The following is a 144,179-nucleotide window of genomic DNA, read 5'->3' on the forward strand; positions in this document are numbered from 1 at the left end:
CAAACCACAATGGTAAAAAAACAGTTTTGGTCAGTCTTAAAAGAAGCAAATATAATTTAGAAAAAGTGCAAGCTGTTGATAAAAACTACAAATAACTGCCAGTCCTAAATGTGGGTGGAGATTACCATTTAGCACAAATGAGTTTCTGGACTAAAGAAAGTAATTTCGGCACAAACCGATTATACCCTTTCAAAAACTATGTGTAGTCCCTTTTATAAAAGTGGCAGATTATCTTTCTATCTAGAGTATCTATGACAACTAACTGCTGCTCCTAGTGACGTTAGTCTGGTTTATGAAAAGATTGGATATATTGTCACAATTCTTTTCTAAGGTACCGGTCTGATAAACAGGAAGTAGCCAGATTAGCTACTAAATATATGCACACTGAAATATAGTCCCTTAAAATTCCCATGGCTGTGTACATGTTCAGATACGAACTATGAAAATTTTGTTTATATCTTTAGAGAAGTAAAATCAAGTATGTATGTCTTTAGTTTTGTCAAATTGCTGTCTTGTTTTGTCCTGTTATTAGGTAACAGTACTGATACAATACTGTAAAAATACGGAGATGTGGTATGATTGCCAATGAGACGCCTACATGTATCCACTCAAGTTCAAATAAAGTGGACGTAAGCAGTTATATGCAACCATACAGCCTTCAACAATGAGAAAAATCATATCAAATAGACCCTTGTAAATAGGTGTTGACCAAATGATATTGTAAATAAGAGGGTTGTATATTTCATGACGGTATAATACTAAACCCCTAACAGGAGGGATTGTGCCTGATATTCATATGATGAAGACATAATCTTTCAATCAGTTTAATTAAGGTCTGGTTCTGGCATGTCAATAACTGCTAGTAGTCTGTTGTTATTTATGTATTATTGTCATTTTGTTTATTTTCTTTTGTTTCATATTCTGACATCGGACTCGGACTTCTCTTAAACTGAGTTTTACTGTGCGTATTGTTTCGCGTTTGTTTTTTCTACATTGGCTACAGGTATAGGGGAGGGTTGAGATCTCAAAAACATGTTTAATCCCGCCGCAATTTTGCGCCTGTCCCAAGTTAGGAGCCTCTGACCTTTGTTAGTCTTGTATGATTTATAATTTTAGTTTCTTGTGTATAATTCGGAGCTTAGTATGACGTCCATTATCACTGAACTAGTATACATATTTGTTTAGGGGCCAGCTGACGGACACCTCCGTGTGCGGGAGTTTCTCGCTACATTGAAGATCTATCGGTGGCCTTCGGCTGTTGTCTGCTCTATGGTCGGGTTGTTGTCTCCTTGACACATTCCCCATTTACATACTCAATTTTATAGTATGATTTACATCTGCAATAATCACGAAACAATCAGAGACAAGTTTGGGTCTAAATCTGTATGTCCCACATAATCAAATTGACCGAAGAGAGAGGCGAAAGATACTAAAGGCTTATTCAAACACATAAGTCAATAATAAACTGACAAAACCACGGCAAAAAAAAGAGAAAGATTAAAAAACAAACAACAGAATGCAAAACACAACAAAGAACATCACAGACTGAACAAAACGAACCTCGCCAAAAAACTGGTGTGACCAAATGACTAATTTATCTCAGCCTTACATTATTTAGCAGACCCTTTATTATACCAAACCAAACAAAGTTCTTTATGGTACAATGTTTTTGATCCATCGGTCTGTCAGTCCTGTTCTCGTTATTGCAACTCCTCTGAAACCACATAACAGAGTTTTATAAATCTTTGTAGATAATGAGGAAATTATGAAATTATCAATTCATTGATTTTCTATATACTCCTACAACAGTTTGTCATAAAATCTGTCTAAAGACCACAACAGAGTTTCATGAATTTTTTAGATAGTTAGGACATGCTATGTAAATGTGCATATTGGCAGAAAATCATGATTAATTTTTTTATGCCCCACCTACGATAGTAAATGGGCATTAGTTTTCCGGTCTATGCGTCTGCTCCTTCGTCCGTTTTCTCGCTTCAGGTTAAATATTTTGGTCAAGGTAGTTTTTGTTGAAGGTCAGGTCCAATAAACTTGAAACTTAGTACATATGTTTCCAATAATATGTTTTTTTCTAAGCTTAATGCCAAAGAAGGTTTTTTTCCCCTATTTCACGGTCCACTGAACAAAGAAAATGATAGGGCAAGTGGGGAACGGTGTACGATGGACACATTCTTGTTTTTGTCGAGCCTGCGACTTTTGTCGCAGAAAGCTCGACATAGAAATGGTGATCCGGCGGCGACAGCGACAGCGTTAGTTCACTTCTTAAAAGCTTGATATTTTAGACGGCGAACGACCTGGATGCTCCATACTTTAAATACAGATGCCTTAAGTTTGGAAGTTTCCGTCTGTCACATGTCCATTGTCCTTGAACTCATTTTCATGGTTCAGTGACTACTTGAAAAAAAGTTAAGAGTTTTTGTAATTTCTCTCATATTATGGGTAACTATGTTTAGTATTTGCGTACCTTGGTCAGCATGCCCATCAGACAGTTTTCACTTGACCTCGCCATCATTTCATGGATCAGTGAAAAGGGTTAAGTTTTTGGTGGTCAAGTCTATATCTCAGAAACTATATGAAATATGTCTTGTATATTTGGTGTATGGAAGGATTGTAAGGTGTACATGTCCAACTGGCAGGTGTCATCTGATCTTGACCTCATTTCCTTGGTTCAATGGTCAAAGTTAAGCTTTTGAGTTTTGTTCGTTTTTTCTAATACTATATGCAATAGGTCAACTTTATTTGGTGTCTGGAAATATCTTATGATGTCAGTCTCATTTGACCTTGACCTCATTTTCGAGGTTCATTGTTCAGTGTTTAGTTTTTGTGCCAAGTGTCATCTGACCTTGACCTGATTTGTATTGAATGATTGTAAGGTGTAAATGTATTCCTCATTTTGGTCATATGACCTTGATCTCATTTTCTTTGGTCATGTTATTAATAAGTTTATGTGATAATTGTAGTAAAACTTTATGTTTAGGTCCATCAACATAAATAAGGCGAGAAATTTCAACGTGTGTACTCTTGTTAGGAATTAGGAACTATGCCGTTTCGGCCTAAATGTACTTCTGCATATCTTCTGAAATTACACAACAGAATTTCATGCGTGTTTGAACTAAATAATCTGTTGAAATTTTGTTTGCTTAGTGACAATGTCGGGCTGTGAAGTATGTGAGCGTGCTCACAAAGGTTCTTTGATTACACACAGTCAATGCATTGTCTGTGCTTCCCAGATACAGTCTGTATGCATTTTCTTTGTTTTAAATTAAGTTTATGTATTGTACGTCGTTCTTAGTCTTTATACATTGTTTATATGCTTTGACTATGAGTCTAAGATACTTCTATTGTCGGTATATCTTAGATTTAGTCGGTTAACACTGTCTATGGATCAGAGACACAGTATGTATGCATTGTAAGTTGTTCCAAGTTGAAATAAAAGTCTGTATGTTTTGCCTGTTACTGCAAGATAACGTGTGTGCACTGCCTGTGGCTCTTATATACAGTCTGTATGCATTTTCTGTATGCTTTATGGGTCTAATTTTTAGATACAGTCTGTATACAAACTGTATCTCTGACCCATATACAGTGTCCAAAAAAACTCTGTTTTAAGATCTCTAACCCATATACAGTGTGAAAATGATCTTTGGTTCTAAGATGCATTTTGTTTGATTGGCTGAATGCTTAGTATATATTGGTTTCGATATAGGGTCTGTATGTATTGTATGGATCTTATAAATTTGTATTTTTTTCCATCTGATGAGTAAGCCTTTTTCAACTGATTTTTATAGTTCGTTCTTATGTTGTACTGTTACACCAAAGTCCCAGGTTATTGGAGGTTTGGGATCCCGCTAACATGTTTAACCCCGCCACATTCTCTATGTATGTGCCTGTCCCAAGTTAGGAGACTGTAATTCAGTGGTTGTCGTTTGTTTATATGTTATATATTTGTTTTTCGTTCATTTTTTGTATATAAATTAGGTCGTTAGATTTTTCGTTTAAATTGTTTCACATTGTAATTTCGGGACTTGTTATAGGTGACTATGCGGTATGGGCTGTGCTCATTGTTGAAGGCCGTACGGTGACCTATAGTTGTTAATTTCTGTGCCATTTTGGTCTCTTGTGGAGAGTTATCAGTAGTGTTTGTGGGACAGAATGAACCCATAAAGGTGGACGTCGGACGCTGACGCTATATTTGGACCTGGGTGTGAATGCCGACGCCATATTTGGGCCTTAACGCGGACGCCATGGTCGACCATGAAATCGGGACGCGAATTTGAGGTTGGACCGTATGATTCGGACATCGAGACACCGACGCCATATTTGGGTTTTAAACTTGAACGCTATACCTTAATGTTGCATCAGACTACCCTTTAAAGTGACGTCATACCCTTAAAAGTGGACGGTATATTCTCGAAAATGGACGAGAATTTGTCTTTGATAAACGCTTACCCAACCCCTAGGTAATAAGTCTGTGATAATTCTGAAAAGAATCTTCTACCTCTTAAATAATTAACTACTTATACATGTTTATAACAACTGCAAGAATTCTCCAAGAAATACTATTTATATTAATCAGAAAAACTGTCAATCAATGCAGTAGGCGGAACTATTCCCGTGTAAAGAGAATTGGATTAAAATATTTGATATCAATACATAAAATATTTGTCTTTATCTTTTTAATTTTTGGATTTCTTATCTTATTAACATGACAATCGTGAAACATTCAGTATTATTGCTTTTTACGGAAGCCCATTTAGGACCTCCCAAAAGTATAAAATTATTTGAATTCGAAATCACGAATTTAAATTGTTATCTCGAATTTTATAATTCGTTTTAACAGATTAAATTTGTGATAATGAATTGGTGAAAATCGTTATAACAGATCTTGTAATTCGTTATTAAGAATTAAATTCCTTATCACATTTTTTTGTAATTTGTGATAACGATAAATTCGTTATAACGATTTTATCGTTATAACGAATTGTAGAATTTGTTTAAACTGATTAAATTTGTGATAACGAATTTGTGGAATTCGTTATCACAGTTTTTATTGTAATTGGTAATTTCAGATTAAAATGCATTATCACAGATTTTCAGCTCACATGGCACACAGAATTAAGAGAGCTTTCTTCCTCACTCTGCACCCATCGCTGTTTATTACTTTTACAAAAATCTTCTTCATTAAAACCTTTTTGACAAAGTGAAACAAACTTGACCGCAATCAATTTAGTTTTGACGCATTTTACACTATACCTAGAAATTTTTGTCGTGTAAACGGGTGGGTTTATTAGCCAGCGACCCAGTTTACACACCGAAACTCTCCGGGGGGAAATATGTCTAATTCTCATATTTCTTGACCGAAATATTTTTATTTTTTAGTTTCTACCAAAGTTTTTTTAAGCGGTGAATATCATTAGTGTGTGTACCTGGATACATTTTACACAGATGCAACGGAAATAGTTTCGCCAACCTGGTTTATCGAAATGTAAACCTAGGGATGAAAATCTTAGGTTTTACACTTCGATTAACCATGTTGCCGAAACTAATTCTTTTGCTTCTGTGTAAAATATATTAATTGGCGATACACACGAAGGAAATCGGCTGTCTAAGAAGACTTTAAATTAAGAAAAAGGAATATAAATGTTACTGTCACGAATTATGGGTATCAAACACATTTTTTATGCCCCCGCCGCTAGGCGTGGGAGAAGTTTAGTCTAGCCCTTGTCCGTCAGTCCAGTCCGTTTGTCGGGTACGTTCCAAGAAATGGTTTCCGTTTGCCTCAACCAAATGTTATAAATTCAACTTATACACTATGCCAATTACTAAAACACACAGATAAAATTTGAAATTGAAGGGCGTCTCTTTTATAGTTCGTGAGTTATGCCCCTTTACAAATGGTCAAAGACGTAGTGCTTATTCTGTAATTTCCGCTCTCTACATTTAGTTTGCCTCAACCAAATGTTATTGAATTAATACACAATGTTTATTAACACAAAACACTGAGTCTGATGATCAAGTTTGAAATTGGGTGACGCCACTTTGACCGTTCTGAACTTGTGCCCATTCAGCGCTAATTTACAAAAACAAAACAAAACCAACAAACATCCAAATGAAGTGTCCAATCAATTTTGCTAATTGTTAAAATAGAAATCGTTAAAACTAAATTGCTCGTGGTCTTCACGAACCATTAGAAAGCTGGAATACGATTGGCAAGTATTGGCTTCGACAATTTGACAACAAGTATAATGATCAGTATTTTTTATGTAAATGTTCAAATATTAAAGGACTAAATCTTAAAAATATTCCTGTATTTTATCAGAAAATGATTTATACATGATCTAATTTTCAAAAAATGGGAGATAATCCCAAAACTAAGAACTAGGTTCTTAATATGAGACTATTTGGTAATTCAAAAATTTCTTTTCAAAATAAACCATTGTTTTTTTCTTCCTTTCTAAAAAGTAACATAAAATATATCAAAGACATATGGAACGAAGAAACCAAAACATTTTACAGTTGTTGTTCTATATTTGAAAAACTTGTAGATAAAAGAAACTGTATATCGGAATTTTCAAGAGTTAAAAGTTCAATACCAGAACAGAAACACAAAAAATTGTATTGACTATAATAATTATTTCAACCGTATAGAAGATAAATTAGTCTACTGTACTTATATAGTTATACACAACACATTTTAGCCTATTGCAAGGCAAAATTTATGTTCCTATCCAATATACCCTTTATCCCGCGGGGTGGCCTCTTATACAAGACCTATACCTATTGTATTTATGGTAACGTGTTCTAAACATTCATGAATTATTTGCCACTGGACGTTAAGCAATCAATTACTATTTCCGTTTATTTCCTTAAATACGGCTTTGAGTATAACAAAGCTGTAAGAGAGATACTAAAGGTTTCACTGGATTAACACTATGGACGAGTTTTGTTTATTTATTAATAGCGAAAACTCGCTTTCATCCATCGTTTGCAAATGACGTACGTGGCAATTTCAAAGTGCGCCTTGCAAAACGCTATACGTTGGATGGATCGTGGGAATGTTCATTGAAGGTGTCGTTCATACAGGAATTAGAAGCCTAAACGAGACGTATGTACTTCTGTTCCGATTTCGTGCACCAGTCGTACGTTAGGGAAAATCTCTCCATATTCTCCAGTCGATACGATTAAATGAAGATATCCCGGACGTGACGTTTGGGAAACCAGTCTATTTCACGGTAACCAGGAATGAATTGTATCACATCGAATTTGTTTTGAGATACGATCATCTTCAAATATGTCGTCTAAAAGATGACGATGTATTTCTCTTGCTATATTTTCGAAGGAAGTGAAGTAAATCTATAAGAGGAAACTACTCACTGTCATTTAGGAAATTACGAGTATGTTTAATTGCAATATTTGCTGTTAAGTGTATGTGTGGCCGCACGATCTTCACAGACATATAAGAAGTAAGCATTCTTCCGATGAGCCACTATACCACCCAGGTGTTACCCAGCAGCAGCAAAAGCAGCAACAGCAGCAGCAGAAAAAGAAGCAGCAGCAGCAAAAGCAGCAGCAGAAGGCTTTCGTGTTTAGACACCCTTTCACCATGATTGTGTCCGGTCCAACCTCCTGCGATAAAACTTATTTTATTTTATTTGTTTCAACACATAAAAAAACTGTGAAGTCCTAGTCCAGACAGGATCGTTTGGTTGTATAAAAGGTGGCAACCTCTTTACGAGGAAATACAACGAACATGCAGTGCTTCCACGCGTTAAATTCATTCGTGTAATTCCTTTTGATCTCGAAAGGGACGATTTTTTCGATCCCAACATTCGAAACATGATCCTATTAGATGACCTCATGTCGACATCGGACAAAGACTCCAGAATAAATGATTTGTTTACGGTAGGGTGTCACCATAGGAATTTATCGGTCGTCGTTTTTCATCAGAATTTATACTTTGGCAAAGACCCCACCCAGAGACGAAACTGTCATTATCTCATTCTCTTTAATAACCCCATTGATCGACAGCCCATCGTGACTCTTGGCCGACAGATGTATCCTTCTCGAGGGGACTTCTTTCTCCGGAAATTTGAAGAGGCAAAGAGGACACCTTTCGGGTACTTTCTTGTTGACCTAAAAGCTAGAACCCCAGAAGCCTCCAGATTGCACACAGAGGTCTTGCAGGTCGGTCAAGGAGAGACACCAGACGGACAGAGGGATGACGACCGTCTCTCGAATACTTTTGAAGACGATAGTTCGGTCTCATCAGACGAAGATATTGCCGACGAGACAACACATAGTTCGTCAGAGGATGCTGAAACACGGAAAATCTCATCGCCTGTCAGGATTGTGGAGTACTTAGTGTTTGCTCACCTACGTGGATTAGAAGCCCAACGTCAGCAAGGTTGTGGGAATAAAAACGGCATTGCCCTTAACGATGACCGGGACAGATGTAGAGGATGCTTTGAGTGGATTGCCCGTGACCGTTTGCTGTGCAGAAGACTTGCCTAGATATGTGAGCGACAGGCGTAGAAGGTTTGTGGTCAATAGGGACAACTGTGATCAAAAGGGGAGTCATTGGGTTGCATTTCATTTCCCCACATCGGGTCCATCAGAATTTTTCGACTCCTTAGGACGATAACCGGAAAAGTACCAACGCTATTTCAGAAATGTACTCATCGTCAATGGACCGAAATACTGTGTGGTTTGCAATCAAATCCAACCCAATGATTCAGATACATGTGGCCTGTATTGCATTTATTACGTCAAATTGAGATGTCGGGACTCGAGATGAAGGACATTATCAACAACTTTTCATCCACTGACACGATTCAGAATGACAGTAAACTCGTAGTTTTATTTGGTTAAATGAAAAATAATGATACAAAAAAAAAAAAAAAAAATAATGAAAAAAGAAAGAAAAAAAAAACAGAAGAAAAGAAAAAAAAATCTTAAAACACCTACATGGATGTATAGCAGGTCTCAAGTCTTGAAAAACTCTTTCTAGGGTCACTAAAAGTATCCACCCTGGAGGGTAGCCTGGTCAAACATTAAGATATAGCGTCCAGGATTTAAGCCCAAATATGGCGTCGGCGTCTCGATGTCCGAGTAACATGGTCCAACCCGATGTTTGCGTCTTGATTTCAGGGTCGACTATGGCGTCCGCTTTAAGGCCTAAATATGGCGTCGTCGTCTGCGCCAACTTTCGAATATGGCGTCAGCGTCCGACGTCCACCTTAATGGGGGTCATTCTGTCCCACAAACACTACTGTTGTCTCATTGGCAATCATACAACATCTACTTTTTTATATTATATATATATTATCTATACGTATATATTTTCTATATACGAATTTTACATGTTTAGATGATGCAATGAAAATTCAGAAGATATGTGGTAATATTGCCAATGGGAAACTTATCCACCAAAGACAAACGAATGTGAATCAGCCATGAGTTACACATATGTATTCATGTAAAATGCTATTAAAACCCATTCCTGACTAGATGTGACGAAAAACGAAAACTAACAGCCCGATTAATGCTGAAACGATAAACGTAAAATCAATATCAAAGACAGCAACCAATAACAATACAGTGCTCCTATATATCGTCTACCAACAGTATTTATCTATACCTACCGTCGGTGGTTAACATGCAATACAGTACTCCTATTTACCGTATATCAACAGTATTTGTCTATACCTACCGTCGGTGGTTAACATACAATATAGTGCTCCTATATACCGTCTATCAACAGTGTTTGTCTATACCTACTGTCGGTAGTTAACATACAATATAGTGCTCCTATATACCGTCTATCAACAGTATTTGTCTAATACCTACTGTCGGTAGTTAACATACAATCTAGTGCTCCTATATACCGTCTATCAACAGTATGTGTCTATACCTACCGTCGGTAGTTAACATACAATATAGAGCTCCTATATACCGTCTATCAACAGTATTTGTCTATACCTACTGTCGGTAGTTAACATACAGTATAGTGCTCCTATACACCGTATATCAACAGTATATGTCTGTACCTACCGTCGGTGGTTAACATACAATACAGTGCTCCATTACACAGTCTATTGACAGTTGTCTATACCTACCGTCGGTGATTAACATGCAATATAGTGTTCCTATATACCGTCTATCAACATAATTTATCTATACCTACCGTCAGTGATTAACATGCAATAAAATGCTCCTATATACCGTTTATTATTATTATTTTTTTTCTAAACCGTGAACATGCGATATAGTGCTCCTATATACCGTCTATTAACAGTATTTGTCTATACCTACCGTCGATGATTAACATACGATATAGTACTATTACATATACCGTCTATCAAGAGTTTTAGTCTATACCTACTGTTGGTAGTTAACATACAATATAGTGCTCCTATATACCGTCTATCAACAGTATGTGTCTATACCTACTGTCGGTAGTTAACGTACAATATAGTGCTCCTATATACCGTCTATCAACAGTATTTGTTTATACCTACCGTCGGTGGTTAACATACAATATAGTGCTCCTATATACCGTCTATCAAGAGTTTTAGTCTATACCTACTGTTGGTAGTTAACATACAATGTAGTGCTCCGATATACCGTCTATCAACAGTATTAGTCTATACCTACTGTCTGTAGTTAACATACAATATAGTGCTCCTATATACCGTCTATCAACAGTATTTGTCTATACCTACCGTCGGTGGTTAACATACAATATAGTGCTCCTATAAACCGTCTATCAACAGTATTTGTCTATACCTACTGTCGGTAGTTAACATACAATATAGTGCTCCTATATACAGTCTATCAACAGTATTTGTCTATACCTACTGTCGGTAGTTAACATACAATATAGTGCTCCTATATACCGTCTATCAACAGTATTTGTCTATACCTACTGTCGGAAGGTAACATACAATATAGTGCTCCTATATACCGTCTATCAACAGTATTTGTCTATACCTACCGTCGGTGGTTAACATACAATATAGTGCTCCTATATACCGTCTATCAGCAGTATTTGTTTATACCTACCGTCGGTGGTTAACATACAATATAGTGCTCCTATATACCGTCTATCACCAGTATTTGTCTATACCTACTGTCGGTAGTTAACATACAATATAGTGCTCCTATATACCGTCTATCACCAGTATTTGTCTATACCTACCGTCGGTGATTAACCTACGATATAGTGCTATTACATATACCGTCTATCAAGAGTTTTAGTCTTTACCTACTGTTGGTAGTTAACATACAATATAGTGCTCCTATATACCGTCTATCAACAGTATTTGGCTATACCTACCGTCGGTGGTTAACATACAATATAGTGCTCCTATTTACCGTCTATCAACAGTATTAGTCTAATACCTACTGTTGGTAGTTAACATACAATATAGTGCTCCTATATACCGTCTATCAACAGTATGTGTCTATACCTACCGTCGGTAGTTAACATACAATATAGAGCTCCTATATACCGTCTATCAACAGTATTTGTCTATACCTACTGTCGGTAGTTAACATACAGTATAGTGCCCCTATACACCGTATATCAACAGTATTTGTCTGTGCCTACCGTCGGTGGTTAACATACAATACAGTGCTCCATTACACAGTCTATTGACAGTTGTCTATACCTACCGTCGGTGATTAACATGCAATGTAGTGCTCCTATATACCGTCTATCAACATAATCTATCTATACCTACCGTCGGTGATTAACATGCAATATAATGCTCCTATATACCGTCTATTATTATGTTTTTTTTTCTAAACCTACCGTCGGTAGTTACCATGCGATATAGTGCTCCTATATACCGTCTATCAACAGTATTTGTCTATACCTACCGTCGGTGGTTAACATACAATATAGTGCTCCTATATACCGTCTATCACCAGTATTTGTCTATACCTACCGTCGGTGATTATCATACGATATAGTGCTATTACATATACCGTCTATCAAGAGTTTTAGTCTTTACCTACTGTTGGTAGTTATCACACAATTTAGTGCTCCTATATACCGTCTATCAGCAGTATATGTCTATACCTACCGTCGGTGGTTAACATACAATATAGTGCTCCTATATACCGTCTATCACCAGTATTTGTCTATACCTACTGTCGGTAGTTAACATACAATATAGTGCTCCTATATACCGTCTATCACCAGTATTTGTCTATACCTACCGTCGGTGATTATCATACGATATAGTGCTATTACATATACCGTCTATCAAGAGTTTTAGTCTTTACCTACTGTTGGTAGTTATCACACAATTTAGTGCTCCTATATACCGTCTATCAGCAGTATATGTCTATACCTACCGTCGGTGGTTAACATACAATATAGTGCTCCTATATACCGTCTATCACCAGTATTTGTCTATACCTACTGTCGGTAGTTAACATACAATATAGTGCTCCTATATACCGTCTATCACCAGTATTTGTCTATACCTACTGTCGGTAGTTAACATACAATATATTGCTCCTATATACCGTCTATCAGCAGTATATGTCTATACCTACCGTCGGTGGTTAACATACAATATAGTGCTCCTATATACCGTCTATCACCAGTATTTGTCTATACCTACTGTCGGTAGTTAACATACAATATAGTGCTCCTATATACCGTCTATCACCAGTATTTGTCTATACCTACCGTCGGTGATTATCATACGATATAGTGCTATTACATATACCGTCTATCAAGAGTTTTAGTCTTTACCTACTGTTGGTAGTTATCACACAATTTAGTGCTCCTATATACCTTCTATCAACAGTATTTGTCTATACCTACTGTCGGTAGTTAACATACAATATAGTGCTCCTACATGTGTATATACCGTCTATCAACAGTATTTGTCTATACCTACCGTCGGTGGTTAACATACAATATAGTGCTCCTATATACCGTCTATCAAGAGTTTTAGTCTATACCTACTGTTGGTAGTTAACATACAATATAGTGCTCCTATATACCGTCTATCAAGAGTTTTAGTCTATACCTACTGTTGGTAGTTAACATACAATATAGTGCTCCTATATACCGTCTATCAAGAGTTTTAGTCTATACCTACTGTTGGTAGTTAACATACAATATAGAGCTCCTATAAACCGTCTATCAACAGTATTTGTCTATACCTACTGTCGGTAGTTAACATACAATATAGTGCTCCTATATACAGTCTATCAACAGTATTAGTCTATACCTACTGTTGGTAGTTAACATACAATATAGTGCTCCTATATACCGTCTATCAGCAGTATTTGTCTATACCTACTGTCGGTGGTTAACATACAATATAGTGCTCCTATATACCGTCTATCAAGAGTTTTAGTCTATACCTACTGTTGGTAGTTAACATACAATATAGTGCTCCTATATACCGTCTATCAAGAGTTTTAGTCTATACCTACTTTTGGTAGTTAACATACAATATAGTGCTCCTATATACCGTCTATCAAGAGTTTTAGTCTATACCTACTGTTGGTAGTTAACATACAATATAGTGCTCCTATATACCGTCTATCAAGAGTTTTAGTCTATACCTACTGTTGGTAGTTAACATACAATATAGAGCTCCTATATACCGTCTTTTAACAGTATTTGTCTATACCTACCGTCGGTGGTTAACATGCAACATAGTCCTCCTATATACTGTCTATCAACAGTATTTGTTTATACCTACCGTTGGTGGTTAACATGCCATACAGTACTCCTATATATCGTCTATCAACCGTATTTGTCTGTACCTACCGTCAGTGGTTAACATAGAATTTAGTGCTCCTATATACCGTCTATCAACCGTATTTGTCTATACCTACCGGCGGTTGTTATCAAAACAAACTATTTTCAATCGACAGTCCAAAGTTTCGTATCTATACTTCACTCTGAATGACCGATGACATTTATTTGAACAGTAACATTCCCTATTGTATTCATTATTTAGTTTTCTCTCTGAACTTGTCTGAAATATTTGCGGCTGTACTGATGGCAAACAACAATCAATCAATTTCTTAAAGTACTTCTTAATCTAAATAATATATTATTTTTTAATCTAACCAGTAATATGTGATCGGTGAATGTACGTATGACAATTACGCCAATTTTGAAAAAGCATATTTTTTTCATTTGCGCACATTGACATTTTTTAATTTGCGCCAAATTGATTCGAAAGGTTAGGTCTGATAAATTTAGATGATAAAATTAAACTTGTTTAACCAAACGCAGCAATTCAATGAACACAAGCTACAATATAGATAAATGTGTGTATAGACACATGTTGAGCTCATGGGTATCATCATTTAATCACATTTCTGGTACCCGAACATTTACTTTCATATATGGAACCGATGCCATAAAGAAAAAAACAGGCTTTAACTTATAAAAAATTTGATAAAAAAGGGGATGCTTTATTGTAGGGAAGATATCACAAGGTTGCAGTTCAACAGAAGTGTTGCATGACAATACTCAGTTAAAAAAGATTTGTGCATATGCAAATGTGCTTTTTATGTCAAACTGTTACAATCTTATTTTATAAAGTGCTACTTCAAGTGTGATGTACACTTGCAATAAACTTATCCTGCTTTCAATCCCCCTCCTCCTCCCCGTCACGTGTGAGCAAGTGGCAGGTGGCAAAAGGCCAGAAGGAATATTTTTGTTATTATATAAATAAATTCTATACATCTTATATGCCTCATGACTTGTGTTTACCTGTTAATTTGTGCAAATGAAGAAAATAAATTTGGCGCAAAGAAATAAAAAAAAATAGGCGCTAATTAAGTGCAGATTGGCGCAAATGGAAAAAGCCGAAGCAAATATAATCTGTTCTCGTATCAAGATTTCAAGATTTTATTCATAACCTCAGACACATACTTGTGTACAAGAGGACAATAATATATACAACCATATTAAGATAATACATAGCGAGACAGGACAAACGAAACACAAATACATAGTATATTTTAAAAAACAATTGGTATAATTAGATTAAGTATTTTATGATTTTCTTCACGAAAATTGATAATTTCCTTTGAACTTGTACGTTACATATAGACAAGCCAGTGAATTTCTTCTTGCTTGGATTCATTACATAGTAATTTGGTACAAACTTTGATCTAAGAGCAGAAACATCAGCATTTTTACAGGTAAACAATATATGAAACTCATCTCCTATTCCCTCATCCCTCATTACATAATGTACATATTCTATTTTCCCTCGCGATTCCCGCCCATCTACCCGTCTCAATAGGTAACTTCAAATTCGAGCATCGAAGTTTAGATATGTAATATCTGTCCTTGGGTAATAATCGCAATAGATACGGTTCCAAACCAAACTCGAGTTTGAATAAAGAATAGAATTCACCCCTATCAGATCAAATTGGTGTTTTCTTTCTTTTTTTCGTTCAGTTTCATCTAGTCCATTTGTTCATTTGACTCTGTTTCCATCACGACTAGGATGCATTTTAATTTATAATGTAAAGTCGTTCAGGTTTTTGTTTTATTATATAAAAAAAGAAGATATGGCATGATTGCCAATGAGACAACTCTCTAAAAGAGACAAAGTGACACCGGAATTAACTATTAAAAAAAAACCTTTAACAGATCACGGTACGCTGACGGTACAAATGTCTGTAAATTCAGAAATTAATGCGAGGTTTTTATTGTTGCGACAATAATTAAGACTCGCATTTTGAAGTATTGCGTTTGAATTAGTCAGGATTTTTTCTTAATCGTTGTAAGCAAAATCTCATTTCAGGCTATAATGACACTCATCGCATTTAATATTTAACAATTGCACGCAACAAATTTACATTCGAAGACTATGAGTTTGATATATATTTGACAAGATTTGTTCGTTTACGTTGCCAAAGATTCTATAATTAGTGTATTATTCTCCCAAGTTTATTTGAAAAGGTATAATTCCTCTATACAAATGGCAAAATCTTTCATAAAATATCCAGTAAGTTGGATAAACGTTTACCAAATCATCCCAATACAGTTTGATTTATATATTCACTTTGCTATTCCGTTCTTGCACAGTGATATAGTTCATTTTGCGTCATCCCATATTCTAGCAAAGGGAGATTATCTCAGCATCACCGTTACATTAGTAATAGCTCTCGTACATAAAATAGTTAGCTCGAACTGTATCATGTATGATCCTGTGTGAATCTGATCTTTATATTAAAAGTGCATAAATGGTTCACATATGGGTCTTATTTAAACATTAAACAGTATCAAAACAATTAGTGCATTATAATATAACCAAATAGGCATGCAAAAAAGAATCAATAGGCAAAATATGCTTGTCTACCGTCTAATTCTAATTGCTAATATTTACTGTATTGTACATAGCTCAATTCCATTCCATTCCATTCAATTTTATTTATTTTTTAATTTTCAGCAGAAAACAGTATTTCTAACAATTAAATTGAATTAATTTGATATGACGTTGACACACGGTAATCACTCTCATGTTTTTATTTACATCGCTGTCAATCATCCGGTAAAGATGAATATTCATTACTACCCTCGGTAGTTAACGTCCCTCGATGGTTAACTTTAAGTGCCTACCGGAAAAAACCCAAATGCACAACAAAACACACAGTAAAACTCAAATCAAAAGAAGTCGGATTTTCATCTGAGAACAGAATAGAAGATGTTAAGCAAAATGACAATGAGAAACATAAATTAACAAAGATTCTTTACCACTAACAGTTATTGAAATGCAAGCCCAAGACCTGAAATAAACTGACCGAAATCTCATGTCTTCATCATATGAAAATAAAACATATTTCCGAAACATAGACCCTACCAAAAAAAAACATCTTTAATGACTTTACAACAGTATCGTCACTTTATCCCTTAAGAATAAGTTTTCATATGGACTCCTATACATGCTTAATTTTTTTTTTTCGCTATTGGAATTTCCTAAAATGTTTTTTTTTTAATATCGTGAAACAATTTGTAGTGAGCACTATTCGTAATTTCTTATGTTCAAGCATGGAAGTATTATATTGACAATATAATACTTCCATGGTTTGCGGGACGTAGAAGCAGGGGTTTCCAGAAACCCCGCTTGTCACAGCCTGTGGTCAAAATCCATTGTTATTCGTAACAATAGATCTATTCAATTTACCCGTGTTTCAAAAATAGAAACTATGAATTATAACAATAGAACTTCGGTGTAACACACATGAACATATCATGGTGAAGATAAAGAAAGAAGTTTCGGCAAATCGAAATGTAAACAAAGGGAAAACATTCTACCTGATCAATTCGATTCAAGATAAGATACCTCCAAGAATTGTTTGTTTATCAATATGTTCTCAGCCATGATTTCTGAGAGGCATTTCAAAATTGGCCTTCGACACTAAATGCTTAATAGTACGTTTGCCCGTTTAATAGTACTTTTGCCCGCGACGATGCAGTTTGTTTATAAATCACAATGGAAAACACACTACAGTACATAAACGTATTGTCCTTTAAATAGCTTTAATTTTGCTATGTGAAAAAAAAGACAAATGTCGTATTAATAATGAATAAGTATAAATGTACAGCTAAATTTTCAAATTTCTTTAAAAATGTTAAGACAAAAAGTTTAACGATGTGAAAAGCAGCGTCTTCTATATAAAATAAATTTGCAGATTTGGTACTTCTATCACACTCACTGGCTACTTATAGAACAATTATAGACATTTTTTCAAATTGGATTGTTTTTTTTTTTTTAAGTTTGGATGTTCCGAAGTGACAAAGTTTTTTCTATATTTTTTTTATAGGAAAGTTTTAACCACGGATTTGACTGAACTTGAAAGTGTTATCTGAAATACACAACAGGTGATCAAATAAAATGATGAAATTCGTGAACTTCACGCGGATATCTTTAGAAAACATGCTAATCGAAACAACAGGGGTCTCATGCATCTGTTTGCCTGTATAATACTAGATTTTAACGATTCCAACTATCTGATTCATTCGATAAATAAAAGAATACAAAATTCTGCAAATACATGTACAATATAAATGCAAGAAGATTTGGTATGAGTTGGTTTGAGCATATGGTTTGAGTTCCAATGAGACAGCTCTCCGTAAACTTTACATTAACAGTACAATAATTAAAATAAGTTTCCTTTTTAATACAAATTTTACATAAATGTTCAAGTATAAAAATATAATATATTTCACGATAGAAACTTCTGAAAGGACGGAGACAAATTAAAATTAATTTTACTTTGTTCTATGCGATTTATTTTTCTAACAGTTAAAATGATAAAAGGAGAATGTACATCACACAAGCAATAGACTAGTAAATCAGATGAGCATGTTTAAGTATCAAAATTGTTTAGTTACGGCCGCCTAATTATTTATAAACAAACTTTTAAAAAAATATGTAAGAAAATTGCAAAAAAAAAAAAATCATTTTAGATGGGATTTCAATTTTTTTTAATACGCTTCAAGAAAAACATCCAAAAGTCTGAGTCAATGTAGTAGTGAAAGATTTTATATTATTAAAAATAATGAAAACTGACGGCTGACGGCAGGACAAAAATATTCTTATGAATTAAAAGTTAGGTTTCTTTTACTAATTTACTGAATTTTTAAATTCATGATGCAAAACATTGTATAACGGGGCTTTCTTGTGTGTGTTTTAGGACTATTGTCATTTTTTCGGATCTACGTATCCGGGATCGTAATCCATGTTGCCCGTTAATATAGGCCGCAAATAAAGGGAACTAGCTATTGTAAAGTTTCTCCGTAAGCTCACTTAGTACTGTCTATATAACGAAGTCCATTTAATGTTCACATGTTTAATCATATATAAGTGCATGTATATATAATATATATTTGAAGGTTAACAATTATAACTTCCAATACACAACGTTACTAAATTCCAGCTCTATTAAACAACATGTTACTTCAAGCTACTACTCCAATATAACTGACCAATACATAAAGTTTCGCACAAGATCGAGCTATAAACATGTTCTTAATTTATGTAAGGCATTGATTAATGGTCTTAGATTATTTGGATAAACTATTGCAGTTCAACTGTGCAACTAATGTATCGTATAAAGTGTCACATTAAACAAGATGAAAGATCATTAAACTGATTAAGAACTGACCATCAAATCTTTAATGTAAATGACCACGCCACATCACTCCCCGCTAAACAAAATTCGTTTTCACTCGAATTAAAAAAAAATCATACCAAAAATATTATATAAGTAAAAAATAAGGGGAGGCAATGTGAACATTAAAAAATAAACTTTTTCTTTGACTAAAACTACTTAAAAAAATCTAAACTAATAATAATGAAAAAAAAAAATAATGATAATTGCTATACCATGTAATTTATCAATTTACGTTGTGAATAGTTGTGGAAAACTTGCAAAAAGATTAATCTTAAAATCTAAATTAACAATTATCCTTTCAACTTCAAACTCTTGATATTTATAACTACAAAAGAGGCACTAAACAAAAATCATAAAAATATATAACACAAGTTTGACAATTATTAATCTATTCAAATACATTATGGTAAGGTCTTTCCGGAATTTTGACCGTTAATCCAAGCGTAAACAAAATGATAAAATAATTAAAAGCATTAATTAAAATCAACTAATCATTATCTCTGGGCAATCCAATACAGAAAATCAGCATCTCATTAGCTGCAATTTTCACTTCTATGTGACCGTATCACCATAGAACTACCAACACTGTAAATCATCTTCACATGGACACTCCCATGAACCTCCAACTAGTATAAGCAACCCTTCTCGGTTAACTTAACTACACCCAATACGCCCACTCTCGTAATAACAAGGGATTAAAAACTAGCTTAATCAAACATGTGTAAACAAAATAAAATGAAAATAAAAATATATAATAAAATACTAAACCTAGGCATACTACATTCTGAATGGATAAAACATTTATGAAAACTTAAAGTTATTTACAAACATGAAAATATTGTCCACATGCCTTCTTCGGTTTGAACGTGCGGAGCCACTTCTTCGAATCTTTCATCAGGAACTTGTCATTTATAACGGTTCTTTGCCGGTTTCGGATCGACGGATACGCCAGTCCACTCTGTTATTTACATTGTACATATATACATTGTTACCAACACAAAAGTTTCGATATACAAGTTACTGCTAGTTTTTGTCACATCTCAGAGTCATCTCGGGTTTCTATTCATCAAAAATTCTCACAGGCGTTCTTCTAATGTTCTTCAAAGTTCGAGGATAATGCGTTTCCATAAAACCAAGGAAACAAAATGACTGACACAAAAGTTTACAAATATTTACAGCAAGTCACTTACATTAATATGTATACAAAGTCATCCTAACTCAATTCTCCGTGGCATACATTTCTCACTTCAGTTATCCTATAGTTTCTCTTGAACGGAAGCCCAAATTGCTTCTGTTTTCGGCACACGCCAAAACACATGTTAACTTTGTAATTCGTCCAGATTTCAGACACATCATAACTCCGGTTACTGACATATTGACCACGGGTACCTCCACCAGATATAACGGGGCTTTCTTGTGTGTGTTTTAGGAACTATTTCATTTTTTCGGATCTACGTATCCGGGATCGTAATCCATGTTGCCCGTTAATATAGGCCGCAAATAAAGGGAACTAGCTATTGTAAAGTTTCTCCGTAAGCTCACTTAGTACTGTCTATATAACGAAGTCCATTTAATGTTCACATGTTTAATCATATATAAGTGCATGTATATATAATATATATTTGAAGGTTAACAATTATAACTTCCAATACACAACGTTACTAAATTCCAGCTCTATTAAACAACATGTTACTTCAAGCTACTACTCCAATATAACTGACCAATACATAAAGTTTCGCACAAGATCGAGCTATAAACATGTTCTTAATTTATGTAAGGCATTGATTAATGGTCTTAGATTATTTGGATAAACTATTGCAGTTCAACTGTGCAACTAATGTATCGTATAAAGTGTCACATTAAACAAGATGAAAGATCATTAAACTGATTAAGAACTGACCATCAAATCTTTAATGTAAATGACCACGCCACAATTGTATTAAATGTATAAATATTTTATGTACAAATAGATTAAACTTTGTTTTGTAACTTGTGAGCGATTTACTTGGTAGGACCTGGGAACAGTATATCTAATATCATACGTTCATGGACTTAGAATTTTTTTCGCAATCTTCAAACAATGACAATAACTCCAGTTTTGGATAAAAAAAAGGCCCCGTTTTATTAAATTTTCTAAAATACCAAATATATACCATTGGAAAGATTATAAAGCAAAGAATATATATTTATGCCAATGAATTTATTTGTAAAAATAGTGAAAGATGTAATCATATATGATAATAGTTGCGTATTATGATCAACTACTTTATGAATTACAAATGACATTTTTGTATAAAATTTATTGATTAAGATAAATAAATAACTGGAACAATTTTCGACAAAAAAAACCCCCATCGAAATGCAAATTAATGTTATTGTATCTTTCAATGGAATTATTTCCAACGGAATAATGCATCTTTAAGACCAAGAATGAATCACACCAACCGAAAACGGCAGGCGCCGGCTGCATACTCTTTTTTGATTATTATTTTTCTTTAATTTAAACAATGTGTTATCTTATCTCATACTATAGATAGTGAATAAATAAACATATTATAAATTACAATTAATCTGAAATTATACACCTGCATTGAACTTTTAAAGACCATATAGGCATAGAAAAATGAGAAACTTGCAGATGTAAACATTCTGGAGTCGGCTTTTTTATTTTTATATTCCTCCTGTAAATAAGAGTTCCGTTTCTGTTGGTTTAAATGTCCCGTCAGCGTCACATATTCTGATTCATTGTCTATAATTATGTAATTAAGTGTTTTATAATCAAGTTGTAACATTTCTATCGAATTAAATTTTATTTCATGTCATTTGATTTCCGAAGGTTACACAAATCTCCACACATATCAGAAATGTCCTCGAACATGACGTAGTTATCTTTTCCAGACCTTTGGGTTCTTTTTGATGCAATATCAAATACCCGATCACATATTTCCGGTCCTTTTCTCCAACCGGAACTAGCAGGATAGCAAGTCATAGAACAACCAAGAAAACACGAAACTTTTCCTTAAATTAAAAAAAGAATGATTAATTACTCAAAATAATGTATCACAACTTTACTTGTATAATAAATGTAAATATTTTATTTTCAATTATAATATGATTGCTTAAATAAAGTAAATCTTTTCTTTTTATTGGAATGAATGCATCTTTTATTCTCATAAACTAAATACAAAGTTACAGAGAATGTTACATATATATAATATACATAAATTTAATACACGTGAAATACTACATATAAGTTGCATAGTTTAACTGGGAGGACATACTTTCACATAAAATAATTTTAATAAATTTAGTTTTTCTAATTGTACAGTATTTGTAGAATTTAATAAAACATAAAATTTTATGGATTTTAAATTCCAAAAAAAACAAAACAAAACAGATAAAAATCAAAATTACTAAAACTTTCAGGGTAGAATGTCAAGGAAAAAAACCACCTGGATTGAAAGAGAGGCGAATGATACCATAGGAACATTAAAACTCATTTATATTTTTGCGGATTACGCTGTCATTCTAACTCCTATTGTTTTCGAAATAAAGGCAAAGCACATTCGAAATATTGGAAACGGGTAATATTTCAGGGGAAATAGCTCAAAAACAGGAGTGGTGTTTTCGAAGCTATCTTAGGAATAGGACGTGTTCTAAGACCATATACCGGCACATCTTTGTCCTTAGTCATGTTCTCGAAACTCTCTTAAAGTAGAATGTAACGCATTTCCGTCCAACTTTAGGACAACACATAAGTTGTCTTAAGATAATTCCATCTTCATTCCGCCTATGTAAAGTTGGATTTCGACGTTTGCTGATAAATTTTACGTGAAGATGAACATGAAACATGATGAAACTAACCATTGGTTATTTGCTCGTATATAAAGAAATTGTGCATGATTGTAAACTTTGAACTTCGTGTTTCACGAATTACTACAAATCAATTATCATGTCAAAACAAACTGTTTTCCAGTTAAAACATTACAATGCATTTTGTTATTTTTTTATAAATACATTTGAAATCATGCTCGTTGGTTTTTTTTTATATAAAATTCGTAAACAATTTTATTAATTGGTTTCTTGCACTTCTTGGCACTTAGGATATGTTTAGGACGCCCTAACATAAGATTCGTCTGAAATAGCTTCGATACACAACTTAAAGAGTGTCATAAACTGATCCTAAGTCCATCCTAAAATTGGTCTTAGAATGTGTCTTAGGACGAATCTTGCGATATTTCGAGAACACCACCCCAGATCTATATATTTTCGAATATTTTCAAGGTTAATTGATCCTGACCTGTTGATCATTTCTGCCATTTTGAGCCCTATGTTCTTTTTGCCATGTTTTTATCAACTTAGAAATTAAATTCATAAGATTTATCTTTTATATTCTATAAATGAAGCAAACAAGATAATTGATTTCATTCCATTGAGTAACTTCAGCTAAGGTAGAAGATTTTTTTAACAGTTTACGGACGACGGACAACGGACAGACAGATAAACTGATGGAAAAACTCACATGTCTGTTAATCAACTTAGAATAAAATCATATACTTTATCTTGTATATCCAATAAGGCTATTAATGAAACAAAGAATTTTTTATTCAGTAACTATATGTACCTTCGTTATTCATCAGAACCAAAACCCCCACAAAGATCAAGACAAAAATCTCACACCCTGAACATTCCATGATTCTGCAATACAAACAAATTTAATTTTTACTATATGAGCAATATATATACACATTTAGCAAAGGCAGAGAACATTTAATCAAACCATTCTTTCGCAAACCGCATTACTCACGATAGCTCTAAGACAAGTATGTGAAAATAAAATTAGGAAATAAAAACTCAAACGTTTATCGAGCAGCGCTCGCGGATAACACACGTCTATGACTAATATAGTCTAGAAACATAAATTACATATGCAATTTAAGTTCACAAAATAACAAACACAGAATACTTCAAGGGAAGGACAAAAAAGCGATCAACGCTGACTAACTTAGTTATAGGAATTATAAGCAGTTCCCAGTGGCAGATCCAGAAATTTTCATAAGTGGGGGCCCACTGGCTGCCTAAGAGGGGGCCGCTCCCGTCACGCTTCAGTGATTCCCTATATAACCAACCATAATTTTTCAACAAAAGGGGGGCCCGGGCCCCCTGCCCCCCCCCCCCTAAATCCGCCTCTGATCCCTGATGCACTATGCATGGTCAATCGTGTTGCTTATATATTGTTTGAATTTGATGACAGGCTGCTTTTAGTGATACATTGTATGTTGTGAACGAATACAAGAGGCGATCTGAATTCATCCACTGAAAACGTATACAAAAAATGAAATACATCAAAGTGGTAAGTTCCAATTTTATATATCTTTATTTACCAAAGTCATAACAACTATAGGCATACAACATATAAACTACACAAGTATACATAGATAGCAGAAGGTAATGTGTTTAACATATTACATCATGTTAGATCTTAATTTTTGTGCACGAAATATAAATTTACCCAAATTACATAATTCTTTAAGATTATTAGAACTCATTAATTGTATATATTTATACATAGAAGGTTTTCTCCAATAATATGGTTTTATAAAATAAGATCTAAGACCTTGATAAGTAGGACATTTCAAAATAAAATGCATCTCATCTTCAATGTCGTCTTTACAAAAACTACATAGTCTATTACTTCTTGGAATTGCAGAATAGCGACCACATTCTATAGCTAGATCATGACTACTAAGTCTTATTTTGGTAATACATGTCTTATAAATAACTGGTATTGGTTTACATAAATAATTTTGTAAACAAAAATTATGAACCATATATCTATAACTTGTACATTTAACTAAATTATTCATTTGGCTGTCAAAATCTTGCTTCATACAATCAAACAGGCGTTGTTTAATTATCAAGTAAAAACTACTGGAGAGCTTACTATCTAAAAATAAACCTTGATTATACCAAATATCACCTAAACCTATACTGAGCAACTCATTTTTAATAAAATACAACCAATTTGTCTTATTATTTGGACATTTTTGTAAATCGTCATATAAAAAACAGTAACAGTTTTTCAAAATACAGTTTGTAGTACATAACAGCTTAAACCAGTATTTAAAAATTCGACATTTTCTGGTGTGCAATAATGGTAATCTACCTAGCTCATAGTACACCATGACATTACTAGTAGAGCTTTTTACTTTCATAATATTTTTACAATAGCCCAGATGTATCCTTTCTATAGCTGGTGCCTTGTGAGCACCCCAAATTTCACAACCATAACAAAGTACACTGTTTATATAAGTATCAAAAAGTGAAAGTAGAGTTACAAAATTCAAATATATATCCTTTACATTTCTCCTTAAGGCAAACACAGCTTTTCTACCCTGTTCTGAGAGTTTCTGCTGTAACACATTATATTTACCATTAAAATTCAACAAAATACCAAGATAACTAAACTTATCTACAACTTCTATTTCCTGGTTATTATAATACCATTTTTCATTGCCATGTATTTTTCCACCCTTTCTAAAAACAACAATTTTCGTTTTTGCTATATTCACACTAAGTGACCATTTAGAGGTATAATCATACAAAGTATCAAGTAACGTTTGTAATCCAGATACAGTTTCTGAAAAAATAACCATATCGTCAGCGTACATTAGTAAAAATAAATTTAGTTCCTTCATCTCATAAGGAATAGAGTCACTATTTATAAAAGCCATTTCACAATCATTGACATACATAGAAAAAAATATCGGTGATAATACTTCACCTTGCATCAAACCTACTTCATTAGTAAAATAATCAGAATTGAACCCATCAACACTTACACAAGAAGTGACATTAGAATACATAGCTTTGATAACCATTAAAAATTTACCTTGTATACCAATTTTTGATAGTTTATACCATAACATATATCTTTGAACAGTGTCAAAAGCTTTCGTGTAGTCTACAAAACAACAATACAAACGATTTTTGGCTGATAAAGATTTGAAAATTAATGATGTAAGAGCAAAAATAGCATCTACTGTACCCAGACCGGGGCGAAAGCCGAACTGGGCATCGGTCACAATATCAAATGTTTCCAACCAGTCTATTAAACGTTGATTAAGAACGGACGTAAATAACTTTCCAAAATTACTGACTAAACTAATCCCTCTGTAGTTGTTCGGATCAAGCACATTACCCTTCTTGAATATAGGTATAAGTATGGCTTTTGCCCAATCCGTAGGGAAAATTCCGGACTGTAAAATTCCATTAAAAATGTACAGTAATACAGGCATCAACACATCTTTGTATTCAATAAAATATTCGTTAAGAATTCCATCAACTCCATGACTTTTGTCACGTTTAAGGTTACGAATAGCTTTCAAAATGTCATTTTCTGTAATTTCTCTATCAAGTTCCTCATATACGCATTCACCATCAGTGTTATTAAATTGGCTGTTGTCCAGTACAGCATCTGTGTCTGATGAGCACAATGACTTAAAATGTTCATGGAACAACTTTAATGGTACAGCATGTTTAGGAGACGCTTTTCTTTTAAATTTCTTGTAAAATAATTTAGGGTTTGTAAGTCTCATTATGTCTAGCATGTTTCCTTCAGTGCGCATATACTCTTGTTTCAAGCGACGTTCTAGTGTTTTATAGTCCTTTTTCGCTCGGATTAAATTACTATGGTTTAGTTGCGATTTTAGTCTATTAAATATATTTAAACAGTTTATATAGCGGCGATGAAGGTCTTTACACTGGGCGTTGAACCAAGGTTTATCATCACAAATGTTAGATCTGCAAGATTTAAAATTGATTGTCCTCTTTTTAAAAAATGGTGCCATAATGTCATTTAACGTACTAGTGAATTCGTCCAACGAATTGTCGAGTAATTGCTGCCCATCAAAGTCAATCCGTTCACGACACATATTTATCTTTTCCATATTATTCAGTAAACAATCTCTACATTGTTCTTTTAATTCATCATTCTATTTAAATTTGTCCTGCGACACTAGTTTCTCTCTGTTTTCATCATCCGGGAACCGAGTTGAATTTTGTTTGTTACACAGTAATGAAAGTTGTATATGTAGAAATGCGTGGTAGGAAAAAGTTGTAAAATTAGACACAATAAGTTGACGCACTATCGGGAAAAGTGACACTGGGACTAATAGGTAGTCTATAACGCTCATTCCATTTGCACCACAAAATGTAAAATCATTCGAAAAACCATTTTTATGCCGGCCATTTAATATTCTCAAACCCGAGGCTTTACATAGCGAGATAAGTTTTGGACCATAGCAGTTTGTATTGTTGTCCGGATTATTTCTTACATTGAGTTCTATATCAGCAGAATAATCAAAAATATCATCAAGTCTATTCCTTATAGTAATATGAATACTATCGTTACTCACAAAATCATCTATTGCCCCAGTTCGACTGTTTGTATCACCCAAAAGTATAACATCACCAAGTGAAGAGTAAAGTTCAATGCTATTTTCTAAATCAACAAATAAATCACAATTATAAAGTTTATAAAAATTTGATCTGACAGGGGGGGTATATAAACGCAGGCAATAAATAAGTTTTTATCACTTGTAACAATATCCTTTTCAATATTCAACCATATAATTGTATCATGAATACATGTTTCGATAGAAATTTTATTAGAAAAACACTCTTTTATTAAAATTACAATACCTCCTCCTTGAATAGATTTAGACTTGCGTCTAGCATACAAAAAACAATCATAACCAGGAATAGACAAACTAAAATCATTTTTAAACCAACATTCTGTAAGAAAAACTATATCATATGTGCAAATAAAATTCAAAAATGCAATGTTATCAAGTTTATTTTGAATACCACCATTCACGTTCCAAGAAATTACTTTCAAATTGTCACAGTTTTTTGAATGAGACACAAAACCTCCAACGCTATCCTAGTCTTCTTTAGTAGTAGCCTGCTTCTCGTCAGTTTGATGAGTTGTCTTGTCAGTACATATATCTACCTCGATCTTCTCATTCGGTATCTGAGTTTCCATTTTCGGTAAGAATTGTTTGTGCTTAATCTGATCGAAAAGCTCGTTATTTATATACAGTTTATCTCTGATCATCACTGCTTTAGCTTGTTGAGCACGAGCCTCTCTTTGAATTGGGAGCAATTGTTTTCTTTTAGCGAGCACATCTGGTGTATACTGTACACTGAGACCGAACGGAGAGCTCTTCAATTTGTAAGCACTTCACTACCTCACGCTGTTTAAAATTGTCAAAAGTTGCAATTATTGGCCTTGGCTTGAATTTGCTATTCATACGTCGAACACTGCGGAAATTGATATTTGTTTTAACATCCATTTCATCGCGAACAAAACCACTCAGCAGATTTTGGACATCCTCACCTGGCATGTCCACAATACCGTAGAATATTAGATTGTTTTTTGTAGCCTCATATTGCAAATCAGACACGGTTGACTTTAACTCGCTGTTTTGTTTATGTATTTCAGCTATTTCTTTCTTTAATTTCGACCCCTTTCCTGGACTACCAGAACCCCCAGATGCCTGTGCAATCCACAAATTATCCTTTTCTGCATTTAATTCGTCAAGTTTGATATTAAAACTGTCACACGTATTATTTAATTCAGATACTTGAGAAGTGAGTTTTTTAACATCAGATTCGGATGTTTTTACCCTGGTGAATAGACTATCAACTGCCTCACAAAGACCGTCAAATTTATCCAGTTTTTTATCCATACTTTCAAGTTTGCTCAATCTAGAATCAATAGAACTGATGCTGTACATAATATGACTGAGAATACTACTATCCGCAACGGGCGGTGTATATTGGCTAAAATGCACAGGTTGGGGTCCAGAAAAAGGGGGAGGGTACGGATACGGATATGGTGTGCTGCTTTGCTGTTTTTGGTTTTGTATGAAATTGTCAGGTGTCATCTGGGCCGAAATATTTCCTTGTTCACTATAATCGACTGAATTACTAGCCTTTTGTTGTTTATTTTGTTTTTTATTTGATTTCTTGTATGGCTGTTTGGAAGTAAATCGAACGAAGAATCGGTATTCTGTGACGAATCCATAAGCTTGCGTTTTGTGCTTGGTCTCGTCTTCTTCCTAGTCATCATTTAAGTTCAATATTAATCCCTATCGTATTTATTTTTAACAAGACTGTTTGACGTAATTTTAAATGTAAACAAACAAACCAGGTACTGTTGTGGTTGGGTGTACTCGAATGTTTATTACTATTAACAACAAACCATTACTACAGTGTTATATCAACTTTCCGTGTAAAATACTAATGTTACAAACGTTACTGGAACTAATTTATGAATATGTTTAACTCCACAAACACTCAGTAGTAAATACCAAATATGTCATAACATCGAGTTTTCCTGTCCCTGTTGGAAAACACACCACCTTCATACTTGATCACGTATAATATCATATCCTTTAACTGATTAAATGAAGATAGAAAAGTTAATAAAAACATATCTTTTTTAATACTTCGGACATAGAAATCAACAATGACTCATGGATTTTTAAAAGGGAACGTATTTACAAATAATGGTAATAGACAGTGGCAGATCCAGAGGGGGGTTCCGGGGGTTGGGACCCCCTTTTTTGACGATCAATGCATTTGAATGGGGATATATAGTTGGAGCCCCTCTTTATCCTGGGTTCGGAACCCCCTTTTAAAAATGGCTGGATCCGCCCCTGTAATAGATAATGACGACGCAATATTATATGCTTTTTTTTCTTCTGTAGAGCCATTAATCTGCTTGTCATTTCATGATTTCTAGATATCCTATGTTGTTCTACAGGGCCGTAAATTGACTGGCCTGTAAGGGGAGGCAGCCTGCCGAGCGGAGCGAGGAAATTTTTTTTTGGACCCGTTTTATGCAGAAAATGATATTTTTTCGGGCATTTTCCCTGTATGCAATGTACCTCTACAGAATCCACCACTTGTTAGATTTTTGCTACATTTCATAAATAAGCGCGTTGAATATATTGAATACAGTTATAAAGCAGAGTTAGGGGAGGGTTGGGATCCCGCTTACATGTTAAATCCCGACACACTCTGTATGTATGTGCCTGTCCCAAGTCAGGAGCCTGTAATTCAGTGGTTTTGGTTTGGTGATGTGTAACATATTTGTTTTTCGTTCATTTTTTTTGCACATAAATTAGGCCGGTTAGTTTTCCCGTTTGAATTTTTTTACATTTGTCATTTCGGGGCCTTTTATAATTGACCATGCGGTATGGGCTTTGCTCATTGTTAAAGGCCGGTGAACTATAGTTGTTAATTTCTGTGTCATTTTGTCTCTTGTGGAGAGTTGTCTCATTGGCAATCATACCACATCTTCTTTTTTATTTATATTAGATTGGGTGTGCCGTTTAAATAAGATTCTTTTTACGCTTTTTCCTGCTTTATGACTCTTCACAAGCTATTTTTACTTAGTTTAAGGGAAACAATTTGCGAACTTAAAATGAAAGCGCCCCCTGAAGTTGATAATTTTTTTGTGATTTATCCTGCCTTTTTTGACAGTCCAAATCGAGCTATTTCAACTTCGTCATTGTTGACCTGTTCCATGTTTAAAGGCGCCGTAGCGCAGAAAACGATTTCTCATAACTGCAAGACACAACTGACAAGGCTAACATAAGCAATAGTTTGGGTGGAACTACGTGTGCAGAGGAGTTGAGTACCGTTTAGCGATATTTACCAGTTCTTAATATCGAACACACCCTGCCATTATGATTAATCACCTTGTTGGTTAAACTATAACAACCAGTACTTTTAAAATAAATCATGATGTAAACCATTTTTTTTTTTTTCATTTTCTTTATTTTTTTTACTTTTTTTGTCAGTCTGCAATAGGAGGCAACTGCCTACATGCCTCCATGTAATTTACGGCCCTGTTCTAGCAACAGTTTCAATCTGCACAATAAAAGCTTGTGGTGCTCTTGGTTCATCTGCGTATTGCATTTTGAAATATATTGTTGAACATTACATATATAGCAATGAGACTACAAAAAGTAATCACATGACATATAATCAAAGGTCAGCATGGACAGATTTTTCGTGGAAAAAATTGTTTGATTATATAGGGAATCACTGAAGCATGACTGGAGCGCCCCTCTTTAATATTGATCGAATTCTGAATTCTGTCATTACAGAAGAATAAATCTTAAAAATGATAAAAAAAATCTTTAAAATAACAAAGCTGCAGTATACGATGGTATAGTCAATGAACATATACAATCTACTATTCCTATTATGTTGCCTATCTATCACAAACTTTTAATATTGTGCTAAACACGGGAAATATTCCGTCAGTTTGGTCAAAAGGTGTGATTAAACCGTTTTACAAGAAAAAAGGGGACAAATGTGACCCAAACTATATAGACCCATTACGCTAGTTTCATGTTTTGAAAACCTTCACAGTCAGCTGTTCTAAATGGAAGCCTAAGAGAATTATCAGACGAAATTGAATTAATATCAGAAGCGCAAACAGGTTTTAGGCAAGGGTATAGTACATTAGATAATACATTCGTTCTGTATTTCCTGATATCTTTTTACCAATCGTTTGGGAAAAAACTTTACTGTACCTTTGTAGACTTTTCTAAGGCTTTTGACACTTTATCGCGGTCCGCATTGTGGGTCAAATTACAAAAATCAAAAATCACAGGAAAAGTGTTTAAAGTCATCCATAATCTGTATAGCGATGTCAAATCGTGTATCAAAGACGGCGACGAACTGTCGGCATTCTTTAATTGCGACATAGGAGTTCGACAAGGAGAAAACCACTCACCATTTCTATTTGCAATGTACTTTAATGATCTTGAAGACTTCTTTGTTGAAAAAGATGTTCCTCACTAGCAAATCCTCGAGACCAAATGTCAAGAACATTTGTCTACCTATATAAAATTATTTCTTTTGTTGTATGCAGATAATACCATTATTTTATCAGAAACACCCGAATCAATGCAAAAAGCTCTATTAGCGTTCGAAAAGTATTGTCTACAATGGAAATTAAAAATAAATCTTACGAAAACGAAGGTTGTAACCTTCTGCAAAAGGAAAACCAGAAAACAACCGGTTTTCAAACTTTTTGGCGAAGAATAAGAAAACCAAGATTCCTATACATACCTTGGTGTCACTTTTAATTACAATGGCTCATTCGTAAAGACGAAACAAATTGCAGCTAACCATGCGACTAAGGCTCTATTTGGCCTTTACAGGAAATTGTGAAATATCTCTTTACCATTATATTTACAACTAAGACTTTTTGATGCCCTTGTACAGCCAGTTCTCATCTACGGCTGTGAGGTGTGGGGTTTTGAAAACACTTATGATTTAGAAAAGACACACCTTCAGTTTTGTAGAAATATTCTTGGGGTTAGAACAACCACTCCAAATTTTATGATTTATGGTGAGCTTAGTCGATGTCCGATCGATATCATAATCAATATTAGAATTGTTAATTTTTGGAACCGAATTGTTTACAATAATCATAAACTATCTTCTATTTTATATCATACAATGTTCAAGTTGAACGAATCCGGATTGCATAAATTTAAATGGATTGAACATGTTAAATCCATATTTGACAATACTGGATTTAGCTATATATGTGGGATATGCAATCAAAAATAGATCCAATTCAGTTAAAAATGAGTATAAAGCAAAAATTATCAGACGAATTCATCCAATAATGGCACTCTCAAATCAATAACTCATCGAGGGGGGAATATTACGGTCTTTTAAAAATTGACATGGGCTTAGACTATTAGTTACACAGTGTGCAATTGTCCTATTACGAGAATTTATCGGGTCAATTAAGTTCATATTATTTTACATATTATTATATTCAAATTCATTTTTAGGACATATTATAGATATTTAATCTGAAACTGTAAAAACTTTAAAATATTAGGACTATAAAGCAACTGAATTTTTTTTTTATTATTAGTAAGGTCAATGGTATAAGGGAGATAATTCTAATTGACGTAATAAATAAGGGAGATAATTCCAATTGACGTGATAAAAAATTGTACTGAAATTTATTAGGACAATATCAGCCAATCAAATTGCGAGAAATTACTCTGAATCAGTAAGACTCTCATCTACAGATCGTAAAAAATATAACTAACCTGCGATGCTGTAACCTAAAAATACCAATTGAAACAGAAAGATGGGATGGAATGCCTGACACTGTCTTTCATCTCTGCTCCTTGTCAATTGGAAATTAATAAGTTTCACTAATTATTTGAGTGCCAATCTGATCTTGTTAAAAATATCAGAAAAAAATTATATTTCAGAATATTACCGCATTTATCCATGTGTTGAGAAAATGAAGGGACTGCTTTCATTTTGCAATATCAAAGTTCTTATAAATTTATCATTGTTTAGAATGTTTTAGAAATTAGTTAAAATATTGTAACTTATATGATTATATGTAAACATTGTTTTGTGGTAACGTTAACCATAATAATGACCATGTATTTTGCCTCTTGTTGCACATGTAAATATGTGTCTGAGTGTTTCCAAATAAAGTATATTGTTATTGTTATTCAGTTAAGTCAGTCAGCGGGGCCCCCTTATGAAAATGCTGGATCTGCCACTGTTCAGCATGATGATACGGTTCTTGGCAGCAAATAAGTGCCTATATACACTATTAGAAATCGTTACTCGCCCCAAGTTTTGAAGCTTGGTGGTAAAATTTAACAGGAAGTAACACAATCTGAAACCAGTTGCTGTTATAAAAAAGAAAAGATTGCAAAATGATATATTTGAAGTATCATACTTTTATTAATGAAATATAACTAAAAAAATACAAATAATTTTTGATTCAGACTTACCTGTGAGCAGGCTATATCACAAAGTCATATAGCTGGTGTGACAATTTCTGTTCAAAATCCAGGAAGATATTTGACTTTAAAAAATCAACACTGTTCACGGAAGAATATTTTGATTTTTGTTATGTAATCGTCTTCACAGATAATAACATTGATTTATGTCCATAATATCGATATTTACAAAGCAGAATTTTGTAAAAATAGCTACCCCCCCCTTTTTTTTTTACTGAGAATGCTGTTTCTTGGTATAGATGAAACTTATAATATTTTAAATAAAGTTTCTGAATTTCGGAGACAATCACTGTGAACTTGATGCTCGAGATATTTCCTATTTCCTTGGTATTGATTTCAATGTATTATTGTATCTTACCTTACCTTACCAGGCTCTGTATCTTTAACCCCCTTTGCATGCTTTGTGAAGGAACCATACGCCGTATGTATTGGGATCTGCATATTCTATGAACAGTGATGCCTCCCAGTGGCGGATTCAGAGGGGGGCGTAGAGGGCGTACCCCCCCCCTTTTGCTGGGATTTTTTTTTTTTTTTTTTTTGTTTTTTTGTACAATGATTAATCAGACTAGACTTCACATATATCACTGTGTTATCAAACGATATCATGACTCGATCCTATTGTTAAATCATTTTTTTTTTAATTGTAACTTTTACCGTTGTGACCTTGCATGCATTATCTGTGCTTATGGAGAATGTCAAACTCCGAAACGCTTCTTTGTAGAGAAAGGGAAGTATGACCCCAACGATAACGTTGTATGGAGTTTGGGAGAATGTGTATCACATTAGAGATTTTTTTCAAGTTTTTGTTGGAGCGATATTTTTTGTCGAATGGCCAAAACTCCCAGCTACTGTCGTCAGAAACAGTTGCCATTTGGGGGCAATAATGAGTTTATCATATGACACTTGTTTTATTTCAATAAATGTTCATGAGTAGAATTTTTTCTTTTGAAGTATCAGTAGCATTATCGGCATTCGCAGAGACGTGTCAAACATTAAACAGTATTTTTAAAAATGGGAGATAATTTATGTCTAAGTAAACACTAAACGTCCGTTGTAGTGCATTATGTTAAAAATAATCGGTCATCAGCTAGATTCTTACAGAAATTATCTCCCTTGATTATCATTTGGCTAGCAACCAGTTTTCCTCTTCAGCATCACTTTAAAGACCAGTTTAAGAGATGAATTCCTGACTATTTCCAAGTATGACATTATCCCCCACCCCAAAACGACTGTATGTACTAAGCAACATGGTTTTAAGACCGATAACTCATGTGAATGGTCCAAAATGTAAAACCGGAAACACTTTCGAGGTCAAATATTTTCTATAGATACGGCGTACCTGTCGTACATTATTTGCATATGAAAAGCCACATGCCATTGTGTGAATTTGATGGAAGTTGGTGATCGGTGTTTTACTGGTTTAAATCATTTGTGCAAATTTTTCTAACTTTGAATTGTAGACGATATATTTTCGAAAATGTGTTCTGCAGGCTAAAAATGGATTGAAAACAAATATTGACTTGTTTTGTTTATGTTTTGGGTGAGTTCTATATTTCAGATTTGTTATTATAGGCACAAGGGATTAAAAACAATCTCATATTTGTTGAACTCTGCTGTTTATTGTTGGTTAGATATGATTGAGGGGACAGGGAAAATTGAAAAAAAAGCCATGATCAGGGGGTAACACGAATTACCGAATAACAGTGTTATTATCCGAATAACTCATGTAATTACCGAATAACTCTTCAAATATCAATATTAACACATTTAAGTGACTTTTAAACATATATTATTGAATAAATTATAATAGAAGTGTATTTTATAACCTAAAAATAAAAAAAAAGTTGCAGGTAAGTTAATATTGATCATTATAAAATTATGGATATCGGTGTGTACTTCCAAGATGGCGACCAAGGAAAACGTAAGAAATGAAGAAAAGAAAGATTGCATACAATCCCTCAACGTGTTTATCTTAGACCACCAAAGTGGAGCCCTCACGCCACGTCGCGGCAATGAACAATGTGAGGGTGGGCATTTTTTAAAATAAAATATGGAATAGTAAACTATTTAAATTAGTTTTTGTTTTAATTTTAGTTATTAAAAAAATGTTATCTTTATCATATTTTTATATTTGTGATTTAGAAATGGATGTTAACTAAGCCCCTTTAAATCTATAAAATTACAACTATTAAGATATCCTGCACAAGGCACGGGCTTATCTGTCATAGTCCGCGGAAATACTTTATTTAGAATTTATTGTAAAAAAATTATAACTACTAAGATATCCTGCACAAGGCACGGGCAGCGGAAATACTTTATTTAGAATTTATTGTAAAAAAATTATAACTACTAAGATATCCTGCACAAGGCACGGGCTTATCTGTCATAGTCCGCGGAAATACTTTATTTAGAATTTATTGTAAAAAATTGATAACTACTAAGATATCCTGCACAAGGCACGGGCTTATCTGTCATAGTCCGCGGAAATACTTTATTTAGAATTTATTGTAAAAATTTTATAACTACTAAGATATCCTGCACAAGGCACGGGCTTATCTGTCATAGTCCGCGGAAATACTTTATTTAGAATTTATTGTAAAAAATTTATAACTACTAAGATATCCTGCACAAGGCACGGGCTTATCTGTCATAGTCCGCGGAAATACTTTATTTAGAATTTATTGTAAAAAAATTATAACTACTAAGATATCCTGCACAAGGCACGGGCTTATCTGTCATAGTCCGCGGAAATACTTTATTTAGAATTTATTGTAAAAAATTTATAACTACTAAGATATCCTGCACAAGGCACGGGCTTATCTGTCATAGTCCGCGTTAAAATAAATTGCATAAACAAAACTGTATACTTACTTAAACACTAAAATAATTGAAAAAAGATAATTGAACCTGCATTGGTTGCAACGTAAACATGTACTTACCAGTATAACTACATACGAAATATACACAATAAAATTGAACATGAACAATATACGAAAATGTACACGAAAACATCGTTCTTTGTTCCTTGTGGTATGCCGTCGTGTGATTCTGCTTCGGTGAAGGTTGATAACAGATCGATCACTTCATTTGTTTCCAAGAATGAGCTCTGTAGGCAACCGTTTGACAGTGGATGTATATTCTGTGAATCGGAAGCATCGATGAACGGGCATAAATTCTCATCTAACACGTTGTCGGATCGTGTTGTCGAATTCATATCAAATGCTAAATCGGCGTCTATGATATCGGCTACGGGTTCTGCGTCCATATCGGAATCGGGTTCTACGTCTGAATTATCGGCTACGGTTACAACTTCAGGTTCCACATCAGGTTCTATACTTACCACTATACTTACCAGTGGCACAAAATGGTTCGGAATAAACGGTCCAGCTGAATCTATGAAATGGGTCCACATAATGGTACACATGGGTATTGCAGATAAATTAACACCTCTGCCACATACTTTCCTAGAATGAGGTTGTGAAATATATTCCAACGCTACCTGTGGTGGGAAATACGAGCGGATCGGGATCTTCAGTGCAGCACTCAGAGCATACATATGCATCATGTCAGCATACGTACCAAGACATCCAACATCATGAGCCAGTTGTAAATATGCGGCAACTACTATTCTGTTGTCTTGGACCAGATCCACAAACTTTGTAAATATGATGAACATTTTGGTACTTGGACATAGCTATGTTGAGAATTTGAGACGTTTGTGTGAGAATAGGCGGAAACCCCATACCTGGGAGAACCCGTCTAATGCTCATGGGAAGGTCTCTGTTCAAATGCATGGTTATCCTGGTGCCACGTTCAAGAGATTAACTGAAGCAATTGAGGCTGGCGTGTTTGTGCATTATAGTCCACATGTGGTTATTTGTCAAATAGGTAGCAATGATTGTGACAGATATTCTTTTGATGAGACTGCCTTCAGATCAGACATGAATACTTTCATTTATGCAAAGTTAGGAAATGAACTGAACTATTTTCTCAATGACTCCACGTGCAATGTATTTTGTTATATTTGCCAATGAAAATCTTATATTTAGTTTTGAGAAAATTTTATTAGAATAAACATAATTCAGAAGCTTTGTTTTTATTAAAACAATCAATTATAATAATTTTTTGATTAGATTTGAATTGAATATGTGAAAATTCTTAATTACATTTTATTTAATGTTGAGTAAATTGTTATGAAAAGTAATTAGTGATTGGAGTAATTGCATTGCTTTGATGTACTGGTTAAATTTTCAAATCCTTTCTGAAAAACAATTATTAGACAATTCTCTGTATATACAGTAAATTATTTAATACTATATTTTCATAGCGTTTTCCTTTGAAGGCATATATGCAATCTTTCTTTTCTTCATTTCTTACGTTTTCCTAGGTCGCCATCTTGGAAGTACACACCGATATCCATAATTTTATAATGATCAATATTAACTTACCTGCAACTTTTTTTTTATTTTTAGGTTATAAAATACACTTCTATTATAATTTTATTCAATAATATATGTTTAAAAGTAACTTAAATGTGTTAATATTGATATTTGAAGAGTTATTCGGTAATTACATGAGTTATTCGGATAATAACACTGTTATTCGGTAATTCGAGGTACCGTGATCATGCTGATAGGTTACTTGGTTCCACAACTACGTTGACTATTATGTTATACATGCTACAAATGTACCTTATAAATACTCAATTCATCACAAAAACTGCAGTTTGCAGTATTTTGTTTCGTCTGTTTTTATTACCATTGTTTGATTTCTTTTGCATCTTTTGTGACCATTTTTCCTAAAATGCTAAAGCTTGTTCCACATGTTCCATGGATAATCCTGATAATAAATCAGAGTTATTTATTGTCTAGGGGTGCATTCGTTAGATTGTTAGCTGTTTTATAACAGTCCCACTAATTATAGACAATAGCAACTAGAAGAAAATTCAGTAACAAGAAGACAATTTTAGCAATTGATAAAAAGTTACTTTATTACAGTTGAAAATTTGCTGTTTTGAAAAGATTCAATTTTTACTAGATTAAGTACCGCTACAGACAATATGTTGACGGTTCTTGTTGCTATTTTGTGAGACCCGTTTTATGATATTGTAAGTATGTACATTACGAGTACAGTACAATAGATCTGCGCATATTCATCCAGGCCACTTTTGTCTTGAGACCTAACTGCATCTTATATTGATTTGCTCTTGTGTCTGAAGCTATATCATGCTTAATAAAACATAATTAACATAATAATTGTATTCTCCCTTTGCCCTGGATGGATTTTGAATTGGCTGTAGAGTAAAAAATAGAACACAGCTTATGATTTTTGCCAATAATATAGTTCCCTAATTTATGAGTCTATAGTCAGTCAGGGGTGCGACTTAAGGTACATGTAGCACAATACAAAGATTTTTTTCACTCCCAATCAGACAACTTTAAACTGATGTAATTCATTTCATCCTTCTTTATATTTCATAAATGAGGTACCAAAAGAAAGAAGAAAGATTAATCTTTCAAATTGTGATAATTTCATTATGACATAATTATTACATAATTAATTATTATGTAACTAGGCGCTATATTGTTATGTCCACACTTGAATGAGCTTAGCATCTTTGTTCTTCATACATGTAGCATCCCAAAATATTTTATAGATTCTTGTACAACACAGCTTGACCTCCAAAACTGAGTCTCAGATTTCTAAAAACATCAATAGAACAAATTTTATACCCAATTGAATTTAGTGGTCTCTTATGAATTGATGTTGCAAACTTCAATTAAGATTTATGAGAGAATGAAATACAATAGGAAAAATCTGAGACACAGTTTTGGAGGTCAAACTGTGTTGTGTAAGAATCTATTAAATATTTTGGGATGCTATGAATAACAAAGAAGCTAAATTCAGTTTAAACTTTAAAGATGTCTGATTGGGGATGAAAAATCTTGTATTGTGCAACCTTAAACAAGTGATTTCAGTATCACCTACTTCAGTGATTTTTTAATTTCAGTTATCACCTATTTAAGTGATTTTGGTGTTTCCTTTGATCTTCAAATGCTAATTTCATTGATTTTCCATATTTTCACAAACTTTTCTATAATTTTACTACATATTAAAATCAATTATCCCTTTATCTTTGGATATCAATTTCACCAGTGCGCTTGGACAGTAAGTTAGTGGGCTAAAGCTTTTAAAAGTACCCTTGGGAATTGTTCTGTAATCAAATATTCATTAAGTACTCTTACTTTCAGTCAAAGGTCAACAATATATGGTGAGCTGATTGGTTTTCTTTAGAATTAGAATGATTTATTTTTTATATTTTTATATGTCCTGATCTACAAATTATTCCAGTTTTTGCATATATATATATTCAAATAAACTGTAAAAACTGGCAGGCTTATCAAGTAAATGACAATATCTGCATGTACTTAGTTGTTTTTTCAATGGAATTTTGGTCTTTTAATAAATAAAAAAATCAAGCTTGTGGGGAAAATATCCAAAAAATGTTATAAACACTTATAGAAGTGATTATCTGTGTGAAAATTTTAAATATTTCACAGCCAAAATCACCTGAAGAAGTGATTTTGAAATCACTTGTTTAAGTAGTACCCCTGACTGATAGTATTGCAGTTCAATTCACTGTAAGTCATGATATACTGAGTTGTTGTTTTTAAGAACTAAAAAATTGCAAGAGTATCTTTTCAAAAATTGAAATGTCTTAAAACCCTACATGTACACCATGTACACCTCACGCATACAATGTAGAGGTAAATATGAACTAGAAGTACTAGGAAGTCTTGAGCTGTAATTTCATTGGTAGAGAACATTTGCAATATCCTGTAAAGACAAAAAAACAACATTTGTCCCATTGTCTGCTGTATTATTTTTACTTTTACAAAAGTTAAATATATACACAACAGCCCGTGTGGATTTTGCTTTTTCCACTTGCATGACTTGTACTTGCAAGTCTTTGATTCAACAAAAGAAATTGCATGCCCACTCCTATGGATGGGCAGAGTGGACAAGCTATACATTTGTAAGTTTGCCCAACCAGTGCCCATTCCCAATGTGGATGAGTGGACAAAAAAGTCACCTGAGCTGTGGTGTATCTCTATACAGAAATTTGACATTTTATTTTCAATTAAAAACATGAAAACAACTGAAAATATCTGTCTGACCAAATGACTTTTTAATCTGACATTTTGTAGGTAAGACAGGGATGAAAAATCTTGTATTGTGCAACCTTAAACAAGTGATTTCATTATCACCTATTTCAGTGATTTTTTAATTTCAGTTATCACCTATTTAAGTGATTTTGGTGTTTCCTTTGATCTTCAAATGCTAATTTCATTGATTTTCCATATTTTCACAAATTTTTCTATAATTTTTAAAACTACATATTAAAATCAATTATCCCTTTATCTTTGGATATCAATTTCACCAGTGCGCTTGGACAGTAGTTAGTGGGCTAAAGCTTTTAAAAGTACCCTTGGGAATTGTTCTGTAATCAAATATTCATTAAGTACTCTTACTTTCAGTCAAAGGTCAACAATATATGGTGAGCTGATTGGTTTTCTTTAGAATTAGAATGATTTATTTTTTATATTTTTATATATGTCCTGATCTACAAATTATTCCAGTTTTTGCATATATATAATCAAATAAACTGTAAAAACTGGCAGGCTTATCAAGTAAATGACAATATCTGCATGTACTTAGTTGTTTTTTCAATGGAATTTTGGTCTTTTAATAAATAAAAAAATCAAGCTTGTGGGGAAAATATCCAAAAAATGTTATAAACACTTATAGAAGTGATTATCTGTGTGAAAATTTTAAATATTTCACAGCCAAAATCACTCGAAGAAGTGATTTTGAAATCACTTGTTTAAGTAGTACCCCTGACTGATAGTATTGCAGTTCAATTCACTGTAAGTCATGATATACTGAGTTGTTGTTTTTTAGAACTAAAAAATTGCAAGAGTATCTTTTCAAAAATTGAAATGTCTTAAAACCCTACACCATGTACACCTTACGCATAGAGGTAAATATGAACTAGAAGTACTAGGAAGTCTTGAGCTGTAATTTCATTGGTAGAGAACAATTTGCAATATCCTGTAAAGACAAAAAAACAACATTTGTCCCATTGTCTGCTGTATTATTTTTACTTTTACAAAAATTAAATATATACACAACAGCCCGTGTGGATTTTGCTTTTTCCACTTGCATGACTTGTACTTGCAAGTCTTTGATTCAACAAAAGAAATTGCATGCCCACTCCTATGGATGGGCAGAGTGGACAAGCTATACATTTGTAAGTTTGCCCAACCAGTGCCCATTCCCAATGTGGATGAGTGGACAAAAAAGTCACCTGAGCTGTGGTGTATCTCTATATAGAAATTTGACATTTTATTTTCAATTAAAAACATGAAAACAACTGAAAATATCTGTCTAACCAAATGACTTTTTAATCTGACATTTTGTAGGTAAGACAGAGTTAAGAATATACTGCATTATGTCACTATTTGTTCTTCAACAATGAGCAAAACCCTTTCAACAAAGTTTGCTCTAACATTTCAAACTAGAATACTAACGGCCTAAGTTATGTACAAAACAATGAATGAAAAACCATTATGATATACAGCAAATAACAACAAACACTGAGATACAGGCTCCTGACTTGAAACAGGCACATACAGAATGTTGCAGGGTTTAACTAGTTTGTTGGCATCTAACGTTAGCCCTACCCCTAATCTGGAAGAAATTGGTTTGGTTTTTATAGATTTAAGCAAAACAATGTGCAAATTGAATAAATGTTACAGATCTTCTATAAAACTGATAGATACAAAATGTATTTAAAGATAAAATAAACAATGATAAATGGAAATAATGAAAAGGACTGAAAAATAAATCGGTTTGAAAACATCTATTTTACTAGCCATTGGGTCAATACTTATAAATATTAAGTATATATACCATATCATGAAATATGGAGGGTAATAGGTTTAAATTTAAGTTTTTTCAAACAAAGATATTTTTGTTAAAATTAATTAACACTGGCTGTTAGCCAATTGAATCATTAGTTCTATTAATGACTTGTTGATCAGTGACATATCATAATATCATCAGGCACTGTTAAAATACATGACACAGACTTTGTGTATTAATTTAGTACTTTGTACTGCAGTGAATTATTTATGGTTTCATTGGTCATGGAAGTTCAAGGGTAAAAATCATGTTTATTTATATGTCCATGATGGGCAAATAAATTATTTCAGAAGCACTTCAAACAAACTTGTTATAAATAAAAAAAAAAAAGAAAGGAAAAACATCTTTGATGGCAGTATTAAAATTAAAGTGTTTTTTAATCAACTTTCACAGATATTATTCCTTATTGAAAAAAGCTATTTTTCACTGTTTTCACTTTGCATGGGTAGCCATATATAGCTATATACATTTGATATACTGTGGATGGATTCATGGGATGCCAATTTGTGGATTTTAGGTGTAATGCAAATTTAAATGTTAAGCAAAGTATATTTTTTCAATAGTTACTAACTGTAAGATTGTCCTGTCTTGTATTCAGACATACAATTTTAAAATCAAATATATATATAAATCCTTAAAAACACTTTTTTTCCTTAATCCACGAAAATTAAAACCCACTGTAATTGGCGGTATTAATAATTTAATTCACAGTACTTATCATATGCTTTTATCATGATTATTGCTGTTGTATAAGTTTCTTTTGAAGGAATTGTCATATATATACATTTCAGAGTTCAAATCCTGCATAGGTCAGGTCCACTGGCCTCAATTTTAATAGTTTAGGGTTGTCCGTTTTCCTACTGAAAGGCTGGTTGTTCTCTATTGGTACTTTTGCTTCCTCCACCAATTAAAACTGTCTGCCAAGAAACAGCACAAAAAGGGGAAAGTGGTGTTAAACACCAATCAATCAATCATAGAATTAGAAAATAGATTGGTCAGATAATTTGGTTCAAGAGTTCTCAAGACATTTATGATGGTCTTATTTTTGCTATAAAAAAAAATCTTGAAAACTCTCCAGTACGTTAACCAGGATTAAATTCTTTCAAGCATTATTCATGTGTTATTTTGATATGAGTAATTAACAGCCCAATATTAAAAATTATTTTAATAATGAAATAATCATGTACCAATTTTGTTCTTTACAGAATTTTGCTGTATTATTGGCTGAAAGTATATATAGAAAATTTTGCATTTGGTAATATGAATGATTTGAATTTGAATGATTGAATACTAATCCTTATCAGGGGTGTGAGACCAAGTAGTACATCTAGGTGCAATAATCTATAAACTATATATACATGTATTTTACTCTGAATATATATGTAATATCATTTAAAATGGAATTTATATGAAGAAAAGGGAATGCAATAATTTACTCAAATACAGGAAAGTGTCATTTATCAAAAAAAAAACTAAAAAAAACTTGTAATATTAAACCAGATAATTTTATAATTTACACTAAGACAGGAGAGATTATTGTCGTTTGGTTTGTACAAATGTACACGTATAAATGTACATGAATAAAAATCCCTCACTTAAATTTCAAACAGATAAATCAAGTATGTCTCTTTAGTTTGAAAAGGTAAATATTGTATTATTTGAACTTCTCTGATAGTTAAACATGTTAATCCTATTTATATTAATAATTTTTCTTGTGGACTAGCTTTTAAATTAAAGAGAATTGTGTGATATATGTCAGTATGTTAATAGCTGATTGTCTTGGTGCAGGTGTTTAAAAAAGGGATTTATCTCCCTTGACATGGTACAAGAATTTTCTCTATCTGATATCATGAACATTATTGTAATTCCAAAAGTAGATGGTATAATCTGATTGTTTTCAATTTCATAACTAACCACAGAATTTTAAAGATTTTTCTATGGTCTTTACAATCAATATGTAGACTAAATGTATAGTAAAACAAGTTAGATAATAAGAACAATACAGTTAATATATGTTCACATGAAGAAGTCATTAGACATTATATAATTACAATTCATGCAAATCAAATGTGAATTTTCAGTTCTCAGTAATATGTATACACAACTGTATTAGCTTTTAGTATAAATTTCCACCATATTTGGTATCAATTAAAAGTTAAATGATTAACAACTGGGTCTACATGGCCAAAAATGGTCAGTCCCTCAGAGCAGGATTCCACTAGAAAATCATTAATGTACATTTCAGGCTGATATCGGGGTCTCTGGATGAAATCAGGGACAATATGAAAAAGCCTAATTTATTAATCTGTATCTTATCCTCTACTATATATACATGTATATTGTTACAATGCACAGTATTGTTTCAATTAATTGTTTATTAGAATTATTTCATAATAATTATGGTTATAGTCTAATTACACTTGTCCATGTAGGAGATAATTTAATGTGATTTGGCTTTTGATACAAACCAATATTATCACCTTACTTTTCACTGTGGTTAACCAGCCGTAGGAAGTTTGATGGTTTGCATCCTACAGAGAATAGTAAACAAGTAATAATTGATGAAAACTTCAATTAATTATTGATTAATTGACACTTGATTGTCAGGAAGATCCACCTGTAAAATCTCACCTTATTCTTCTATGTAAATATTAGGAATTTTATAATGGTTGAGCACTTTAAACATGTTAAATGATCACTTGTTACTGGGATATTTTGTAAATACAGGATATTTTAAGGAGGAGAATCACATGGAGCACCACGCAGGTGTGTTATTGTTCAATTAACTATTTATTTCTACTGTAAGTTTACTTTTGATATAATATTCATATCTTTCAAGTACTGTGAGTACCTGTATACATACTATCATGTATAATAAGTTATTGGATTGTTGCCTGGTTTAATACTAGATGATGGCCGATGTATCCATAAAATAAGTTCCATTTATTTACTGGAACATTGTCCCCAGAGACACAAAATATTTACTTACACAAAATGCAGGGAAATAGTCTGTGTTTTTTTTTTTGGGGGGGGGGGTGGGGGGGGGGGGGGTCTGGGACAATGAACTTGCTATGTTCTGAAAAGCCATCAATGTACAGAAAATAAGGGAAATCTTTGCTTGAATTCAAATTTGTAAAACATTTTTTAAACTACATGAACAATGTACAAATGATGAATTAATTGACTGGTAAAAATGTCTTTTTTTCAGATAATTTCGTAAACAAATATTTGTATATAATTTTTTAGAGAAAATACATGCTGAATTATTTAATATGTTGAATGTCCACTCAATGAAGCTCAAAATGTGTTGGTGTTTAAACAGTAAGCATTGGCTGAAACTTCCAGATAGCCTATCTAGACGACTACCAACATAGTTGCCCCTAACCCTGAAGAAGAAAATGAAAACTGGATTCATTTATTTTTCGTGGGTACCAATTTACATGGATTGAGAAACACTTGCATTTTTGTGGATATATGATTTCTTGGTTTTTTTAATGTCTGCATTTAATCCTAGCAAATTTGCAATTCGTTGATCATTTAAATTTGTGGTTTCCCTGTTTCACGAAATCCATGAAAATTGGTATTTCACAAATATAATGAATTCACAGAAAGGTCAATATGGAAATCAGGTCCAAAAAGTGTAAAATGTTTTTATATATTTGTAGATTGCTAATTACTGAGGAAACAACCATGACAGACTGTGTAGTATGATCAAGCAAGGAGTTGTACAGGAAAAGATAGCTGATCTATCCATGAACCAGTTGCCACCACTCAGTAATCTACCGCAGTGGTCACGCATCAACACACTGGACAGAGGACGCTATCCAAAACCGTTTGTCAAGGTAAGTGATATATATATATTTAAGGAATGACTGAAATATTTTTTCTGTCTATGGAAAAATAACATGAAAAATGTGGTGCAAACTGAATTAAGTCATAGCAGTTTATGCATGTTATGTTACTTCAAATAGACAGAACAAAATATAAATAAATAATGCAATCATTCCTTATAATTTAATTCTAAATTCCATTGCAAAATTCTGTCAGCCAATCAGAATTGAGACGTGTTACATCCAAAATTTAATAATTTAATTTTGGATTTAACACGTCTTCTGATTGGCTGACATTATTTTGTTATCAGCCCATAGACATAATTTAGTCATGTGACTGTGATGTCATCACCGTTTTTTCATGGTTTTCTACGGTTTGAAATGGAATTTAGAATTAAATTATAAGACATGACTAATATTTGTTCTGTCTATTCGAAATAACATAAAAAATGTGGTGCACACTGTTAAATAACCCGCTATGGGCGTTATTCAGTGTGCACCACATTTTTTATGTTATTTCTTCATAAACAGAAAAAATATTAGTCATTCCTTAAATAATGTATATATGTACAGATGATATATAAATAAGGGGATGTGAAATGATTGAGAATGAGACAACTATCTTCCAGAGACCCAATGAGGTGTACACACTGAATTTAAGTAACTTGTTGTAACTGAAAACCATGAACAAAACATTTGAAATAAATCTCTGCAATTTGGTTGATAAAAAAGTATCTATGAATATAAGTTATTTAGGCCATAGTTATTATATTTTTAGTTTTACGAAATTTTTTGACAAAACCAATGGGTAGGAGGACGAAAAAAAAAAAAGAAAAAAAAAACTGCTGCTGCTGATTTTTTTTTTAATACCAACCGTCAATATCAAAAAAAAATTTTTTTATTCCACCAAGAGATTTTCTACTAGTGTAACAACTATTTTTTTTTCTTGACAAGGTTTGAATTGAAAATCAATGTGCAACAACTTACTAAATCACCAAGAGCATAAATTTAGATTCTTTCATGCAGTTATGAACTAAAATTTTTTTTTTTTTGCATGAAAAACACTGGGTCGGAGGAGAAAAAAAAATAAAAATCAATATTTTTAATTTTATTTTTTTTCCTATTTGGCAAAAATTAGGGTAGGAGGGTTCGTAAAACTAAAAATAAAAAAACTATGGCCTTAACATTAATCTACTGTAGAGTGTGCACAACTGTTTTAAAACACAGTGATCATTATTTTTATTTTTGTAAAAAAAGGACAAACACAATCCAAATGTGGATGGAAAGAAGGATGAAGAAAGTGAAGAGGATAAAGACGTAACAGAGATGAATCCGACTCAACGAATCCATCATCTAGAGAGGAGTATAGGGTTTCTTAAACAACAACATCAGGAAGTCCTTAGGTGTTTACATGAGGAAATAGAAGCACTGAAAAAGGAAAACAAAGGTATAATGACATATAATTTTGTACAGATGGTAAGGATTATTTTCAGCCATCTTGTTTGACTGTATTATACAGGGGTGGATGGAGAGTAAGAAAGAGGAAGGCCAACTATTTGTAAAATTATTAGTATTACATTTTTATTAGATTCTCTCAGAACTACAAGATTTCATAGCAATTTTGATAAATTTCGTGCATCTTTCTGCACTAATTTGAACACTTTTCAGAAAAAAAGACTTATGTTTTGCATTTGGAGAAACATTGAGGAAACAGCAACATAGTTGCCACTTTCACTGATGAAGTGCTTCTGTATGAAATTGAATATTATTGTTTTATCACATGCTCCAACAGCATTGACATTTATAGGAAATACAGACCTTGAAAATATTTACTTCAATTACATAAATCAGTCTTCACACTTAACCACAAGTCCTACAGCATTGGTATGTATAATTGCTCTCGAGCTTGTAAAATCATTTACAAACCAACAGAATCCAATAAAAAAATTCAAAAATTGAGCTTCTGGCTTAGTGGACTCAAAAGTTAAGCGTGAAGTCTAATAAATACATCATTAGAACTATGGCCCTTTATTATTTTATTTTCAAATTGATATCAATATAATGCATTACAAAAATAATTTTGCCTAAAAAAATGTCACCAAATTGATGTCCTCCTTCTTATTTCAGATCTCCAGTTTAAGATTATAATGAGTCAAAAGAATCAACAACAGTCAGAAAAGCGAAGTGCTAGTACTAATAGTCATAAAAGTCGGAAAGAAGAATCTCGTTCACGAGGTGGTGCTGGTATGGATAAAGGTAGATAACTCTCTGAAGAATTTTTGAAATTTTATGTTTTTAATATTTGTATTATAACAGCTGTCAGCCAACTTTAATTAGCTATTTATAGCAGTGAAATATAAGAGTTGTATGGCTGTTGGTAGAACCATATCATACTAAACTGATTGTTGTATTTGGAGTTGCAAATTCCTATGAGAAATTCTGAAAAATAATTCAGATCTAATGAAAAATTGAGCCTTGCTAATTGGAGTTGGTTTACAAAATCATTTACATTTTACTATCTAACTTATTTATTTATTTGGGTTTGGTTTAATTCTACTTTTTTTTATATATCTAATGTATTATATAACAATCTGTACATTTTGTAAGTCTAAAGCAATTCACACATAAATTAACTGTGAGTGTTCTAAATCAACGCATTTTTATAAACATACCACTTTTAACATGTTTAAAATGGGTATGAAGATGTCTCAGTACTTGGAAATTGGAGTCACAGAGGCCATTTTTTATAATAAATCCATTTAAGGAGGTCATTAGACTACACTGTCAGGTTTTAAGATGGAACCCTTCTCATGGCATGATGCATTTGACCTGAACTCTGATTTAAAATGAATAGGACCGCCAGTTTTCCCTGCAAAAGATTATCAAATGATTATTGGTTTATAATGGTACTGTAGGTTCATCCAACAATAAAACTAGCCAACACAGTATCAGATTTTTTTTTGGTAATAAATATGTTATATATCCAGTGTTCTCCCCAGAAATTTTGGATAGCATCACATTTTGCGTAAAAAAAAATAACTGTATTTTTTTTAATGTCGTTTGTCGCGTCGCGTTGATGCTCTATTTCCTTTATATGTTTTAGTTTATAATTGTTCAATTCATAACTGAGAATACAATTAAACTATAACCACAAAAACAGTTGTTTCAGTTTATGTCTTCTTTATTCATTTATAGTTACAGAATTATTTTTTTCCTCTTGTGCCAAATAAAAATAAATATGTGGTTTCAGTTACCCAACAATAAGTCAAATGAATGAATGGTTCATTACAGTGCAACCTGTGTTTATACAAAACTAAATTATCTAGTACACAAAATTAACTACTTTTTATATTATATCAAGTAAAGATAAAGTAGCAAAAGAAGCAAAAAAAAATCAATTTAAAAACTTTTTTTTATCATGTTTATGAAATTCATTGTTTCATGCCACTCAATGAATTAGTCCCAGTTGTTTCTTATCTTTACATCAAAATCATATGTATTTTTAACAAAGTTATCTAACAAATAGTCTGTTAATGCGTAGTTTTCTCTCTTGGTTTAATTTTTCTGTCTACTGTCCATCTGTTGTCATTATCGTGAAAATGCGGATTTTTGTCATATCTGGTCCGGTTCCGATCCGTAGTTTACACAAAAATGTGTAATGGCGGCCGTAGTAAAATTTACGAAAATGAGTCCGAGAATAAACATTGTTTGACAAGAGATTGTGAATGAATAAGACGCTTTTAATGCATTAAATGGATTAAACATAAACTTAAGCCAATTATGATAACTTTTTAAAGAAGTATTAAACTTATTTTAGCTCTAAACCAAAATTCTCGCTCTCGTATTACCGGAAGAGAAAGAAAGTAATTTTTGGAGAGTTGCACAAATAAACGACCTTTTAAAAAAAAAAAAAAATCGTTTCAATCTCTGAAATTTCGTAATACAAAACGTTGATTTCGAATTGTTTTGTGATTGCATTTTTCCATGTCGATATTGGTGATTGCAGACACGTGATATTAGTCATGTCACAAGTGTCAGCTTGGGATATTCGCATCCAAACACTTTTACAGTTATCACCCTGAGGGCAATTAACACCTAGCTATTTAATCTCTTAATTGCCTTTAGTGTCCGACTTAAAGGGATTACAATTAAAGGTGATATAACTTTTATGATCATAATCGATAATAGATGAAAGTTCAAAATTGAGGACAAGTAAAATAGCATCTTCAAAATAATTATAGCGTCGCGGGAATTATTATAGCATCACGGTGAAAAAATATAGCGTCGCGGTACCGCGACGCTAAAACGGCCTGGGGAGAACACTGATATATCCTTTATGATCAGTAAAATTTGCACAAATATTACTTGAAAACACATATGAAAGTAATGTAGGTTACCTCCGGGTGCAGGAATTTTTTGCTGCGTTGAAGACCTGTTGGTGACCTTCTGCTGTTGTCTGCTCTATGGTCGGGTTGTTGTCTCTTTGACACATTCCCCATTTCCATTCTCAATTTTACCTACATTTTCTGAGACTTTTAAACATTTGCAAATTGATCAGCTGTTTAAAATAACTCCCCACAAAAACATGAAACAAATACTTTTTTACTGTAACACAATTTTTAATTGTTTAACTTTAACATGACTGCCTTGACATTTTTTTTATCTAATCTAACAGTTTTGTGGAAAGTCTGAGATACTTTGATAATTCAAACTTTTAAAAGAAGAATTAATGATTTACTTAACATTGTTTATTTTATTCAGAAAAATATATCAGCCTATTTTCCACATTAGTGTTTTCTGTTGTTTTAATTTGTTTATTGATTATTTTAACTTTTTTCTAACTTTGCATAAAGATTATTCCGCATGTACACTGTAAGATATTGAGAGACTAATACAACTTTTCTAGTGGTTGTGATTCAGTAATTTGAATTTTGCAGCAAAAATTATTTATTTAATAAAATGATGACAAAAACTACTGTTGTCACATGAGAATTCGTTTTAGTCAATAAATTTATTGTAAACTGATTTTCTTTCAAAATAGTATTAAAACAAATTTTGGGGATTAGTGTTTAAAAAAAATACCTTTTTGGCCATTTTTATATTTTTAACATCACATGTTTGTTGAAGCAAAATTTTGAGAAAATATTAGTAAAATGTGGACTAATCTTCTAGCTAACTGTTGTAATTTCATTTTAAACAACTAATTATTTGATTTTCAGAATATTCCTCAAATTCTCTGATCTCACAAACTATAGAAATAACTAGCTCTGCTGGACGATCTCGGGGTAAGATTGTTTACTGTTCCTTTATATGCACATGTATATAGCACACAGTGTCGAAAAATTCAAGGAACCCAGTAGATAGTGCTAAGATGATTTGACTTTATTAAAATGACATATTTTGTCTGTAAATTTCCAATACACATAATATTTTTTTTTGTATTTAGGCTAAGATTGCAATTCCCTCTTGCAAAGTTAACTTTAGATGGTTTTGCTGTTCTATTTAGTCCATTTTTGTTTATGAAGTTTTAGAATTTTTGTCATTCATAACTTTTGGTTTTAAGCGTACCCAATAGGTTACTTTTATTTTTGTTGTTACCCATTTTTAGCTCACCTGGCCCGAAGGGCCAAGTGAGCTTTTCCCATCACTTGGCGTCCGGCGTCCGGCGTCGGCGTCGTCGTCGTCCGTCGTCGTCCGTCGTCGTTAACTTTTACAAAAATCTTCTCCTCTGAAACTACTGGGCCAAATTAAACCAAACTTGGCCACAATCATCATTGGGGTATCTAGTTTAAAAAATGTGTGGCTTGACCCAGCCAACCAACCAAGATGGCCGCCATGGCTAAAAATAGAACATAGGGGTAAAATGCAGTTTTTGGCTTATAACTCAAAAACCAAAGCATTTAGAGCAAATCTGACATGGGGTAAAATTGTTTATCAGGTCAAGATCTATCTGCCCTCAAATTTTCAGATGAATCCGACAACCCGTTATTGGGTTACTGCCCCTGAACTGGTAATTTTAGGGAATTTTTGCTGTTTTTGGCTATTATCTTGAATATTATTATAGATAGAGATAAACTGTAAACAGCAATAATGTTCAGCAAAGTAAGATTTACAAATAAGTCACCATGACCAAAATGGTCAGTTGACCCCTTTAGGAGTTATTGACCTTTATAGTCAATTTTTAACCATTTTTCGTAAATCTTAGTAATCTTTTACAAAAATCTTCTCCTCTGAAACTACTGGGCCAAATTAATCCAAACTTGGCCACAATCATCTTTGGGATATCTAGTTTAAAAAATGTGTGGCGTGACCCGGCCAACCAACCAAGATGGCCGCCATGGCTAAAAATAGAACATAGGGGTAAAATGCAGTTTTTGGCTTATAACTCAAAAACCAAAGCATTTAGAGCAAATCTGACATGCGGGAAAAGTGTTTATCAGGTCAAGATCTACCTGTCCGGAAATTTTCAGATGAATCGGACAACCTGTTGTTGGGTTGCTGCCCCTGAATAGGTAATTTTAAGGAAATTTTGCTGTTTTTGGTTATTATCTTGAATATTATTATAGATAGAGATAAACGGTTAACAGCAATAATGTTCAGCAAAGTAAGATTTACAAATAAGTCAGCATGACCAAAATGGTCAGTTGACCCCTGAAGGAGTTATTGCCCTTTTTAGTCAATTTTTAACCATTTTGTGGTAAATCTTAGTAATCTTTTACAAAAATCTTCTCCTCTGAAACTACTGGGCCAAATTAAACTAAGCTTTGCCACAATCATCATTGGGGTAATTTGTTTAAAAAATGTGTGGCGTGACCTGGCCAATCAACCAAAAAGTGCTACGGCTAATAATAGAACATAGGGGTAAAATGCAGTTTTTGGCTTACAACTCAAAAACCGAAGCATTAAGAGAAAATCTGACAGGGTTTAATTGTCTATCAGGTCAAGATCTATCTGCCCTGATGTTTTCACATGGATCAGACAACCCGTTGTTAGGTTACTGTCCTGAATTGGTAATTTTAAGGAAATTTTGCCGTTTTTTGTCATTATCTTGAATATTATTATAGATAGAGATAAACTGTATACAGCAATAACGTTCAGCAAAATAAGATCTACAAATAAGTTTTCATGACCAAAATAGTCAATTGACCCCTTAAGGAGTTATTGCCCTTTATAGCTAATTTTTAACATTTGTCATAAATTTTTGTAAATTTGTAGAAAATATTTTCCACTGTAATTACTGGGCCAAGTTAATTATAGACAGAGGTATTTGTAGCAACAAGAATGTTCAGTAAAGTAAGATCTACAAACACATCACTATCACCAAAACACAATTATGTCATGAATTTATCCGTGTCCATTATTTAATATGCACAAGACCAAGGTGAGCGACACAGGCTCTTTAGAGCCTCTAGTTATGGAGTAAGGAAAACTTGTATATTCATAGCTGCGGAACCGTAGCTATTAGGTCCTTATGGTCCGCAAATAGTAAAAAAATAACATAAGGACCTAAGAGCAATGGTTCCGCAGCTAGTATATTAATGGATATTTAATTTCCTGGTTCACCTGTACCAAAGCAATCAACAAAGATTGGAATCCCATGAATAATAACCAATCCACATTATTTTTCAAATATATCTCTTATCCACAGTAAATCATATCATTCTCTTTTCATCCTATTCAGCAAATGTGCAGATTTACAGTGTACTGTAAATTCAGAAATTATTGTGAGGTTTTCATACGCCCGTCAAATTTTGACGTATTAGGTATTCAAATGTCTGGTGTCTGTCCGTCTGTCTGTCCGGCATAAACATGTCGCACCATAACTTGAGAATGACTTATCCAAATTTCATGAAACTTAATATAGTTGTTTCTTATGATGGTCAAATGATCTGTATACTTTTTTCTGAAAATAAAATTAAAACTTTTTGAGTTACGGCACTTTGTAACTAAAACAGGGGGGTGTTTTTTTCACATGTCGCACTGTATCTCAATAGAGATTTTTGATTATTGCTTAAAACTTTACACACTTCTTTGTTATATTAATCTTAATATCTGTATACTTTTTGGTGATGATTCAAAATTTCATTTTTGAGTTATTGAGTATTTTACATGTCACGTCTTATCTCTAAAATGATTTATGGTTATTGCTTAAAACTTTACACACTTCTTTGTTATATCAACCTTAAGATCTGTATACCTTTTGATGATGATTCAAAAAAAATTTATTTAAGTTATTGAGTATTTTGTAATAAAGGGGAAGGTTTTTTTTTTATACGACCGCAAAATTTGAAAAAATTTTCGTCGTATATTGCTATCACGTTGGCGTCGTCGTCGTCCGAATACTGTTAGTTTTTGCACTCTAACTTTAGTAAAAGTGAATGGAAGTCTATGAAATTTTAACACAAGGTTTATGACCACAAAAGGAAGGTTGGTATTGATTTTGGGAGTTTTGGTCCCAACATTTTAGGAATTAGGGGCCAAAAAGGGCCCAAATAAGCATTTTCTTGGTTTTCGCACTATAACTTTAGTTTAAGTGAATAGGATCTATGAAATTTTGACACAAGGTTTATGACCACAAAAGGAAGGTTAGGATTGATTTTGGGAGTTTTGGTTCCAACAGTTTAGGAAATAAGGGCCAAAAAAGGGCCAAAATAAGCATTATTCTTGGTTTTCGCACAATAACTTTAGTATAAGTAAATAGAAATCAATGAAATTTTAACACAAAGTTTATGACCTGGGATTGATTTTTGGAGTTGAGGTCACAACAGTTTATGAATTAGGGGCCAAAAAGGGGCCCAAATAAGCATTATTTTTGGTTTTTGCACCATAACTTTAGTATAAGTAAATAGAAATCTATGAAATTTAAACACAAGGTTAATGACCATAAAAGGAAGGTTGGGTTTGATTTTGGGAGTTTTGGTCCTAACAGTTTAGGAATAAGGGGCCCAAAGGGTCCAAAATTGAACTTTGTGTGATTTCATCAAAAATTGAATAATTGGGGTTCTTTGATATGCCGAATCTAACTATGTATGTAGATTCTTAATTTTTGGTCCCGTTTTCAAATTGGTCTACATTAAGGTCCAAAGGGTCCAAAATTAGACTTAGTTTGATTTTAACAAAAATTGAATCCTTGGGGTTCTTTGATATGCTGAATCCAAAAATGTACTTAGATTTTTATACGACCGCAAAATTTGAAAAATTTTTCGTCGTATATTGCTATCACGTTGGCGTCGTCGTCGTCCGAATACTTTTAGTTTTCGCACTCTAACTTTAGTAAAAGTGAATGGAAGTCTATGAAATTTTAACACAAGGTTTATGACCACAAAAGGAAGGTTGGTATTGATTTTGGGAGTTTTGGTCCCAACATTTTAGGAATTAGGGGCCAAAAAGGGCCCAAATAAGCATTTTCTTGGTTTTCGCACTATAACTTTAGTTTAAGTTAATAGAAATCTATGAAATTTTGACACAAGGTTTATGACCACAAAAGAACGGTTGGGATTGATTTTGGGAGTTTTGGTTTCAACAGTTTAGGAATTAAAGGCCAAAAAAAAGGCCCAAATAAGCATTATTCTTGGTTTTCGCACAATAACTTTAGTTTAAGTAAATAGAAATCAATGAAATTTAAACACAATGTTAATGACTACAGAAGGAAGGTTGGTATTGATTTTGGGAGTTTAGGTCCCAACAGTTTAGGAATTAGGGGCCAAAAAGGGACCCAAATAAGCATTTTTCTTGGTTTTCGCACCATAACGTTAGTATAAGTAAATAGAAATCTATGAAATTTAAACACAAGGTTTATGACCATAAAAGGAAGGTTTGTATTGATTTTGGGAGTTTTGGTCCCAACAGAATAAGGGGCCCAAAGGGTCCAAAATTAAAAAAACTTTGTTTGATTTCATCAAAATTGAATAATTGGGGTTCTTTGATATGCCGAATCTAACTGTCATGACTGTGTATGTAGATTCTTAACTTTTGGTCCCGTTTTCAAATTGGTCTACATTAAGGTCCAAAGGGTCCAAAATTAAACTTAGTTTGATTTTGACAAAAAATGAATCAGTTAGGTTCTTTGATATGCTGAATCTAAAAATGTACTTAGATTCTTGATTATTGGCCCAGTTTTCAAGTTGGTCCAAATCGGGGTCCAAAATTAAACTTTGTTTGATTTCATCAAAAATTGAATAAATGGGGTTCTTTGATATACCAAATCTAACTGTGTATGTAGATTCTTCATTTTTGGTCCTGTTTTCAAATTGGTCTACACTAAAGTCCAAAGGGTCCAAAATTAAACTTAGTCTGATTTTAACAAAAATTGAAATCTTGGGGTTCTTTGATATGCTGAATCCAAAAATGTAGTTAGATTTTTTTTTTATGGGCCCAGTTTTCAAGTTGGTCCAAATCAGGATCTAAAATTATTATATTAAGTATTGTGCAATAGCAAGTCTTTTCAATTGCACAGTATTGCGCAATGGCAAGAAATATCTAATTGCACAATATTGTGAAATAGCAAATTTTTTTTTAATTAGAGTTATCTTTCTTTGTCCAGAATAGAAGCAAGAAATATCTAATTGCAAAATATTGTGCAATAGCAAGATTTTTTTTTAATTGTAGTTATTTTTCTTTGTCCAGAATCAACTTAAATCTTTATTATATACAATGTACAATGTATATTCACTTTTTACTACCAACTGATAAATTAAAATAATCTTTACCATTCAGTGATAACAAGCAGTTTTTTTACATCTTGATATTTTATGATGTATTTAAATGAGTAGTTATTGTTGCAAACTCCATTAGAAATTTTAATTGAGATTAGTTTTGGAATAAGGGAAAGGGGGATGTGATTAAAAAAATTGGGTTCAATTTTTCTCATTTGAAATTTCATAAATAAAAAAGAAAATTTCTTCAAACATTTTTTTGAGAGGATTAATATTCAACAGCATAGTGAATTGCTCTAAGAGAAAACAAAAATTTTAAGTTCATTAGAACACATTCATTCTGTGTCAGAAACCTATGCTGTGTCAACTATTTCATCACAATCCAAATTTAGAGCTGAATCCAGCTTGAATGTTGTGTCCATACTTGCCCCAACCGTTCAGGGTTCAACCTCTGCGGTCGTATAAAGCTACGCCCTGCGGAGCATCTGGTTACATGTCCCGCCGTATCTCAAAAACTGCTTAAAACTTTCTCAGAAACTATTAATGATTATTGCATTAAACTTCCACACCAGATGTCGGGCATATCATGCGCTCATGGCGCAGCTGTTTATTATTTATGGGAATAATGTGACTGCGTGAGTATCACAATAATAAGAACTTGCATTTTGATATCTGAAACATACATCAGTATGGATATTGGTGATTTTCTTGAAATCACAATAATCAATCACACATTTTTGTCCACTCTTGAAAAATTGCAATAATAAATGCATGCAATAATTTCTGGATTTACAGTATTTATTGAGCCTTTCTCACACATTTTCACAATTAAATCCTTTGTATGATAAGTTCATTGTAATTAAATAAAGATAAATAAAATTTGCAATTGCAAGAGATCATTGTTTTTTTAGAAGAGTATTGTTTTTTATCTTAAATTGCTACATTTATCTAAAAGCAAAGTACAAATTATGAGGGAGCATAAGGTTGATTTTTTGTAAAAGACTTTCTTAAGGAAACATAAATTTGCATGAATTTTTGCAAAGGATTCAAAATAAGAATCATTGGTTAGAAGTGAAAACCTTGAATAAAAAGAGAAACTAAATATCTAACCAAGGCATATTTTGTGTTTTACAGAGGAAAGAATAGATGAGTTAAAGATTATATTTTTAGAAGAAGAAATTAAAGAATTAAAGCATGCATTACGAGAAGCAAGGAATCGTAATACTTATCTGACTAACTTATTAGAACAAGCAGAGGATGTTAAAAAGAAACAGTAAGTAAATGTACATTATATTCTAATACAGTCTACACCAAAAACTTTTTCAACTACTAGACCGAAGACCAAAAGTTTTGCAAAAGCTTACTAGTCCGAATGAAATTTTACTAGTCTGGGGCATCGGACTAGTGGCTAACCGTGCAAACTGTAATATCATGGATACTGAAATTAAAAAAAAAATGAAAAAGTAGAGATGGTCTAATATCAAAGTTCAGATTGAGGTGATGATAGGGAAAATTCACATACTGCTGGGTCACAGGCTAAATATGTCAAAATGTCTCAATAAATAAGATCTAATTTGATCTATTCTGATCGCACATTGGTTAGATATGTCTTCTATCCACTGCAAAAAGAATAATTCAAATTGATGAGGATATTGTTTTACGCCACACATATGTATGATGTTGTTTGTTACAGGCTTATTGGCTCTTATATCTCCAACAACTGTTTTTTTTTCTGATTTAATTTTCTTTATAGGGGTCAGAAGATAGAAACTTTACAATATCAGGTCACACAAGGGGGAGGACCATTAGCTGAACAATTAACTTCAGGGAACATAACTCTCTTCAATAATCCTCAGCGACCTCCAGCATTGTCAGAGTGTGAAGCTGTTATAAGACATCTTCAACATGTAAATGAACAACAAAAACATGAGGTAAGTGCAGATAACTCCTGGTACCAGTCTTTAAGATAATGTGACAAACTGAGAGATATTAAAATAGATAATCGCAAATAACCAATTTTATGATTTATTTGGTAAGTTATACCATAGTTGGGTTTTTTCCTCTCTTATTTAAAATTTAAGATATATGGGGTAGTGTGACAGCATCTAAACTACAGTACACCTAGAAGAGGAATCTCAGGGTTAGAGCTGCATGTAGATCACTTGAATCTAGTTTTGAATGAATTTAACAGTTGCAAAAGATCAAATATCTAAAAAAAAAAAAAAAAAAAAAGATAGAGATTTTTTTCTATTGCAACTTGATTCCTTGAAGATGAACTTTACTCATAACAATTTGTCTAGTGATTTCCATCTCCTTATATTTTATCTTTGTATTTTATATTAAGTTAAATTATATAAAGGCAGATTATAAAGTTTAGCATATCTGTCTTACTGGCAATCATACCATATCTCCTAGTCATACCCCATCTTCTTACTTTTATGTTAACTCCTCCAAATGTACATGTGAAATTTATCTCCATGTTTTCTTACATTTGTATTCCAGCTGGATTCTTTGAAGTCAGATCTGAGGGATGTTTTGTATTCTCACAAGTGGACACCTGATGCCTATCTCCTTGCCAAGGCCTATATAGCAGAAGACGACGCCAAAGAACAAGATAAAACACTACCTAAATTAACTCTTAAAAATCCGTCCAGAAAATTGTAAGTATCAAAATATTGAGAAAATATACATAAAAACTAGTTACACATCTTTAAACATATATTCATGGATCAATTGTCAACAGAACGTCACAGTTGTGCCAAAAAATATAAGTGTTATATACTATGGATTCATTTATTTATGTGGGTACCAATTTTCGTGGTTTGAGTAAAACTTGCATATTCGTGGGTATTCAATTTCGTGGTTTTGGCAAAGTCTGCATACATTCCTTCAGAAAATTGGCAATTTGTTGTATATTTATATTCGTGGTTCTTCTGTACCCACGAAATCCATGAAAATCGGTATCCAACTAATATTAATGAATCCACAGTTTAGGAAGACCACTGAAGGATCTGTGATAATTATAATGTAAACAGTATTTCCATATTTTTATGGTTTCAACTCTGAGAAAATGGTATACAGTTGGTTATAAAAGGCCCATACCTAATTTTGAAAATGTAAAACAATGAAACAGGAAAAACTAACAGCCTGATTTAAAACAAAATAGATAACAAAAAAACATTACTCTGAGGAAAATTCAAAACGTTAAGTCCATAACCAAATGGTAAAATCAAAAGCTCAAACACATCAAACTATGTTTAAAATTTGTTTGTGTAATTTCAGGCCAGATATAGCTTATATAAATCATGATTCTGTCGTCCTCCCAGCGCTAAAACAAACCGTAGGTAATAAAGCTGCCGAAAGGAGAAAGAGAACCCAGATTCTACAGAAAGCCAGATTACGAAAGGAGGTGTTACCATAAACCATTGTTAGGCTGTGATAATGTTGTATGTTATCATGTGTCGATTCTGTTAATGTGTGCAAGTGTGTGATTGTGTAGTGCATGACTTACATGTTCTTCATTTTATCATTATTTTTTTGTTTATGAAGTCCTATTATTATTTATGCTACATAAATGATCTACATTCATATATATAGCAAAAAACTAGCTTATTATAATCTATTTTACTGTAGGGTAGGGTTAAAAACTATTAAAGAGAAAGAAGATGCAATTATGATGATGATAACATTTGTGATACCTTTTGATATCTATCATTCCGTCCTCATCCTTGACACATTCCTTTATCTACAATTTCTTTTTAAGGTATGCTATTTTTTATAATTTGTTTGTTTCATGTATATTTAATGTTAATGAAATGCATGGCCTTTTTTACAAACAAAATTGCCTTGTTTTGATTATTAAACAGGGAATCAAATTTTCATTTTTGTTAACAAGGAAAGTCAATCCGTCCATAATTATTTTAATTTTTTTTATTTATTATTTTTGTCTTGTACAAATAATGTGTTGAATTTGTCAGTACATTTTTTTTAAGTCATCAAATTTTCTATGACCTTTGAACTTGCATTTATTGTATTGAAAAGGTGTGTAATGTGTTCTGTACATGTATATAAGTGTACCGATTATATACACCAGGTCAATGCATTTTATTCACTTCATAAAATGTCATTCTCACAAGAGATTTTGGATATCCCTTGTCTGTTATATCAAGTGTGTTCCAGGAGCTTTTCTCTATTGTATGATTTAAATGAACGTATATATGTATATATTTTTTTTTATTATATTTTACCTAAATCTTATAACAAAATTAGAAGAATTCTTAATTCCCAGAAAACAATCTTGGTTGTGTATTGCTAAAAAAACCCACATAAATTGTTTCTGAATAGACTGAATTGTTTAGGACACAAGTACTTTATGTAGCAGGTATTTTTTTTCTGATGTCAGTTTATTAAAAAGTATGTTCAAATCAAGATAGGGAGAAGATATTGATAACATATACACTGATGCTAGTTTGAGATTGCCATGACATCTAATGGTTTGATTTGAGGTCTTTTGGGGGGCCTTCTCACAGCTCAATCAACTCATCAGTGCAATTTCGGTCTTAAATATGTAGACTTAGAAATAAAATTGTCAATTCCCTTTGTCTACAATAATTGTGATACTCTTATATTCTTTGTATTCATTAAGAATATACATTTCTCAGTACAATGTACTGGTTAGTCTAAATTATTTAAGAAGATGGACCTATTTTTGATATTTCAGGAACCTATCTTAACTTATCCTTTTCTTAATTGTCATGAACCATTATAAGATATATATTTGCCACTAAGTAATGAAGCAACTAACTATCCATCCTTGTTTTTGCCTTACTTTTAAATTAGTTACAAGTATTATTTTCTTAAGGTGGTACCCAACACTTTCACTAAAATAATTTGGCTCGTTTAATTTTCATAAAATTGTGTCAAAGTATTTACTTTGACCCTTTAACAAAAATATAAAAATTTCAAAAATTTTGAACCAACCGTTTTGTAAGAAAAATTACACTGGTTATATAGCAGTTTGACAAACACCAATTTTGATCATTGAGAAGCTTTTAAATTATTCCTTTTAAAACATAAGGTAATTAAAACGTTAAGCTGACTTTACAGAGTTATCTCCCTGTAGTGTTAGGTACCACCTTAATTGTTATGGATAGACAATTTTAAACAACTGAACTTTTTATGCATTATATGAATTACTATTTGTAACTTACAACTTGTTTTGGAAATCCTTTCCATTTGGTTTATTTGTTTGTTACTGTTTCATGAAATTTGAATGTTTTTTTCATAATTCATAACGAGTAAAATTGTGATTTTTATGTGTAAACTTCTAAGTCATTCTGTTTATAAAGAAAGATATTTTAATGATAGTACATTTATATTTGTACTTAAATTTGTTTCAGTTAAACTTTAGTGTCAACTATTCTTGCATCACTGGGAGCCTATCATTTATATTACCATAGATTCGAAAAAAATTCTTGGCAACAAGTTGTCTTTCACTTTGGATGATCTTAATCTCTACCATTATTTCAATATCAAAGGTATTCTATCTTCAGTAAAAGTTGACAAGTTTCATTTGTCAAAACATTGATTCCTTACACAAAATAGTGTGATGGGATTCAATTGAATGTTGATTGAAAAAAAAAATTAATTATAAGATAATATATTAGAATAAAAATATAGGTTCTACAGAAAAAATTGGTCACCTTTTCTTTCGAGGGTTCTTCTTTGAAGACTTGAAAAGTTGACACTTATCAGTTTGACTGTTATTTTCAATGGCTTTTAGAACAATAATAAAAACAAAATTAGTTGAATTGTTTCTTATTACATCAGCCCTCTTGATTTATATATTATTGATTGTTAAAAAATAAATGAAGAATGTGTCCATGGGAAACAGATGCCCCCGCTTGCATGAACCATTGTAAAGAGGCAAACCTAGAGAACTGCAAAAGTGACACCATCTAAATTAGAATTTGATCCAAGTTTTGTGGTAATAAGCATCATGTACAAGTTTCATAACTAAAGTTATGGAGCGGAAATCAATTTTGGGACATAAGGACGTACCAACAGACAAGGGTAACACTTATTGCCTCCTCTGGTGACGGCAGGGGACATAAAATTAGGAAGTTTGAAATGACTGAAAAAAACACAGCAAATAGCAAATTGATGAACCACTGTCTTCAATACATATGCTGTTTTCTGCTCTTTGGTCCGGTTGTTGTCTCTTTGACACATTCCCAATTTCCATTCTCAATTTTTTTTAAAGAACACTAAAATGAAGGCGCTACAACTCATTAAAAACAGGGTTGCCTCAGAAGTGTTAGCAGTATCTACTAATAGTATACAAATCATGGGTTTCTGGTCTCCCATGCAATGTAGAAACATAAATTTGGCAAACAAACGTTCATAAGTTCATAAGTTGAAATTGTGCTTAAAACTGCTTGTATTGTTTGCTCATAACTGCTTGTGAGTTTGCTCAGTCTTTTCTTTAGTTACTTTTTTAAGTATAGATCTGATGAGGCAAGCCCTTTTCAACAAATGTAAAGTGTTTGGTCTGTTGTGCTATACCATCGCTGGATAATGGAAGGATTGAGTACTACCCTTTTTAAACTTTTAAGCTTGCATGTACCAAATGAGCCTCTTGTTTAGATTCAACAGCCAGAAGTCCGTTGGTTTTCTCTCCTAATTTTTGGTTTGTTTAAGGGAGTAGACCTTGGTTCAGGGAGATAACTCTTTAAATCAGTTATGTGTTTGTAAAAGTAAAGTTTTATCTATGTATTTTAAGCATTTACCTGAAACAGATTGGAAATAATCTATGTAACTTAGAAGCTTATAATATATTTATGAAAATGGTTGACAAAAACATACTGATGATTTTAAGAGTTTTTTCCCTTAGCCAAGGTCTACCTCTTTTAAAAAGAGGGGACACAAGTTTTCTCATTGTCCTTTGATAGCTTACAAGAACCCAGATCCTTATGTTGTAACTACAATCCTGTTCCCTTTTCACGAATGTGACCTACTGAATTAAGACTATTTACCATGTTTGTAATAACATGAGCAACATAGCAGGTGCCACATGTGGAGCACTATGCTTACCATTCCAGAGTACCTGAGATAACCCCTAGTTTTTGGTGGGGTTTGTGTTGCCTAGTCTTTAGTTTTCTATGTTGTGTTGTGTGTACTTTTATTTGTCTGTTGTTTTTTTTTTCTTTTTTAGCCATGGCGTCAATTTAGTTTCAATCGATAAGTTTGAATGTCCCTCTGGTATCTTTCGCACCTCTTCTATCAAGTATGGGTCTTGCTATTAGTTGATGGGACGATGATGAATGGTTGTCAACATCCATACTGTTCCTTGGTAATTTTGTGGATAGTGGTTTCATTGGCATTCACATCACATCTTATTTTTACAATGATGGGCTGTGGCAGTAGAGAATTGTTTATAACAGAAAAGGTCAAAATGTCAAATTTCTGGGTTTTTTTCCTATCAGACAGACTCTTGAAAAGTTTGGCACAGACTGTCAGACTCAGGAGGTAGGACCTGGAAAAGTTATAGAACTAATACTAGAGTGCACACGCTGAAATGTCTCGCCTTCTATACTTATCATTGATATTATGTTGATAGTCTTAAGTATAAAGCTAAGCTTTATAACAACTGTACCATAAACTTAACATTAACCAAGATAACTAAAAAAAGACCAATGAACCTTGAAAATGAGGTCCAGGTCAGATGAACCATGCCAGGCAGACATGTACAGCTAACAATGCTTCTATACAACATATATAGTTGACCTATTACTTATAGTTTAAGAAAAATAGACCAAAACACAAAAACTTAACACTGCAATGAACTGTGAAAATGTTGTCATGGTCAAATAAAACCTGCGCGACTGACATAAAGATCATAAAATATTCCCATACACCAAATATAGTTGACCTATGGCATATAGTATTAGATAAAAAGACCAAAACTCAAAAACTTAACTTTGACCACTGAATCAAGAAAATGAGGTCAAGGTCACATGACATCTACCCGCTAGACATGTACACCTTACAATCATTCCATACAACAAATATAGTAGACCTATTGCATATAGTATGAGAGCAACAGACCAAAACCCAAAAATTTAACTATAACCACTGAACCATGAAAATGAGGTCAAGGTCAGATGACACCTGCCAGTTGGACATGTACACCTTACAAGCCTTCCATACACCGAATATACTAGCCCTATTGCTTATAGTATCTGAGATATGAACTTGACCACCAAAACTTAACCTTGTTCACTGATCCATGAAATGAGGTCGAGGTCAAGTGAAAACTGTCTGACAGACATGAGGACCTTGTAAGGTATGCACATATCAAATACAGTTATCCTATTACTTATAATAAGAGAGAATTCAACATTACAAAAAATTTGAACCTTTTTTTCAAGTGGTCACTGAACCATGAAAATGAGGTCAAGGACATTGGACATGTGACTGATGGAAACTTCGTAACATGAGGCATCTATATACAAAGTATGAAGCATCCAGGTCTTCCACCTTCTAAAATATAAAGCTTTTAAGAAGTTAGCTAACGCCGCCGTCGTAGCCGCCACTGCCGTCGGATCACTATCCCTATGTCGAGCTTTCTGCAACAAAAGTTGCAGGCTCGACAATATACTATTACAGGTAGTTCCTATCAAACTGATATAAGCAAAACCTTAACATTGAAAATTGCCAATTCAAAGTCACTCCACCATGACCTAGGGTGGTAGAGCCTCAAAATAATCATCCATCTATGATCTAATTTGTACATGTACTGATAGAATGCAACTTGATAAAAAAAATGTCATTGATCTATCACAAGTATTTCCTATCAAACTGACTTAATTAAACAGAAACAATTCAATTGTAAACACTGAGCCTAGATGTCTCGCCTTCTGTGACCAAAAATTAAAACAGTTTGTTAGAAAAGATGAAACAATGCCACTATTCAATTGTGGTACTTATATAACACAAAGGTTGAGTCTTACACACTCATTGCTAAATTTGGCCATGGAATTATGTTTATTTCCTTTGTTATTAGAGGAGGTGAGTAGGGATGTACATGCAAGGAAAATGAATCCAATATCATTACACAAAAGGCAGCTGTTATTGGTTCCATATTTCATATACATGCTTTAATAGAAATAATTAGCAACTGTGTATTACATGTTTTATTTATCACAAATCACATTTATATTTGATTCCTTCTTCTCTGACATTTTACAAAATTTACACAGATAATCTTAGCAGTACTTTCGATTGTTTTGACAATTCTACCTTGTCTCATTCAATGTTCAGATTATAAAGAACCACAGAATAACAATGAGATCTGATGGTATTTTTCAGTTTCAAGATGCGACAATTGTAAGCCTAACAAGTTACACTTTTCAACTTATAAGTGATGGCGTTCCTGATTTTTTACACAGTCTAGCTAGCATGGCAGCCATTTGCAATAATGAATTTACTCCTTCAGCTATCCTCATATGTGTATAACCTATTTCCTGAAATGAAAAAAAAATGGAGCTATAAAAATATTCATATCTTAACAATATCAATAATGAAACTTTGTACCAGACATGCCAGAAGAACTATCTCTGTAAATGCCTAAAAGCTCAAATAGAATGAAGATAGTTTGCCTTTATTTTGGTATTTCCTTATTTGATGATTATCTTGTAAAAAATTTATTCTAACCAAATTTTAATGGGTTTTTTTGCCGAGTGCACAGTTCACAACAAAACTGTCTCTTAGTACAAACTATTCTTGCAAGGGATATGTTCTAGCAGTATACATAAAATTATCAATAAGTAAGAGAGGATAACAAGAAATTTTCCACTTGACAGTATTGCGAAGAAAAAAGGACAAATATTGTACTGTAATAGGATTTTCATTGCCCATGAATTCAAGTGTTTTATAATTTCGAGGTAATTGCAGAAGCTTACATGTAAAAGTCAATCTTCTTTTCTGAAGCCTTAGTTTTGTTTAACAATATGAAATTAATTAAACAAAGGTTATTCAATCATCAATAGAGTGTTTAGAAGTTGTTATCAGATTCAGTTGTTAGTTATGCAATCAAGCTGTAATATTTGGCTTGTTACCTTTTGTCCTTAACAAGATTACTGTATGGACAACTGGTGTTATTTAAAAAATTTGACAGTTCAATTGAAATTATTTATGGTTAACTAGGTAAACATGCATGAACGATACAGTAGAATAGTCTGGAATTATTTATTGAATGTTTTGTTTATGTATTTATATAAAGCTGCATATATATAAAAATAAAATTGAGAATGGAAATGGGGAATGTGTCAAAGAGACAACAACCCGACCAAATAAAAAACAACAGCAGAGGTATTCTCGTGTAATTATTTAAAATATATACCACAACAAAAGTACAATTTGATTCACATAATTTGGACAGTCTATGATATTAATCTGAACAAGTTGTTACAGAAAATAACAGGCAAACTGTTATTTTGATAATTCTGACAAGAGTTACCTTCTCACATCTTGAATTGTGTTGAAATGCATTAATGAATACATATCCGTTTAAGTACTTAGAAATAAGGTCTGTAAAAATGCCTGTCATCATCATAAATCATAAATAGGGTCAAATACTTTCAAATTTCCACTGTTAATTTTGCTGTTAAAGTCATAAGAAACGAGTGACCGGTGAAAAATAATGTTCTTCCAATTCTTGAACTAATGCATACAAACATCCTAAACTTCGTCTTCTGTGCTCGAATTTATCATTTTTTTCGTGTAAATTTCGTATAATTGTCAATTTTTTTCTCAATCGGTCAGTGTTGTTGTGAAAATATGGCAGGTAATTAAAGTTCGTGTTTTGAAGCCGAAGTTTAACGATTGTCACCTGTTTGTCAACAATTGACGAAAAATAAACAAAAAAGCATGGAAATTGAGCACGTGTTTAACATGTAAATTCAGATAATAGTTTATTTTAAGGACATCCATGCGTATTGTGGTCACCGGATTTTTACAAGATGGGTCACACTGAGGTCACCTTGCATACGGAAAATATGTCGGGGGAATAGCTTGCTGGAAGGAAGCTATTCAAATAAAGTAAACTTCTTCTAAATAAGAATAAATTAAAGAATTTTCTTCAGAAAAAAGTATATGTACATAAGTTTTATAATGAAAACTATCCATTGAGTTATTAAAATCATATGCATTATTTTTTTTTGATTTGAGGTTTCTTATGACTTTAAGATCTCAAGTGTTTTCAACATGTTACCATTTGTATTATTATTTGTGCATTTTTCAGTAAAACAACAAAGGTACAGTGAATTAATACCAATTTGTATTATTTTGATGATAAATTAATCTTGAATAAAAAACAAAATTGCAAAATTTGTTTTTATAGCAATTTGTCAATACTACTTTAATAACTTTAAATTTTAGAAAAAAACATTCAAAGGAGATAACTCTTTCAGAATTCCTACAATAACAGTATGCCTATTTTTTCTCTAATAACTTGTTTAAGCTATACTGTTGGACTCTGTAATTTAACTTTAGAAACCCTGCCATACTTCTATTCTTACCTTTATAAATTCTAATTTAAGAAATTCTGGCATGCTGTGATTCTTGCAGACTCTGAACACAATGGTGATGATATCTTCAGGAGAATAGCCAAGTCTCCATAAATGTGCCATTGTTTTGTAAGCTTCATCTATATTACCATTGACACAATGTTGTAACATGTCTTTGATAAGAACAGGATGCGGTTCATCACAAACCTGTAAAAAGACATGGTTTATAACTAACATTAAAGTCACAAAATGAATAATTCAAATTGTTTTAGCAATCAGTAGGGTTTCAGTTACAGGAGCTATTCCCAATGAGAACTGCAGAAATCCCAAAATTATCAACTTTTAGAAATGCATTATTAAATGAATATGGACATGAAAAGTTAGGGTCCTACTGTTAAACTGGTTTCATTTAGGACTTTTAGAACCTCCTTTTGAAATAATGTATATCTAAATGTTTTCACAGATACTTTATTCCATGTTTAAAGCCCTTTCTAGTCATCTATATATGCATTGATTTATTTTTGCAATTTTTCTTTGATGTTTTTCTTAGGAAGACTAGTTGCAACAATTTTTATGCACAATATTTTTGTCTTGTAAAAGTCACAAAAATAATTAATTTGCTGAAAAAAATTGGTTCTACAGAATTTTGAAATCGTCAATCTTTGATTTCAATTTTCTCAGTTTAAAATTTTTACTCATTAAAGCAAGATTTTCCTGTAGTAGACGGACACTTCCCCTCTGAATTATCATTTTCTAGAAAGTTGAAGGTTAAGAATGTCTGAAGTATCTAAATATTGATAACCTTGGGGTTTTCTTTCAGACACATCATCAAAAGCAAATAGTGAAACCTGTATAAACCAAACCTAATACTGTGGATTCATTAATTTTCGTTGGATACCAATTTTCTTAGATTTCATGGTTACAGGTGAACCAGGAAATTAAATGTTCAACAAATGACAAATTTTCTATAGACTTGTATGTAGACTTCATCAAAACCACGAAATTAAATATCCACGAACAAACAAGCTTTCCCTTATCCACGAAAATTGGTACCAACGAAAATATATGAATTCACAGTATGGACTTACGCTTTTGTTTGGTTTAATCAGATTCAGTACAGATGCAATTTGATACGACTGGAGTTTAGAACATGTATGGTATGAGGGATATTCTTGCTGTGTTGAAGACCCATTGGTGGCCTTTGGCTGTTTTCTGCTCTTTGGTTGGGTTGTTGTCTCTTTGACACATTTTTAATTTTATTTAGACAGGTTTTTTGGTTTTTGCATTGAAGATTCTGTTTGATAGGTTTTACTGAACAAGTTATGGTTCATCATCTTGAAGAAATTAAATAGATCTGTCATAAATCACTTACCTTGAAAACATTTTCACTATTTACATGACCAAACCCTTGAAACGTTGATTGCAAATTGTTTAATGCCTGTAAAGATATAAACATGAAAATTTTATTTTCTTAACAGTTGTTGATTTTTGCTATTAATCATCATCTATTCAGTTCATTGAAATTAATTGTGCTGCTCCAAATGAGCTTTTTACTGCATGTAAAACCAATGTCACTCAAAAAGGAGCAATATATTTTCTATAATGTATGTTATCCTGTAATTTAGTGGTTGCCTTTGGTTCATGTTTGTCATATTTGTTTTTCTTGAATTGCATGAAGTATTCTCTTTGTAAATGTTTCACATTTTTCATGTCAGTGCCTTTTACAGCTGACTTTAAAGTATGAGCTTTTCTAATTGATGAAGGCTGTACATGAACAGTTTCTTGATTACTTTTATCTTTGTTATTTGATTTCTGATGGATAGTCACATTGACAATCATACCACATCTCCTTATTTTTGTATTGTAATGAGTAGAGATCTACATAAATATATCAGCATGAATCCCCCACAAACTTGTTAGGTCTAAATAAACTCATCATAGATACCAGGACTTAATTTTGTATATACGCCAGACGCGCGTTTCGTCTACAAAAGACTCATCAGTGACGCTCGAATCCAAAAAAGTTAAAAAGGCCAAATAAAGTATGTAGTTGAAGAGCATTGAGGACCAAAATTTTAAAAAGTTTTGCCAAATCCAGCTAAGGTAATCTATGCCTGAGGTAGAAAAGCCTTAGTATTTCAAAAATTCTAACTTTTGTAAACAGTTAATTTATAAATATATAACCATATCAATGATAATTCATGTCAGCACGACTACTGGGCTGGTGATACCCTCGGGGAAATAAATCTCCACCAGCAGTGGCATGTGGGAGAGTATGATGGGACTTTCAAAATATTCATACAACCAAGAACCATTTTTAAGATTATTTTGCATAATGGTAATAGATGCATATACTGAAAAAAACACCAATGAGTCTTAAATTAAAATATTGTTTGTTTGCCCTTTACCGACCGACCCTATAAATTCGTTCCGACTGAAAATCTTTTATTTGTATTAACCAGCAATATTTTATTTTTATTTTTTTTTCGTTCCTACCGAAAATCTTATATTTGTATTTCCCGCTCAAAACCTTTTTTACCGTAATCCACGGGTTTTATCTTCCCCGTATAAGGTTAAGTCCATTTGATATCACATGAGCGTTTGGCATGAACACTTGCATTTAGAGATTCAAAGCATTTGATTGAAGTCGATGTTGAAAGTATGACAAACGTTGCCCTTTATACTTGAAGAGCAGGGTTCATTCAAAAAAGTTTGTCCAATACAAAATTATCAACGTGTGTACAAAATATTTTGTTAACGGATGTTGTATCCTATGTAAGGATGACCTTTAGTGATCCGTATAACAGGATGATTATGTTAACGCTGCCTTCTACCAGCTTTGACATTTTATTTATATCTGACATGAACCAAAGTCCTGTAAATTGGAGAATAATTGGCAGTAAAATCGCCAAGTTTTCCTTGCAGACCATTTATAAATGCGATGTAAAATACGTGACATTTGAGTTTCAAGTCTTTTAGATTTTTATTGATAACACTGGGACACACAAAAATTTAAACACTCAGTCTCTAGAGTTGTAAGTAAAGTAAGATAAATGCTTAGTTTTAGCTCTTTTAACTGGTTGCATGATGATGATGGTGAGAAATGCACTGCCGGGCAGTGGCTTTATATTTTTTTATTTCACAGATATCATCTCTGATAATTTCAGTTCAAATTTTGATAAAATTGGTAGAATGTCAGAATAACACATGCTATAGATGGGGGTAGAAGGGTCCTGATCCTGAAATCCTGGGCTTTAAAACACGAAATCCTGGGCTCCCGAATTTAAATTCTGCATCCGAAATTTGAAAAAACAATCCTGAAATCCTGAAATCCCGAGTTTAAAAACACCCGATCCCGAAGTCCCGATAAAGGTCCTACCCCCTTATAGATTGCACATTGTACAGCTGTTTCACAAAGCATGCTAGGGAGATATACATGATATTAATAAATCTTTCGGTCAAGTTAAGCGTACAAGGTACATGTACGTAGTACAGAATATCAGTGCAAGTTAAAACTCTTAAAAGTTTCAGGCATATAATTGTTGCAAATATGCTCAAGCCCTATATTTTGAAAACAAATAGTAGTGCATATTAATTTACTTCACATTTTACATGATAATTTTTTTTCATAACTTTCTTGCACTATTCAGAAACTTTAATAAAAGTAAAGATCAGTAAAATCAAAACTTAAAACAAAAGCAAATAGACAAAAATGATATCATGCAGATATTGTATCTAGAAAATAAAATATTATACCTACCTGCCTACCCATGACAAAAAATGTACCGAGCCAAGTTATTTTATGGGAAAGAAAAAAAATTTATTTTACCTACCTACCTACCCTGTTTCAAAAAATAGGGTCGGAAAAGGGCAAACAAAACAATATTTTAATTAAGGCCTGACCAATATTCAATAACCAAAACTTATCTTCCTCCCCTCCCACATACATTTTAATGGAATAGCCCTTATAATTTCTTGGTTTTTCATGTGATTAAACTGTTGATCAGCCATTATCTGAAAAACTGAAGATACAGTAACATACAGACATACCAAATTAACCAATTTATAAGTTGATCAAAGACAGAATCCCTAGACTTTAAGCATATTGTCTTTAATACACAAATCAAACTTTTGAATTACAAGCATTACAAGCATGAACATCTGTTCTTATCAATTTCTTTAAAATTGTGTGGCTTGTAAATATAAACAAAGAAGTGGTATGATTGCCATGGGACAACTCTCCACAAGAGACCTCTTTTCAGGAAAATTTTACTAGTCCAACTACATTTTTAATGGCTTACAAGATGGGGCTTTTGGTTAGTTGTTAAGACTTCATAATATAGGACAAGAAATGTTACTCTAAAAGAAACAAGTGATATACAATCATAAATTCATTGTAACCTTAACAAAGAAATAATTATATTTGTTTAGTAATTCGTTCATCAGTTAATACAGCACATTCTATTTTACAAAGAAAACCTCACCTGTCTCATATCACCCTGTGCTGTAAACACAATGGCTTCTAATCCATCATCAGTATAGCTGACTTTTTCTTCTTCACACACTTCTAATAATCTTTTTAGCACCTGTTGATCTGTTAGTTTGGAATATCTTAGAACTGCACATCTGGACTGTATAGGTTCTGTAATTGTCAACCATAGTAATGTAAAATAACCATGAGAATTTAACAAAATCACCTGCCAAGCCAATGTTCATGAGTCTTTTCCTACAGAAGCTTTTTTGCATTCTCTTAAAATTTTCTGTAATTACTTAGAACAATGTAGAAACTGTAACTATTTGAGGGGGATCTATTTTTTTGGTTTTTGTTCCGCTTAATCACAAATTACAAAATACAGTAAGTGATAACCTTATACAAGAATCTGTTAAATACTTGAAGATGCAAGTAATTTTTTCTTGTATATATAAATAAATTTATCAGACTTGAAATTAATTTTTAAATTCTTGAATTATCTCCCCTTATCATGATTATGCTTTTACAATAAATATGAGTCAACAAAACATGCTGCAATTTTTTTTCTGGTTTCCAAACTTAATTTTGAATTAAGAATTCAACCTTTAACCTCGAGAACAAAAAAGAGGAATCTTAATGCCTATGGGAGATAACTCTACATCCAAAAACTACTACCTGGATATTCTTATCACGGTTCAGAATTTAACATACTAAAACTATATTTTTTTGGAGTTAACTTCAAATAAATCTATTTTTCCAATCCATATGATAGATATGATATACATGTATTACCAATAATCTTATCTGAAGCATTACAAGCTAAGGCAAATCTGGTTGTTTTTGAGTAAATTTCCATTGTTCTTCTCAAAGCCTGTTGGGCACCATCTGTCATACTGCAAACATATAACAACATATTTTTAATTTTAGTTTCTTGTGTATAATTCGGAGTTTAGTATGACGTCCATTATCACTCTACTAGTATACATATTTTTAAAGGGGCCAGCTGAAGGATACCTACGGGTGCAGGAGTTTCTCGCTACATTGAAGACCCATTGGCCTTTGGTTGTTGTAAGCTCTATGGTCCGGTTGTTGTCGCTTTGACACATTCCACATTTTCTTTCTCAATTTTATATATATGCTTTTTGTAAGTCTTACTTAAATAAACAAGAACATTTTTAGGTGTTTATCATAAATACAAGGACTTTGTTTAAATCACCTGTCACTTTTTTCAAAATTTTAAAATATCTGAATGCTGAATGTCCTTAATGTGTTTCAGCTTTATCATATTATAACAACTGTTTGAAAAAAAATAGGGTCAAAATGTATCAGTTAAGATGAGCCAAATCAAGAAATTTTTTCTATTATTTATCAACATTGTAAAACTACATAGTAAACGTGGATCATACCAAAGCAATTAATGTAGGTATTTCCAACTCTTAAAAACTTTTTTTATGTGGAAATACAACAATTAGTTTTACTTTAATGTATACAAGCCACCAACTTTTTATATGGTATTGTTTTATGACCTGTAACAGTGAAAAGACAAGTAGGAATGTACATTGAACACAAAACCGTTTGAATGTTGTAAAAGAACTGTATTATATACCACTTAAAACAAGATGAGTTTGAATTAAACTTTTATTACAGACTTTTTTCTGTTGGATTAATTTTCTGTTTCCGTACAATATGTCTTACCTGTCTGCCTCATCCAGAATTACTATTTTATGGCGACCTTTAGGCAAGGTTACTTTCTGTTGGGCAAACATTTTTATTTTGTTCCTCACCACATCAATTCCTCTGTAAAATAAAAAATAAGTATACATACAAATTTAATAGAAAAAAATATATAGAAGATTCAATCCAACAATACACCTTATCTGACACTATTTGTCCACCAATACTGGATATCACACAGGTTCCTGTAAAATTTTAACGTCATAAAACAAAATATCTGACAACACAATTGAAAAGTGACTATTGTTGACGTCAAAAGTTCAAGTGGACAGAATAGCGATAAGGTGTATATGGTTCTTATATTACAATTCTGCACCAAAATATTTTTCAACTATCATTCCCAATATTCCAATATTTTTATTTTTAAACAAAGTTTTGCTAGAACTTGTAAGTCTGAATAAAATTTTGATAGTCTTGGGCATTGGATAAGTACAAAAATGAAGCAAAATGTGCAGACTATTATTGTGAATTCATTATTATTCTTGGGATACAATGTTGATGGATTTTGTAGGAAAACAAACTTAACCCTTAGACTGCTGCATTCATTTCTATTGTACTTTTGTGTATTGCTGAATAAAATTTTAATCACTGATGAAATAAACATGTTCACTTACGATTGCTGTATCTTTGTTAATATTGAATATTCATCAATAAAATTAAAGTTATATAAAAAAGTATTGTTAGATTCTGTATTTTTTATTTATTTTAATTTTGTGTGAGTCTCTGGTAATTTTTTACCTGTACAGGTGAAAATAGAGGTAAACAAAGGTAAACTTATTTTTTTCATGTTTTATTAACGAATCCATCAATGTAAAAGTATCCATGACTTCAGAATTGAACCAACATAGTTAAAAATCTCTTTTAAGAACTAGTTCAATTGTGATTATCAAAAAATAAAAGTTTCTTCTCGAACCAACAGCCTTTTTTATGCAAATTTTTTCTGGTATTTTCCTCGGACTTTCACTGCGCCAACTTTTACTTCCATGTACCAATATATTTATACGACAAGTTCATTGTTATAGCTTTCATCAATAAATAATCTTGACAAACTTAAAGTTCAGATCTATCGATGTCAGTCAATATTGATTCACATTTGAAAGGCGAAATGATAAACATAACAAATCCTGTTTCATGTCATCCATTTTGAACAAGGTCTGGGAATCCCCGTGGTTCTCGCTTTAAAAGTCTTCTGTTCGCAGTTTTAATAGAATGTTTCTATTTCCATCTATTATATCTTCTGTTATCATTGAAATACTTCTGAAATTGTTGGCCATTTCTCAAAATAATATCCGCCATTTGTCACTTTTTTCATCAAAAAAATTTCACTTTCGGTTTTATCGCTTATACCTGATTCAAAGTCAAGAGACACTCGAAAGAACGCATATTTTTAACCAATCCGAATCCATGCAAGTCGAAACTGCCGCAATCTCATGAATATTGACTCCGCCCACTCCATGGTAACTGTGTAAACAAACGAGTTATAGAAAACGACTATAGTCGCGCTCAGCAGTAGTTGACTGCTTTATCGGAACGACAATAGTCGCGCTTAGCAGTCTAAGGGTTAAAGATCCAGATCAATGATACAACATGTACAACTCTCTATTGTAGCCCTACAACATGTACAACTCTCTATTGTAGCCCTACAACATTCTTAGGTTACTTTCTTGTCAAATTTTAACATTAAATGACAACTAGTCAATTATGCTCCTGTCTTTAATGGTACATTTTGCACTGAAGCTGTTGAATCCATATCTACTTAAATGCGAACTCTGGTTGATGATTCTTGACAAAATCAAAGCTTTCTCTTTTAGTGTGTTTTTTGCTGTGCATATACATTTTTGTGTCATGGATGATTACAATACCCCATATCCTTTGTTTTTGTATTATACATCATTTTTTTTTAATCAAGTGAAGTGAACGATTGGGATATGGATTGCCTATTCAAAATGTATTACTTTTCTCAGTTAGACAGGTTAACTCTTTGTATCACTTCCTTAAATACTAAAAGCAATCATTTACTATTCCTTTTCTTCATAAATATTACCTTTCATTAGATGCATTTAATTCAAGTACTGCATCTCTGAATGAGGTTCCCAACAGGGCTCTGGCTAAACATAAAATACTTGTTGTTTTTCCAGTTCCAGGAGGACCCTGCAAATAGAAATATGCTGACAATGTTAAGAATTGTACTGACTAAATTGAAGATTTTTCTAAAACATTTCATATCAAATTATTTAAAAAGTGTAAAATCAACATGTTAATGTAAGTAACTACAAAGTAAAGTGTTTTTGAAATTTATACAATGTATATCATGAACATATTAATGGTTGTGTAAAAACAGATCTTTGGTAGGAACATGATTGTATGTGTTTTTCGATAAATGACTATTGTATGTGTTTTTCGATAAATGACTCTGTTGTATGTGTTTTTCGATAAATGACTCAATTCTATGTGTTATTAGATAAATGACTCTATTGTATGTGTTTTTCGATAAATGACTCAATTGTATGTGTTTTTTTCGATAAATGACTCAATTGTATGTGTTTTTAGATAAATTTTATGACTCAATTGTATGTGTTTTAGATAAATGACTCTATTGTATGTGTTTTTAGATAAATGACTCTATTGTATGTTTTTTTTTTGATAAATGACTCTATTGTATGTGTTTTTTCAATAAATGACTCAATTGTATGTGTTTTTAGATAAATTTTATGACTCAATTGTATGTGTTATAGATAAATGACTCTATTGTATGTGTTTTTTGATAAATGACTCTATAGTATGTTTTTTTTCCAATTCTATGTGTTTTTAGATAAATGACTCTATTGTATGTGTTTTTAGATAAATGACTCTATTGTATATGTTTTAGATAAATGACTCTATTGCATGTGTTTTTAGATAAATGACTCTATTGTATATGTTTTAGATAAATGACTCTATTGCATGTGTTTTTAGATAAATGACTCTATTGTATGTGTTTTTAGATAAATGACTCTATTGTATGGTGTTTTTTTCTCGACAAATGACTCTATTGTATGTGTTTTTAGATAAATGATTCTTTTGTATGTGTTTTTAGATAAATGACACTATTGCATATGTTTTTCAATAAATGACTCACTGATACTACCTCTACTGGCTATTAAAGCCTCACACAGTCTATCACTGATAATAACCCAATGTTTATTTTTCATATTCAGCATCCAATATATTTATATTTATCACTTAGAAATCTTAAAGCTAATTACGGCTATTATTATGTTTGGGACATTTCCCTCTCTAGCAAATACTTCTAGTCTGCTAATCGTTTCATCATTACCAACAATGCTGTGTAGTTTGACTGGTCTGTATTTTTCAACCCTGTAAAATAAAAGAAATTGGACTTATGCTAATTGTATAAAAGAAATGGACATTTTAGTAAATGAGTCATAATTCATGTATGATCATTGTATTCAATTGTAAAGAACTAATTTTAAGTTGATTTTTTTATTTCAGGCCTAATAAAAATAATTATTTGTATTTCTGCAAACCATATTCACCCTAACTGTTGGCAACTTCATTAAACATTTTTTTTCATTTTTAAACAAGCATTAATAATTTATTTACATGTAGATCAAACTTTGAAATTCTAGCCAACCTGTAAATCCAGAAGATTTCTGAATGTAATCATGTAATTTATCTATTGTTTACTATCGCCTATAATTTTAGTATCGTTTTTGCTCATAAATCAAGTACTAGTTTTGCCATGTACACAAATTTAGGAAACATGATTTAATCATTTTCTGTCTAGGTGTACCATATAATAGATCCAGGAGAGGTCCAGACACCTCCTGGTTACAATGGCTGATCATCAGTGCTTTCATCATTCTAAAGACTAATATTATTCTTTACTGATAACACCTATACAAAAATGTGCTTCTCGTCCATCTTTTTACTAGAAAGTGACTAATGTTATCATGCATTAGATTGATAAGGTGACATGCATATGATACCCTTTAGGGGCCTTATGAGATCGAAATAAAAAATAAATGTCTTTGCCCATTTTAGTTTTTATTGTTAGAGAAACCTATATCTTCTCTTCTAAATCATATCTTCACTATGTTAACTTGACCTGGTCACACAGTAATGAAGGTCATAATAACTGTATCTTCATGTCACTGACTGTAAAAAAAATCTTGCCTAATGACGTCAACAGTAATTTTTGATGTGCAACAACCATTGAACGATAAAATGTTAACTATCTTTTTAAGATGTTAAACAAATCGATTGATTTTGACCAATCATGTTATTTTTTTTCTGATGACAGTAAAATTTAAACCAATTTAACCTAACTGTAGCTGTTTGTCACCTGACGGTAAAGGGTATTCTTACCCATGACAGGCGACAGGCCCTCATGACATTTCCACCTTTCTGGGATGCATTTGGGAATTGTTTGTGTTGTAATATTCGTAAGTAGGATGGAGCAAAGAAGAATATTTTTGGCGTTCTTATCTAATCCTCGGGTTAGCAGCCTTGACACTCACTTAACTTTTGAGTCTACAAAGTGTTATTCAGTCATTACAAGTGTTATTCGGATAATATGGGGACATAGTCCCCAATAACAGTAGAAAATTCAATATTTATTTTTTTTAAATCGGGAAAGTGCATTCAAAATCCTTCAAACTTTTTTATGTCGTGTTTTGAATTCCTGCATTTGCGCAGAAATCTACAATGTACTTCCTTTTTCTGTTCTCGTTTGCATGAAACTTTTGAGTAAAATATTTATCAGTCTAGTATAAAATAGGAAGAAACGCAATATCAATTTCATTTTTGATAATTCCTTGATATAAAAAAACGTTACCTAATGATAGCGTTTCTTTGTTTACATTGCATATGACATCATAACTTAAATAACGTCACAACTAAAATCCAACCAAAATCGGAAACGTTACGGTATTTCCGTTTTGAAATTAAAAAATATGTTTGAATTAAAAAAAAATCATACAGACTCTGTCCCCTTTCACAGATAATGCCTGCCTCATAATAACAGTGTTATTCGGTCATTCGAGGTACCGGTAACATAATATAATTTCAGGTGCACATTTTGTGCCATATCTAAAGAATTTTACAAGCCCAAAAGCAATTTTGCAAGCCAATCCTGTAAGACACGTGGTTAAGCGTGTAGACTGTGTTAGTATTAAGAGGGGAATACAGATTATCTCCAGGTACACTTCATGTTTGCGAAGATCTCAATATTATACTGTACATGTCTAAGATTTCATAATTTTTTGTCTAACCAAGGCATTTCATATGTAGTTTTTGGAGTAGGCTTCTGGGGAACTGCCTCTTCTATCTCCATTTCTTGTGTTTCTGCCATGACTTGTGGTTTTAAATGATAATGACAGATCTCTCAGATGAATAACAATAAATTGTGTGCTAAACAATTTGCCGCGAATTCTACCGGAAATTATAAAATTCTTGTAGTGTCTAACAAAGACGGTCATCGATAGTTTCCGGATTTAGTATTTTCTTATTTTTCTTCTTTGGCCTCTCTTTGGCAGCGTTCGTCTAATTCACGATTCCATTCATACACATATATGTATCCATAATGGCTTTGCTGCAAATGAAAAAAAGTTCTTTCATAAAAAGTGTTCATTCATATCAGTGAAAATCAAATACTTTCTGAGAGAAAAAAACGACTGATCAAGTTATATTGCTATAAAATGATCCGTGCAAGACATCAGGGTATTATACATGTTTAATATATGTCTTATTTATAATTAAAGTAAATAAATTACTGAAGAATACCTTAATAAAGGAGTAGTTTATGAAACTGATAAGAATAAGCCTGGACATCATAATATATTGTCTAAAGCAGAGACATATGATGACTAGAGGATAAACATGATTAAGTACAGAGTAGAAATTGCTAATTACCCCATGAAAGATTACATTTCGCTATAATCTTTATTACATATTACATATATAGTACACATGTCTTTGATATGATCCTCATTCCTTTTCAATTTTTTTTCTGTGCATTTAAATCATAGAGTCGTTGTCATGTTTAATTGTTCATACTAAAGCGAACTTCAACTAGTAGTTATTATTGTCATTATTGGCCCTTATTACATTGTTATAGCTTACTGTTTGATGTGAGGCAACTTCGGACTCCGTGTTCAAGGCCCACTTTACCGGGTCTATAATTGTTAAATTTTTTTATACATATTGCCGCCGTGACTTAATTGGCACTCCGCATTCCACATCTTCTTCTTTTTATGTTAAGTTAATGAATCTATCTAAATAATGATAAACTATGTTAGTTTTGGAACGCGGATGGCTTCCGTTAAAATTGAATTTGTGAGAAGGCCAGAGTTGTGAGCGGACTAGCTTACTTGTCATTTTTGCCGAAAATCTGTATTTCAATAGTGGAAAAGCCCGGTCTACCTGTCATATTATTATTTAGCTTTAAGTAAAACCGGAATGTACAGATGTGAAACTATAGGTTCGTTGAACAGCTGTTTGGTGATTTTTTAAAAACATATATATTTAGTTGGAGATGCGCGAATTTTAACGATTTTAAAGATCTAGTATTAGTATGGTGTGTAATATATAGTAGAAGAAGAAGATATTGTACTTCCAATTATGGGTCCCAAAGGGCAAAAACGTTACGTTGTAGTTGTAACGTCAATACTTTTCATAATACAATTACAAACAATGTTCTCAAAGAATAAGTAGATAAAGAACCTATAATATTAAAAAAAAATATCTAAAAAGTAAAATCACAAAAATACTGAACTTAGAAGAAAATCAATTCAGAAAGTCCATAATCACATGGCAAAATCAAATAACAAAACACATCAAAAACGAATGGACAAGAACTGTCTAATGCATTTTAATGCAAGTGTGATTGATATAGATAACAATCAAACAGACCAAAAAGAAAGAATAAAAAGATATCCATATATGTATAGTACACAATAAGTTGGATCAATTAAACCTATAATAACTAGCCAAAAAGAACCAACAAAATTATATTTTGATCGACTGCTGTCAGTGAATAAAGGTTAAATAAATCTGCAGTCTTAATTTGGAAGTCTGCAAATTGCAGATCAGTGATATTGGTTTTTTTTTAAACTACCTCTTCCCTTTTTTATTGGGAAACATATGCGTAACTTATATCATTTGGATGAGGTTCTTGGTTACGTTTTCTGTATGCTAGAAGGCCACACATAACATACAGACAAATCAGAGAAAGCGTAATATCATTTCAACTTTAAAAAAAAGACTTCTAATTCGATTGTACAAGATAACATAAAGCTCGACCTACGAACTTAATAATATGATCTGGAACGTTGGGTTGAAAAAAAAACCCATTAGAGATCAACTGAATTATGAATACGGATGGAAATATGATTAATCTGAATATTTTACACTCAGTGACAGACTGATTCGGCGTGATTCGGCGCTAAATATGATATCACTTGGCAGTAACACATGTATCCTTACCTGGACAAATTATGTATACTTGAATTTCCATGCCTTGCTCTAAACCGACCAGTGTTTTTTTTATGAAGTCTTAGTTCTTTCTTTCGCAAAAAAATAATGCTGTTTGTTGGCTCGCTACTTCCATATTTTAATACTCATTGTAATATTTGGCTATAGCACGCCACTAAGAGGGTCACCGGGACGAAGATTAATTTCGCAATAGTAATAATATGCCGGGGGACGAAGTCCCCAATTACGGTAGAAAAATCAATAAAAAAAAAAAAAAAAAAAAAAAATCGGGAAAATTTCCCGAATTTTTCATTGTACTAATGAACTCAAAATCGTTAACTTTTTTTTCAGATCTAGTTCCTGTTCCGGTTTTCCCGCATTTGCGCATATATCTGTCTTGTTTGCATGAGACTTTGAAATAAAAATTATATTTATCAGTCTAGTAAAATATAAGATTGGATCTCAATACAAAATCAAATTTAATAATTATTTGATATGATAAAAACGTTACCTGATGAAAGTGTTTCTTTTGTTTACATCGAATATGACGTCATAACTTAAAGAACGTCACAGCTGATTCCCTAACAACAGAACCAAAATCGGGAACGTTACGTACGGTATTTCGGTTTCTTTCATCAACATGATTGAATTAAAAAAAATACATACAGACTTCGTCCCCATTCACAGGTTATGCCTGCCTCATATTAATAACAGCGAGGATGCTGATAATAAGATATCACATATAAAATACTTTATTCGAAAGACAACTAAAGGGTTTGACAATCGTGGATGTATGCCATACTGACCACTTCTTGTATTGATTGATTGTTGGTTGCTTTACCACTTCTTGTAAGATCACGAACAATGAACATTTTGCTGCGACAAGTGACAATACAATTTGAGATAAACTAAAGATACTATCCATCTCTTTGTTTTTTAAAGAATCATTGGAAAAAGAGAAAGCCATATCCAGAAATCAACGTCACTTTGCTTATTTGAATATTATACTAAAGAAATCGGATACGGGTCACGGAAATTACATTAAAATGATAGGGAATTTTGAAAAAATGTCTGTTTTTATTTTAATTTAAGTGATAGACAGGTTGCCGGGGCAGAAAATGAATATAGTTGTATACACAACAATATACACCATTTAAACGAAACATAATGACTGTTGTTGCAAAGATACAGGTTCCTGAGCTATTCTAAAAATCGAAGCGAGAGGCTTTTAACATTGCAGTGTAAAATACAGGCTAAAATGGCTGAAACGTCAAATTTGCAAACTTCGTGTTGAAAATTGGCATACAAGGTCATTACAAAAACAGGTTGCCGGGTAGTCCAAATAATTATAACGTCTTGAAAGGCTATTATAATTTTTTTCTTTGACGCCTTACATCGACGTCATAACGCCAAACTCATATATTCAGTTGGACTTTGAGAAGGAATTTACTGCTTTATTAAAACGTTTAGCTGATTTCTCCTAAAGATGCTTCATTTTAGGTGTATAAAATATATTTTTTAACCAAACTCGGTACATTTTCACCGACCTGAATTTCCGGATAATGTAAAACAATGGTTCCGGAAATTCGGGTTTTACCGAGTTTGGTGTGAAAATTAATTTATAATCTTCCTAAAGGAAATCAGACAAACGTTTTAAAAAATGCAGTCGACATGTTCCCGCCTCGGATGGAATTGTTCCTTATATTATTATTTCTGTAGGGATTAATTGGAAATATTTTGCACAAACAAACACATAAAAGGTAAGAATTTTTGTTTATGCATTTTGTTTTAGCCTTCAATGAAAATTTGATGGCTAAATTGGGTCTCAAAGTTGAGAGCAAGATATGCTCTCAAAGTCCAACCGAAAATGGCGGCTTCAGCATTATGACGTCGATGTAAGGCGTCAAAGAAAAAAATTATAATAGCCTTTCAAGACGTCATAATTATTTGGACTAGTTGCCGGGGTGAAATATGAAACTTGAATTTCCGAAGAATAAGCAAGTCCAAACCTTGTATGTGTAGTCGTTGAACTCTAGGTTCCCACGTAAATTTAAAATGTCACTATTTCAAGAAGAATAAACTCACGAAAGCACGAAAAATTCACTAAATTCGCGTTCATTGTTTCGATTTTGACCGCTTGACAATTTTACGGAAATATCAAAGTGGTTGTAAATAAGGACTCTGTGACGGGCAACTTATAATATCCGTGTTTTAAAGATTTTAATGATATCAAGCCTATCAAGCCAGTCCAGTTCAAAGTACTATCACGTGGTACAATTCTCATTTACATATTATGAATATTAATCAGCAAAACCACTACTAATTTCTGGCTATGCTGTGTCATTTTTAAATTCCAATTCTAAAGAAACGAAACAGTCCGTACAGGAAATGTGTGATGACGACTACTCATTTTGTTGGAATAATCAAGGAACATGTCTGGTAGGTTTTGATATATTTTTCTACCATGTACTTATATACATATAACCATGACATCTTATTACTGGGTGAGCATGTATACGCAACGGTTCCTTTTCAGTCAACTGGGAGTTCATCTTTGGGAGAATGATATTTTTTAATATATCTTGATAAATGAAATTATGTGTTTGTCAAAACAAAAGTGTGTTCGTTTAAAAAAAAAAGGACGCAAAATATAAACTGACCGTAATGATATCATAACTACACGGAGCGAGACATTCTAAACTTGTTCAGTATACTTGTAATTTCCAACGGTTCGATAGTATAGTATGAAATTACTGTAATAACGGTACTAGTGAAAACTATTGATACGGGTACCATTATGTACCAGTATATACATATCACGTGATATTGATATTTAGCGGGAATATTTTCCCTTGTTGGTCACTTCTAGTTAAGCATCAGACTGGAAAACAGTGAAATAAATTTCATTTTCAATTGAATTGTTATTCTGGTTTGTATTTAGTAGGAATTACATATTTTACTAAAGAGTAATTTGAGTTATAATAATTAACTTATTACATATAGTATATTTACTTCAGTTATGTATATACAGTCCAAGTGTAACTCTCGAGACGGTCTTCGGAGCATTTGGGTTTGGACACCGGTTTCCCATATTTTCCACTTTATTTGAAATGTAGTCTTTTGACTGCAGTTTAAATAGAGTTTGAACCGAGGTAACTCATTTTTGTTGGTTTTTCCTGAATGAATGAATGAATGAATTTTTTATTCTCATCAACTAATGACATAGTTATAGAGACAATAAGTATATACAACAATATAATATACAGTGCATGTATGAGGAAAATGATATACGTTAACCAGGAGGAGAGACTTTCACATTAACAGCTTTAATATATCGACATAATTTTTCTAAAACAGTAATATTATTTGAGGAAAACAGATTACATAATTTCAAGGTGTTTGGATTTTTCCAACAAAATTTCGGTAAATATTTTTGTCTTTCATTAACGAAAGATTTACAAGACAAAATATAATGATACTCGTCACCAATTTCAGCCGAGCCACAGATACGACACAATCTATGATTTCTCGACAGATTGTGCCATCTCCCTGTCTCAACTGGTAGACGATGGCTACCACATCTAAATTTACAAAACATATACATACAATTCAATGGTAAAATAGATAGATATTTTTCAAATTTAAATTCTTTTTTAAATATTCTATAACATATACCTTTTGAGGTAGAATTCATATTTTCATACCATTCCTGTATAAATTGGTCCTTCAGTTTTTGTTCTACACATTTAGAAATCCACAGAACAGAAAAAGTACCCTGCTGATTCCAAATATTTGACATTCCACAATTGTCTAGTGTGCTTTTTATAAAACATAACCATTTACTCTCCAAACCATAATTATTAGAATAGACGAATAATAGCTTATATAAAAGTGAAGAGACTTTACATTCTTCTCCATGTAAAAGACGACACCAAAACTTTACCATACGAACTCTTGCGTGAAATGAAATGGGATATCTTCCCAGCTCTCCGTAAATCATAAAATTTGGAGTAGATTGTTTCAAATGTAATATAAGTTTGCAAAATCGCAAATGTACTTTTTCGAGTAACTCTAAATTTTCAAACCCCCAAATTTCACATCCATACAAAAGTATCGGTAAAATAGTTTTGTCAAACATATCTAATTGACATTCAATAGACAAATTGTTCTTTCTACATTTTTGTAACAATCCATACATTGCTTTTGTAGCTTTTCCATATAAATATTTTCTTGTCTTCAAAAAAGAGCCACTTTTTGAAAAAATAATTCCAAGATATTTATATTCATTTACTATCTCGATTTCATAATCTTCAATATAAAATTTTAAATTCTTTGACAGTCGACCTTTTGAGAATACCATAACTTTTGTTTTCTGCACATTTACTTTCAGTTTCCATCGTTTACAATAATCACAAAATTCATTAAGCATCAATTGTAAGTCTTCATTTGATTCTGACATCAAAATTGTATCGTCAGCATACAGTAAAATAAACATTTTGAAATAAACCATCAGTTCATTTTCTATATCTTTACTAATAGTTTCTAAACCTTTAACATTTGTAGTTTCTAGAAAGTCTTGCAAGTCATTTAGATATAAAGAAAACAATATAGGAGAGAGATTCTCCCCTTGTCTAACTCCTATATCACAAGCAAAGAAGTCAGACTTTTCATTATTATGTACTATGCAGGATTTCGTATCTTGATACATATTTTGTACAATTCTAAAAAATTTACCATTTATGTGGTTCTGTAGAAGTTTGAAAAATAAAGAGTTTCTATGTACAAAATCAAAGGCTTTTTCAAAATCTACAAACGCACAGTAAAGTTTCTTTCTTTTTAAAAACAATAATTGAAACAATACATACAGAGAAAAAATATGGTCGTTAGTAGAATATCCGGATCTGAATCCAGCTTGATTCTCATGTAAAATCTTATAATGATCGAAAAATGTACTTAATCTATCATTCAAAATAGATGTGAATATCTTCCCAATGCAAGATAACAGTGTTATAGGTCTATAATTTTTTGGTTCCATTTTACTCCCTTTATTCTTAAAAATAGGTAAAACATTACCAAAAAGCCAGGACTCTGGTACAATACCTGTATCAAAAATCAAATTGAATAAATAAACATAAATGTCAATCATAGAATCCAATGAAGATGAAATGTATTCATTAATAATTAAATCATCACCTGGAGACTTGTTATTTTTCGCTTTTTTTACTGCTTTTCTTATTTCATCTGCAGTTATTTCCTTGTTAATCATCTCATTTACTTCGTCTGAATTTATCTCGTTTGTAATAACAAAATCGTCTGAATGATCTTTGTTTGTATTTAAATCTTTAAAAAAGTCAACCAAAGTTTGCAAAGGAATTTTAGAAATATCTCTTTGCCTATTACCATGAAAAAGTTTCCAAAATTCTTTGGGATTTTTTGTTCTCATGTTTTTCATTTTGTTTCGAAAATCTGTATTAAATCTCACAATAGCATTATCCATAGTTTTCTTATAGGAAAGTTCACTCACTCTTAATCTTTCTTTAAATATATTTGAACCATATTTTTTACACAGTCTTTTTGATTTTCTGAATTCTTTTTTTGCTTTCAAACATTTCAGATCAAACCATTGCTTTTTTGAATGTCTGTGTGCTTTGTTACTTGTGAGACCGAAAGTAGTTTCTGCCGATTTCAATAAAATATTACAAAGATCAAAAACTACTTCATCTACTTCCGGTTTTTGTGCGTTTTCTTTTGCATTATGTAAAGTTTGTATCTTAAAAAATAATTTCTCAATCATTTCTCCATCTAAATTATCTCTAAAATCCAAAGTTTTTTCACATTTCCATTTACCAATTTTCGGTGTAAAATTATTTGTCTCCAAATCTGAATGCTTCTTATTTTTACAGCTCAAAGTAAGTGAGAGAGGTGAGTGAACATCTGAAAAAAGTCTACAAAACTCTTGTACTTCAAAGTCGAGTATATTCTCGAGAACATTACATGTACATATTATATAATCAACTACACTTTTATTTTTACAAGTCATTCTACCAATACTATCTTTCCCAAATCTACCATTTAGGATAAACATATTATTATTTTTATAAAATTCAATAAGTTTTCTACCATACTTATTTACAATAGTGTCTGGATTTTTTCTACACCTTGATATGTTCATATCATCAAGAATACATATATCTGAAAATACATTTATATCTGATATATCATTAAATTGAGTATCATCAGTATCTTCTATTTCATGGAAATCTTTTAGTGTTGCAGTTCGACTATTGAAATCGCCAAGTAAACACATGTAATCATTATTCTTACTAAAATTTTGAAACTCAAATTCAATTTCCGAAAAGGCTTCATCTGACGCATAATTTGTATTTTCTGGGGGTATATAAGTTATACCAAATATAACATTTTCTTGGAAATCAAAAATTTCTTTTTTAACAGAAAACCAGAAAACAAAAGGGCATTCTGATTCTATTACAGTAATGTAATGTTCTAAATATTTTTTGTAACCTATAGCAATACCACCAGATTTGTAGTTTGAAATTTTCTTTCTATTTTTATACTTGAAAATAAAGTTTTCACAATCAATAATGTCTATATCATCAAGCTTTGTTTCTTGAAAACAAACAATATCAAATTTATTTATTAAACATTGGAATTCGGGATAAAATAATCGATGCTTGACACCGCATACATTTAGAGATAATATTTTAATATCTGAGTTCTTGTTCACAGTATGGCCAGTTGATCCGTGAAAGTCATCCGAATCGTTAGAATTGTCACTGTTCACTGAGTTTGTTTGCCCTCCATGGTTCACCTATCTTCCGTTACTTGCGGTTTCATCCGAAGTGATATCATCTCGTCTGTTTCGTCGTCTAGTTTTTGGACGTGCTCCTTGTGATTGAAATTCCCGTCGTGTAGTATTTTCGGCTATATCTGATTGTAGAGGCTTAATTTCTTTTCCATCGATAAAAAGTCTGTCTCGTTTGATAAGAGCTTTTTTGTTTTGTTTTCGAGCTTCCTTATAATAAGGCCACAATAATTTTCTTCTTTCGTTGATTTCTTTAGGGAATTGTTCTGAAACACCAAAGGTCGTCCCCTTAAGATTAGTTGCAGACTTCCGTACTATTTCTCTGACCGGCGGGATATGCTGCATGTATATTGTGTTTATCAATTATATTTATATTAATAAAATATGGGGTCCACCAGTATTGCTGGGCTATCGGCTATATAAAAAGTATTAATTAATTGAGTGTACAAAAGAAATAAGAAAAAGCTAAGACCGAGAAACGCCGTTAGATGATTCACTTTCTAAGACGTCCATTTCAGTATGAAGATGCTTTTGAGCACAGGTGTGATAAATGCTCGATCTTCCAGTCGTGTTATGCAGATTACTCAACTGGAAATTTTTATGGCAACACCAACAATTGCCACGATTGGGCACCAAGTTTTTACACAGTAAGTACATATGTATATAAGAAGGGGAAACAAAGAATAGAGAATTATAGGGAAAATTATAATAATTAAAAATAGCATCAAAAATCAAAGAATGCAGAAATCAGGATAGACCCTCGGCATGTTGAATAATTTTGCCCGGTTTTACAAAATGTGATTTAGTCAACTGAAACAAAATAAATAAAAAAAATAACCTTCATGAGCAGTATCTAACTAAAATTGGATTATAATTGGTAGTTTACCGATGATTGATTCTTTCAAATTCTGAACATATACAAACTAGACTTAAACAACTGGGGAAATGACAAAAGAGGGTCGAAAGATACCAGAGGGACAGTCAATCTCATAGATCGAAAATTAACTGACAACGCCATGGCTAAAAAATAAAAGACAAACAGACATAACATAGAAAACTAAAGACTAAGCAACTCGAACCCAACCAAAAACGGGGGTGATCTAAGGTGCTTCGGAAGGGTAGGCAGACCCTGCTCCACAAAATAATCAAGACCGCGCGCTTCACCTAGATCTTTGATATATACCAGGAACAAACGGTAATCAAACATTTAAAGTCATATGAATGATATACTGTTTGATTCTAAAGAGAGTTAGAAGTTTTTGTTATTCAAATTTCTTTATATATTTCCTACGCGACTACCTACATGTGTCAAGCTGTACTTTTAAATAACATAATTTAGATCTGTCTGTCAACATAAAGTCGAACAGTAGTCAGAATAGTGTATAGTTATTGACTAGGTATGAGTGAACTAGTAACTTAAAGTTTATTGTCCAGAGGAGTAACTATTGTCCTGATGAATAGCCGAGGGAAATAGTTGTATCCGAGGGACATTAAACTTACCATTCCACGAATATCCAGTTAGTAAGTGTTTTATTATATCGAAAAAGACAACAGACAATAAATGGCGGTGATAAAACGTAATAAAACAAAGATAACCAGAAACCCACACCATAACATTGACTTCATATATATATATGTTCAAATGCTAAGGCTACGTCTTGCACTGACATCATTGTAATATTTGCCAATGGACTTTAACACCTATTCATTTTCATTATTATGTCAAACAAAGAAATAGCGGTAAACGATCACTATTGATGGCCTTGGGCTGTTTTCTGCTTTTTGATCGGGTTGTTATCTCTTTGAAAAAATCCTATTTTCATTCTCAATTTTGATAAATTATATTTTTCAGTTGTTCCAAATTTTAAGCAGGGGAAAGGATCGTTTGTGATTCTTATGGTCCAGACGTTTATAATACTGCTGCTGATTATCACAATTATCATTGTGTGCGTGAAATGCAGAAAAATAAAACGTCAGAAAGTATCAGATATCAATGAAAAGGATACAGACACAAAGGATAATGGTATACACATTTTATTTCAGAAATTGTGAACCTGATCACAATCACAACTTTATTTTTTTTTATCAAATTAATACTTAAACATTCCAGACCTGTACAATTATAAAAAGAAGCAACCAATACTTATAGCTCATTTGTATACTACAACTATGAAATTGAGAGTCGTTTGTTTTTCAATGAATTGTGACGCCGTCATAGCTTTTGTATTTGACCAATCATGTTTATACGGAAATAAAATATGATATTTGAATGCATCGCGAATGTTGTCAATTAACCAATCAAAATTACGGATTCTAAAGCGGAAACATTCATAGAATTGAGTGGTTCTTTTTATAGTTTTGTTTGGGTGAATAGGTGTTAACCGAAGCAATTTTATGCAGTGTGTAAGCTCTTCTTTTTTCCCAAAGCACTTTAAATTGTCACCGATGATAGCCCGTGTAGTGAGTCGAAGCGTTGTATTTTATACGTAAACTAAATATGATCTTGGAGTGCCTCTCAGTTATTGTCAGCTAATCAAAAGTACGAATTCTGATCGATTCTTATGAAAACAGTAAAATCACAAAAATACTGAACTCCGAGGAAAATTTAAAACGGAAAGTCCCTATAGTCGCCGTCACATAAAATTGGCACCATGTTTTTTGTCAAAATTTTCTTAAATATCGACCGCGTTTACTAAAGATCATGTTTTTCAATTAGCGGAATAAAAATCCGGTCCAAATATCCACTACTGTCCTACCTTGTATTGTGTTTGCACTGTATAAATATAACCGGAAGAAAAGTGATTTCAGGAACTTTTACTATAATTTGCAAAGTGCTTTTTAGGAACTCTCGTTTTGAATTGAATATGTATATGAACTCTCGTTTTAAATTGATTATTTCTCGTTTTAGTTTTAAGTTGAATATTTCTTGTTTTAAATGTTTCTTTATTCTTAAATATAATGTTTCTTTATTACAAATACCCAAAGAGATTATAGAGTTACTATTTTACAACTTAATCCGATGGCTGTCAAAAGTGCTAAACTTACACTCAACTTCAAAAGAAGCAATTATCGCTATTTTATAAAGTTAAGCCGGAGGACAATAATCCGTTTATTATTACATAAGGTTAGACAATGAAAGATATATTTTATAAGAACCTTTCATAATGTTTTAATACCCTTATCTTTGAATTAATTTATGTTTTGTAAACTGTTGCTGGGGCAGTCTTCCCCTAGCTTTCGAACTGTAAACTTGTGTTAATAAATTTGTATATATTTTATACGGTCTTGCGTTTAAAGCAGCCATAGTGTCGATTATAGACCTACAGACTTTAATGTAACCCGTGCCGAACTTCACGGACTCGTGCCGCAAGTTCACGGGGTTATAATAGCGATAATTGCTTCTTTTGAAGTTGAGTGTAAGTTTAGCACTTTTGACAGCCATCGGATTAAGTTGTAAAATAGTAACTCTATAATCTCTTTGGGTATTTGTAATAAAGAAACATTATATTTAAGAATAAAGAAACATTTAAAACAAGAAATATTCAACTTAAAACTAAAACGAGAAATAATCAATTTAAAACGAGAGTTCATATAACTATTCGAAACGAGAGTTCATATAACTATTCAAAACGAGAGTTCATATACATATTCAATTCAAAACGAGAGTTCCTAAAAAGCACTTTGCAAATTATAGTAAAAGTTCCTGAAATCACTTTTCTTCCGGTTATATAATCCTGACCTCATAATTGAAAAATAAATCTTTGCGAACAAGGAGACTACTGAAACTTTGTAGGCACCAAAAAAAAAAAAACCCAACAACAATAGGAGCAGACAATAAATACGCTCAATTCAAACTTTCACCAAGGAAGTTGCTCAATCAGTTTTAGTTCAAGCTGAATAATTTGTATCTAGCTATATTGTAAATCTACAGTCAAATATGTTTTATCGATTTTAGATAACTATATGGATGATAATTTTGAAGATCAACAGTCGGTACCCCCAGTGAGTACTGAATATAGACAGACTGGTAATAGGAGATATGTCAAGACTCCGAGGAATGGTCGGAATGGCGAACAACGGACACATTACCATGATTCTGGGAATGCCATAGAAGTCCAACAAAATGTGCGTGCATCTGACCAACCAATAATGGTTCAGGAAACCCACAACACCGTATCAAATGTACCACAACAAAACCATGAAAACCAAGTTGCCTACCAACAATGGCAACCAGTTCAAACTGTTGTAACCAACGGTTACACTCAGCCACAACAAAATATTAAACAACGAGCAGCCCCACTACAAATCGTCCAACAACCAACAATGATTCAGGCACAACCTAGTCTGTTTCCCGGCCGTTATTGAAATTCTTGACAATACCTATTTGTATATTCCGAAGGCATACTGAATGTTTTACGGAGGGGACCAACCTAGGCACAACCCAATCTACAGCAAAACATGCCACAACAATTTTCAACAACCAATCAACAACTTGCAACAAACTTTCAACAACAACAGAATGTACCACAACTGCAACAACAACCAACAATGATGACAGGTCAACTCCCATAGATCACAAATCAATATCTACCAGGCGCGTAGCAACCCGTACGCAAAAACGCAGTTGCGTACACATCGAAAATTTCACAAAAATAAAAATATGGTAAATCTAGTAAGAATAAAACTAAAGTAATGAAGTTAATAAAAAAGAAATATACAAATATGTTAATGATCACTTTGTAGCTATATTCCGTTCCGAAAACTAGTCTTCCCTTTTCATTTACGAAACCAGCATCGTGATTTTGTTGCTTATGCAAACAATTTAAATGGACTGGAGATTTTGATAACATCCTTAACAACCTGCAGGAAACCGTAAATGTTATAAACAAGGATTTATACCCGGTAATCTTTCAGATACTTAATGTATTTGCATGTATGTCGGTTTCGACGGCAACGGCAGAACGGTCTTTTAGTACCATGAGAAGAGTAAAGACCTACTTGAGAAATACAATGAAAACGAATCGTTTATCTGGACTCGGTCTTTTGAACATATACCGAGAAAAAAAATAAAAGCGGACACGGTTTTGGATCTCTTTAGTAGAAAAAAAGAAAGGAAATGGGCATTGATTTTTCAGAATTAACTTTGAGAGAAAAAAAAAGAAGCTGAAAAACACTGCTTGTTCACTCATAAAATAAAACATAAAGATATGTGATTCGAACTTTTATTGATGTATTTTCTCAATAAAAAAAATACCATTTAAGTTGCACAGTGTTGGCTTAGAAATTAGTTTGTTTTCTAATGTAAAGTGGGTTCAGCATGATTAGATAGCAAATAAAATATACCTAATCAAGCCATTTTAACCCACTACACATAAGAAAAAAAACCAAATTGTTAAGCCAACAGTACGGGTTTCTTTGTTTTTCTCTGATTATTTATTTCCAAAGATGACTTGTTTCTCCTGAAAGTAAGATTTCTGTGAGGCCATTTTAAGTCCTCGGAAATTGCGAGAATGCAGAATTTTGCACAATTTACCCCCAGAGCTTTTGGGGGCTTTGAGCGGCCCCCAAACCCCTGCCGTATGACTTCCTTCTCCGGCATTGCGTACACATCAAAATTGCCTAGCTACGCCCCTGTCTACCATCCGTACAACCTCAACCTATTATTGGAAATGTTACAACCCAGAAACCACAACAGGATTGTAGTTCAGGATTCGTAGCCAACAACCCTGTTTTACAACCACAAGGAGGAATTCAAAATGGTGTTCAGAACACCGAGTTTCAATAAAATATAGATTGTTCGAAACCGCGTCGTTTATCACAATTACTAACCATTCTGATTTTTTTAAAATGATTGGTAGCATAATTATAAAAAAAGGTGTAGACGCCCATCATGCTTGGGCAAATTGGAATAATCTGTTTCAGTAATGAAGCCTAGTTAGTGTCTGGATATAACGATGAATGTATACAACATTAGTGAATAATAAATTTAAGTTATCCCATTCACCTATTCTAGTAATGGGTTACGTTAAATATTTGAATCAAGTCAAGCATTACGTAACTGTCATATTTTGAAAAAAAAACATATTTGCATATTTTCATTAACGACGTTACCACGCGGAAATGACAACATTTATTGTTCATTTTATTTTTACTACCACGAGTAATTAATATCAATGTATATAACATGGGGTTTTAAATGCATGTTAACTGATACTGTTGTTTTGTGTAGCTATATATGCCCGTGCTTAAACATGTTCTGTGTTTACTACATATCTATATCCATGTTGAAAGTTGAAATAAAGATTCATTCATTCAATCATTCATATGCGTCCTTTTATTTGTTTGTTTTCTGGGATGTTGCATGATTTTTTTTTTATTTCATTGGATTGCTATTTCAATAACGTAAATCATCACTTTATATTGTCAATTGGAATGGCCAAATGAATACGGTGAAAACAAATTCGTTGTTATATTCGGTAGATGACATATTGATATGGCATGTTTTATGGTTTTAGACGATATATTGCAGGATAGTGGTTGGATATATGCTTTTTTAGAAGCCGATGTTGCATACTCTGGGACTGCAGAATTGTTCTTGTCAAGTTCTTATACTCCCAAAATCAGAGTAGCGCATCAAGTAACCGCATGTATATTGTTCTATTTACTAATGTCTGCTGATCAAATGCTTATGACAATTTTATACTATGATGTGAAGAAAGAAAAGTAAATATATCTCCTTTTGAATTTGGTATTCGTTTCTTGAAATTCAGCTGGGTTTTTTTTCGTACCTTCGACCATTACGAGAAGCAGCTTTTATACTAGATCATATTAACTACTATGGCTTCTTAGGTGAAAAACAAAAAACCCAGATATTTAGGTTCAGGATTCAGGAGCTGCATACCAAGGTTTCAATGTATCGGGACAGGCATGAATAACCTACTTGTGGTGATTGGGGATGGGTTGTGGATTGGACACATTTAGCAGCATAACTTGTTCTGGTAGATGTAAGTGTTACAAAACTGTCTTGACATATACACCATTGTGTTCCTGTAGCTGTTAAAACGGAATACATCCGAAAATATGGTAGATTAATACATTGATCAATACTCTAGATTGTTTTATACGATTACCAATATATCAAACGGACATTTTTATCGCATATCCATAACACTATTATTTCACTCGAGTGTATGAACTTTTATAACCCTAACTGGAAGTGGTAAGTAATTTTTTACAATTGCGGTCTGTTTGACATACGTTCATGTCATTTCATTGTATTTCAAATAGTTGTCATGACCTATATCACGTCGTAAATGGTTAGGATATTTTTTCAATCGCCACTATTGAGCAAAATGATCTTATTTTTTAATTCAAGAAGACCGCCGTGAAAAAAAAAATATGTTGACTACCCCTCGAATATCCTAAATCACACCCTACAGAACGTCTGTGCAAATACCTATGCTTGTATCACCATTTGCATGATTTTTGTCAAACTTCGGTACTAAGCCGCCCCCTTCTTTAAGGAGAAAATAAAATACATGTTAAAAAAGGAAATGAGAGGATGGGCATGCACATTCGTAACTAGGGTGGGTTCGAATGGTTCGTAAACTCCCTTGAAAACAAATAAACACTGTTAAATTCGACAATTGATCACTCATTTAAGGTGTAGTCATTACATTGAAGGGTTACTCTCATTCGAGAGTTGTTCCCAACCTTTTGAATAGATTTCTTCATAACGAGCTTCTTTTTCTTGACCATCGGAAATGAAAAAGTTGAGAAGTAAAACTATGCTTGAAACACGTGTGTCACTGAAACGACTTTAAAGTACTCGCTCAAATCAATTAACTATATCAAAGTTAAAGGATAAAGTTTTAAATCAGAGACTTTTCTTGCTTTTGAGCATTTTTCGTCATAACAATAGTTGTTTTCTTTTCTGGACTATCATTAAAAGAAGGCGAGAAGATGTCAAAAGATTGCTTCAAACACGTGCGTCGCAAAGTGGAAAATAAATCTTTTATGTGACATGAGACGGACGCTATTTAAAATTAGTCCTTTGTTCTCGATATCTATAAAATGCAATCAGCTGATTATTGATTTTCTGTCAAAATCTTAACGAGTTCAAGGTGAATTCCGAGTATTTGACTGATCAGGTAAAGTCCCAGAAACCTGAAAAAGGTAAATAATCAAGATGGAGGAAAACAAATCGTTATATATATTTCTTTCGCCAAATTCTTTCGCCAATGACGAATTTTAATCGCCACAATTATTATTTTTTCGCAAATTGCGAAAATGGCGACCGACAGCGGAAACCCTGCATGTAACCCTCTTGGAAATTTCTGGCTTCGGGTCGAGCGCAAATAACAAGAAGTGACCATTTCTTCCAAAAAGGATGTAAATACAATAAAGCCGTCACGATTAGAAATAAATATGTATTATAATTTGACAAACATGAGAAAAGAAATGATGTTTAATTTCTAAAAAAATAATATCATGAATATATGTATTTCAGTACCAGAGGTTTATGAACACCAGATAATGTGCATTTTTTTTTTATAAAGGAATGTCTTCAGGTAACATCCATACAGTATAACATATTTTATAAAGGAGTGGCGAAAGATAACAGAGGAACAATCAAACTCATAAATCTAAAATAAACTGATAATGCCATGGCTAAAAATGAAAAAAGACAAATAGACAAATGATAGTACACAAGAAACCACATACGCAACTTAAGAATAAGCAACAAGAACTCAACCAAAAACTTCCGGTGAACTCAAGTTCTCTTGCTCCACATGTGACGCCCGTTATAAATATTTTCATTTGATGTGAATTCCATTTTTTTAAAATACAAACTATTTTAATCGAATTTTTTGTGAACTGATCAGGCTTAAAACAGTTTTAGATCGAAATATTTTGTTAATTCATACCAGACTTGTGTGTATTTTAAAATAATGTCCACCCAGTCAAAATTAAATAAAGAACGTGCTTCATGTAGATCTTTACAATTTTTAGTTTTAATTTTTACTAGCGATGTTATTTGATATTGGCTCCAGAAAGTACATTTCGTTTTAAAATCATGTGTAAATCAGGAATATTTTTGACATTATGAAAGAACGCTGAATTTCGTCAGATGTAAATGCATACTGGTATGCATCTGGAACAGTTGTACAAAAGGTTTGAAATAAGGGGGATCTTTCTAGATCCGAACCTGACACGATAGCTTTGCAGTTTTAAGTTAACCTACAAACTATAGTGCCCTCTTCTTGCAGACTTGTTTCTTTATTATTATGAGGCTGACTTCATACAGAAACTTCTTAGGAAGAAAGATAAGAAGTTAGCGATATCTATGGAACGCCGTAGCTGCCTTATGTGTACTTGTTTTTAGATACGCTTATACTTTTCAATATATGCACATAGTTTTTCTATATATGCACATACTTTTTCTCTATATGCACATAGTTTACTTTATATGCACATAGTTTACTTTATATGCACATAGTTTTTCTATATATGCACATAGTTTTTCTATATATGCACATAGTTTTACTATATATGCACATACTTTTTCTCTATACGCACATACTTGTTCTCTATATGCACATAGTTTACTTTATATGCACATGCTTTTTCTCTATATGCACATCTGTTACTTATTCGTTTTTAATGCGCGGAGTATACGTTGCACTTTGAATTAAATCGTTTTTCAATTGTGTTCATGTCTCTGGTGGTAACAATGTGTTCTTACAGATGAAATGACCCTATAAGCGCGATTGCAACCGTTCCAGTGCTCGGTTAATACCCTGTTACTTATTCACTTATAATACGTTTGTTGTACGTTGCACCTTTTAAAAAAAAATCAATTGTGCCCATGTCTCTTGGTGTAACAATGTGTTCTTAGAGATGAAATGACCCTATTAGCGCGCATGTACCCGTTCCAGCGCTCGGCTAATACCCTGTTACGTATTCGTTAATTATTCGTGTATAATACATTTTGTTATACGTTGCATCTGTTAGGAAAGGATTTTCAATTGTGTTCATGTCTCTGATGGTATAAACAATGTGTTCTTAAAGAGGAAATAACCCTACTAACGCGTATGTACCCGTTCCAGCGCTCGGTTGACACCCTGTTACCTATTCGTTACTTATACGTTACCTATTCACTTATAGTACGTTTGTTGTACGTTGCACCTTTTAGAAAAGGATTTTCAATTGTGTCCATGTCTCTGGTGGAAATAAATGTGTGTTCTTAGAGATGAAATGACCCTATTAGCGCGCATGTACCCGTTCCAGCGCTCGGTTGACACCTTGTTATCTATTCGTTACCTATTCGTTACCTATTCACTTATAATACGTTTGTTGTACGTTGCACCTTTTAGAAAAGGATTTTCAACTGTGTTCATGTCTCTGGTGGTAACAATGTGATCTTAGAGATTGAATGACCCTATTAGCGCGTATGTACCCGTTCCAGCGCTCGGTTAATACTCTGTTACCTATTTGTTACCTATTCGTTACCTATTCACTTATAATAAGTTTGTTGTACATTGCACCTTTTAGAAAAGGATTTTCAATTATGTCCATGTCTCAGGTGGTAACAATGTGTTCTTAGAGATGAAATAACCCTATTACTGCGTATGTACCCGTTCCAGCGCTCGGTTAATACCCTGTTACCTATTCGTTACTTATTCGCTTATAATACGTTTGTAATACTTTTTATGTGTAGTGTAGTATGCTCAGACTTATTTTTGTTTGTACGTTTTGGATGATTTTGCTTAAATATTCCATGTGTAATGGCAGTGTAAACACTCAGAGTTTGAATTTATTAGAATAGGAAATTTAACATTTAAGACAAAGCTGTACTTGTCACAAAGCTGCCACCAAAAAATAGGGACATTGCTTTAATCTACAATTTTCTATGACAATGATAAATGTTCATTAAGAAGAGCAAATTTTTATCTTTTATTCATCATATTTGATTTTCAACCATATTTGTCAGGGTTCTCCAAGGAAAATATGTGCAAAAGCAGAAACATGTAAATACTTTAATTTTATATAACAGGTAACAGGTTATTTACCGAGCGCTGGAACGGGTACATGCGTGCTAATAGGGTAATTTCATCTCTAAGAACACATTGTTACTACAAGAGACATGGACAAAATTGAAAATCCTTTTCTAAAATGTGCAACGTACAACAAACGTATTAAAAGTGAATAGGTAACAGGGTATTAACAGAGCGCTGGAACTGGTGCATGCGCGCTAATAGGGTCATTTCATCTCTTAGAAAACATTATTACCACCAGAGATATGAACTTAATTGAAAATCCTTTTCTAAAAGGTTCTACGTACAACAAACGTATTATAAGTGAATAGGTAACAGGGTATTAACCGAGCGCTGGAACGGGTACATGCGCGCTAATAGGGTAATTTCATTTTTTAAAACACATTGTTACCATCAAAGACACGGACACAATTGAAAATCCTTTTCTAAAAGGTGCAAAGTACAACAAACGCATTATCAGTGAATAGGTAACGAATAGGTAACAGGTTAATTACCGAGCGCTGGAACGGGTACATGCGCGCTAATAGGGTCATTTCATCTCTAAGAACACATTGTTACACCAAGAGACATGGGCACAATTGAATTTTTTTTTAAAAGGTGCAACGTACAACAAACGTATTATAAGTGAATAAGTAACAGGGTATTAACCGAGCACTGGAACGGTTGCAATCGCGCTTATAGGGTCATTTCATCTGTAAGAACACATTGTTACCGCCAGAGACATGAACACAATTGAAAAACGATTTAATTCAAAGTGCAACGTATACTCCGCGCATTAAAAACGAATAAGTAACAGATGTGCATATAGAGAAAAACTATGTGCATATAAAGTAAACTATGTGCATATAGAGAACAAGTATGTGCGTATAGAGAAAAAGTATGTGCATATATAGTAAAACTATGTGCATATATAGAAAAACTATGTGCATATATAGAAAAACTATGTGCATATAAAGTAAACTATGTGCATATAAAGTAAACTATGTGCATATAGAGAAAAAGTATGTGCATATATAGAAAAACTATGTGCATATATTGAAAAGTATAAGCGTATCTAAAAACAAGTACACATAAGGCAGCTACGGCGTTCCATAGATATCCTTTAACTCTACTTTCCGCTATATAGATGATGTTCTTTCACTTAATAATTCAAAAGTTGGTGACTATGTGGAACGCATCTATCCCATCGAACTAGAGATAAAGGATAGTACAGATACAGTTAAGTCGGCCTCATATCTTGACTCACATCTAGAAATTGACAATGAGGGTCGGTTGAAAACAAAACTTTACGACAAAAGAGAAGATTTCAGCTTTCCAATTGTGAACTTTCCATTTCTAAGTAGCAACATTCCAGCAGCACCTGCATACAGGGTATATATCTCCCAATTGATACGATATTCCCGTGCTTGCATTATCTATCATGATTTTCTTGAAAGAGGGTTGCTGCTCACAAGGAAGCTATTAAACCAAGAGTTCGAAATGGTGAAGTTGAAATCATCCTTTCGTAAATTTTACGGACGACATCACGAGTTGGTTGACCGTTATGGAATAACCGTTTCACAAATGATATCAGATATTTTCCTTATGTCGTAACTACAATCCCCTCTCCTTTTATGAATGTGACCTACCGAATTAGACTATTTACCGGATTTGTTATTACATAAGCAACACGACGGGTGCCACAGGATCTGCTTACCCTTCCGGAACACCTGAAATCACGCCTAGTTTTTGGCGGGGTTCGTGTTGCTTATTCCTTAGTTTTCTATGTTGTGTTATGTGTACTATTGTTTGTCTGTTTGTCTGTTTTCAGCCATGGCGTTGTCAATTTATTTTCGAAAAACATACCAAGGTGGGATATCTTTGTCAGCGACATTTGCAATAATAAAAAGGGATGGACCTTTCATGAGATCTTTCTCACTGATTGCGTAAGACCATGAATAAAGAATAAAGAATGGCAACAGTAGTACACGCTGTTATATGAAATAGACAATTCTGTAGAGCTCAATCTATAAATTGAACCAGGCTTTCCGAATAAGTCATGCCTGGTCACACAGAAGACTCATATGACAAAAAAGTTGAAACACGTGTCAAATCACGTGTTTGATTTCTATACTTTGTACAATTTTAAACCTCAATTCTTCTTGCTTTGGAAATTATTACACAAAGGATAAAATCAATAATGTGGGACTGGTCTCTAATGCTTACGCATGCCATGGTGAACAACTTACTGACTTGATAACGTACACAATTCATCAGTTGTATAATCATAAACTTGTTTTAACAACATCATTATACATCTGGTAATTTTTTTTGTTTGTTCCAGTGTTGCATTTAAAATAAGGGAGAATTAGTCTGGTGATTTTGACATCGTTACCAATGAACAACTAAGAAAGTTTTTTACCAAGGGACTATGCTAAAAAATGGGTCAAGCGCAAACCAGACGAACTGGAACTAGACACTTTGTCTGAATGGATCTAAGCTATTCTATCATGCATTCAGAAGCGCATTTAGAAAATATGATGTACTAAGAGCACAAGGGTTTCTTATCCATTCAAGATCCAGGAGATTGTGGATGCTTTATCCTCTTTGTATGATAAATATGTCGTTGTTCCAGCAGACAAAGCCTTCTATAATATTGATTTTGTATGTTAGAACCATTATTTGCACAATGTTTCACAAAAGAGCTTGTAATCAACAGCACAGCTGGTAATCCTACATATTCTTTTAGCATTAATTACAAAGGATGAAATTTTACAAAATCACAAATCTTTCCTTCTTTTAGATGGTATTAACATCAAGGTAAACAAAGAAAATCACTTGTCATTTTACAGGAAACATTAGAAAACTCCTTATATAGACCAATACATAGCTGGACCATCAAGATGTTCGACTTTCTAAAATGTTGAATGACTACTATTCTTTCTACAGTAAAAGGTGTCATTCAGTACTGGATTACCCCCCCCCCCCCCCCCAAAACAAATAAAAATAAAAAATAAAAATAAATTATAGATATCTAAATCTAAGATCACAGTCTCTGCAATGTTGCCGTTATATATATAAAATAATAGGTAGTTTCGTTTTTGATACTGACTATATCATGTGGAATATCTAGACGAGCCCGTTTCTACGTCTTCGTTTTTTTTAAATTTAAAGTCTCAGGTGTATTGTATTCATCACCCTGCATTAAACTGTATTTGAATTCTTCAAAAGTGTTTGACACAATTTTTTTTTTATATTTCAAGTTTGGTTTTCAATGACAAATGAATGACAGGCACCCGAATAACATAGTCTATATCATCAACGGAATGTTTGTTTGTTTACCTTTTGTTTACTTTTAAAAGGTGCACTCGAATGATACTATTGAAAACATTATACCTGTTCACATATCGTAGTTTTCAGTTACATGCGTTTCAAAATTTACATAATTGATGTCCGTACCGTACATACATTAAACTAAGGCACTAAAGCATGTTAAAGTCACATATGGAAGCTGTTTTCTTGAGAAAATCACATTTTTTAACGGAGCTTCAAAACACGTCTGTTCCTATTAGGCATGCGCACCAACAGGTTGATACTCGAAAATATTAGGCAGTAAAATCAAAGGAAAAATATACGAATTACCGATAAATTAAGATATTTGATTTTTCTACGCTTAACACTACTATGTCCCATGCTCAATTGAGAGATCATCTCATTAACAAGAGCTTTTGTCAATAAAAATGGGAATTGTGGATACACATTTCTTGTTGTGGGTTGAAATAATTCTTATTATGTAAAGAACCACACTGATTCTATCAGAAAATATAGTGAAGAAGATCAATGAAGATATCATAAAAATGCTAGACTTTTTAAAGACGATATATTTGTTTAGTATGGAGGATTAATATTTCACCAGAGAGTCTGTTTTCCAATGTGTACTCCTCTTTTTGTCGATTTTTTTTATACTTGTAGGAAGCAGAAACCATTAAAAACGTTCTTGAAGACAAAAAAAAATCCCTTGCAAAATTCTTTATTTTACGAATACCAAATTTCGTACGATGCTCGCACAACATTGATTGTCTGTCGTACGACAGTGGTACGTTCGTCGTGCAACATAATTTCGTTTTATGTAGAAGAATACAATTTAATGTTTGGAAAAATATACCGTCTACCGTTTAAAGACGACGGCTATATCACCAGAACGATTACGCTTGGCCCTGCTGAAAATGCGCCTTATCTGGCTCCAACAAGAGCAAAATATGGTCCTGTTAGTGTCGATTCGAGCCCGGGAACAGTATAGGAACCAGCGAAACGCCCGACGTTGGTGAGTTAGGCCATGGATCGAACGGTGCAGTAAAGTTCACTGCTGCAAGAGTTTGAGCGGGAATCTGCCGGTGATTTCGTTTGATTCATGCGGATGGAGCCTGGCATGTTTCAAGAGCTTTTGCTTGGAGTTGCTTCTCGCATCACAGTGGCACGAGAATCGTACGACAGAGGCAAGACAGTGACACGACAGTAACATGCACATCTTATGACATGAAAACCTGAAAAACAGCCCAAAACAACTCACGATTGTCGTACGATTGTCGCACGACTATCGCACGACTGTTACACGACCGACTTGCGACAAACCCACAACAGTACAATTACAATTCTTTTTCCTGTCTTGTACCCATCGTGAAACCATCGTAGACATGTCGTAGCTAATGTGACCACTTGAAATATTTTTTACGACATTTTGCACGACAACCATTTCTAGTGTGACCGGGGCTTTAGAGTATCTAGATTATACGTTGTATCCGAAGTTTTGATCCATTGATAAAAATGGCCGCTATTGCTTAACATAGAACATAGGGGTCAAATGCAGTTTTTGGCTAATATCTAAAAAACTAAAGCTTTAAGAGCAAATATGACTGGGTAAAATTGTTGAATTGACGAAGAACTATCTGCCCTGGATTTATAAGACAAATCGAAAACTCCATGGTTGGGTTGCTGCTACTAAACTGGTAATTTCTGCAGTTTTTTGTTATTATCTTGAATATTATTATAGATAGATATAAAATATAAACAGCAATAAAAGAGGGACGAAAGATACCAAAGGGACAGTCAAACACATAAATCTAAAACAAACTGACAACGCCATGGCTAAAAATAAAAAAAGACAAACAGAAAAACAATAGTACACATGACACAACATAGAAAACTAAAGAATAAACAACACGAACCCCACCAAAAACTAGGGGTGATCTCAGGTGCTCCGGAAGGGTAAGCAGATCCTGCTCCACATGTGGCACCCGTCGTGTTGCTTATGTGATTACAAATCCGGTAAATAGTCTAATTCGGTAGGTCACATTCATGAAAGGGAAGGGGATTGTAGTTACGACGTAAGGAACATGTCCGATATCATTTGTGAAACGGTTATTCCATAACGGTCAACCAACTCGTGATGGCGTCCGTAATAATATTCAGCAAAGTATGAAAAAGTTTTTTTAACTGATCAAAATTGTCAATTGACCCCTTAAGGAGTTATTGCTTTAAAGACAGTTTTACACATTTTTGTTATCAGGTTTGCTAAAATTTTAAGATCTTCACCCTGAAACTTCTTGGTCAATTACCTTCAAACTTTAACTAAATGTGCCTTAGGGTATCTTATTTATAAATTGTTTCCGAAATTGTGATCCATTGACAAACATGACTGCCTAGCTTATAGAACATAGTAGTCAAATGCAGTTTGTTTTTGCTTATATCTCAAAAACTAAAGCTTAAAGAGCACATCAGACATGGGGTAAAAATGTTCAAAAGGTCTATCAGCCCTGAAATTTCCAGACAAACCGAACAACCCATTGTTGGGTTGCTATCACTTTATTGGTTATTTTATGGAAAAGCTTTTGGTTATTATCTTGAATATAATTGAAGTTAAGGATAAACTGTAAACAACAAAAATGTTCACCAAAGTAAGATCTACAAAAATGTTTTGTATGACCAAAATTGTCAATTGACCCCTTACACAAGTTGTACGGTTATTAAGCTTTTAAATTCTTCTTAAATAAATCTGGTATAAATTTTGTATTTTATTTCCTTTTACATCAAGAGGCTAACTTGGAACATATGGGTAAAATGCATTTATTTGCTTTTGAAGAAAATATGACAGATACAATGAACATTTAAATTGCATTTTTAAACAACTCATTAATATATATTGAAAGACAAAAATAATCATTGATGAAAGATTTAAGCAAAAAAATAACAGGTGAGGAATTCAGGCTCTTAAGAGCCTCTTGTTTCAGTCAGTCCTTACATCTAAAATATACCATAAAACTTGAAATTAAGGATACGACTAATACAGGAATACCTGAATCATGTTGAATTTCTCGTTATTGACATAGATGGGTGTTTATACAACATGTTTCAAACATAATAAATACACATCAAGCGTATGATCCAAAGTTAATACCGACACAGCAGACCAAAGCCAATTAACTAATAAAACCTCAATGCGTTGACCTTAATAGACCTTTGATAAGAGAATTACAGGCGTGAACAATGATTAGAGATGTACAAATACATATAAATTAACCTTGACCGCAGATAATTGATAGCTTTTAATGACCGTCTATAAGAACGATCACAGACAATATACCATAATTACGAAAGTAGTTATTGTTGATATAAAGCCTTAAACGTCCAGCAGGAAGTATTTCAAGATACCCAGTCTGATTGTTTGAGTACTGAAAGAATATAAAACATAATAAAATAATTATTTTTATTATACAATTATTTGGGCTTAAGGGCAACACGTTATGTTACAGAAAACTTCCTTGGCGTCAGTGAATAAAAAGCGATGAATGTAAACTAACTGACGCCCACATTATACTTAACTATCCGAGCAGTGTGCGCGGCACACTGTGTGAATGCTTGAGGATATTTTTTCTCTAGTATCATGTAATTCACTCAGTTCTGTCATATTGTAAATCAAGAACAAAACAAATTACATGCTACCTGCAGTTGACACAAAACACACAGTATGTACATAAAATGATAGTGTGTTCTCAGATAATTAAGGATAATTTGCCGCTAAAATACTGTGCCTGAGCTAGCCACATATCTTTGACAGAAATGCGTCACCATAGGGGTATTTGCATACACGTGTGTGTACGACTACCAGTCTACTTGTCTCAGAGTACTTTAGCAAGCCGTTCCCGAGCGGTATAGCCTTACTTGATTTTCCACGTGGTACCGCATAAGAGTAAATCTTTGTGGGCATAGACCGACGTGAAATAGAGCTGTTGAGCAATCAAGATGAGACTATTCCTCGTTAAGGCACGTAGGCACCCTAACTACTCAGAAAATGTTCATAAATGTCTGGCCTGATCATTTATTATAGTAACATAACGTGAACCATAAAGGCACAACATCTTCATAAAAATCGGCGGTGTTGGGGCGGCTGGAGGGTTGATTTGAATTGTTTGCACTTCTATACTGTTACTATCTTATCAATGCAACTGACTGAATAAACCTGACAAAGATTGAAAATTTAACACGTGCACCAAGTCATGAGACGGTTAAGAAAACATTGCCGTCTCTACCACAGACATCATAAATCTAGTAATAAAATGTTTATCGTCCACCTAAATAAATAATGATTTTAACAGAAGCCGAGTCGGAAAGAACATGAAACATTAATATAAACATCAATTAAAAATTTCTAATTTATACAACATGTTTCAAACATAATAAATACACATCAAGCGTATGATCCAAAGTTAATACCGACACAGCAGACCAAAGCCAATTAACTAATAAAACCTCAATGCGTTGACCTTAATAGACCTTTGATAAGAGAATTACAGGCGTGAACAATGATTAGAGATGTACAAATACATATAAATTAACCTTGACCGCAGATAATTGATAGCTTTTAATGACCGTCTATAAGAACGATCACAGACAATATACCATAATTACGAAAGTAGTTATTGTTGATATAAAGCCTGTAAACGTCCAGCAGGAAGTATTTCAAGATACCAAGTCTGATTGTTTGAGTACTGAAAGAATATAAAACATAATAAAATAATTATTTTTATTATACAATTATTTGGGCTTAAGGGCAACACGTTATGTTACAGAAAACTTCCTTGGCGTCGGTGAATAAAAAGCGATGAATGTAAACTAACTGACGCCCACATTATACTTAACTATCCGAGCAGTGTGCGCGGCACACTGTGTGAATGCTTGAGGATATTTTTTCTCTAGTATCATGTAATTCACTCAGTTCTGTCATATTGTAAATCAAGAACAAAACAAATTACATGCTACCTGCAGTTGACACAAAACACACAGTATGTACATAAAATGATAGTGTGTTCTCAGATAATTAAGGATAATTTGCCGCTAAAATACTGTGCCTGAGCTAGCCACATATCTTTGACAGAAATGCGTCACCATAGGGGTATTTGCATACACGTGTGTGTACGACTACCAGTCTACTTGTCTCAGAGTACTTTAGCAAGCCGTTCCCGAGCGGTATAGCCTTACTTGATTTTCCACGTGGTACCGCATAAGAGTAAATCTTTGTGGGCATAGACCGACGTGAAATAGAGCTGTTGAGCAATCAAGATGAGACTATTCCTCGTTAAGGCACGTAGGCACCCTAACTACTCAGAAATGTTTTGGGGAAACGATATTATATTTGGCCAAAATAAAATATCATAGCCCAAAACGAAATATGTAACGTTATGTTGCCTGCCCAAGTTGCATATTGAGTAACCCCAAAAGATTGAAGATGTTGTGCCTGATGAAGCCTTGTGTCTTGTTAAAATTAAAGTTGATCTAGAGAAAAATTAATGTCAATATAAAATCCTTAACCACAATATTGAGATCAACGTGAGAAGAAAAGACACAAGGCAAGGATGGAGGACAAATTACAAAGTTATAACCGATGGTAAAAAACGTTTTCTGCATTGTATCTTGTCATTTAATCTTTTCCAGCGCGGATTTAATATCCACTTTGGAAGTTCTAATGTAACGTTTAAAACAATCTGATTTCCAACGTCCCAGTGTTTGTATCATGCTGTCCTCAATACCTTGAGAACTAGCACTTGTGGCCGCACCTGATCGAAAAGAATGTCCGCTATAATCCTTGTCACTATATCCTAATGCTATGAGTATTGTTTTCAGCTTGCTTATAAAATAGTTCCGGGAAAGTGGTTTTCCGGTTTCTTCAACGAGAAACGAATCATTCTGCTTTGCGTTTAGGTTTAATCTTACACTCATCAGCTGGGATAGCAATTTATACGGACAAACGACGCCTTCTATTTTGAACAAGGAAATTATAATACCTTGTCGGAATATATCTGTCTTTGTAGCTTTTAAATTAACAGTTACTTCGCATTCTGAAACGAAATTTATGTCAGAAACGCATAAATTTGAATCTGGATCAAACACAGTTCTACATGTAAACTCATTGCATCTCAGAAAACCATAAAATGCCAGAACACACGCTGTTTGAAATGTTAAATCCATATAATCATGATTGAAAAATCCACATTGCAAACAAGTTACTATTTCCTGTAAAATTTTAAACGTTATTGGTAACTTTTGTTGTAATGTCTTACTCTCAGATTTTTTAACTCCATTTAACACATTTTGCAAGCATTGGTATGTATGACCAAATTTATCACAAAGTGGGTTCACATTATCAAAATTAACTCCATGAAAACGAACTCCAGCGAGATATAATTTGATTGTTGAATATTTCAGTTTTAACACTGATTGGCAATGGGCCACGAAATAGATCAATAAATCTTCCGAAACTTTAGACATATTGAAAGTCCTTGAGTTGAATCCCGTGATATGATTGCCACAAAATTGAATAAAACATTTATATCCTGTTGAATAAACATTGCGGGTATTCACGTTGATACTTTTATTCCATAAGCTATCGACTGCTTGGTCTAACTCCACACAATTTCGGAATGAGGAGGGCAGGTGCATGGATTTGGCGAAGCTTCTGGAGCCAATTGTCGAAACCGCTTCATCTGGTAACGAGAAAGAGCATCTGCTATGTTATTTTCTTTCCCTGGTACATGTACAGCATGTACAACAAAATTAAATTTAGCCGCACACCAAGTTAAACGGCGAACAAGATTCATAATTACGTTACACTTTGAACGACCCTTATTAATAATGTACACACTAGACATATTATCACAATGAAAAAGAATGCGTTTAGTAGACCATTCATGCCCCCATAAAATAGCAGATATAACAATCGGATACAATTCTAAGTAAGCCATTGAGAAAGACTCCTCATCGGGCCGAATAAAATCGTCGGGCCAACTGCCTTGAAACCACCTTTTCCTAAAATAACCTCCGTATCCGATTGTTGATGAAGCATCCGTAAATAAATGAAAATCGGACGCATTAATAACGTTATCGCTGATAAAAAATGATTTACCATTCCACTGACTTAGGAATTTAAACCACATTGCCATGTCATCTCTACATCCCTTTGTAATTGTAACGTGATGATAAAGTTCTTTAACGGAGTGTGCTAATGTCAATAAATACGACACAAACGATCTCCCTGGTATAATTACTTTACATGCATAATTGAGATGACCCAATAAACTTAACATTTCACGCTTAGTACATGAACGTCTATTAAGATAGCTGTATAAAATATCCTTAATTCTAACAAGCTTCTCATCAAGTAATTTAGCAATCATATGCATTGAATCGAGAATTATGCCGAGATATTCTAATGAAGTAGATGGACCAACTGTTTTATGAGCGCTGAGAGGAATCTTTAAACTATTAAATACATATAACATTGTGTTCATATTCCTTGTAGCATCTACGTAAGGATTGTTAATCAGGAGAAAATCGTCTAACAAATGTAACACGTGCCGCAAACCGTAATTATTTTGTAAGATCCAACATATTGCCACTGATAATGTATCGAATATCTTGGGACTTGAACGGCAACCAAATGCTAAACGAGTATAAAAATAGTACATGTCATTCCATTTTAATCCATAAAATCGCCATAAAGAATTATGTACAGGTATTAATTTGAATGCATCGGTTACGTCACACTTACATAATTGACTTTTAATTCCTAATGACTTAATTATATTTATAGCGTCGTCAATTCTTACATAGGTTAATGAATAGTCTTCCTTATTTATCAAATCGTTGATGCTGTGATGCTCATCATTGTTGTGAGGAGCCGAGAGGTATAGAATTAATCGTTTCTTTTTTGAATATTTTCCTTCAACAATACCTATCGGACTAATTCTATAAGTATCAAACGGAGGTTTTGTAAAAGGTCCAATAAGGTATCCTTTACGAAGTTCGTCATCTACCAGTTCGAAACATCATCGGGAAATTTCTTGATAGACAATAAATTCTTACATTCCAAAGATTTACTTGGTAGTACGTTTATGCCTGTGTCAAAACCATATCGAAGTCCATTAATTAAATTAAAAACAATTTTTTTATCTGGATAATGTGTAAGTTCAAATTCAAGTTGATCGATATCAATAGGCGTAGACACTAGTTAATTCTTGGCCTGCGCTTGTTCTTGTGACGGCCTATTGTTCGGAGTAGCATCAGTAGATGATCTAGTATTAACATGGGCGAATGAACATTTTGTCCCCTTGAAACATTTTCCTGATAAGAAATTGTTACACACTTCCCGACCACGAAAGAAAAGAACAGGGCATCCTCGTATATCTGTATTGGAATCAACACGATCGTTACTCCCAACTTGTGATTTCTGAAAATGAGTTTGATTATAAGTTGGTTTGGATCGATTATTCGATTGACCAAAGCTTGGTAACGTTTGACAAACAGCTGTGAGATGCCCAAGACTACCGCATGTTTTACATTCTTTAATTATTTGTCCACTTGTGATGGATGAATAGAGTTTTTCGTCTCTGATGGACCAATCTACAACTTTACCATGGGTCAGTTTGATAGCAGCTACCTTATTTGCGAAAGCCTTGTGATACTCGTAGAAAACGGGACCTTTATATCTTGCAGAGATATCAATGATATCTTGAATATACATATCGAATTCGATTCGTCGGTCTTGCTTTTCACAGATAATATTTTTGTAAATATTAAAAGCTTCTAGAAATTCTTGTATAGACAAGTTTCTTTGAAGGCGGGGATCGCGATGTTTGATTAACAAAACGGACCCGTCAGATTCATCAACGGTTTTGTAATCTTGTACGTTTTCTTGATTGTTAAGAAGGGTAGCCAGATTAATGTACTTGCCTTCTAAAATCTACTTCCGAACGTTCGGTGCCACTGCTTGAACATGCGGAAACATGCCTGAGGAAACCTTGGTAGTGTGATAAGATCCTGTATCATGATGTACTCCATTATTTATATCACTCACGAATGCAGGTTGACTACTGATATTTGATTCTCTAACTAATAGCGACTGAATTAAAGTCCCTTGATTTTGAACAGTTTGCTCCATGTTGTTTAAACTGGTGGTAAGTTGAGTTAATGCTGGAATTTCGGGCATAACTGTATTATCCTGTCCTGAATTCTCATTTAATAGTCCCAATAACTGCTCTTTTGTGAAAGTTGATGGAGCCCTGATGCCTTGCTTTCTTAGTTTTCCTTTAACTTCGTCAAGTGTCAATTCTGTATTAGAATTCTGTACAACTGGTGTGTCACTTTTCTTACTTTTCTTACTGGAAACACGCTTTTTACGAACTGGCGGCATTTATAAGAAGTTGTTAAAAGTTATGAAATAACCAAATAATATTGATTTGAATTGTTTGCACTTCTATACTGTTACTATCTTATCAATGCAACTGACTGAATAAACCTGACAAAGATTGAAAATTTAACACGTGCACCAAGTCATGAGACGGTTAAGAAAACATTGCCGTCTCTACCACAGACATCATAAATCTAGTAATAAAATGTTTATCGTCCACCTAAATAAATAATGATTTTAACAGAAGCCGAGTCGGAAAGAACATGAAACATTAATATAAACATCAATTAAAAATTTCTAAAAAATCTAAACACTGAAATCTATGACAAACGGGATGATTTCAACTTCCAAATTATCAATTTCCCAGTTCTCAGCAGGAACATACCTTCTGCTTCATCGTATGGTGTATACATATCTCAATTGATACGTTATGCTCGTGCATTTCCACACTAAACTGAATTCATTTACAGGAGTGTGCTCCTCACAAAGAAACTGCTCCAACAGAGTTATGAGAAGTTATATGATGGTTATATCGAGTGTAAATTTGCATTGCTATGCGATGTGTCTCGGTATTTTGTACATCCAAAATTTATTTATTTATTTCAGATGTTATTGTTCTAGTTCTGAGTGGATGATGTGTGATATGTCTTATCTTTTGTAGTCCAAAAAACTATAAAATTGCCTTTCAAAACCATCATTGCCATGAAAATAGTTCGTTTCTAAATATGTTGGCGTTTGTTTTTGTTGCACTTCAGTATATCTGTTTCCGCAGACGTAGTTTTCAAAAACGTTTCTTCTTTTAATATAATTGGTCAAATTAATGGTCTGAATACCTTGTTTTGTGTACACTTAACCCACACAAGGCTGACTGCATGTAGACATATATGATTTAAAGAGCATACACATACTGAGTTTATCAATGAAAACATAATTGTGTTCAGTTAACGTGGAAATTACACGAACATATTATTACACGGAGTTTAGATCAATGTGAACACGGCCATACCGTATATATATTTTTTTTTTGGTTGTAGTTTTATAATAAATAAAGCAAACATTTGATATTGAAACGCACAAATCGAGGACCCGTACGACGATTCGTAATGTTAATTGTTGGGGAGGGGGGCTAGCTTATTATTCTGTTATATATCTTCCGTAATTTCCTAATATTCTATACATAGCCGAATTTGCAAATAAATACGGGGCATAATTTGACAACAAAAATTCATAATTTTTATTTGATTGTCAATTTTCTGAAATTGTAAAGAAAACACAATATGATTTTGTTTTTCAGATTTGTCATAAATTTGTCAGGCTTTAGCTGATTATACCCTGTTATTGGTAATAAGAATATAACAACTCCTTGTAATATTATAGATAATTATAATTAGAGATAATGATAAATTTTTTTTTTTTTTTTTTATAAAAAAATAGATCATCTATTTAAAAACACTTTGTTTTAGTATTCAATCCCAAATATGGAACCATTTGCAATTGCATTCGTATCCGACTCCTTCATTTTATAGTTGACCATGTTGTGTTTCTAGTTTTTGTAGGTCATTGATTTTTTGTCAATTGCTATAAACGGGTAAACAAGTTTGAGGTCTCTTGAAAGTTGTGGACTGTTTCGTTCTATCTTAATTTAAGGTTATATGTGTGCATGTGGTTGTTGATTTAGTATTTGACATGTGGTACTTTTAGTTATTGATTGATATATATATATATGTCACTGACTCAGACGTACTTATAAATATAATTATTTTCTGTGACTGTATATTACATTAATTTGTAGGACCCTTTACTATAGATAATTTAGCTGATCTGTAACAATAACATCTTCATGCCTTCATGCCTTATACATCATGTACTGTAGTACGCCGCTAGATTAAAACTGACGAGGAAAGGTAACACACGGCCAGCGAAAGCTCTTTTTCTGAGAGCCCAGGTGGTCGTGTGGTCTAGCGGGACGGCTGCAGTTGATGTATCTCAGCGTATCACAAAGCAAACATTCAAAATCCATATTTGATAAGTAGTTATTTCAAGATAGCGTGTATTCCGACTGAAACTAATAGCTTATCACCGTGATGCGAAGCAATAAGGGCAAATATGAATGAGCTCGCACACTTGTTTAGTTCCAAAATTAAACACATCAATTTGTCTTTCCGATCGGTAACGAAGATAACATTTGTACACGACTGTATGGAAGATAAAATCACAAATACAGTCACAATCCCAACATCGATGTTACCCATACCAAATTAAACACGTGCCTTGAGAGTGAAAAGCGCCAAAATATTCCTACGCCAAAACTTCTCAATTTACGGTATTTAACTTGAATTTTGCTAAATAAGTTTTGATGCAACCATTAAAGGTTGTCATTCTGAAGTACGACTGATGATGAATTTGAACCACTCAGTGGTGACCAAAAAGGGGTATTGACTTAGGAAATAAATCTCAACGTAGATATACATCTATGAGGCAGCAACTGAACAACACAAATTGTTTTATATGTGACACTAATTGATTGATACTGATGTTAGTGTTTACGACAAGAATTGCTGTTCGACCAAAAGTATTGATAAATGAAAGATATCAAACTTTTGTGAGCATCAAAATCAAATAAGAACAGACAATCCATATGTTCCTGGCAAACTTTCCCTAGGATATAACACACTTAGTTTAAGTACAATATACATTATTTATATCTAGTCACTGTCCATCAACAGTAGTATGTATTTCCTTCATTTCATACAACTACATGGATGACCAAATTGAGAATCAACAGTTTGTCCCTCATGTGAGTATTAAGAATAGACCTACTAGTAATATGAGGTATGTCAGGACCCCACGGTATTGTCAGAATGGAATTTCAAACAAATGGAAATTCCCGGGCTGCTTGTATCTAGCGTGATAATTGTACTAGACATGTTATCAAATGTTATCAATCTGTTCAAACCCGGTTTAAATACCATCAAAACAAAAGAATTAGAACAGTCTGACAATAGCGTATCATGATAAACATCTGACTTCACACATGTATCACGTAAAAGGCTTAATCGTTATAAATCATCACGCTGGAATGTGAATAACTATGTTGAAACATTCATGATAATTATTGTATAATAAAAGACTACGGGACCACAGAGTAATGTGATGATTTTCATTTATTTCTTTTTTTACTTTTCTTATCTTTAAGGTAATGGTGCAATTATCAACATTGCATTTCAAAACGTTTTTAAATACTGTGTTGATAAGCACACGTTTCTACTTGGTCTATGTTTGTCAAATGTTCAGGTATATAGATGAATTAACGATCTATTTATAAATTCATATCCCCAGATCCTTTTATCTGTATGTTGTTCATTTTATGTTTTTTAAAGATTCTTTTATGTATTTGAATTGCTGTTTCCTCAACGTTAATAAATATATCTTATATAACATATACATGAACAGGGAATTATATTTATCTGTTCATCTAAGTTTCATTCGACTTGATTTGAAAACGTTTTAAACTAAACCCAAACATTGGGATACGAGAGTATTGCATTTATTTCCTTATTTTGATTTCGAAGAGTTTTCTTTTAAGGAAACGACCAATAGCGTAGGTGTGGTGCGAAAGGAGAACGGAACAAATATTGATGCAAGCATGATCGGAACTAAAATGTAATGATATTGCCTCAACAGAAAGAAACGGAATATTTTGACCAACAAAATGCAAAAAAAAAAATTATGCACGAAATGCAATGTGATTAAAAATGTTCCCGTCATAGATAATTTAGCGTGGAATTAACTGCAAACGAACGTAGCGTTTGATAACCTAAATCCTCTTACCTCTCCCCTGAAAATAAAAAGGTTCGCCCCCATTAAAAAGGTAATTATCAATGCGTCAGATTATCAAGTCGAAGTGGTTAATGAATACTATTGGTAACAGAAAATAAATGTAAAATACAAACAAATAGAACGTATTTGTCGAGTCTGTCATCTAATAGTTATATTTATAAGCCATGGAAACACTTTGAATTACTTTATATTCCACGACCATAACATGTATTCTTTAAAACTTTCAATTCAGTGGTATTCATGTAATCATTACAATCAGGAGCATATCCAGTAGAACGTTTAAAAAAGAAATTAACATTCTATTATAAAGGAACAAGATGACAAAATCGTTGTAAAACACTTGAATTGTTACATCTTTTTTTGTGATGAACTGAGTGCCAAGAGAAGCTCGACACATTTTTTAACTTTTATATCCCAGTTTCAACAACACCATTATTCATTTGTTTAATTTTCGGGGTGTTCCAGTGTTGCATTTAATGGAGAATTAGACTGGTGACTTTAAAATCGTTACAAGTAAACAACTAAGAGAGATGTTTAAAAAGGGACCAACATGAGTTTATCGCGAACCAGACGGGACACTTTGTTTGAATGAATCATCTTTCAGTAGCGCATTCAAAAACTATGGTGTACTATGAGCACAAAGGTTTCAGACCCATTCAAGAACCTGAAGGTTGTGGATACTTTATCCTCTTTGCATGACAAATATGTCGTTGTTCCAGCAGATAAAGCCTCCAATAATATTGTCTCTGTATGTTAAAGCCATTATTCACAATGTTTTAAAAAACAATTTGGAAAAAAGCACCACAACTGGTAATCCTACGTATTCGTTACCATTATTTACAAAGGATGAAATTTAACAAAATCACAATTATGTCCTTCTTTCATATAGTATTAACATCAAAGAAAACAAAGAAAATCTACCGTCATTGTACTGGAAACCTAAGAAAATCTCCGTTTAAAGAATGATATAGCTGGATCATCAAGATGTTCGACTTTCTAAAATAATGACTACAATTCTTTCTACAGTAAAATGCCATTCAAAAATATCATGATGAAATATATTCAACCAGTGGTGTCAATCAGATCTATTTGGTGACTATGTTGAACACATCTATCCCATCGAACTATCGAGATAAAAGATACAACCGATACAGTTAAGTCTGCTTCATATATTGACTTACATCTAGAAATTGACACTGATGGTCGGTTGAAAATAACGTTTAACGACTAAAAAGATTACTTCAGCAGAATCTGCTTACCCTTCCGGAGCACCTGAGATCACCCCCAGTTGTTGGTGGGATTTGTGTTGCATAGTCGTTTGTTTTGTATGTTGTGTCTTTGGGTGCTCAATGCTCTTGATCAAATGTGTACTTATCTGGCGTAAAAAAAAAGTTCAATCCAGGTATCCATGATGATGTTTTTTTTTAGCATATAAGGCTTATAATGCAAATTAGAATAATAAAAATTAACTATTTTCCTCCAGGAAAACGAGGTTAGCCCAAATACTCAAATTCAATATAGAAGTAATTCATGGGTAAATATATGCGTAAAAGCCCGATAACATATATAAATCCAACTCAAAATGATAAAAAAAATATCCATCTTTAAAAAAAATCTGTTATTATAGTACAAGTCAACTTTTACTTAAACAACCGAAGTCACATTTTGATAAAAACACATGCATATTGTGTTTTATCAAACATTCAATATTAAACAGAATGATGCTGGCATATAATTATTCCATATGTAATGCCCAATAAGATACGTTATATTAAAGTTCTTCATTTCCTGTTTGTTCGCCAAGTGTCTCCGTTTTAATGAAACGTTCTTTGTCGATATCTATAAACAGTTTTATGATAGTATCTGCTTTCGCCTGGTTGAATAAACAATTCTCTACTATATTTCCATTTTCATCTTTAAAATCGGCAAAGAGTTTAGGTTTATAATTTACTAGAAAATGTTGTATTGGGTATATATTGATGACAGATTCCTTTACGTTATTACCTATAAATGCCGCAGACCATCCTTCTAAACGCCAAGCACCGTTGGCATTGGAGGAATCACAACACACAGCTGTCCAGTAATCAGTAGGAACATTTACTCTTTCGTCATCTTTAGTAAATTTATTCCCCGGAAGAACACCAGTAATGAAATAGCGTCTTGAATTTTCGAAATTACAATATTTCTGCGAGATTTTATGAAGATTGGTTTCAAAATCTTTCCATATTCCCTTATTAAATGTAGGGTTTTGTGGTGCGATATTAGTTAATGTACATGTGGCTTTTTTGCTGACAGATTTGCAACTAAACATTTGTGGATTTAAATGTCCCTTGTCATACTCCGTTTTTCTATAGTCGTCTAATACTGCTTGTTTTTCCCCATATATTGATGTAGATGAATAGTTGTGTTCCACAATATCGATTTCAACCATATTCGAATCTTTCATATCGGCTAGTTGAGCTTCAAAGTACCAATCGTCGTTACCCTTTTCGCACTTGTCAAACGAAAGCATGTATGCGCTATAAAGTGGTATTCTATTTGTGGTATCATAATCAGTAGCGTAATGATATTGGTTTTCAAGTCGTTGACATATTTGTTGTGAACCCTTAAGTCCTTGAAAAGTTGGTGCAGTTTCCTGGTAGAAAAAGTTTCGACATTTTTCAAAATTTGGAGATAGTTCTAGCCTTGCGAAATTGAAAAATGTGAAAATTATTAACAATGTCCTTATAAACTTCATGATTAACATTGCTCTGCCTGAAAAAGAACAACAATATTAATATCAAAACAATTCAGCTGCAACAAAATTCCTTTACAAATAATTATTTTTATTACACAATCATATACCCTATCAATGTTATCGTTTTGAAATTACAGCAAGTAACGACGATCATATACGAACAACTATATTGGATCAATAACGTACCTCCTGTTATTTTTTATATTTTATCATACCAATTAACATAAGACATGAAGACCCCAATAGAGGTTCTATAAGAAATCTTATATATATGATATCAAGGTGGTTCCAAAAGGACTAGGGATTGGATTAAGTCACCGTGAAATAGAAATACACACTTTTATTCACATCATTATTCACATGACTAAGAAATTCGAGTCATATTATCAAAAACAACTCGTATCTTAGGTTTTTGGATTATAACACGTCTGGCAAATTGGGAAGGTCAGCAAGTCTGCAAGATGGTAAAAAGTTGGAAGTGTGCGTGAGCATCAACATAATTAAGTGCAGAATTAAGTGAAAGTAATTTACGATTCGGCACATTTACAAACAGTTGAACATAAGCTCTAATGAGGTTCCGCCGAATACGAATCGTGTCGAGCTCGTGATCCTAAAAATGTTTGAACATGCAACAATAGGAGAGACATGACTAAATGCATCAGCACTAATGCAAATGCATAGTGATTTACAATAAGACATTAATTTGAGCGTTTAAAATTCTACAGGTAGACACGAGTTCAAAATGAAATTGGAATCAACCCTTAAACCATGACATTCTTTTTCTGATGTAACTACATGAGTAACCGCGATTATCATTGAAAGAAAATGAAATTTGTTGAAAGTTCGTTTGTTGAACACCCTTAAAGTTAATGGATCCGCCCCTGATATATACTTGCTTCGTTTTAATCGTATATTGATTATGGGTTAAGATTCTATTTCAATAAATATATTTATTAAAGTTATGAACACCGGTATGTAAACATTACCACATGTATTTGTTGATAAATTTACACGTGTTTGAAAGTATATGATAGGTTAAATGTTTTTCAGTGGTCAATAAATAAAGGCAACAGTAGTATACTGCTGTTCAAAACTCGTTAATCCATGGACAAAAACAAAATCGGGGTAACAAACTAAAACTGAGGGAAACGCATTAAATATAAGAGAACAACGACACAACATTAAAATGTAACACACACACACACACAAACACAGAACCGGACTAAGCATTAGACAAAATACTTTGAGAATAACAAATATAACATCAAAACCAAATACATGAATTTGGGATGGATAAGTACCGTGACACGTCTTATAATAATGTGAATTCACACTCAAAAATAAGAGAAAACAAACGACACAACGGAAACCCAACGTTAAAATGTAACATACACAGAAACGAACTATAATATAACAATGGCCATATTCCTGACTTCCTGGTACAGGGCATTTTTAAAGGAAAAAATGGTGGGTTGAACCTGGTTTTGTGGCATGCCAAACCTCCCTCTTTTATGACCATATGAAATATAACATTAAAATGACAACACAACATTACAGGACTACAATATAAATAAATAGAAGAACACAATTGACAAAGAAACACACGAATAATAGCTAACAAAAGGCAACAAGTTTAAAAATTTGTAATACGCCAAAAGTGTATTTTGTCCACACAAGAGTTACCAGTGACGTCAGAAACAAAAGTTTGAAAGCCGAAACAAATACAAAGTTGAACAGCATCGAGGACCAAAAGTTCAAAAAAGCTGTGCCAAAAACGGACAGGGTTTTCTGTTAGGTACCAGAACATCCCTATTGTTTAGAACAATTCAAGTTAGAACTGACCATAATATTTGAATAAGGTCATTTCAAATATTTCTTGCCTAACTTTTGGCGGTTTTGTGAATTAAAGATATAGTTATTCGAGGTTCGCATTTGGTGCAGTAAAGTTGTAAGCTTGTGCTTAACCTGAGTATGTCTGAGAATAGAGAAGGAAGTCCAATGTCTGAAGGTGAGACTGATCATTCACACATTTCAACCGGTAAATCACAAAGTAGCAACCACATAGTTGAAGAGTGCCGTGAATTAGCCGATACTTTTGAACTTTTCAAAGTGTATTTTGATAATAAGCTAGTAGATGTTCAATCGGATTTGGTCCGTGAACAGGACATAATTTCCAAAAGTTAAAAGAAAGATTTCCCTTAAATTCAAACACGAGGGCAACAACATACAATACAAATTGAACGAGGAAACTATTACCGAGTTAAACAAGGTTTATAGCTTTGTTTCCCGTTCCGAGAACAAGGTTTCAAGTATCATCATATACCTCATAGATAAGTTTAAGGGAAGAAACAAACTGAAACGTATAGCAGATACTTCAGCCGGTGGTTGGGCTACTGTCAGAGAGTATGAAGCAAATGTTATCGCTTCAGACTCTGAAGTTGAAAAGAAAATCCACCAGGTGGAGTCCAGAGCTAAAGACAAATATCGTCGCCCACATCCCTTCAAGACAACTTCCAGACCGGCTCATTATGAAACTGCTCTTAATCCTTATTATTTCAATCAGTATCAGCGTCAGAGCCCGCCACCCTCTCGAACTGGCAGCGGGTGGCGTGAGCCGTCCCAGCACGATGTGTGCCATATCTGTAAACAATTTGGCCACTGGAGGAAGAACTGTCCACTTTTCAAACGCAACCAGTTCAACTTCAGCAATACACAACCGAATAATTAACAACTAACAGTTAGTTAATGATAAGTAGTTATATCTATTTTCTGATTTTGATAGTGATTATTGTTTAAATTATGATATTGAGATTTTGCTAACACAAATAAGATTTTTTTGAAAATTTCAAATCTAACACAGGTATTTTCTCTGGTGTAAAAGGATGGTTAGCAAACTGTATTCAATACTGGGAGCATTTTATTGCTAATTCGTTTATTGTAGGCACTTTGAAAAATGGTTATCTTATTCCATTCATTGATAGTCCTTCGAGCATGTACATGAAAAATGACAAATCTGCTCTTAAGAATGATGATTTTGTTAGGAAATCTGTAAATGAACCTGTTTTTGCAGGTTGCATTATTGAGGTCCTATTTCAACCTTACATTGTCAATCTGCACAGTGGAGCTACTCAAAAATCTGGAAAAAGGAGTCTAATCTTAGATTTGAACACTTTGAATTAACAGGTGAAAAAAGAAAAGATTAAATTTGAAGATTGGAAAATACCTGTGCAATACTTTCAGAAAAATGATTATCTGTATAATTTGATTTGAAATCTGGTTGTTTTCATTTGGTTTATATGAACACGCACAGCACACGTATCTAGGTTTTTCGTGGGAAGAAAAACTGTATTGCTTCACTGTTTTAGCATTTGGTCTTTCCACGGGTCCTTAAATATTTACAAAGTGTCTCAGACCATTTGTCAAGTATTGGAGAAAAAATGGTATAAAAATAGTTCTATATCTTGATGATGGATTTGGTATGAATAACGTAAATAATGAATGTATCAAAGATGCTGAATTTGTGAAACAATCACTTTTATTTGCGGGTTTTCGTCTGAACGAAGAAAAATTGGAAATATTACTAGAATAATGACTAGATATTGCTATATGTATATTGAAAGTCGAATGTCATGGGATAGTTATTTAGTTTTAATTTAGTTTTGGGATATCAGAATTAAAGTTTTGGCTTGATAACATTGCAAATGCTAATTCCAAAAACATTAAATCAATATTATTAATAGTTATTGCATAGTTAGTCACATGTAATAGTATATTCTGATGCTAGCAGCATAGCTGCTTGAGCATGTACGGTAGAGTTGGAAAGTAGAATTTGGAAATCCACTGAAATGTTAGAGAGTTCCACGTGGAGGGAACCGAAGTCCATAGAAATGGCGTTGATGTCTTATCAACATGCATTTGCTGGAAACTCATTAAAATGGCTAACTGATAATCAAAATTGTGTCAGAATTGTTCAAACAGGAAGCATGAAAGAAAAACTGCAAGATATAACAATTTCCATTTTTTCTATGTGTTTACAAAAGGGAATCTCCATTAACATACAATGGATTCCGAGAGGTGAAAATTTGAAAACTGATTATACCTGTAAAATCATTGATTATGAAGACTGAGGCATTTCAGTACTTTTATTAACGACCTTTGGGGTCCTTATACAGTCGATCGTTTTGCAAGTTCTCGTAACACAAACCTAGAAAGATTTTACTCTTTATTCAGAAACGTAAACACAGAAGCTTGAGACTGTTTTACTCAGAATTGGTCTGGTGAAAACAATTGGATTGTACCACCTATTAACTTAGTGTTGAGAGCTATAAAACATGTAATTGCTTGTAAAGTTAGAGGTACTTTAATTGTACCAAAATGGATATCTGCGACCTATTGGCCTTTCAGTTTTGATATAAATATGAATTACAGAGATTACATATCTGATGTTATTGAATTTAAAAATACAAGTGGTATTTTTGTCAGTGGTTCTAATAGAAAATCCATTTTTGTTATAGAGCCTTTTATTACTCCAGTATTGGCAGTAAAATTAGATGCAACAAGGATAACAAGGCCGTAATGCACTAATGTGTATTGTAGCTGACGAGGTTAAAGTGGCGAGGCCCTAGTACATGGATGTGCATTGTAGCTGGCGAGGTTAAATTGAAGAGACCCTAGTTCACGAATGTGTATTGTAGCTGATGAGGTTAAATTGACGAGGTCCTAGTACACGAATGTGTATTGTAGCTGGCGGTGGTAAAGTAAGGAGAGCCCTAGTACACGAATGTGTACTGTAGCAGGCACGGTTGTTGTTGATAAGGCCCTAGTGTGTATATACATTGTTGAAAGCATGGTTGTATTCAACAGGGCACTAGTGAATATAGCATTGTAGCTGGCATGGTCAAAATAAGTATTTGACACGGTCCTGTTATTATTACAGTGGCATGGTTCACTTGTATTTAGTTTTAATACTTTGACATTTTTTAATGTTTGTTTCACGATTGCACATTTTTCAGATATTTTTCGAGTTGGTAGATTGAAACAGAATTCAGATATTTTGGATGAACTTTCTACATTGAAAGCTGGATATAGGTTAAATGTTTTTCATTGGTCGAGTTAGAACTGACCATAATATTTGAATAAGGTCATTTCAAATATTTCGTACTATACTTTTGGCGGGTTTGTGAATTGAAGATATTGTCATTCGAGGTTCTCTTTTGGTGCAGTAAAGTTTCCCACCCTCCCACCCGAGGTGTAAATAATAATGTGTGTAAGAACATAATCTTTCTTTGATTCATAATATGTATTTGCGTACATAATGAAAATGGTTTTTATTTTTATAGTTTTTTTGTTTGTTACCTAGGCCTAGGCAGACAGTAACACTGATGAACATTTATTACATTGTATTTGTCTTTAATAAAATCAAAGCTTTGCTGCACACTGTCAGGCGAACTGATCCCATACAAAGGTGTTGAGTTTATTTTGTAAATAATTTATGTTCGCTTGAAGTTATGAATTAGAATATAACATTACGAAGGTGATCAGTAGTTTACACATCTACAATTTGTATAAAACGTAAGTATAACATATGGTTATTTCCAAATTCGTGCAGATACAAAAAAAGAAGTACAATGATATTTTTTGGTGTAAATGAAATAGTTGAATATCGTTATGAATAAATTACTTTAAACGGACACAAACTAATACTTTATTTATAAAATAATTCCAAAACCAATGTTTATTGATTTAAAGGACAAGGCCGTGTAGTCTCTCTCGACAATTAAGAGACGTGCAAATGCTAAAACAACTGCACACCGAATGTCATTGACAAAACATTTGTGATTCATCCAAAATTTACATAACCACGAAATGTAAGATTTAAACAAAGCAAATATTTCAAATTCAATAGATCATGGCAGAGAGGGCTGCGGAAAATCAACTCTATTGATATGAAGTATTTTGCTATCAGATCGACTAACCATTAATAGTTCGCATAAAACAGACCTGATCTAAACTTGAATATAAACTATGAGCATAAAAATAGTCTAACTTACATGTGAACAAATTCTTAAAAAGAACAAATTATATTCAAGCAAGTAATTTGGTGTACTGATTGATAATTTAGATTGAGATACATGACTTTTTTATAAGCTGATAGTGACTGCGAGTTCTCTCTGATCTGTACTGTATGTTTTTTTTTGTTATGGGTATGTATAAGTATAAGTACCCATCCTCGTCTACTTTGTGTTTTTGTTAGATGTGTGTTTATTAGTGTCTGACGAGTAAGTCTCTTCCAACAGATTCATATTTATTGTTTGTTTTTATGTTGTACTGTTACACCACTGTTCCGGGTAGGGGGGTTAGGGGGGTGGCACCTTCAAACAAGTTAGCACTTGTCACATTCTGTATGTGCCTGTCCCAGGCCAAGAGCCTGCAATTAAGTGATTGGTTTTGCATAATTGTTTTTCATTAATTGTTTTGTACATACATAAGGCCGTTAGTTCTCGTTTGAATTGTTTTACATTTGCCAATTTGGTGTCTTTTATAGCTGACTTTGCCGTATGAGCTTTGCACATTGCTGAAGCCGGTACGGTGACATATAGCTGTTAATGTCTGTGTTGTGTGGTCTCTTTTGAAAGATTTATCTCATTTGCAAGGCAAAAAAAAAAAAGGTTAACATTACTGGGAACGTATTAACCGTACCAACTGTATTGAACCAAATGCCCATCTAATTTTGTAAAATTTTGTTTCTAGGTATTTATTAATTTATACAAACAAAACATTATTAAAATAAAGAATTGAGCGTCCCAAACACACACGATTTTGTAGGTTCCTTTACCAATTTAAGTGGATGCATTCTAATAAATTACTCAAAACAAACGGCCATTAAAATTTTAGTGAATGATTGGATAAAGAACAAAACCTCGGTTAAAAAGTTTGACCCCATATAACTTAAAGCAAAACTAAATGCCATACTAATAACTATTTTACCATGCAATGTTAAGGTTCATTATTTGAACCATCACCTTATAAAGAATATGCATATGTTATATTTCCTGTCTGCTTATTTTGTAAACAAAAAAATGTTGAATACATTTTCCTAGTTTTAGCTTGAAATATATAACAATATGTAGATGTATATTACAAGAAATTGTCAACAATTACAACTTATTGTTATACATGATGCCATGATGACATGAAAAGATGCTTGATTTAAAAATGTATAAGGGTTCTGTGAAACGCCAGTGTCTCGCCTACGTTGGCTGTTAGTGGCAGGCTAAACAAAATGGCGAATAAATAATCAAAATTTGTCTTTTAGATACTTTCTTTTGATTGTAAGAACTTGTGTAAAAATACCGGAGAGGTTGTGAATCTAATAAATGTTTTACATACTTTAACTATAGACTGTATGTAATATTAACAGGAAGAAAAACTAAGTTCATTTTAAGTAATATACGGAAAAACAGAATATATTTTTTCTACAAAATTTCTTTCTAGATACTAAATTGGCTATAAACAAGCTTCTGTTCAAGTTTGGTAATAAATCCAGGATAGTTTAGAAACTTATTAGCATTTTTAAATTTACAACATAGTAAATGTATTGTTCTACGGTAAAAAACATAAATCAATGTAAAAGTAAAATACGGATAAATAGGATTTAAGAAAAATTCTTCTGGATACTATCTGATGATAATAAACAAGCTTCTGACAAAATTTGGTAGAAATCCAGGATAGTTTAAGAAAGTTATTAAAATTTGAAAAACTATAACCACAGAGCGATTGTAATATTAACTGGCAGAAAAACTACACCAATTTATAAGTAAAAAACAGGTAAACAGAATTTTTCTTCTTAATTCTATCTAATGATCATAAACTAGCTTTTGTGCAAGTTTGGTATCAATCCAGGATAGTTCAAGAAAGTCATTAAAATAACCACAGAGTAAATATTTGTTTGTGGACGACGTCGATGACGCTGGACGACGACGACACCGACGTATTTGTGATAGCTATGTCTCGCTTTTGAATCAAAAGTCGCACACTCGACAAAAATGAAATTATAGTTGACAGAAAGTTCAGAATCTCTGTTATGAAAATTCAAGTTTTTACTTGTTGAATGATTAATACAAACACGTATTCACATACCAATCTATCTATAGTGCCTGTCATCCCTTTTCGTCTATCATCATCTCCCTTATATTACGTTGTTACAGTTTTATGGTTATACTTTTATGTATTGCATATATACTTAGTTGAAGTGTATAATTATACCGCTATATTTGAAATTATTAAATTGTGTTTAAATGATCATATGTTTCGATTTAAAAAATGTCGAATTGTAAACGTTATCTTCCATGGATAAACAAAATCACCAACCAACCCTTACAAAAAGATCTTAAATGAAAACAATTATATAAAAAAAACAAGCCTCCTGTAACATTTGGTCTTTTGTGGGGAGTTGTCTTATTGGCAAGAATATCTAATCTTCGTAAAGACGCTCATTGTCAACGAAACAGCTACCAAAAGATAGTTTTATAAGTTAAAATGTAATTACGGTTGAGAATGAAGTGTTGAAAAATAATCTACATTTAGAAGATAGTTAGATGATAAAATACCAGCACAGGTTGATGAAATAAGGATGTTCACTTTTTATTTTAAGAACGCCCTAAATAAAAAATAAGCCCGTGTTTTGTATCTAAAAGACTTCTTTCAATTTGTCAATACGTATACTCAGCCCATTGTTAGTATACAACAAAGTGTATTTATACTGTCATTCAAAGTTGAAACTTTCCGAATCAAATCTAGCTTAAGCGATAAATAGTTAATTAGAATAACTTAAACTTGTAAAGACATACTTTCAAATATATGTTGCAAATTAATTTGTTTTACACTTTAGAATGAACTTTTAAATCAAAAACACAGCACAAGTTAAAGAGGGGTATCCATTTTGCCGTGAGTGCATCTAACAGTTTTTGACTTTTATCTCTGAAACTAGAGCAAACGTATAACGGTTGCATTATTTCATACATCAAATTGTTAATGGAAATACCATGTGAGCTCCTTACAGCCTACTAATTTGGTTTAAGCTTTCGTATAGGTCACTATATTTAGAAAGTATAGGTATGCAATATATCAACGAAAAGAGTTTGATTGAATCGTATTAGTAAAACAGAAAAAATTACAATACCACTACAAAAAAACCCAGAAAAAAACAATTAACCAAATTCATTAATTTGATACTATTTTGTCGTTTACACAAATGCCAATTTTGCACGACATTTAGTAGCATCAAAGAAAATAAAGTACATTCACCTACCTAAAATAAGCTTAAGATGAATTACATACAACTGTATCCAGTCGGTGATCAGGGTATTACAAAGAAAATGATATATGCATTGTATTTTATAGCTTTATTTCAATTTGGAAATACGTATACGTTATGCATGGTTACATCAGTATGTTGTATTCAATGCTGGTACATGTATGATTATTTGAATTCATTAAGACATGAAGAAGTGTTTTTAAAAACTTTATTTGACTTTAGTGATTTAAAGTTCGTGGAAATGCATAGAAATATTTCTTATCGCTATGATCTGAATATTTCTCAAGGTGAAGCGATAGCAAACAACTCGTCGTTAACCGGTTTTATATACGAACAAGGGAAAGTCGGTCAAATAATTATCTACTCAGCTACATTCATATTGTACCTGGTAAACGGCTTTGCACAAATACTAGCATAATATTGATAATTAACAACTATAAGGAATTACATGGAGAAAATTTCGTGTTATGTCTATTTTAATTATTAGATAGTTTAATAGTCACAATCGTATAACGGTTTGGTTCAAAATATCACAAAACGTAATCGAACATCAAATCATGTTCAAATTATACATCGGGAATACTAGTTCGTATGCTTCCATAACAAGTTTGTGATTCTATTTTTCTTCTTGTTGTTCCAGTTTTGTTTCTTATATTCAAAGTGTATACTTAAATCGTTTTATTTTCATTGTTAAAATGAGTTTAAGCGATTCTGTCTTTCAATTGAAAACATCCTCAATGACAAATACCTGTGAATGAAAAAAGAAAATAGATAAAAAAATCAAGCGTTTTAAAATACAGCTTAACTTATTTATAAGATATACCAATTTATTGAAAGATTTGATTAATGCGGATCCATTACTAGTTTCCCGCTAATTAACATCACGTGGCTCTTCAGCCTTACATTTAACTAGCCACTCTTGTAGATATGTGAATGTTTTAAAAACCAATCCACCTCCACTTGGAATCTACCATCTTATAGCGTCATTTTTGGCTACAGCTGTTTTATTAATTTTTCAGGCTGACCAGAAAAAGCCTGATCCATAATGTTATTTGATTAAATAGAGAGGACAAACACAGCCGTTGGATTTGCTTGCTGAATCATACTTTCGAGAACTATATATTAATGTTAATTTTAGTGAGTGGCTTGTACTTTTACCAGGATATGCAGATACCAGCATAAAGAAAATGGATCTATAAATATGCGTTTGTAGTTTCTTCGCCAGGAATGCATTTAACTTTTTATTTTCCTTTGTTAAAGATCAGCATTTATCTTGAAATTAATTTGTTCATTATATTGTTATAAAATCATTAGTCAAAAACGTATGTCGGGATCTGGCAAGCTTAAGGGGCTATTATCCTTTCCTGTATTGTACGTCGGATCACATTATTTTTTTTTACTTTCCTGCGGTACCGTAGGAAGATCTGTTGAGACCATCTAATACGCTACCATGAGTTTCCGGTTTTTAATTGGGTAACAGTTCGAGCTTACCTTTTTTATTGTCTAGAATTTGTGAATCTGCACTCCCTTTGAGACCAACGGGTGATGGAATTAAATATGACCCGACGTATTCGGGGAATATGGCCCTCGTTCTCTTTAGTATTTAACCTTGAGAACTTGAGCAGGTATTTTCTTCAATGGTGCACTGTCTTGTCAATTAAATCAATTCTGCTATTATGGCAGATCTCATCATTCAAAGTGAACTGTGGCCGCTATTTTCCACATACATTATGTGATTGTTATGCTTTGCCTTAAACTTGATTCTTTATTGCTTTAAACTTAATTAAAAGATGCAAATTATCAATATAATCAGCTACAGAAACATAGATTTGTAATTTAAAACGACAATTAGTTGTGTAACATTTATTGTCAGTCAAAATAGAGAACAACACTTTTAACAATATGAAACCACAGCACTCGAAATGGATGATCTGAGTAGTTTCAATGATTATATAAAGTTCTTTCGACCTTCACTCTTAGAAGGGCCCTTGCTGTCAAATTCATGTTCATCGATTCTCATATTTGATTTTTAACTATGTAAACCATTAATTTAAATTATAAAAAGTCTGAAATAGTCAATTTACAGTGCATAGGGTCAATAATATTCATATTCGGTCGCGTGTATTTTAGTCTAGACGAAGTCTAATTAACTATCGAGTTGACCTCCGAAGACCGTCGATGATTATTTAAGCAATATGGTTATAAATATAGATATAAATAGATAGTGAACTCGTGCAATAAGAAATTTCTAGTTTTGTTGAAATCATATTTTAGGTGTAACACTTCCAAATCATGGTACGTCACATCCGGTTGAATACGAAAGTAGGTCGAAAAAAATATTCCCTTGAATTTGACAGTTTTAGGTAATTAATCCTACATTTTATTGCAGTATAATATTTCTGTGTCATAAACATATGTCTTGGGGATTTCAAAATACCATTATTTTTATTTGGGATTTCTATAGAATATTTTGTAATCTTGAGGTTACATAGTGACTAAACCTTGTACACAGATAAAATAAGGGGAGAAATTTGATTGGTTAACTTCCAATGATGGTTATTTTCTTATATGCAATGAAATGTTATGTGAATTTTTTTCTATAGTACTGGACAGGATAAAACTTTACTCATGCCAAGTATTTCTTTATTTGAAACAAAGATAAATTCTGCACATTTTTTTGAAAAGTGTAAATTTAACAAAGACTAATAGGGAAAAATCAATGGGGGTATTACACCTATAGATTAAAAATACATGTTAATCATCATTTTGACATCCTTTAAATAACCGAACATGCATATTTTCACGCTTATCCATCTCCAGCTAAGAGGTTAAACTGAAATTCACGTGAATATGGATTCAATGAGGTTGAAGTGAAAATTCATCTTCAATGTTTCTCAGATTTTGTTTTACAAAATTTAACCATACAGGCCCTAAAAGCGAAATATTATTTCACTATAATTTCACTTTTATTAATAATTGAAAAAAAATGTCTTCTTCAGTGCTTTGATAAAATTGACTGACAGCATTTACTATACAACTAAAACATATGTCAACGTTTTACGCCGAAAAATTAAAAGGGAACGTCTTTGTTCTTAATTCATGACAATTATCATTAGCATATATATGGATGATAAATTTACAATTTAACAATTTAATGCTCTGTAATCTTATAATTGTTCGGTTTAGTACATCACAATACCATATCGTCTTCGAATCCTGCTCAACTCTAATATTGAAATTCTCAATCTTACATAAAAAGTTTGTAATCTGTTTTGTCTTGTCGTTGATACATTAGATTATGTCGTTCTATATTTTTGTAAAATAATTGCGTAATTTTCATAGTTGAAGTGTATCATATGTATTATTATATTGCTTTATGCTAATGTTTGAATAAGTACTTCAGAGATGAAACTCGTAAAATCAAATCTGGCTTAATTGTGTAGCTTTGATCCATACATCCTGATATATATTGGCATGGTAAATAGAAGTATTATAGTATTGAATTTTTAGAAAACTGTCTTTGTTAATATGTGGTCTTTATTCTTGGAAAACCGAATTTGACTTCAGGGAATGTCACTTCCTATTAACGTATTTAAAAGTCTAAGTGCATGTTCAGTCAACCTCAGAAGATTCTCAGTAAAGAGACTATAAATAGGTTATTTAAATAAAGGCAAAAGTAGTATAACGTTGTTCGAAATTCATATATCAATTGAGAAAAAAACAAATCCTGGTAACATACTAAATCTGAGAGGAACACATCAAAATATAATAGGAGAACTACGACACAACAGAAACACAACATTAAAATGTAACACACACAGAAACGAACCATAACAAAACGATCGACATTAAAAGACTACAATAATTTTACCATGCTTGAAATTATGATATATCGAAGTTAAGAAAATGACTATTTCATACCAAACTTATGAACAATGCTTTGAACATAAATTAAGCCATACCATAAAAAAATCCATCCCTACATTGTGTTAATGTGCTATGGTAAATTTTTGTAATCTTATCGTTTATTTGTTCTCATGTGCTTCGTCATTATGCCTGTTTGTGATTCTTTGTTACATATTAGTTTGTTTATATACTGATGAAGATTATAACACAATAGTGACTGCTGTACTCCCATTTATTGACATTTCTACCTTTTATGTCTGTTTGTTTTTTTTACACAATGGTGTCAATATAATGGAATTTTATGCGACTGTCATACAAGTGAGAGGTTTAGCTAGCTATAAAATCAGGATTAAGCCATAATTTTCTACATAAGAAAATGCCTGTACCAAGTAAGGAGTAATACAATTGTTATCAAATCGTTTGGTGTGTTTTAGCTCTTGAATTTGCCATTTAATTAAGGTTTTCCGTTGTTTAGTTTTCCCGGAGTTCGGTATTTTTGTTAATTTACTTTGTTTGTTTATCTTAATTGATCACAAATGTTTCCATGATTGTTTAAAAGAGGGACGAAAGATACCAAAGGGACAGTCAAACTCATAAATCTAAAACAAACTGACAACGCCATGGTTAAAAATAAAAAAGACAAACAGAAAAACAATAGTACACACGACACAACATAGAAAACTAAAGAATAAACAACACGAACCCCACCAAAAACTAGGGGTGATCTCAGGTGCTCCGGAAGGGTAAGCAGATCCTGCTCCACATGTGGCACCCGATTTAATAGATTTAATAGACTTCAATCTTTAGATTATGTTTTTAAGATGTTTATTGATTCCTCAAACAGAATTATCATGACTAATTAAGAGATATTGTCAATTGAAATGCAATCCATTATAAGAAGACAACGCCATGGCTCAAAAAAGAAGAAAAAAGACCAATATACATTTAAATCAGTCAGACCTGTGAATAAACTTATATCATTGTAGATTAATGAATATATAGTGTAGTGCGATCTTTGAATATTGTGTTTATTGGTACTGGCGTTAATAACTATTGATTATATATATACAGTAGCATGCGATACTTTTAAAATGGAATTGCATAATGTTGCGCTTGTATCAGACTGTTTATAACTTCTTAACATTTAGATCCGTTGAATGAGTACTGATTGATATTAGTCTGTGAATATGTGATTTTTCATTTGTTAAAATCGGCTTTAAACCGACTTTCAGAAGTTCCCAATACTCTATACATTTAGATGTGTACTGAGGATGATAGTCCTTTCCAGCAATGTCCAACTCTTTGTTTTTCTAGTTTGTTCTTATGTTGTGCTATGTTATGAAAGGGTGCAAAGCTTTCAAACATGTTTTATCTAGCAACACCAGGCCTTACGGTCATAAAACTCAGTACTCCGAGTACAAAAATCATGCTCTAAACACAAAATCCATTATTTTGATTGGTTGATTCTTGAGTCTGAGTACAAAAATCATGCTCGAAAGTTTTATGACCGTGAGGCCAGGTGTGTGCCTGTCCAAAGTAAAGATGCAGTTATACAGTTGAAGTCGTTGATTAAAGTCTGTTATATTAGGGGTTTTTCATTATTGTTTTACCATACATCATGTCATCGGTTGTCTCATAGACAATCATTACATAGCGCCTTGTTTATATCATAGAATTTTTATTTTTAAAAGTACTGCAAAATGACCCATCTCATCTAAAAGATTAGAAAGGTTCTAAAAGTTATGTTATGGAGGGTTTTTTATGAGTGACTTAATTTACAGTAAAGGTATACCAAAGAACAGATTCTAATTCGATATCATCGGTAACACAAAAGATTAAAATGCCATTTTTTCGTATCAACAAATGCCCAACATTAACATTTGCAGGACATTTTTTTCACATTTAACAAATGAAAAAGTAAAAATGCTTACCTAAATTTATCTATAGTTTAAGTTCATGAACTAATGTCAATGTTTGAAGCCCTAACTAAAGAAAGAATATATCTTTTGTACTTTAAAGTTTTGTTATTGTTTGTAATTACGTTTAAGTTATGCATGGTTACATCATGATAGCGTGTATTTAAGTCGGGAATAAATATGACACAAGTAACTTAATAACCACAATGTGGATTATAAGGGATTGACGCCTCTTCGAAATAATTTTCTTTTTAAACACACTGTTAATTAAAACCTGATGATTTGCACTGAATGCGAAATGACTAAAGGTACGTGACGATATTTGAAGATATAAAATTATTATTATGGTATATTTTTTATAATTAAGATCTGTTTCGATGATCATTAAATCCTTAAAGTGACTTGTCGAAACTAGCAATTCTCAGTGACTCAGTTTTAAAATTTGTTAATCTAAGTAAAGTAAATGTGTTGAAATTTAACCTTTATTTAGTAACAATCAGTTTATAAACACAACACACTTTTAGATTTTGATCCAGAGTTGCATTTTGTCCTCTTCTCCCTTTCGTAGGATAATCTTTTTTTCCCTCTATGTGCTATCAGGAATCTTGAATTTCGTGCATACTTCCTTAAAGGACATTCTCTTTAATACAACTGCCTCGTATGCAATTGTCATTTGTTTTTCATAGTTCATCTATATTTCTTCCTTTCCTTTCTCTACAGAATAATTACAACAAATTAAACACACGATACGTCAAGAGTATTGTTGATCATCTCAACGAGATTTAACAATTTAATGCTCTGTAATCTTATAATTGTTCGGTTTAGTACATCACAATACCATATCGTCTTCGAATCCTGCTCAACTCTAATATTGAAATTCTCAATCTCAGATAAAAAGTTTGTAATCTGTTTTGTCTTGTCGTTGATACATTATGTCGTTCTATATTTTTGTAAAATAATTGCGTAATTTTCATAGTTGAAGTGTATCATATGTATTATTATATTGCTTTATGCTAATGTTTGAATAAGTACTTCAGAGATGAAACTCGTAAAATCAAATCTGGCTTAATTGTGTAGCTTTGATCCATACATCCTGATATATATTGGCATGGTAAATAGAAGTATTATAGTATTGAATTTTTAGAAAACTATCTTTGTTAATATGTGGTCTTTATTCTTGGAAAACCGAATTTGACTTCAGGGAATGTCACTTCCTATTAACGTATTTAAAAGTCTAAGTGCATGTTCAGTCAACCTCAGAAGATTCTCAGTAAAGAGACTATAAATAGGTTATTTAAATAAAGGCAAAAGTAGTATAACGTTGTTCGAAATTCATATATCAATTGAGAAAAAAACAAATCCTGGTAACATACTAAATCTGAGAGGAACACATCAAAATATAATAGGAGAACTACGACACAACAGAAACACAACATTAAAATGTAACACACACAGAAACGAACCTTAACAAAACGATCGACATTAAAAGACTACAATAATTTTACCATGCTTGAAATTATGATATATCGAAGTTAAGAAAATGACTATTTCATACCAAACTTATGAACAATGCTTTGAACATAAATTAAGCCATACCATAAAAAAAATCCATCCCTACATTGTGTTAATGTGCTATGGTAAATTTTTGTAATCTTATCGTTTATTTGTTCTCATGTGCTTCGTCATTATGCCTGTTTGTGATTCTTTGTTACATATTAGTTTGTTTATATACTGATGAAGATTATAACACAATAGTGACTGCTGTACTCCCATTTATTGACATTTCTACCTTTTATGTCTGTTTGTTTTGTTTACACAATGGTGTCAATATAATGGAATTTTATGCGACTGTCATACAAGTGAGAGGTTTAGCTAGCTTTAAAATCAGGGTTAAGCCACAATTTTCTACATAAGAAAATGCCTGTACTATGTAAGGAGTAATACAATTGTTATCAAATCGTTTGGTGTGTTTTAGGTCTTAAATTTGCCATTTAATTAAGGTTTTCCGTTGTTTAGTTTTCCCGGAGTTCGGTATTTTTGTTGATTTACTTTGTTTGTTTATCTTAATTGATCACAAATGTTTCCATGATTTTTTAATAGACTTCAATCTTTAGATTATGTTTTTAAGATGTTTATTGATTCCTCAAACAGAATTATCATGACTAATTAAGGGATATTGTCAATTGAAATGCAATCCATTATAAGAAGACAACGCCATGGCTCAAAAAAGAAGAAAAAAAACCAATATACATTTAAATCAGTCAGACCTGTGAATAAACATATATCCTTGTAGTTTAATGAATATATAGTGTAGTGCGATCTTTGAATATTGTGTTTATTGGTACTGGCGTTAATAACTATTGATTATATATATACAGTAGCATGCGATACTTTTAAAATGGAATTGCATAATGTTGTGCTTGTATCAGACTGTTTATAACTTCTTAACATTTAGATCCGTTGAATGAGTACTGATTGATATTAGTCTGTGAATATGTGATTTTTCATTTGTTAAAATCGGCTTTAAACCGACTTTCAGAAGTTCCCAATACTCTATACATTTAGATGTGTACTGAGGATGATAGTCCTTTCCAGCAATGTCCAACTCTTTGTTTTTCTAGTTTGTTCTTATGTTGTGCTATGTTATGAAAGGGTTCAAAGCTTTCAAACATGTTTGATCTAGCAACACCAGGCCTTACGGTCATAAAACTCAGTACTCCGAGTACAAAAATCATGCTCTAAACACAAAATCCATTATTTTGATTGGTTGATTCTTGAGTCTGAGTACAAAAATCATGCTCGAAAGCTTTATGACCGTGAGGCCAGGTGTGTGCCTGTCCAAAGTAAAGATGCAGTAATACAGTTGAAGTCGTTGATTAAAGTCATTTATATTAGCGGTTTTTCATTATTGTTTTACCATACATCATGTCATCGGTTGTCTCATAGACAATCATTACATAGCGCCTTGTTTATATCATAGAATTTTTATTTTTAAAAGTACTGCAAAATGACCCATCTCATTTAAAAGATTAGAAAGGTTCTAAAAGTTATGTTATGGAGGGTTTTTTATGAGTGACTTAATTTACAGTAAAGGTATACCAAAGAACAGATTCTAATTCGATATCATCGGTAACACAAAAGATTAAAATGCCATTTTTTCGTATCAACAAATGCCCAACATTAACATTTGCAGGACATTTTTTTCACATTTAACAAATGAAAAAGTAAAAATGCTTACCTAAATTTATCTATAGTTTAAGTTCATGAACTAATGTCAATGTTTGAAGCCCTAACTAAAGAAAGAATATATCTTTTGTACTTTAAAGTTTTGTTATTGTTTGTAATTACGTTTAAGTCATGCATGGTTACATCATGATAGCGTGTATTTAAGTCGGGAATAAATATGACACAAGTAACTTAATAACCACAATGTGGATTATAAGGGATTGACGCCTCTTCGAAATAATTTTCTTTTTAAACACACTGTTAATTAAAACCTGATGATTTGCACTGAATGCAAAATGACTAAAGGTACGTGACGATATTTGAAGATATAAAATTATTATTATGGTATATTTTTTATAATTAAGATCTGTTTCGATGATCATTAAATCCTTAAAGTGACTTGTCGAAACTAGCAATTCTCAGTGACTCAGTTTTAAAATTTGTTAATCTAAGTAAAGTAAATGTGTTGAAATTTAACCTTTATTTAGTAACAATCAGTTTATAAACACAACACACTTTTAGATTTTGATCCAGAGTTGTATTTTGTCCTCTTCTCCCTTTCGTAGGATAATCTTTTTTTCCCTCTATGTGCTATCAGGAATCTTGAATTTCGTGCATACTTCCTTAAAGGACATTCTCTTTAATACAACTGCCTCGTATGCAATTGTCATTTGTTTTTCATAGTTCATCTATATTTCTTCCTTTCCTTTCTCTACAGAATTATTACAACAAATTAAACACACGATACGTCAAGAGTATTGTTGATCATCTCAACGAGATTTAACAATTTAATGCTCTGTAATCTTATAATTGTTCGGTTTAGTACATCACAATACCATATCGTCTTCGAATCCTGCTCAACTCTAATATTGAAATTCTCAATCTTAGATAAAAAGTTTGTAATCTGTTTTGTCTTGTCGTTGATACATTATGTCGTTCTATATTTTTGTAAAATAATTGCGTAATTTTCATAGTTGAAGTGTATCATATGTATTATTATATTGCTTTATGCTAATGTTTGAATAAGTACTTCAGAGATGAAACTCGTAAAATCAAATCTGGCTTAATTGTGTAGCTTTGATCCATACATCCTGATATATATTGGCATGGTAAATAGAAGTATTATAGTATTGAATTTTTAGAAAACTATCTTTGTTAATATGTGGTCTTTATTCTTGGAAAACCGAATTTGACTTCAGGGAATGTCACTTCCTATTAACGTATTTAAAAGTCTAAGTGCATGTTCAGTCAACCTCAGAAGATTCTCAGTAAAGAGACTATAAATAGGTTATTTAAATAAAGGCAAAAGTAGTATAACGTTGTTCGAAATTCATATATCAATTGAGAAAAAAACAAATCCTGGTAACATACTAAATCTGAGAGGAACACATCAAAATATAATAGGAGAACTACGACACAACAGAAACACAACATTAAAATGTAACACACACAGAAACGAACCATAACAAAACGATCGACATTAAAAGACTACAATAATTTTACATGCTTGAAATTATGATATATCGAAGTTAAGAAAATGACTATTTCATACCAAACTTGTGAACAATGCTTTGAACATAAATTAAGCCATACCATAAAAAAATCCATCCCTACATTGTGTTAATGTGCTATGGTAAATTTTTGTAATCTTATCGTTTATTTGTTCTCATGTGCTTCGTCATTATGCCTGTTTGTGATTCTTTGTTACATATTAGTTTGTTTATATACTGATGAAGATTATAACACAATAGTGACTGCTGTACTCCCATTTATTGACATTTCTACCTTTTATGTCTGTTTGTTTTGTTTACACAATGGTGTCAATATAATGGAATTTTATGCGACTGTCATACAAGTGAGAGGTTTAGCTAGCTTTAAAATCAGGGTTAAGCCACAATTTTCTACATAAGAAAATGCCTGTACTATGTAAGGAGTAATACAATTGTTATCAAATCGTTTGGTGTGTTTTAGGTCTTAAATTTGCCATTTAATTAAGGTTTTCCGTTGTTTAGTTTTCCCGGAGTTCGGTATTTTTGTTGATTTACTTTGTTTGTTTATCTTAATTGATCACAAATGTTTCCATGATTTTTTAATAGACTTCAATCTTTAGATTATGTTTTTAAGATGTTTATTGATTCCTCAAACAGAATTATCATGACTAATTAAGGGATATTGTCAATTGAAATGCAATCCATTATAAGAAGACAACGCCATGGCTCAAAAAAGAAGAAAAAAAAACCAATATACATTTAAATCAGTCAGACCTGTGAATAAACATATATCCTTGTAGTTTAATGAATATATAGTGTAGTGCGATCTTTGAATATTGTGTTTATTGGTACTGGCGTTAATAACTATTGATTATATATATACAGTAGCATGCGATACTTTTAAAATGGAATTGCATAATGTTGTGCTTGTATCAGACTGTTTATAACTTCTTAACATTTAGATCCGTTGAATGAGTACTGATTGATATTAGTCTGTGAATATGTGATTTTTCATTTGTTAAAATCGGCTTTAAACCGACTTTCAGAAGTTCCCAATACTCTATACATTTAGATGTGTACTGAGGATGATAGTCCTTTCCAGCAATGTCCAACTCTTTGTTTTTCTAGTTTGTTCTTATGTTGTGCTATGTTATGAAAGGGTTCAAAGCTTTCAAACATGTTTGATCTAGCAACACCAGGCCTTACGGTCATAAAACTCAGTACTCCGAGTACAAAAATCATGCTCTAAACACAAAATCCATTATTTTGATTGGTTGATTCTTGAGTCTGAGTACAAAAATCATGCTCGAAAGCTTTATGACCGTGAGGCCAGGTGTGTGCCTGTCCAAAGTAAAGATGCAGTAATACAGTTGAAGTCGTTGATTAAAGTCATTTATATTAGCGGTTTTTCATTATTGTTTTACCATACATCATGTCATCGGTTGTCTCATAGACAATCATTACATAGCGCCTTGTTTATATCATAGAATTTTTATTTTTAAAAGTACTGCAAAATGACCCATCTCATTTAAAAGATTAGAAAGGTTCTAAAAGTTATGTTATGGAGGGTTTTTTATGAGTGGCTTAATTTACAATAAAGGTATACCAAAGAACAGATTCTAATTCGATATCATCGGTAACACAAAAGATTAAAATGCCATTTTTTCGTATCAACAAATGCCCAACATTAACATTTGCAGGACATTTTTTTTCACATTTAACAAATGAAGATAGTAAAAATGCTTACCTAAATTTATCTATAGTTTAAGTTCATGAACTAATGTCAATGTTTGAAGCCCTAACTAAAGAAAGAATATATCTGTTGTACTTTAAAGTTTTGTTATTGTTTGTAATTACGTTTAAGTCATGCATGGTTACATCATGATAGCGTGTATTTAAGTCGGGAATAAATATGACACAAGTAACTTAATAACCACAATGTGGATTATAAGGGATTGACGCCTCTTCGAAATAATTTTCTTTTTAAACACACTGTTAATTAAAACCTGATGATTTGCACTGAATGCAAAATGACTAAAGGTACGTGACGATATTTGAAGATATAAAATTATTATTATGGTATATTTTTTATAATTAAGATCTGTTTCGATGATCATTAAATCCTTAAAGTGACTTGTCGAAACTAGCAATTCTCAGTGACTCAGTTTTAAAATTTGTTAATCTAAGTAAAGTAAATGTGTTGAAATTTAACCTTTATTTAGTAACAATCAGTTTATAAACACAACACACTTTTAGATTTTGATCCAGAGTTGCATTTTGTCCTCTTCTCCCTTTCGTAGGATAATCTTTTTTTCCCTCTATGTGCAATCAGGAATCTTGAATTTCGTGCATACTTCCTTAAAGGACATTCTCTTTAATACAACTGCCTCGTATGCAATTGTCATTTGTTTTTCATAGTTCATCTATATTTCTTCCTTTCCTTTCTCTACAGAATAATTACAACAAATTAAACACACGATACGTCAAGAGTATCGTTGATCATCTCAACGAGATTGATTTTCTGTACCGGCTCAAGCGAGAAAAGCAATCGAGTTGAGATGACCAATGATAATCTGTTTATCGCTGTTTTACCTATGACGACGTTGTTAATTTCATGACGACTGGAACGCGCGTCCTTAGTTTATGTCGATAACTTTCATATCATTCGACTCCGCTGAGAAAGAAAATTCTCAGCCAAGAAGATCAAAGGAAAATTCGCAAAATAGCGATAATCTTTCTTAATGCAAAGTATACGCTTTTGGAGTAAATATCAGAATGTCATGCATATATAATTCGTTGAACAGCATCTGCATTTCGGAAAATGAAACACGTAGCATTCATGAGTCGAGAAATACAACAAATTCAAAACAAATTCAAATATATTTATATTTGGAAGTTTATGGAATTTAATTTTGTTATTCTAGATTATGTTATCCCCGAAAATCCTCAAACACAATTTTAAACAATTTTTTGTATAGACAAAGCAAAACTTTTAATTCAAAAACAAAAAAAAACATGACCGAAGATAACCTAATTAACACAGATTCCCCAAAAAATATATATCAAGTTGGTTAGTCTTTTCATTTAAACAAGGAGACAGTGCTAAAATACTTCTGGTTTGAAATAGTCAGTTCGAATTTCAATTGACTTTTTATCTTTTCGCTGATTCCAAAAATATACGACTTCTATTTATTTGCTTTTAAAATATGAACAATAATCGACTACTATAAAGCCAAAGTTTCACGTGAAAAAAAGAAATGTGATGCTTTACATTTCATTATTACATTCATTAACAAGATGCTGAAAGAGTGACAGCAAACTGGATTTCACCAAAGAGGTCATTATGAAAAGTTGCGCAAGTATAAATATAACATATATTAGGCTGAAAACAGCTCTCAATTTGGTTTGTATTTGTATATTTGACACAGCATAGGTATGTGACACAAAATGTGGTCATAGAAACTAAAAAAAGTGAAATTGCACATTAACCTTACTAGTATAATTATGTTCCAATATCTGCAAGTATATCGTTAGAAATACAATATCAAAGAACCCCAAGAACTCAATTTTTGATAATTACTTTAAAATTATTTAATATTATCTCTTCAAAGGGATAAACTCAAAATAAACATAAGAAATAATAAATTATTTATTATTTCTGCTCAAAGGAACATAAATCCGGTTTTTATTATCAACCAGATGCTCCTCAGGGCGCAGCTGTATACGACCGCAGAGTTCGAACCCTGAACATTAGGGCAAGTATAGACACAACAGTCAAGCTTGATACAGCTCTGAATTTGGATTGTGATTAAATAGTTGACACAACACAGGTTTCTGACACATAATGAATGTGATCTAAGAACTTTAACTTAAAAACTTTAAATTTTAAATTGGACATTACCTATTATGGTCCAATATCCAAAATCTGAATACATGGTTAGATTTAGCATATCAAAGAACCCCAAGAATTCAGTTTTTGATGAAATCAAATAAAGTTCAATTTTGGACCCTTTAAACCTCAATGTGGACCAATTTGATAACCGGGCCCAAACATCAAAAATCTAAATACATGGTTAGATTAAGCATATATCAAAGAACCCCATATATACAATTTTTGTTGAAATCAAACAAAGTTTAATATTGGACCCCAATTTGGACCAACTTGAAAACTGGGCCTACAATCAAAAATCTAAATACATGTTTAGATTCAGCATATCAAAGAACCCCAAGGATTCAATTTTTGTTGATAACAAACAAAGTTTAATTTTGGACCACAATTTGGACCAACTTGAAAACTGGGCACAAAATAACAAATCTAAGTACATGTTTAGATTCAGCATATTAAAGAACCCCAAAGATTCAATGTTTG

At 32.6% G+C, this 144,179-nt stretch overlaps 2 protein-coding genes and 1 long non-coding RNA gene across 12 annotated transcripts; 1 reads left to right on the plus strand and 2 right to left on the minus strand.

Moving 5' to 3' along the window:
• Nucleotides 1-21,520: 21,520 nt before the first annotated feature.
• On the minus strand, nucleotides 21,521-34,150 carry LOC139526143 (uncharacterized). Its single transcript, XR_011665145.1, has 3 exons — nucleotides 34,059-34,150; nucleotides 23,816-23,889; nucleotides 21,521-22,209 (listed from the first exon to the last, which is right to left on the minus strand). It is a non-coding gene; the product is annotated as an uncharacterized lncRNA (long non-coding RNA).
• Nucleotides 34,151-35,154: 1,004 nt separating this feature from the next.
• LOC139527915 (coiled-coil domain-containing protein 74B-like) lies at nucleotides 35,155-63,347 on the plus strand. 10 transcript variants are annotated; one of them, XR_011665490.1, is made up of 10 exons: nucleotides 35,155-35,267; nucleotides 46,718-46,894; nucleotides 48,140-48,329; nucleotides 49,010-49,138; nucleotides 52,102-52,167; nucleotides 58,672-58,810; nucleotides 59,291-59,468; nucleotides 60,040-60,197; nucleotides 60,820-62,382; nucleotides 62,666-63,347. XR_011665490.1 is itself a non-coding variant. In XM_071323588.1 (10 exons), exons 3-10 carry the CDS (start codon nucleotides 46,760-46,762, stop codon nucleotides 60,956-60,958), a joined length of 1,134 nt encoding a protein of 377 aa, XP_071179689.1. In that variant the 5' UTR covers nucleotides 35,437-35,607; nucleotides 44,258-44,307; nucleotides 46,718-46,759; the 3' UTR covers nucleotides 60,959-63,347. The 10 variants fall into 10 exon arrangements, 6 of the variants coding, with proteins under 6 accessions (XP_071179686.1, XP_071179690.1, XP_071179688.1 ...); XR_011665491.1 differs by lacking the exon at nucleotides 35,155-35,267 and adding an exon at nucleotides 35,369-35,607; XM_071323588.1 differs by lacking the exon at nucleotides 35,155-35,267 and adding exons at nucleotides 35,437-35,607; nucleotides 44,258-44,307 and having other exon boundaries at nucleotides 60,820-63,347.
• Nucleotides 63,348-66,716: 3,369 nt separating this feature from the next.
• LOC139527916 (replication factor C subunit 2-like) lies at nucleotides 66,717-80,754 on the minus strand. Its single transcript, XM_071323592.1, has 9 exons — nucleotides 80,583-80,754; nucleotides 78,555-78,666; nucleotides 77,354-77,460; nucleotides 75,271-75,372; nucleotides 74,368-74,468; nucleotides 73,589-73,746; nucleotides 70,477-70,542; nucleotides 69,117-69,311; nucleotides 66,717-67,061 (listed from the first exon to the last, which is right to left on the minus strand). Exons 1-9 carry the CDS (start codon nucleotides 80,660-80,662, stop codon nucleotides 66,948-66,950), a joined length of 1,035 nt encoding a protein of 344 aa, XP_071179693.1. The 5' UTR covers nucleotides 80,663-80,754; the 3' UTR covers nucleotides 66,717-66,947.
• Between the last annotated feature and the right edge of the window lie 63,425 nt (nucleotides 80,755-144,179).

This window comes from Mytilus edulis, chromosome 6, assembly GCF_963676685.1.
Source record: "Mytilus edulis chromosome 6, xbMytEdul2.2, whole genome shotgun sequence".
NCBI lineage: Eukaryota > Metazoa > Mollusca > Bivalvia > Mytilida > Mytilidae > Mytilus > Mytilus edulis.

Bases quoted from the DNA above. Each gene is read 5' to 3' on its own strand.
- LOC139527916 (XM_071323592.1), bottom strand. From the start codon at position 80,662: ATGGCAGAAACACAAGAAATGGAGATAGAAGAGGCAGTTCCCCAGAAG. The intron at 78,667-80,582 runs GTTAGACAAAAA...TTTATTTTACAG, and splicing joins ACTACATATGAAATGCCTTG to GGTTGAAAAATACAGACCAG. The intron at 73,747-74,367 runs GTAATACATGTA...TGACAATTACAG, and splicing joins TGCTTCAGATAAGATTATTG to AACCTATACAGTCCAGATGT.
- LOC139527915 (XM_071323585.1), top strand. From the start codon at position 46,760: ATGATCAAGCAAGGAGTTGTACAGGAAAAGATAGCTGATCTATCCATG. The intron at 49,139-52,101 runs GTAGATAACTCT...TTTGATTTTCAG, and splicing joins TGGTGCTGGTATGGATAAAG to AATATTCCTCAAATTCTCTG. The intron at 58,811-59,290 runs GTAAGTAAATGT...TTTTCTTTATAG, and splicing joins GAGGATGTTAAAAAGAAACA to GGGTCAGAAGATAGAAACTT.